General features: G+C 38.8%; 5 protein-coding genes, 2 long non-coding RNA genes, 1 other non-coding gene and 2 pseudogenes across 8 annotated transcripts; 4 read left to right on the top strand and 6 right to left on the bottom strand.

The window, feature by feature from the left end:
• Positions 1–3333: 3333 nt before the first annotated feature.
• LOC110772516 (uncharacterized) lies at positions 3334–6011 on the bottom strand. Its single transcript, XR_015826163.1, has 2 exons — positions 4686–6011; positions 3334–4522 (listed from the first exon to the last, which is right to left on the bottom strand). It is a non-coding gene; the product is annotated as an uncharacterized LOC110772516 (long non-coding RNA).
• A 4600-nt stretch (positions 6012–10611) lies between these two features.
• On the bottom strand, positions 10612–11133 carry LOC148291290 (uncharacterized). The gene has a single exon (XM_088245753.1). It carries the CDS (start codon positions 11131–11133, stop codon positions 10612–10614), a length of 522 nt encoding a protein of 173 aa, XP_088101879.1.
• A 10362-nt stretch (positions 11134–21495) lies between these two features.
• LOC110772511 (aspartate--tRNA ligase 1, cytoplasmic-like) lies at positions 21496–34293 on the top strand. The gene is made up of 7 exons (XM_088245752.1): positions 21496–21999; positions 22139–22246; positions 22395–22508; positions 22626–22916; positions 23005–23115; positions 23193–23246; positions 34186–34293. Exons 1-7 carry the CDS (start codon positions 21496–21498, stop codon positions 34291–34293), a joined length of 1290 nt encoding a protein of 429 aa, XP_088101878.1.
• Positions 34294–44739: 10446 nt separating this feature from the next.
• On the top strand, positions 44740–53773 carry LOC110769317 (signal recognition particle subunit SRP54 2-like; annotated as a pseudogene).
• On the bottom strand, positions 51070–53469 carry LOC148291289 (uncharacterized). The gene is made up of 2 exons (XM_088245232.1): positions 51418–53469; positions 51070–51244 (listed from the first exon to the last, which is right to left on the bottom strand). The coding sequence occupies exons 1-2, from the start codon at positions 52760–52762 to the stop codon at positions 51204–51206; spliced, it is 1386 nt and encodes a 461-aa protein (XP_088101358.1). The 5' UTR covers positions 52763–53469; the 3' UTR covers positions 51070–51203.
• Positions 53774–56696: 2923 nt separating the features above from the next.
• Positions 56697–57149, bottom strand: LOC110769318 (uncharacterized). Its single transcript, XM_021973271.2, has one exon. The coding sequence runs from the start codon at positions 57147–57149 to the stop codon at positions 56697–56699; it is 453 nt and encodes a 150-aa protein (XP_021828963.2).
• Positions 57150–70643: 13494 nt separating this feature from the next.
• On the bottom strand, positions 70644–78541 carry LOC110769320 (uncharacterized). Its single transcript, XM_088245750.1, has 2 exons — positions 78431–78541; positions 70644–73078 (listed from the first exon to the last, which is right to left on the bottom strand). Exons 1-2 carry the CDS (start codon positions 78539–78541, stop codon positions 70853–70855), a joined length of 2337 nt encoding a protein of 778 aa, XP_088101876.1. The 3' UTR covers positions 70644–70852.
• Positions 78542–81787: 3246 nt separating this feature from the next.
• On the top strand, positions 81788–85175 carry LOC148291287 (inorganic pyrophosphatase 2-like; annotated as a pseudogene).
• On the top strand, positions 82707–84771 carry LOC148291288 (uncharacterized). The gene is made up of 2 exons (XR_015826179.1): positions 82707–82938; positions 84067–84771. It is a non-coding gene; the product is annotated as an uncharacterized LOC148291288 (long non-coding RNA).
• A 2458-nt stretch (positions 85176–87633) lies between the features above and the next one.
• On the bottom strand, positions 87634–87740 carry LOC148291286 (small nucleolar RNA R71). The gene has a single exon (XR_015827239.1). It is a non-coding gene; the product is annotated as a small nucleolar RNA R71 (small nucleolar RNA).
• Positions 87741–110175: the final 22435 nt, after the last annotated feature.

Here is a 110175-nt window from a genome sequence, read left to right as displayed (position 1 = left end):
AAATTAAATATCTCAACAAAATTCCTAAAATCAAATTAAAGAACAAAATTCCTAAACCCTAGAATATTTTCTATTCAAATTAAAGAGTATAAGATAATTAAAAATGAGAGAATGAGAGAAGAATACTTGTTACCAAGAAGAGAAGTTGCTCCTGCAAAGAAGTTGAGAGTTGAATTGATGGTGGCTGCAGCTGAAGGTTGAGGAGGCAGAGTTGAAGTTGAAGTTGCAGACAAGTCGCAAGGAGAGTTTCTGTTTCTCGAGAAGTTGAAGCTGATCCCTTTGTTTTGTTGGCTGCTGCATATGCTGAGTAAGTGAAATGAAATGGGCCGGGCAAGTTACATTCTATTTTTTTTTTGTCAAAATTTTGGGCCGGGCATGAGCCCAGCCAGCCCACAGCTGGAACCGCCCCTGACCACATTAATCCCATAATGTGTCACACCTTGCCTAAGTCTATAAGGTCAATTTTCATAAATTTCTAAGTCACATGGGACTCTAACTAAAGTTCCATAACTTTAATTGGATAATTATATTAATCTAATTAATTTAATTTGTTTAATGGCTTAACAAATTAAGTCACTTACTTGTCTAACAAGTGTTGGTCCCGGTCAACCTTAGTTGACCATGTCAAGTGTTGGGTCAATGCCTTGACCTTTGACTTTGACTTTTGACTTTGACCTTGACTTTGATCAAACCTTAAAATCATTTATTCTCTTTTGATTTCTTCTAAATCGAATGTGAATTGTATTACTCCATACAATTCTCTCTGTTGGCAAATGCAAATTACAATTAGTCCTTACAAGGTGGCAAATATTTTGGATCATTGGGTGCAGTTCTGTTGCCTACTTATGAATCTTATCATGGTGAGATGTTTGAATCTCTTTTCTAAGAAAAAAGGGAAATAGTCACAAAACTGTAGAGGTTAAATAAAAAATGAGGCTTTTCGAGTTTTATAGCATTCACCAATGATCACTCTCGATTTGTCACGACCCGATTAAAAAATAAGGAATATTCCCGAATCATGGTGTGAGTCATACCATAGTCATAAGAATAAAATCTTACAACCATGATATGATGAGAAATAGAGCCACAAAATAATACAAATTTACTTAACAACACCAAAATCAAAGTCGCAGTAGCTCGTGGTTAAATACACACTAAGATCTTTATCAAGGGTATGAGCATTCTAATGCCCAGTAGAGTACCGTCAAACCCCTCAAGGTCAACTATCACATTAATCAAAGTGTCATGCATCAAACAACACAAGATACAGAAATTATGCAACCATACCAAATAAATAAATTTGCAACCATATACGAGGAAGAGGGCTAAATGCAACAATACAAGATGCAACAGTTATGCTTCTGTCTAAGAATCACAAAGTGGAGTGTATGATTAATTAGGGTTATGGACAAACTATATTGGAGGTTTTTTTAGCTTTGGTATGAATGTATTTTGATTATGGAGAAACTACATTAGAGGTTGTTGTCTGACTTTGGTATGATTGTATTTTGGTTATGGACAAACTATATTAGAGCTTGGGTTGTTTGATATTTTGGTATGAAATGCTTGATGTAATGCATTCTTATTTTGATGTAATGCACTCTTATTTTGTTAGCAATCTGAGATCAACGAACTCTTATTTTTCTCTTATTTTGTATCATCAGTTATTTTGTACAATATTACCTCCATCAAATATTGGATGTCATGCACTTATTTTGGACAATTTGCAAAAGGAATGTGATTTGCTAATTTGCAAAAGGAATGTGATTTGTCAATTTGCCAATTTTCCATTTCGTAAAACCCACAGTTTCATACATTCATACCAAAATAAACCATCAAGCAACATTACAACCCATGGTTTCACAACCAACATTACAACCAGTTAATGATCTTACAAAAACCAATAGAAACCATCAAGCAAGTTCCAGTACTGTCTTCATTCCACTTGAACCTTTATGTCCATTTGTATTTGCTAAGTGCATAGCAATAATGATGCCAATAACGATGAAAAACCAAAGTAGCTTCTCTCTCCTGCACGACCTCCTCAGTTCACCTTCAACCTTATCTATCCTCTTCAACAACCCAGGAATGATCATTTTTTACTGTACACACATTTGAGGATTGAACCAATCAAAATACACACACCCTTTTTGCTGAACATGAGATAAATTACTTAAATAATCGCCCAATTCAAAAATCCTTCCAATTTGAAGCCCTAACACCCAAATAACAAAGAAATTAGTGAAATTACCTTGCGGCAACATGTACAGAATCTTCTCCTTGGATTATCTTTGGTCTAAGAGGTTTCTAATCGAGCAAACCCACCACAAAAGCATCGACGCATCTCACTCATTCTGGATTTCCTAACTCCATGAAGAAAGATGGAGGATTTGGAGAGAATTGGTGTGAGACAATTTGGGGACTTAGGGTTCTTGTTTCTATCAAGCTATATAAACAAGGAGTTCAAATTTAAAAAATTTAAAATTTTGTATTCCAGGCCAATCAGCACATGCCACGTGGGCGTGAGTTCAAGACAGAGGGTGTTGGGCAGGAGAATAAAAAAATATGTCCACAAATGTCCTTGGAAAAACTTCGAAACTAGCGAAAAAGTGGGACCCATAAGTCTAGGTAAAAACAAAACACAATTTCTACGTGAAAAATCATACGCTCTGTTCATCTTCTTCTCCCTAGGGTTCTTCTTTGCTATATTTGCCCCAGGTTATTCTCTTCACTCTTCTCCACGTATCCATCTCTCACTCTCTCATACTCTGTCCAATATGCTTCTTCTCTCTTCTCTTGTCTTCATCTTCCCTTTCTTTATATATTTCCTCTTCTATGATGTCTGATTATCTCTTCTTACTATTTCTTTTATTTTTATTCAGAAGATTTTACTATTCGTCGATACTGATTCTAAAGATGTTTGAGATGCATATATATTGAGAATATCAGATCAAGACCACCAATGGGTTGAATCAGTTTGCGTAAAGGATGCAACTTTGTATACATTTCTGAATTAGTTGCCAAAAATATATTAGATCTTGGCAAAACAAAAGAAAAAAAATGTTGTCATATGAATGTTGCCAAAAAAAAATTTGTGTCATCACCAATGGGGTGTCAGTTTGATTGGTCCAGATCTTTGGTGTGCTCTCAAGTGATCTTGGGTTTATGTTTCCATACATAAGCTCAGGTTTCCAAGTTTCACATTCTAAAATATAATATGAACTTTAATACATTGGCAATGTTAGCCCTCCACCCTAGAAATAAAAATACAAAATAGAATACAAAATATGCATGCCGCCTAACTCATACTCAAGTTAATGTTTCAGAATGATGGATACAAAATAGAACTGCACTTACTTTAAACATAAATATAACATCCAGAATCCAAATTTAGTAAAAGCACACATGAGGAAATTCATCAAGGTACTGTCACCAAGGCTCAATCTAAGTACGCTGTAGTAAATTGATGGATTTAAATGACAGTTCCATCTTTAATGGTTGCATTCTTCAGTATGGCTCTGATTCCAGACCGAATATAAAATCCTTCCATTGCCACATCTGCTTCTACAACTCCATGTTCAAAGCATTTTGTCCAGCAATTTTTTAAGTCAGAAATAATTCAAATTTCTTTTAAGTTGCACGAGCATTTCAAGTCTTAAATTTCAAAAGAAGGAGCACTAACATCAGTATTTGTGATAACCATGTTTCTTCCTATCTTCACATTCTTGTTTATTATGCAATTCCTTCAAGAGATATTACATGAAAAATCAACATAAGGAGATAATTCCTTTCAGAACTTAATAGGCATCTATGGTAACTAGCATCTCACCAGATTTTGGTATTGTACTTGATAAACAACCAAAACCTGATCCAGAAAAAAGAAACGACGATTGGAAGGGTTTGTAAGTGATGCAATTCTTAAGAAAATAGCCACACACAAAATAAAAACCCCAAAACATACCTGAATAAGAAATTCTTCCCTCCAGTTGTTAAGGTTATCAAATGATTTCATTGAATTAACATCATAGACAAGAACACTGTAAGACAATATCTTGTCTTACATGATTATGGTCTTCTAATCATATAAGGACTCTGCAGTTTGCACTGATCTAGGAGTATAGACTTGAACATTATCTGCAGTTCTTTTCCATTGAGTGTTTTAATAGGAAACAACAACCTAGAGAACTCCTAATTCCATATGGATTAAAACAACCTACCCTAATGCAAATTGGATTACTTAAGTGTTTCTTAATGGGCAGGAAACTTAAGAAAATGCATATAAGTAGAGGTCCCTTCCTAGCAGTCGATTACCTACTCATTCAGAAATCTCACCCCATTAGAGAGAGAGTTTAAGGACTGCATAGGAAAATAAGATTTCTATCTTACCTACCGAAGCTATGTCTGACCAAGGTTAGTGTTATTGAATAAAGGCATGAAAGAACTTACAAACACAACAACAAGCCCCACAGTAAAAAGCTACACCAAGGCTTTAAAATCGTTCATAGCCAGCTGTATCCCAGATCTGACAAAACAATAGAATGTGGGTTATGTAGATGCACTTACCCACCAACTTATCCAAGAACTTAAAAATAAAACATGATAGTAAAATCTAGATCCAAACGAAATCCGCTTCAGTTTGCACAACAAGAAAATACCAAGAAACAAAATTCGGACAAGTTAATTACAGGAAGTGCCTTGATATGGTTCTTTTTCTTCTCCTGACTATCCTTCCCAGATTCCTATTAAATTTCAAAAGGAAGGGCAAGTTAATTAGAATTCTTGTGAGTTCAACTTTCTCCATATTTATCTATAAAAATGACAAAAATAAGTTCTCTCCCTCTGCTCCCAATTAACAGAGCATCAATACCATAAGAAGTAGATTCTCAGCACCAATAATTGCTTTACATTCTCATGGGGCAATAAAATCAGCAACAACAACAACAAAAAAGCTCTAACTGAACTCTGCTCACTCACCTTTCTTCGCATTTTGATGTGATCATGACAAAAGAAATTTCTTTTTCCACTCCCTATTAATAGAAGGATCACTACTATAAGAAGCAGACTCTAATTTTTCAGGGTGAAAGCTCAGTTCAGTTAAATGAAACCATAATATCATAAATAGCAAGCTTGTCTCTTGAAAAGTAACAATGATCCAATGCTGCAGAAATAAGTATATCAAGTTCAGATGTACTTTTCCACCGTTTTTAATAAAAATTTCGTTTCTTATCCAAAAATAAATAAATAAAGTAGAGAAAGAAAATGAAACATGAACAGAAGAACCCAGAATCACAGTAAAGTCCAAGAAAAAAGTTTCAGAAGATAAATCCAAAAAATTATAGTACATAGACTTAGGACTTACAATTCATTTCTATAACAATTACCAACCAAGCACATAGAATCACAAACATACAGAACCTGGTTTATGATTTTAATAGAGGCTCCAATTCTGTTCCATTTCATTTGCATAAAGTAAAAAATTAAACTAAATATACAAAACCCAAATGCATGAAGAAGAAGAAAACGACAATGCTAATAATCAAAAGAAACAACATACGAACCTGTTGAGTAAGAACGAAGAATTCGAAATGGGTAGGAAAGGGCAGCCATTGCGAGTCGAACTTCAAAAAAAAAAAAAAAAAAAAAAAAAGACAAGAACTTAGGGTTTGAAGAAGGAGATTTCGTACCTTAACTCAAATGAATAATCTGCTGCCCTAGGAGATTTGGTACTGTTAAATGCAACAGGAACAGAGCCAGAGAGACACACCAACAGTCAAAGAGCGAGAGAGCTCAGTTCTATTTCTATGGAGAAAACGAACGAGATCTGGAAAAAAAAAAAAAAATACTGAGCGAACGAGAGATAGAGAGAGCTAAAGAGATCGCTGAGTCGATTTCAGGGGAGTTGGCCAAAGGAGGCGATTTCGGGGGGAGTTTGGCAAAAATTCGAAATAGGTAATACGCGCGTGATAACAAGGTAATTCTAGTTATCAGATTCATAGGCTTTAAACAGTGATGCCATTTGACCAAAAGGGAGATGGGAGTTAGTGTGCCTGTGCAACGTCATGGGCCAAAAGGGTAAAATGCATGTTGTTGTAAAATAAAGGCGCCAACTTCATTAAAAAAGAGGATTTGGTTTAACATGTTTATTAATTCTGTTGGCACTAAAACTGAACAGATAGAGATGAGTGCAACTTACAAGCGAGATGGACGATCGAGAGATCGATTGAGCGTTGGATGCCGATTCTTCCTGTCCTTGGATGCTGATCCTGAATAGAAAGAAGTCGAGACTCGTAAGGTCTATGGGACCGGTGTGGAACCAGCCTAAGACCCTCCGATGCCGAAGTAAGTTTGGTTTCTAAGAGCTCTTACTGTTGACAATATATCAGTATATAAGTCAAGCTGAAAAGTCTTACCCCTGTACTGTGGTGAAGGGGTGTATTTATAGAGGGCATTTTGTATGCTCTTAGTACTTTCTTTCGATGTGGGACTCGTGGGAGGGCCCTGTGAGGTTGACACGAGTCCTTAGATATTTCGGGCGGGTGCTTCGAGGTTAATTGCGCAGAATCGGTAGGGGGCACCGATTGTAGACGGGATGGGCCTGTAGCAGCTGTTGGTAGCTTTGAGACAACGCCATCGGTAGCCGATACCGATTGTTCAAGGCCTTGGGTACTTGGGTGAGTCCCCATGATCCACGTGTCGTTGTATGAGTAGAGGATCAGATATGGTACAAACAGTAGTCCCCCAAGTTACCGATTGAGAAGCTTCTCGGTTGGGGACTTGAATCTGTCCTCGGCATTCTGATCCGGACTCGATGGTCTCATTGTCGCTGATGGTGGTATGTAGTCCCCCAAGTACCCGAGCGAGTGAGCTTGGAACAGAGACGGCGTTCGGCGCGAGAGGTGAGTGGAAAACTCGTCGGTGTGCGCCTGCCGTTCGGCAAAAGAGGTGAGTGAGAACTCATCAAAGTGCGCCTGCCGTTCGGCACGAGAGGTGAGTGAGGACTCATCAATGTGCGCCTGCCGTTCGGCACGAGAGGTGAGTGAGAACTCATCAATGTGCGCCTGCCGTTCGGCACGAGAGGTGAGTGAGAACTCATCAAAGTGCGCCTGCCATTCGGCACGAGAGGTGAGTGAGGACTCATCAAAGTGCGCCTGCCGTTCGGCACGAGAGGTGAGTGAGGACTCATCAATGTGCCCCTGCCGTTCGGCACGAGAGGTGAGTGAGGACTCATCAATGTGCGCCTGCCGTTCGACACGAGAGGTGAGTGAGGACTCATCAAAGTGCGCCTGCCATTCGGCACGAGAGGTGAGTAAGAACTCATCAATGTGCGCCTGCCGTTCGCTAGTGGAGTTGTGTTCGAAGGTGGCAATTTATGCCACGTCCGGGAAGTTGAAGCGTCTCTAAGGATTTGAAAGGTTTCAACTGACAACGTCTGGGCTTCTCCATGCATGCGTGACACGTGTCGGTGTGGCTGTGAAGAGTCGCGTCGATTCGTATCGCGATGCGTCGCTTCGCTTCCCGATGTGAGATCGGCTTTATAAATATGAGGGGTAGACGAGAGTTCGAATACTTGGGATTTTTGAGAGCGAAGAGAGCTTGTAAGAGGCGATTTCCGGCAACCGTGCGAAGGCTGAGTAGGCGATTTCCGGCGAGCCTAGACAAGGCGGAGGCGATTTTCGGCAATTGAGAACCACAGTGCAAACAAGGTATGTTGCCGTGTTTTCGTATTTTCATGAATCAAAGTGTTGAATTTGATGAATTTTGGTTGAGTAAAGCATGAACAAGTATGAACAAGCATGAACATAAGTGTTAAGGAGGTAGAATAGGATTTTGATTCTAGCATAGCACTTAGTTTCCCTTCGTTTGTGTTTGTAGATGTCAGATACCGAATCCGAGGGTAGACGTAGTCCGGGGGCCTTTGAGGAAGAGTCGTCCCAGGGGAGTTCGTCGGAGAGGGGTGAGAGTACCGATTCTGGGAGCTCTTCAAGCTGTGAGATAGTAGAGGGGGCAAGAGTGCGTGCCGAGGCAGGGGCCACTTCGACGAGAGTGCCTGAAGATGGGGAGCCTTCGACTTCGGGTCGGGAGGCCGATGGGGGTGGCATGTCCGTTGCCGTCCCAGGGGAAGGGGTGTTGAGGGTTGTCAGGGGGAGGCAACGGATTTCGATGGCGAAGCCCACTGAACCGTTGTTCGGAGTAGATGATTTAGAGCCGAACACACTGACCGAGGCTGAGTTGGCGAAGATTCGGGCGGAGTTCAATATTCCGGAATCGGTAGGGATGCGGATTTCGGGGCTCTTAGAGTCGCTCAGTGATAATGACAAGGGCATAGTCTTCTTCACCGACGTGTTTAAGCATGGGCTTCGGCTACCGTTGAGACATTCGGTGCAGAAGATTTTGGCTGCGATCGGGTATGCACCAGGGCAGTACAATCCAAACTTTTGGATTACGTTGCTCGGGACGATCACAGCGTTCAGCTTGGCTGGCGAGGGGGAGCCGAGCTACGAACAGTTTGCCCAACTGTATAGTGTGACGAGGGCAAAGAGTGCTGATAATGGGGGGTGGGTGCAGTCCAACTGTCTATCGGCAGGGCAGCGTGGACACTTTGTGGTTGGGGTGCCGAGCTCCCAGAAGACCTGGCGTAAGCGTCGGGTCATTGTCTCTGGTGACTGGGAATTGGCACCGGGGGTGATCGTAGAGAGGCGGATCCCTACAAACTTTCAAACAGTCGGTAGGTGAAGGCCTGCCGTTCGGCAGGGTGGTTGGTGTTTTTTTTTTTTTTTTTTTTTTTTTTTTTGACCATTTGCGTTTTTGTCTCAGTGTCACTGAAACGGCCTGCCGCACCGATCAGAGAGGTGGAAGCAATCGAGAGGGTGAGAACGAAAATTGCTGAAGAGGATCGGTTCTTCAAGGAGCTGCTCTACTTCAAGAATTTGTTCAAGGCTGGTCTGATCGGTAGGGTCGAACACGACCGAAGAGTGAGGGAGGAAGAGGAAGAAGAAAAGAGGCAGAGTAAGTGATGCCGTTCGGCATGGTCTGCTTTGTCTACTTCCTAAAGCTACCGTTCCCTTACTAACTTCGTGTGTGTTGCAGTGGCAGGTGGGAGGCCGATGAGTGAGGCTACCAGGCGGCGGCTGGAGGGGCAGGGGGCACCGAAGCAGACGAAGAATCAGTCCCCCAGGCCGAAGAAGAAGAAGAAGACGGCAGGAGGTGCGGAAGGGGCTTCGGCCGATGAGATGACGATGGCCGATCGCCGTCGGGAGAAGAAGGTGGCCGAAGCTGAGGCCGTTCGGGAGGTCCATCAGCAAATGACAAGCAAGCGGATGATCGAGGGTGCCCTCGATGCAACGCCGTTGCCGAAGCGGCCAAAGGGGCCGAATGAAGGGACATCGGTGCTGATTCCCGATGATGAAGGAGAGGGAGAGGAGGGCCCGGTCAACATAGCTTGCTCTCGGAAGGCGGTGCCGTTCATCAATTGCATGATCGATGGCGCTCAGATGGAGCTGTCAGAGATCGAGCAGTTGTCGATGAAGACACTGCGTGAGCAGACCGGACGCGCCTTCCGGCTTCAGGCTGCAGTAAGTTCGTAGTGATTTGAATTTCAAGTGTATTTTGATTCGGCATGTACTAATGTTTCGGTTTGTGTTGTAGGGTGAAATGGAAATGTGGCTATGCGCAAAGCGGGCCATGAATGCTGCCGAACGGTACCAGAAGAGGTTTGAGGAGGGCCGTTCGAAGATAGCCGATGCCGGAAAGATGCTCCAGGAGGCGGATCGGCGTGCCGAGGAGAATGCTGCTAAGATTGCCGAGCTTGCGGCGAAGCTAGCGGCGACTGAGCTGGAGGTGGTGGCCGCTCAGGAGGCCAGGGCCGCGGTGGAGGTGGCCATGGATGCGGCCGAACGGTCGCATGTCAAGGAGCTGGGAGAGGCGAAGGCGAAATCCGTTGCCGACTACCGAGCGTCGGAGGAGTTCACGCGGCTGGTGGACAAAGAAGTCATGGAGCAATGTGACGACTTTGTCTACCGATTCAAACGGTACAATGCGGACAAGAAGCTGAACTTGAACTTCCTCCGGGATCCGCCGCCGTTGCCAGAAGGGGTGACTGAAGAGATGGTGGAGGCTTACAAGGGCGAGGATGCTGAGCCCGTGGAAGCCGACGAGACCGAATCGAGCAGCGAGGAGGAAGAAGGTCATCCCGGGCCGAGGGCTGCCAATGTGTCTCCTGCCGAGCCGTCGACTGGTCCTGTGCCTGTGTCAGCTGATGCCGATATTGTAACGACCGAAGCCGAACCACCCTTCTCTTAGACTTTGTTAATTCAATCCTCAATTTGGAGTTGTATAACATTTTGAACATGCCGAAAGGCAAATTTTGCTAAGATATAGCCCTTAGTGGCGTTTTATCCAAGCTAACTTGAATTCGGTTGAATTTTAAATTTCTTATTCTGATGTATGTGTGCATGCCGCAAGTGGCAATTTGAGAATATAGTATTGTTTGTCGATCGGAATGCCGTATGTAAAAAATAGGGAATATTAAAATAAACCGAGTACAAAGATGATGACCGAAGGTGTAAGCGTTTATACAAAAGTGTCGACCGTAAGGGATAACCGAAGGTGTGATCACTTGTAGTAGTATTTGAGATGCTCGATATTCCAAGGATGGCCGAGGGTTTGACCATTGGGATCACGCAGTCGGTAAGTTCCTGGTCGGCAGACGCTGACAATCTCATAAGGACCTTCCCAGGATGGACCAAGGGTGCCGTCGCTGGAGTCCTTGGTGGCGAGAGAGATTTTTCGTAGAACCCAGTCCCCCACTCTAAACGATCGGCGTTTGATGCGCGAGTCGTAATAGCGAGCGGTCCGTTGCTTGTAGGCAGCGTTCCGAAGCTGGGCCTGGGAACGGTGTTCGTCGACGAGGTCGAGGTTGAGTGCAAGCAGTGTCTCATTTTGCTTTGGATTGTAAGATGCCGTTCGACATGTGGGTGCGTTGATTTCGACTGGGACAACAGCTTCGGTACCGAAAGCGAGGGAAAACGGTGTTTCGCCTGTCGACCGTCGGTAGGAGGTGTTGATGGCCCATAACGCTTCTGGAAGTAAATCGGGCCAGGCTCCTTTTGCTGCCCCAAGTTTTTTCTTCAACATCTTCTTAATGATCTTGTTGATGGCTTCTACCTGGCCATTTGATTGTGGATGCGCTAGGGATGCGAAGAACAAGTTGATGTTGAATCGGTGGCAGAGGTGCCGAAACTGAGAGGAGTCGAATTGTTTACCGTTGTCGGTGATGATTGCGTTCGGAAGGCCCAACCGAAAAATTATGTTCTTCCATACAAAATGCTCGACCCTGGCTGCGGTTATGGTTGCCAATGCTTCGGCTTCGGTCCACTTCGTAAAGTAGTCGACAGCGACGATGGCGAATTTGACCTGTCCCTTTCCCTGGGGCATAGGGCCGATGAGATCTAAACCCCATTGGGCAAAGGGCCATGGGCTGACAATCGGAGTCAGTGGCTCGGCAGGCAATTTTGGGATGGAACCAAAGCGCTGACAATGGTCACACTTCTGGACGAGTTTAGTGGCGTCGACATGAAGAGTCGGCCAGTAGTACCCTTGCCGAATGGTTTTGAAAGCCAACGATCGGGCGCCAGAATGGTCCCCACAGGCTCCCTCGTGAATCTCTCGTAGGACGTAGTTTCCTTGCTGCGGGGTCATGCACCGAAGCAATGGTAAGGAATGACCACGCCGATAGAGAATCTGATTCAGAAGGAGGTATCGTGCCGATCGGCGGCGGATAGTCTTAGCTTCAGATTTGTTGTCAGGCAACGTGCCGTTTGCTAGGTAGGTGTGGATAGGATCCATCCAACTTGGGTCATGCCGAACGGCATGTATCTCGACGTTGGTGGTGCTGCACCGAGCGAGGATCTCGATCGGCACATGGCGCCCTATGTTGTCGTCGATCGCCGATGCAAGGCGTGATAGAGCATTGGCGTGGGTGTTCTCGGATCTGGGGATCTGTTGAACTTGGTACGCAGTGAAGTGGTGGAGCAATCGGCGAGCGTGTGTCAAGTAGGCAGCCATCGAAGTATCCTTGGCTTCGAATTCAGTCAGTATCTGGTTGACGACAAGTTGTGAGTCGCTACAGATCCCGAGTTGCTGAGCGCCCATTTCTTTAGCGAGCCGAAGGCCTGCCAACAGAGCTTCATATTCGGCTTCATTATTGGAAGTCCGGAATTGGAATCGGATGGCATATTCGATGGTTGTCTGGTCAGGGGCCTTTAGTACCAAGCCAGCTCCGCTGCCCTGTCGGTTGGACGAACCGTCCACGTAGAGAGTCCAAAGGGGAATCGATGGATTAAAGATTCCTTCGGTCGGGTGGGCGACTGGTACTGTCGAAGATGAATCGGAGGCGGCGTCCTTCGGGTCTGGCCCTTCGGACGCGGTCAACTCAGAGATGAAATCTGCTACAGCCTGTCCTTTCTCGGCAGGACGAGGGTGGTAGTGGATGTCGAATTCGCCGAGCTCGATGGCCCATTTTACTAGCCGACCTGATGTCTCCGGTCTCTGTAGTATCTGGCGTAGAGATTGATTGGTGAGGACGGTAACGCTGTGAGCCTGAAAATATGGCCGAAGCTTGCGTGCTGAAAGGACGAGAGCGTAGGCGAGTTTTTCTAGCTCGGGGTACCGAATCTCAGCGTCTTGCAAGGCATGACTAGTGTAGAAAATGGGGAGTTCTATGCCGTTCGGCTTGCGAATGAGCACGGAGCTCAGTGCCGTTGCCGAAACCGAGAGGTAGAGGATGAGTTCTTCGCCGGGAAGAGGGGTGGATAATAGGGGTGCTCTGCTCATGTAGGCCTTAAGATCTTGGAAGGCGCGATCGCATTCGGCAGTCCAGACAATCTGCCGTTTGCTTCCTTTGAGGGCTTTGAAGAATGGAGCACACCGATCGGTAGCCTTCGATATGAATCGGGCCAGAGCGGCGACACGCCCAGTCAGACTCTGAATATCCTTCTGTGTCTTCGGTATCTGCATGTCGAGTAATGCCTTGATTTTTTCAGGGTTGGCCTCGATTCCTCGTTGGCTGATCATGAAGCCGAGAAATTTGCCCGAGGAAACGCCGAAGGCACACTTACTCGGGTTGAGGCGCATGTTGTACTTTTTCAAGACGCCGAACATGAGCGAGAGGTTGTGGAGATGAGAATCGGCCGTTCTGCTTTTGACCAGCATGTCGTCCACATAAACTTCCATCGAGGTGCCAATGAGGTCGGAAAAAATTTTGTTGACCAATCGCTGGTATGTTGCCCCAGCGTTCTTCAAGCCGAACGGCATGACTTTGTAGCAGTAAAGTCCCTTGTCGGTGATGAATGCCGTGTGTTTGCGATCGGCAGGGCTCATGAATATCTGGTTGTAGCCTGAGTATGCGTCCATGAAGCTGAGAAGTTCATGGCCTGCCGTGGCATCTACCATCTGATCGATCCTTGGCAGAGGAAAGCTGTCCTTTGGGCAAGCCTTGTTTAAATCGGTATAGTCTTGACACATTCTCCAGGCGCCGTTTGATTTTTTGACTAAAACCGAATTTGCCAGCCAAATTGGGTAGGTTACTTCCTGGATGAAGCCGATGGTCTTCAGTTTGTCTACTTCGAGCCTCATTGCTTCATACCGTTCGGCATCGTAGGCCCGCCGTTTCTGCCTGATGGGTTTGAAAGTGGGGCAGATGCTGAGCTTGTGGCTGATGACGCTCGGGGCGATGCCGGGCATATCGTCGTATGACCAGGCGAAGACTTCTGCATTGGTGCGTAGGAAGGTGATAAAATCGGCCCTCAGTGCCGGACTCAAGGTGGTACAGATTCGAACTTGTCTGTCCGGTTGCGCTTGTGGGGTTACGGCCTCATCCCGGGGGTCATCTGGTTTGTCCGTTCCCCTGCCGTTCGGTACGCTCAAGCTGGTGGCGACCGAGTATGTTTCGCGAAGCGCAGCCCTTGCCGATTCCTTGGTTGCCGAAACGTAACACGTCCGTGCACTCAATTGGTCCCCTCGCACTTGGCCGATGCCAGCGTGTGTGGGGAACTTGAGGAGGAGCATGTGTGGTGACAGCATGGCCTTCATTTTCGTGAGCGCCGTCCTGCCGATGATAGCGTTGTATGCCGTTGGGCAGTCGACCACTAGAAAATGAGTGTAGATGACCGTTCGTCTGGGGATGGTACCGACGGCGAATGGGAGCTGGACACTGCCGATTGGTTCAACCACGTCGCCAGAGAAGCTCAGGAGAGGGGTGATGTCTTTGTTCAGATGCCGAGGGTCTACGCCGAGGGCGTTGAAAGCGTCGGCGAATAGCACATTGACTGAACTGCCGGTGTCTATGAGGACTCGGCCTACATCAAAATCTGAGATATCAGCCCGTATGATCATGGGATCGGAGTGGGGGAAGATGATGCCTCGCTCCTCTTCTTCAGAAAAGGTGATAGGTTCCCAACCGTTTCGTTGAATTTTGTCATTGCGTCCTCCCGCTACGCTGAGGATCTGGGAATGCCGAACGACACGAACGTAGTTTTTGACGGATCGGTTGCTGGCTTCGGCAATGGGCGCTCCTCCACTGATCATATTGATCTGCCGATTCAATGATTTATCCGTTGCTGGTTTGGTGTTTAAATACTGATCCAGCTTTCCGTCGTTGATGAGGCGTTCGACAATTTTGCGAAGCCCGATGCATGATTCCGTATCGTGGCCGTTGTACTGGTGGTACCGACAGAAGACACCGGTGTTTTTTTCGCTCTGGCGAGGGAGTTTTCGATTGTTCGGCTTCGGTATCATATCCCCTTCGGTCAGGAGAACATGCTCATAGGTAGTGTTGAGCAAAGTGAAGATTTCGTCTGGCCGATTCCTCTTGTTGTTGCCCTTCTTGTTGTTGTCCTGCCGATCCCGGAAGTTGTCCTTCCGCTTATTTCGTTGCGTGGAAAAAGCAGGGACAGGGGGTACCGTTCGGTAGGGGGCCTGGTTTGCCGATCGATCGACCGGGAATCGGTCGTAGTTTTGCGTTGGAGGCTGATCGGTCGACGCCGTTTTGTTTATTAGGGTCGAAGCCGATCCCTTGGACTTGAAGTGCTCGGCCTTGGCGTGGATAGCCGCCTGTTTCATTAATTCGGAGTAGGTGGTCCAGTTGCTGCTGTGGACCAAATAACGAAATTGAGACGACCGAAGGCCGCTTTTGAAGGCACCGAAGGCTGCCCTATCGTCAGTTTCTGGGCATCGGGAGTACTCATGGCTGAACCTAGCCACATATTCTCTCAATGGCTCATCGTCCTGCTGCCGAACGGTATAGAGGTCATCGGCGGAATACAGGCGATCGGTCTGAATCATAAAATGGTTGAGGAAGGTTTGCTTCAACTGGTTAAAAGTGTCAACCGTGTCTGGCTCCATTCGATAGAACCAATTTAGAGCGGCTTCGGTCAGGGTGGAGGGGAATAGCAAACATTGGCCTTCATCCGTCAGCCCTTTGCAACCCAAAGCGGATTGGAAGGTATGAATGTGGGTAACGGGATCTTCCACCCCTGAGTAGAACGATATGCGGAGTGCTTGGACCTCTTTCTCGTGTCTGAATGTCCGGATTCGATTGGTGAATGGCCCTGGCTGTACCGTTCCCCATGTTGGTGTCTGAGCCTGGTCTTGTTCCTTCTCAATGCGATTCATCTTCTGTAGGAGGAGACGAATAGTCGGATCGGTAGAGGGAAGATCATCACCAAAGGGCTCGATCGCTCGGTTCCCCGTGCGTTGGTTAGCATTGTGACCTCGTTTTCCTTGGTCTGCCGTTCGGCTGGGGCTTCTCTCGTAGTTTCCTTTTCGCCGATCGTTGTCCTGGTTCGACCGGTGGCTGTGGCGTTGTGCAGAGGGCCCTGCTGATGAGATTGTGGTTCCTGGAGATGTTGGAACGTAATCTGATTCGTCCGTTTCTTCCAGGCCGATCGCACTGTACCTCTGGCGTATGGGGATTTTGGTCCAAGTGCCTCCAGGCATGGATCGTCGAGCTTCGCCCGGACCTGGATGGGCGAGGACTGCCGTTCCCTCCGCCGATCGTTGATCCTCTCGCGGCAATCAGAATAAACGCAATATTCGGGATGGCGCTCCTTTGGAGTGGGCACGAACAGTCTTCGGGAGACAGTCGGTCCGTGCGCGGCCTGCTGCTTCCCTCTATCCTGGAAAGTGGGCTTCCGTACGCTTTTAAATGATTTCTCCTGCCGAAGCTGTGTGGTTGGTTCCCGATCGTTCTGCAACTGGGCGGAGAGTGTTTGTTGTTGATGCAGCTGCCTCTGGGTGTAATCCAGTTTAGAGGCGAGAATATTGTTGTGCTCCTGCATTCTTGCCATATCCTGCTGTAGGGTCTCCATGCGAGCCTCCAGGGTGGTCGGTCGAGCAGGTGTTTCCGTCCGCGGCGTCTGAAGCAAAGGAGCTATACTTGGCTCGCCACCGAGGCCGAGGATGGGGCCATCGGTATGGAGGGCCGAAGATGGATTCATTTTTTGGTCTCAGAGTTCTTTTGTTTGAGATATGGGTTGATCGATAAGCGATTCCCACAGACGGCGCCAATCTGTTGGCACTAAAACTGAACAGATAGAGATGAGTGCAACTTACAAGCGAGATGGACGATCGAGAGATCGATTGAGCGTTGGATGCCGATTCTTCCTGTCCTTGGATGCTGATCCTGAATAGAAAGAAGTCGAGACTCGTAAGGTCTATGGGACCGGTGTGGAACCAGCCTAAGACCCTCCGATGCCGAAGTAAGTTTGGTTTCTAAGAGCTCTTACTGTTGACAATATATCAGTATATAAGTCAAGCTGAAAAGTCTTACCCCTGTACTGTGGTGAAGGGGTGTATTTATAGAGGGCATTTTGTATGCTCTTAGTACTTTCTTTCGATGTGGGACTCGTGGGAGGGCCTTGTGAGGTTGACACGAGTCCTTAGATATTTCGGGCGGGTGCTTCGAGGTTGATTGCGCAGAATCGGTAGGGGGCACCGATTGTAGACGGGATGGGCCTGTAGCAGCTGTTGGTAGCTTTGAGACAACGCCATCGGTAGCCGATACCGATTGTTCAAGGCCTTGGGTACTTGGGTGAGTCTCCATGATCCACGTGTCGTTGTATGAGTAGAGGATCAGATATGGTACAAACAAATTCCTAATTGAATTAGGAGGAATTGAATTGTGGAAGAGTTGGGTTGAAGAGAATTAGATTTCGAATTCCTATTTAAGTTTTTTCCTAAATCATATGGAATTAAGGTAGGAGTTGTGCTAATTACTAAAATGTCCTCGTTGTTGGGTTAAGGTAGATGACAAATTTGAAAATTTGAAAATTGTATGAGGATATAATGAATAAAAAAGATGGATACCTAAAGAGTTAGTTATCTAGGAATTAGAATATCACCTCCCACCCAAGATTTGAATTTCTTCAAAATCAAGAATTCCTAATTTATGTGGACCTCACTTACTTTTTAATTCATTGACGTGAAGTAAATGCATGAATTCTCCATAATTAGTATTCAATTTCTAATTCTAATTCTAATTCCTGATTAATTAACACACGAGTCGCACCAACCGGAAACAACAATTTGGAAAGAGCTGTTATTTGACGATAGAGTCATCCAAGGGACTTTTTAATCATTTTCTCTTTTATGCATTTATTTTAAAAATGTCTCATACTTTACCCTAATTCTCGTTGAACCAAATAAAACGCCCAACTTTGAGGGCCATATAATTGTGCAAAAAAAAAAAAAAAAAAAAACCTGTAAAGCTCATATACGTTTTATTTTCAAAACCAATTCCATAACCCTACTTCACCTCTCTCATTCCTCCCTTTTATCATTGTTCTTTGAGCGCAAGTAAGAACAACGCTTCGTTCAGAGAAGGCAACTTCACTTTCCTTCACTTTTTATCTATTCTCATCTCACATCTGAGAGCTTTAAGTTAACTTTTTGTTTGTATTTTTTTCTTGGTAACAAGGGGGGCTAAAAGCCCAGCACAGCAACACCTAAGCAGCAACAAAACGATGCCTGGACAACTTTTTGTTTGTATTTGGATTTTGAGGCTTCCTGGTTTGAAACGCAGCTCCTGAATTTGAGACTGAGGTTGTTTTTCACCAAGAATTCATCAAGGTCAAATCAAATTTTTAACTCTTCGTTTTTGTCATGCAATCGAATGTTGTAATTTTAATTTTTGGGTTTGTTGCAACTGAATACATTGGGAAGAAATATGTGATTCTCTTTTTCTACCCTGACAAATTTGTTTGTCCCACAGGTTTGTTGTCACCATCAAGAAATATGTGATTCATTCCTACTTCCCACTATCTTTAATTTCATAACGTGCTTTTAAAATCCCTAGTTTCAAAAAATTAGTTGACTTTGTTATGTTCTTGTGTCTTTTGGCTGTTTGAAGTCTGACGTGATTTGGGTGTTTATGTCTTAACATAGATGGTTACAAGCAAGGTATTAAATATCGATAATATCTGATTTTTGGGGGTCCGATATTTTAACAACTAACCATAGTGTTATCGTCAATATATCGATATTATTCCGATATTATCCCGATAATATCAGGAAGATATTTTCAACATTTTTATGAATGATTTGGGCAATACATCGAGATATTATCGATAATATCCCGATAATATCCTGATACGAATCCCAAAAATATTTATATACATGGTATTTGTAAAAACCATTTTACTCCTTCAACACCTTAACCACCATATCACTTATGTTTTTGTGAAAATACTAAAATATTTATATATATACATGGTTTTGTTTTGAATTCTTTTTGCAAGAAACAAATTTTCACATGAGATGAGTAGTAACTATGGTTATACTTATAACCAACCATTTCCCTACCCTTCATATCCCATTCCTGTTGGGATGGAATCAAGCGACTCATGGAAAGAATCCGAGACTCAATCTTCAAATGATTTTGCTTATGGACAACGTCAACCAATCTCGGATCCATATGGGTGGCATGTTAACAATTACATGCAAAACTATTTTGGGGATTTATCATTTGATGACTACTCTTCAAAATATGCTTACTCTACACATAGAGATGATGAGGATAGTGAAAATTTTGAACCTCATAGGAACTCTATGTGGTACTAAGTCACTCATGTATCTTACCATGCAATGTATAAAGTGTAAAATATTGTAGTAATTCATTATATATAAATGATTATGGTGTGTTTAATCTTCTTTCATTAATTACTACATATTTTCTACACTTACGGTGTTTGCCAGCTCGCTATATAATCAACTTAAATCAGTTAAATCCATCATGCAATGCATTTCCTTCCAATTTTTTGTGATAAACTAATAGATAATTGACTAAATAAACATCCTGCAAAGTTTCAATAAAAATTTCCAAGTTTTTCTTACAATTTCCGTGGTTTTTATTCAATTTTTTCCGATACCGATAATATCCCGATATTTCCTGCGATATTTCCGTGTTTTTTGACTTCCGATATTTCCGATACCTCCGATATTTAAGACCTTGGTTACAAGTTTACAACAAGTATTGGAACAGTATTTGCACTTTAATCTGTAATTTTTTAATTCCTTACCTAGGAGGCTTGCCTGATTGACCTACCAAACACGTTTTTTGGGCCTTTGACTTAAATCTTTTTTGACTTTAAGAAATTGGATTAACCCAATTACTTATGACTTGTACATGCCACTTTGAAGGTTAGGTTTTCCTAATTTATATTCTACTTGGAACCTCCAACATAGAACGTATATCTAACATGCAACCCATCCGAACGTTCAAATCAAATCTGAACATGAAAGACTCATTATGTTTTGTGAAAACCATTTGTAAAACCATGCAACTCTTAAGACGTGGTGTTCATTTTAAGTGAAATTACAATTATTAATCACAAGAAGCTAGCGTCAATTTTAGGGATTCCAGTATGTTTTGTGAAAACCCTCACCAACACTTGACACGTGTCCATTGACATAACCGATGGGTATATTTTATATTATATATTTAACCCAATTCTTAGTATATTTTGGTTAATATTTGGAAGAATTTTGATACTTTGAATTATATTTCCAATATAGGACTTTCGACTTCCTCTGAAGCAAAACATAATCAAATGGACGAATTTTGGAGTGATTCCAGTTGGAGGATGTTCGTGAGTCACTTAGCTTGATCGTATCGAAAATTCAGATTTTTCTACCAAGCGGTTATTTTATTGAAATAAAATAAAAGAGCAATGTGCAGTGCTGGAATAGTGATGTTTTGGGCCTTTATTGCATTTTTGGAGCCCAAGATGACCTCAGATGGGTTCGTGGCCTTCTATAGAAGTGTTCAGAACGTTTTTATCTTTAAAAAGAGCTATCTTGGGCCGGATTTGGAGGAGATTTGAGGCCAAAACGTGGCTGGGCAAATTGTGGGCAGATTCTCCTAATCCAATTTGGACTTTATATCCTAGTATTATTTTATTTTAACCTAGTTTCCTTGTGGGGATTGGGGAGCTGGGTATTAGGAGGTATTTAAGTTCTTTTTCACGACAATTTTTGGACTTCTTTTTGGTTTTTGAACGTGACATTGTGGAGAGCAATTGCTAGGGTTTTGGAGTTTTGCAACTTTAAGGTGTTTTCATTCTTTTCTTTCTTAATGATATTTTCCATGATTTCAGTTAGTACACCTTAGGTTAAAGTAGTGAGCAAAAATATTTTCTTAAATAGACCTTTAGTTTTCTAATTTATTTGGGTTATGATTTCTGCTTTATGAGGGATTTTTATCCTATTGTCTTCAGGTTTTAGTTCGCTATAAATACTCCAATGTATTTTATTTTTCAGAGATTGGAATCCGCTAATTTGTTCGTCAACGACTTGAACACTTTCAAGACAGTCACCGTGCACGGTCAACTCAAGGTAAAACCCTAAACCCATAATTGTTCAAACTTATTTTAAAAGTGGGGTTAAAATTGTAAAAAAATAGGATTTTTTAAATTGGTTTTTTTTTTTTTTTGTTGTTGTTTCGATGCTGCATTTTAAAATTGTAACTTCATTCGGGCTTTTGGTTTCGATGTACCTCCCTCGTTCCTTCTAAATAAACTTTGTTTCTATTAAAAAAAATTGCATTTTTTTTCTTGCCGTCAATTTTTTTTCTCTGTTTGAGGATTGCTTGCAAAGTTTGGTGTTGATATTTTTGTTTGTAGACTTGCTGCCTATGTCTGAATATGAATGATTGATTTGATGAGCAGCTGATAAATGTGCTATAATATTCCAATTACTTATGATGAATGATTGCTTGCTGTTTTTGGTTTTCAATTATTTTTTTTTCGATTAGGTTAAGTTCTCGCTTTCTGTTTTTTTGACTGTTATGATGAAGGTTTCTTGCTTTTTTATTTTTATTTTTTAAATTAAAGTATGTCAACGATATATTTTTTTGGATTAGGTTAATTGGATGGTTTTTGTTTTTTTGCAATAAACTGTTGTTAACTTGTGATGCTTGCTGTTATTAGGGTTTAAATATCAGGTATGGAAGGTAGTTCACAAACTCCGACCAATGAAGACTTAGCCTCCTTCAGCAAAAATGCCACCAAGAAGGAAGCGGCGAAGCAAGAGAAGCTACGCAGGCGCCAAGAGCAAGAAGCCTTGGCCGCCTCAGCAAGCTCTCTTGCCGTCGACGAGGAGGACCGACTTGCAGCCAACTACGGAGATGTTCCGCTCAAGGAGATACAATCGAAGAGAGTGGAGGACGTCAGCCGACAGACCAAGGTCGGCGCTCTGACCAATGCATTGGAGAATTGCTCAGTGTGGATTCGAGGCCGAGCGCAGACAATTCGAGCCGTCGGGAAGAACATATCGTTTGTGGTCCTCAGAGAGAGAGAGTTCACCGTGCAGTGTGTGGTGACAGTCCAGCCTGATACTGTGAGCCGCCAGATGGTGAAGTACGTCTCTGGTTTGAGCCGCGAATCAATCATCGATGTTGAAGGTCTTGTGTCTGCTCCTAGTGTTGAGATAAAGGGCACCACACAACATGTATTTTTTGTTTTATAATTTTGATTATAATCCTCTTTTTTCTCTCTTCCTAATGTTGTCAGTTAAATTATTAAAATGAATGGTTTTGAGCCCAAGTTCTTGAAAGAAGGTTAGTGATTTGAAATATTGCTTTAATTAGGTGGAGGTTCAAGTGAGGAAATTGTATTGTGTGACTAAGGCTGTTGTGCTACCTATTAACATTGAGGATGCTGCTCGAAGTGATGCTGAAATCGAAAAAGCTTTGCAGGTACAATGATCATTTAAGAGAGTAAGATGAGAGGTTTTTATGAATTGGATTCTTGAAATTTCGTCAATTACTTGGTTTTTTTTATATTTTTTATATTTTTTATTTTTATAGTTCTGTGTATTTATTGCATTGTTTGTTGTGTTTTTAGGCTGGAGAGAAACTTGTTCGCGTTAATCAAGACACGCGATTGAATAATAGGTCTCTTGACTTGCGGACACCGGCGAATCTGGGGATATTTCGCATCCAGAGTCAAGTTGGAACTGTAAGTTTTGTTTGAAGATACATGTTTTGTGTTTATTGTGTTCGTCTCTTTTGTAAGTTGAAGAATATTTGTTATTAGTGTTTAGTTCTATGTGTAATTGGTTGTGTTATTGTGTAGATCTTTAGGCTGTTTTTGTTATCTAAAGAGTTTTTCGAAATCCACACGCCAAAACTTAATCCTGGTTCAAGTGAAGGCGGTGCTGCTGTGTTTAGACTTGACTACAAGGGTCAACCTGCCTGCCTAGCCCAATCACCCCAGCTTCACAAACAGATGGCCATCTGTGGTGACTTTGGCCGTGTTTTTGAGATTGGTGGTGTTTATAGAGATGAGGACTCACATACCCATAGGCATTTGTGTGAATTTACTGGTCTTGATGTTGAAATGGAGATCTATTGGCACTATTCTGAGGTAGAATTTGAATGTCTAAGGTCTTATCCTTGTACCAAATATGACCATGGATGTGAGTTATTGACCAGTTAAATGCTTGTTTTTGCAGGTGATGGATATTGTTGACCGTTTATTTGTTACAATATTTGACACTTTGAACGAAACTTGTCAAAAGGAGCTTGAAGCAGTAGGGAGGCAGTATCCGTTTGAACCACTGAAGGTAATGATTCTTTTTTATTTTAATTAATATTGGCATTCTTGTCTACTTGATTATGATTCCGTTTCATAAATTTGCAGTACTTGCCGAAAACTCTACGACTTACGTTCGAAGAAGGTGTTCAAATGCTTAAGGTTAGGAATACTATGTTAATTTTATTTATCTTACCACTACTACAAAAAAGGCAAAAGACGACGGGAATTCACCGTCGTGAATTTGGTTTTCAAACCGTCGTAAAATCGATCGACGTCTTTTGCAAAGTAAAACCACGACGCGAAATCACCGTCGTTGTTATAACAAACAACGTCATTAACAACCAAACAACCGACGTCTGTATACTGAAAAATGAACCAAAAAATTGTCCGGGAGAAGAATAGACGACCTATTTTATACAACCTCCGTCGTGTAAAAGAATACAATACGTCTTTAAATAAATAAAATATGACGTTATTAAATCATACGACGTCCAATGTATTTATATAACCGTCGTGCAATAGTAATGCCACTTCGTTTTTTACATTAATATTGACGTGGAAATAGCGGTTAGGGTAAATCACCGTCGTTGTTATAACAAATAACGTCATTTACAAAAAAAAACCGACGTCTGTACACTGAAAAATGAACCAAAAAATTGTCGTGGAGAAGAATAGACGACTTATTTTATACAACATTCGTCGTGTAAAAGAAAACACTACGTCTGTAAATAAATAAAATATGACGTTATTAAATCATACAACGTCGAATATATTTATATAACCATCGTGAAATAGTATTGTTACTTCACTTTTTATTGACGTGGAAATATCGGTTAGGGTAAATCACCGTCGTTGTTATAACAAATAACGTCATTTACAAAAAAAAACCGACGTCTGTACACTGAAAAATGAACCAAAAAATTGTCATGGAGAAGAATAGACGACTTATTTTATACAACATTCGTCGTGTAAAAGAAAACACTACGTCTTTAAATAAATAAAATATGACGTTATTAAATCATACGACGTCGAATATATTTATATAACCGTCGTGAAATAGTATTGTTACTTCACTTTTTCCATTAATATTGACGTGGAAATAGCGGTTAAGGTAAATCACCGTCGTTGTTATAATAAACAACGTCATTTACAAAAACAACCGACGTCTGTATACTGAAAAATGAACCAAAAAATTTTTATTTAGAAGAATAGACGACCTATTTTATACAAACGCAGTCGTGTGTATGTATATACTACGTCTTTAAATAAATAAAATACGACGTTATTAATATTTACTACGTCTTATATATTTACATAACCGACGTGGAAAATATGTTAGGCTCATGACTTACGACATATTTATTTCTATAAACGACGTAGTATGTGATATACAACGTCGTGATCATGTAAAAGACAGCCGTGTTTCTCTATTTAAACGTCGTCTTTAGTAAAATAATAGTCGTCTAATCCATCCAAGACGTCGGTATTATTGTACTGAAGTCATGTTATTTGTAATTACATGTCGGCTCTTTATCCTTCTCCGACGTGATATCGTTAATAACTGTTTCACAATAACGTCGTCTTTTTTCACTTTTAGTTCGCTTTTAGACGTCGGTTAATTCAATGCCGTCGTTGAATGCTCCAAAACGTCATTTTTGATTGACAATTTTATGGCAACAGACGTCTGTTTTTCACAGTTTTATAAGGACCGTCGTTTTATAATACTGAACCAGTATTTTATGTACTGATTGTTTTGTGTCCAAAACCTGCATAATGAAAGTGAAGAAAACACATTACAATTTATTGCAAAATTAATGTCATACAGTAGTGCTGTTTAGGGCATAAATAATTTCATAAATTACAAGAGCATCATTCAATCCATATATCTTCACACCCATCTCGAATATTTTGACTCCCAAATTCACCCACTAGTTCATCAAATGTGTCAACATTTGGCATCCCTCTAGTAAATGGCTCACACTCAATTCTCACATCACCTAAGACATCATCACCAATAACATCATCATTATATTCTCTATTAGGCGCTGATAACACTACTGACCAACCATGATGCATCGGGTCGTCAACAAAAAATACTTGTTTGACTTGAGAAGCCAAAACAAATTGGTCATTCCTATGTCCAATTTTACTCAAATCTACAAGGGTAAATCCAAGTTCGTCGACTACAAGGCCGGAAGTACTATCTATCCAATCGCACCTAAAGACTGGGATTGTAAACTTTTGGTAGTCAAGGTCCCAAATTTCTTGAATGACACCATAAAAACCCATATTTGAGAGAATTGGGTTTTTATCCTTGGCACTAGCAACTTGCATGGTATGTGCAAGTAAATAAACTCCACTATTTTGAACTGTCCGCACATCATCTTGTGCCTTGATGTTAAATTTAACACCTTTAATAAGATAGCTCCTATATAATGGCACTGCCATGTTTGGACCAGCTGCTAGCCACCTTAAATTTTCTGATACCCCATGATTGCCTCCCTCATCAAGTTCACTTTGAACCTGCAAATTAATCATATCTTAATTCAATCTAACATAGAAAGAAGAAAATTAAAAGTCCAATATGTTATTGAATAACATATACCTTGAAGTGTAGCCATTGAATGAAAGTGCTATTGTGCTTATCTTGCAGCCACTTTGTTCTCTTTCTAAATTTTGGATAAGCGGCCTTGATGTGGATCATATGTTCCCTACATGACACGAAAAATTCAAGCATTACGGTCCCAAACATATAAGATAAACATAAGGAATAATTTAAAATGGAAACTTAAGGAATAAAACTCATACTCGATATAAGGTAGAACTTCCTCCGTATTCTCCAAGACATATAGATGTGCTTGGTTCAACAGGTCCCGATCAACTAAGCTCACTGTGCAACCTGATAATGGCTTTGAAACTCCTATCTTCTGACTTGATGGCACTCCAATTGTACTAATATCAGATAAATGTTCAGTGCAATATTCTACAGCTTCTTCAGCTATATAACGCTCCGCAATGCAACCTTTGGGATGAGTACGGTTCTGAACATACCCCTTTAGAACTTTCATATATCTTTCGAACGGATACATCCATCTAAAATAAACTGGCCCACATAGACGAACTTCTCTAACAAGATGTACTACTAGATGAACCATGATATCGAAGAATGAAGGTGGAAAGTATTTTTCAAGCAAACACAAAGTAACTACTACATCTTCTTCCAACTTATCTAGCTTGGAAACATCAACCATCTTTGCACATATAGCATTGAAGAAGAAGCACAAACGAGTTATTGCATACCTTGCAGGCTTCTCCAAAACAGAACGAATTGCCACAGGGAGCAATTGCTGCATTAAGGTATGACAATCTTGTGATTTAAGGCCAAGAAGTCTTGAATCTTGTAAAGATACAAGATTTTTTATATTTGAAGAATAACCTTCAGGGACCTTCATACCATAGAAAGAATTGCAAACCGCTCTCTTCTCTGCTCTTGACAAATTCCAAGGCCCTGGAGGCAAACGAGTACTTCTTTCTCCATACTCGGGTTGCAAATCAGTTTTGACCCCCATGTTCAATAAATCTAACCGAGCAGCAATCCCATCTTTATTTTTTCCAGGGATCTCCAGCAATGTACCAATGATACTATCACAAACATTCTTCTCAATGTGCATAACATCGAGGACATGCCTCACTGGAAGGTATTTCCAATACTCAAGATCAAAGAATTTTGACTTCTTCTTCCAACAAATTCTGTCACCATCATTTTCACCTCCACCTCCCCCTTTTTTCGATCCCCATATGTAATTAATATCTTCAACCATATGCAGCACTTCTTCTCCCCTTAATGGCTCCAAAGGCGTGCCATATTCAGGTTTCCCATTAAAAGCTGCACGTTGCCTTCTATATGGATGATTAATTGGTAACCATTTTCTATGCCCAATGTAACAAATTTTGTGGCCATTTTTCAACCTATGACTAGGTGTATCATCGCCGCATATTGGACAAGCTTTATATCCTTTAACAACACAACCAGATAAGTTTCCATAGGCGGGAAAATCATTAATGGTCCACAGTAATGCAGCTCTGAGTGTAAAATATTCTCCTATGTGTGCATCATACACTCCTCTAATCCCATCCCACAAAGATTTTAAATCATCAATCAAAGGCTCCAAGTAGACGTCTATATCATTTCCGGGTTGTTTAGGACCGGAAATCAATAAAGTCAACATCATGAACTTTCGTTTCATGCACAGCCATGGTGGGAGATTATATGTAACTAAGATAACTGGCCAGCAACTATATCTGCTACTTAGAGAACTGTGGGGATTGAATCCATCAGATGAAAGAGCCAATCTCAAGTTTCTCGGCTCATTACCAAACTCGGGCCATTTATCATCAACAAGTTTCCAAGACGGGGAATCCGCCGGATGAGACATCTGACCGTCAATTGATTTTCTAGCAGCATGCCAAGTCAAATTCTTAGCTGTCTCATGTGATTGAAACATCCTTTTAAACCTTGGAATTGGAGGAAAATACCACAACACCTTCGCTGCCACACCCTCTTTCAAGAATCCATCTTTGGTTTCCTTCCACCTTGAGATACCACAAGTAGGACAATTAGTTGAATCTTCATACTCCTTCCTATACAAGATGCAATCATTGGGGCATGCGTGGATTTTCTCATAACTCAGCCCCAATGCACACAAAGTCTTTTTTGCCTCATACAAAGAGGCCGGTATTGTATTTCCTTCTGGAAGCAACTCGCCCTGAAGTATCAATAATTCTGTAAAACATACATCACTCATCCCATGTTTTGCCTTCAAATTATACAACTTCACTAATGCCGATAACTTGGTGTACTTTCTACAACCAGGGTACAATGGTTGATCTCCATCCCCAATCACATTAGCAAACTCATAAGGATCGGATCCAAAATCACGAAAATCATTATCATCCATCTCTATTTCTTCAGACACAAAACTGTACCTACTATGGTCATCATCTTCTTCAACATTTCTACTAGCATTACTAGTTGCAATTGGTTCCCAAGGTTCTCCATGAAATGTCCAATTCTTATAGCTTTGGTCAACTCCATTAAAGTATAAGTGATCCCTTATAATTCCAACCCCAAACAATTTCAAATTCGCACATTTAACACATGGACAACGGATATGCGTTGTAGTTAGAAGATTTTCTACAGAAAATTGCAAAAATGCTTCCACCCCTAACTCATATGCCTTTGATCTTCTATCCGAGTGCATCCATGACTTATCCATCTCCGACACTATATCCTATTATCTATAATAAGGTGAAAAGACAAGCAATGACTATCACTTATAGCAGATTATATAAGGTTTTAATAGCAAATAATAGAGTAAACAGACGACGGTTTTTAAACAACAACAGACGTATTACACATATATAGACGACGGTTTTGAAAAGAAACGTCGTCTAATGCTAGCAAGAAACGACGACAGCGAACTTGAACCACGACGGTAGTTAAAAACTGCGTCGTGGTATATATTTACAAACGACGGTTTGTTAAAAAAAACCGTCGTCGTATGCATAAAAAGATATCGAAATCCCAGTTTATTTTCAAGAACCCAAAATATATTCAAAACACAACATATATAAGGTGAAAAGACAAGCAATGACTATCACTATAGCAGATTATATAAGGTTTTAATAGCAAATAATATAGTAAACAGACGACGGTTTTTTAACAACAACAGACGTTTTACACATATATAGACGACGGGTTTTAAAAAAACGTCGTCTAATGCTAGCAAGAAACAGACGCCCGCGAACTTGAACCACGACGGTAGTTAAAACAAGCGTCGTGGTATATTTTTATAGACGACGGTTTGTTAAAACAAGCATCGTCGTATGCATAAAAAAGATTTCGAAATCCCAGTTTATTTTCAAGAACCCAGAATATATTCAGAACACAACATATACATTAATACTAAGCACGAAACCAACATATACTAAGCATGAAAACATTAAATCCATTCCCGATTCATAATAACAGAGAGTATTAAAAGATCCGACAACATTAAACCCTAAACCCGATTCATGAAAACAATAAACATTAAATCCATTAACCCATACCGTCGACAACATTAAAACATCACAAAACCCTTTACCACAGAACTGAATATCATTCAATGAATTTACAAGCATGAGATTAGGGTTTGCACTTACAGGTAGGCAGAGCTCACAGCTTATGACCAACTTGGATTCGACGGAGTTGTAAACTTGGCCAACTTGGATTCGACGGAGAGACCAACTTTGAATTAGAGTTGAAGTGAGAGAGCGGAGCGAAATGTTTTAGGACACAGAAATTTTGGCAACTTGTATAAGAGTTAGAGCGAAATCTGAAAATTTTAGGTCGAGGTGAAATTTTTAGAAAGCGCGCTTTTTTAAAAACATCGACGGAAACAAAAACACAGTCGTCGTTAAAAGTTCAACCTAAACATGACGCTTATTTTAAAAATGACGTCGTTGTAAATATACTTACGACGCAAAACCAAAATACCGTCGTTAAACCCTAATAGACAAATATAACCTAAACCCTAAACCCTAATAAATAAAACAACAATTATATATATATATATTTTTTTTAAAAATAATTTCTCCAAAGGGATTAGGGTTTTACGTCCTAAAATATCTCGTCCATAAAACCCTAAACCCTAATCCCTTTTCTAAATTTATATAAACCCTAAACCATGAAAGTATAAGTGATGTTGTGACTCATGAAAACATTTCTCTTTTTGGTTTTAATTTTAAATTTGTATAACTCAAACTTAATTTTTTAAAGCTTAAGGGGGAAGAAAATATCTCAATGACTTCATAGGAGTTGACGTTGCATTTTTTGGATTTATTTTCAATTTATTATAATTATTTTGAATTAAATAGAATAAAATATTATTAATAAAACCCACAAACCACGTCGGCGTTAATAAATTAACGACGTTTTAAATTATAATAAACGACGTAATTTTTAAACAAACGTCGTTTAAAGTTAAAACCATGGCCATTTTTACACAGAAAACGACGTACAAACCATTTTCCACAACCTAAACGTGTATATGTAATTAATACACGTCGGTATATTACAAAAAACGACGTGTTAAATAATATACCATGACGCGAGAGATTAATTTATCGACTTATTATTTTGGAGCATACTACGACGGTACCTACAACACTACTGTCGTGTTTATTTACCACGTCCTAAGTTCAAATTACCGTCGTATTTTTTCAATTTATACGTCTGCCTTCTCTGTAAAACGCCGTCTTATTTTTATAGCTTTTTAAAATTAATTAATTTTTCTTTTCTTTTGGTAATATCTTTCTTAACACAAAACAAAATTTAATTCTCAATCCTCAACAACATTTTCATCTTAAAAGGCAAATCTCTTCGTGTTAAATATTGATCAATATTTACACAATATATGTACACAAATTTGGCAAATACATCGTGGTTTCTTTTCTGCCTTCACCCTCAGCTTGTTCAACTGTTTCTTCCTCTCATATGCAAGCTGGGCCCTCTCCTTCCTCTTGTTCTCAAGCTCCTGCACAGCCACAGATGAATATCTAATAATTTCAGAAAATCAAAATCAACAAAGTGTGAAAAGCTCACTCCTCGATTCCTGGTTACATTGTAGTCCCCTTTTCCACAGTGATCAACTTCAATCCTCCTGTGTAGCAGGGGGGAACCAGCCTTAGATCCTGTTGTGGGTTGTGCGTCTGCAAACCCATGCAGGTTCTAAAGCTGGTTCCACCCTTGCTACACAGGAGGATGTAGCAAACCCATGCTTGGTCTTGTGAGGAATCATTCTGCAAACCCATTTGCTTTCAGAAAGACAATTTCTTGTGAGGAATCATTCTGCAACCCTAATTGAAAACTGAGAGTTAAAAAACGCGTGAAAAAAATCATATTTAAACAAATTATATAAGTACAACGTCGGTTCTAATATACATAGCGACGTCATATTTTAATAATCAACGTCCGTTTAGATAAACAAGCGCCGTCATAACTACATCGGAAATCCAAAAGTCACTTGGCGAGTATTAAAAAGAGAACGACGTCGTTTTCAGAACCCCAAAGTAACCACGTCGGTTTATTAAAATACAGTCGTTCGGCAGTTGTGATAACTACGTCAGTTATGAATTATTTACCGTCGTTATAAATTTATAATACGACGGTTTGTAAACCCTTTTACGTCGCTTGGTAAAAACTATGACGTTGTTATGTGTGTACAATGTCATTTTAAAGAAACCAAGGTTTAGAAATGCGCTCTTCGTAAATCATCGACGGAAAACAATAAAACCGTCGTTAAATATGACATCTATACCCTAAACCCTAAACCCTAAACCCTAAACCCTAAACCATAAAATAGAAACCATAAATTATATATATATTTTTAAATAATTATAGAAAAGGATTTATGGTTTTAGGGCCTAATATATATTAACCATAAACCCTAAACCCCAAAAATAAACCTTCATCCCCCTAAACCCTAAACCCTAGACCCTAAACCCTAAACCCTAAACCATGAAAGTATAAGTGATGTTGTGACTCGTGAAAACATTTTTCTTTTTGGTGGTAATTTTAAATTTGTATAACTCAAACTTAATTTTTTAAAGCTTAAGGGGGAAGAAAATATCTCAATGACTTCATAGGAGTTGACGTTGCATTTTTTGGATTTATTTTCAATTTATTATGAATATTTGAATGAAATGGAATAAAATATTATGAATAAAACCCACAAACCACGTCGGCGTTAATAAATTAACGACGTTTTAAATTATTATAAACGACTTAATTTTAAAACAAAACGTTGTTTAAATTCTAAACCATGACCATTTTTGCACATAAAACGACGTACAAAATATTTTCCACGACCACAACTCTTAACTTCTCGCCGTCTAATATCAAAAAAACAACGTCGTCTATAGAACCAAGAGCGTCGTTTGAAAAACCTCTTATGTCGCTTTTTTAAAAACTGTGACGTTGTTATGTGTATACAATGTCTTTTTGAACAAACTACGGTTTTTCACAATATGAAAACCTCAACAAATTTACAGGGACGTTGATTTCAACAAAAACTTGGGAATTCTAACCAATTTTGTACAAAAACTTGTCTAATTCTAACAAAATTTGTACATTTTATAAAAATGTTTAAGTATGCTAAAATTCCTCTACTCCATATGAACACACACAAACTCTGCCCATTCTTTCCTAACTTCTTCAATGGCAGCTTGGGGGTATGGCGCTTGATCCTTTCCTTTGGCAAACTGCAGTCCATAAACAAAGATTAATCTCACAGACGACGCTATTATTCATTCACCGACATAGTATATATATTCAACGACGGTATTTTTAATTTACCGTCGTTGATAATATAAAAACCCACATAAAAATAAATCTGAAAATTGTCTTCTTACCATCTTCTCAAATTCCAGGGAAGTATCCTTTATGATGTCTCTCATAAAGCGCATGACATAATACCCGCATTCTACACTGCTTGGTTGCTTTGGAGTGCCGGGCAGAGTTTTCCAGAGAGGTGTTTTACGGCCTACTCTGCCTATGTGTGTATTATACATTTTTAGAGCAGAGTTCACAATGTTTTTCCCGTCCTCATCCACAAACCGATTTCCAGGCAGTGGATCCAGAAAATATACGGTTTCCTTCTTTGCTCTTACAATGATCAAGACCCAATGACGGCTGCACAAAATAAATATAAAGGTTAAATAGTGTTATATGCAGAGCATCATACAAACAAAATCCTGTTTTTTGTTTTGGAGACTAACCCTGGATTGTAAGGCATCAGGAATATCTGTTCACCATCTGTTTTTTGAAGACGATTGGCTACGAGACGTGATCTTTCAGTTAATGAACCAGCGTCAGCACTAACTAGAGCAGGGTCTATAAAGCCAACCATATTCACCATATTTGCAGCTTTCAGATGATCAAATAGGCACCTAAATATATGAATTGAAACCATGAGTGTTTTTTTTTTTAAACAAAAGGAGAGTGTCAAATGAATATTTGATAAGGACAAACCTCATATATATTGCAACGACAGTAGCCCCAATTTCTTCCATGCCAGCAAATTGGGTAATATCTTCATGCAAGACGAAGGTGTTACGATCTATGCCAAACACCTCCTTCTCAATCATAAAGCTCATAGCCTTCTCCTGAGGCTTTAGTGTCGATTCAACATAACTACAAAGGGATTGTAAAGAAGATGACAACTCCAGCTTTGTATAATCTGGTACCAATCAAAAGCAACTTAAAACAAAAGCCCTGCATGGAAAAACACCCAAGGAACCCAAAGAGAGAGGTTAAAAACATGTGGAAAAAATAGCATAGCAGAAACTAGACGGCCGGTTGCTTTTCTTCAATTTCTTGTGTCTTTTAGTTGAGCCAAATTCCTCCAACGGATCTTTCCTTCCAACCAAGGATCTTTGAGTTCGACGGAGGATTTTTTATGAAGTCGACGGAGGATTTCTTATGTAGTCGACGGAGGATTTTTTGTGAAGTCAACGGAGGATTTTTTATGAAGTCGACGGAGATTTTTTATGAAGTCGACGAAGGATTTTTTGTGAAGTCGACGGAGGATTACGGATCTTTCCTTCCAACCAAGGATCTTTGAGTTCGACGGAGGATTTTTTATGAAGTCGACGGAGGATTTTTTATGTAGTCTACGGAGGATTTTTTGTGAAGTCGACGGAGGATTTCTTATGAAGTCGACGGAGGATTTCTTATGTAGTCGACGGAGGATTTTGCCAAATAATTGGTGGGTGGGTCTAATAATACCAATCATGACATATACATATATATATATATATATATATATATATATATAACTTAAACAAAAAGCAATAGGCCAATTGGTGGCCTCTGAGTCATCTTTAGAAAATTCCCACGCCATTTTCATATATATATGTATAAAAAGTGATTGTAATCATGCAAACACTAAAGCAAAGCTTTAGCCTTCCCGTCACTTTCTCCCACCAACACATAGTTTTATATTGAAAAGTTGGAACCCTTTACTTTGTTTAGCATCTTTTCTCTTCCCTTTTGCAGAGAATTCCTACGCCCCTTTCATCAATTGCATCTGCTCAACTCCAACTTCCCATAGCCAACTTGTGCATGCGTTCCTTCATACTGACTACTTGGATGGTGGATTTTTAAACACACTCAAACATTGCCCCTCGATTTCTTAGCCTTTAGTTGACAAAAGGGGAAAGGAATCGAAAGTCAGGACTTAGATGTTGGGATTCATGGATTTATGCCAATCTCTGGCATGTTTTTATTTTGAAGGAACGAAGTCCAAGGTGAAGAAAAATAATCCGGGCTACGATCCAAAAATAGGTTGGTATGGTTGGTTCAAAGAAAAATGAGACAAGCTTGCTTGCCATCATATAGCAGACGGGAATCTGGCATGGGAGAACTTCATGAGCTATCTCCGTGACTTTTTCCTACTGTTTAGATTTATGTTAGGCCACTAGCTGGCCTGTTTTATGCTTAGCTAGACTTGTGATTATTGTCATGCCTTATTTCGCTGGTTTATGTAATTTGATGAACTCTTTGACCGTTGTTCGGCCTATCGCGTGATGACTCTTCTTTGTAATGAATGTTTCTTGGAAAAAAATTTCATTTGTCATACATAATTCCTCTTCCTTAACACGACCATGATGGATCATGTCCCCATCATCTCCCAAGAAGTAGGGTAATATTTTTTCAAAAAACGGCCATTGATGGGTGAATCATGGAGACGACCATTCTCATAACTCAACCTATATGCTCCTTTTCCTAAAACTTGGTTGATGAGGAAAGGTCCTTCCCAGGTTGGAGACCATTTACCAAAACTTCGATCTTTCGTTCCTAATGGGAGAATAGTTTTCCATACTAAATCTCCAACTCCAAAACTCTTGGCTTTAGTCTTCTTATCATACGCCCTGGCCACCTTTTCTTTTTGGGCTCCTAATTTATCCAAAGCCTCAAATCGGATTTCGTCGAGATCATCTAGCTCTTGAGCCATCGCCTGATTATACTCATCCTCACTCCATTCAGCGTGGCGAGCCACCCTTAAAGATTTTACAGAAATCTCTAGAGGTAAGACGGCATCATGGCCGTATGTGAGTGCGAATGGTGTCGTCCCCGTGCCGGACCTTTTAGAGGTCCTATATGCCCAAAGGGTATTGGAGAGGAGAGAATACCATTCTTTAGGATTTTTCTCAATCATTTTTTCCAAAATCCCTTTTATTACTTTGTTGCTGGCCTTAGCTTGACCATTTGACTGAGGATTGTATGGGGTGGACTGAACCATCCTAACTCCCCAATTTTTTGCGGCTGCTTTGACAGCTTCTCCCACGAAAGCCGTTCCTCGGTCAGTCATGATAGACTCTGGTAATCCGAATCGATGGATGATAGACTTCTCAATAAACTCTATCACCTCAGCTTGGGTAACTTGCTTGAGTGGTACAGCCTCTACCCATTTTGTAAAGAAGTTCGTGGCCACTAAAATGAACTTGTGACCCTTAGATGATTTCGGGTGGATTTGGCCAATCACATCCATCGCCCAACCCTTGAAAGGCCAAGCCTTCACAATAGGATTCATGGGTCCGGCAGGAACATGTTGAACTGGACCATGCCTTTGACAACCTTGGCATCCTTTGGCGTGATCAATGCAATCCTTCAAGATGGTTGGCCAATAATACCCATGCCTCCTTAGCAACCATCTCATCTTGATGCCTGCTTGGTGAGCTCCGCATATTCCTTCAACCTCAGTCATAACCACCATCTGATCAATCTTTCCCAAACATTTCATGAGTAAGTCGTCAGAGCCAATACGAAAAAGTTCTTCATCCCTGAGCACATAACTTATGGCCCTTTGCCGAACCTGCCGGCAATGCGGATCACTTGGACACTTCAGATACTCTATGATGTCGTGTCTCCAGTCATCTGGAGTTACAGTCAATGCCATCACCTCCATTGGTATTCCTCTTTCAAAAACTGAGGGCAACGATCGTTTTTCAACTTTGAATAACTCCTCAGAAAGCCCTTCAGAGATCTGAACTCCAGAGGCCAATTGGGCCATTGCATTGGCCTGTGAGTTGCGCTCCCTTGGTAGGTGAGTGAGTCTCACATCATCAAAACCTTCTATTAATTGGCTGGCCAAGGCATGATAGCCAAGCAATGCTTGGCTGGTTACCTTATAGTCGTCGGATAGTTGTTTCAGAACCAACATCGAATCTCCCATGATTGACACATTATTTATTCCAAGTTCTCTCAAAATCTCCAACCCAATGATCAAGGCCTCATATTCGGCCTGATTGTTGGTACAATCAAAGTTTAATTGAAATGAATAACGAGTTCGGAATCCTTGGGGTGATTCAATGATGACACCTGCTCCCCCCATATTTGATGTTCGAGATCCGTCGAAATAGAGACGCCATGGGAATAAACTTATCATGTCGATTTTGAAGAAGTCCATGTCTTCTATTTCAACACAAGGGTGAGAGGCCAAGAAATCAGCCAAAGCTTGCCCCTTGACGACCTGCTGAGGTACGTATCGGAAGGTGAATTCTGCCAATGCCATCGTCCATTTTCCAATTCGCCCTCTAATGATTGGCCGAGTGAGCATGTACTTGATCAAATCAGTCTTGGCGATTATATGCACCACGGAAGGCAACATATAGTGCCTTAACTTGATTGCGGTGAAGTATAAGGCTAAACAAAGTTTCTCCACCGGTGAATACTTTATCTCGATGTCCTTTAAAATTCGGCTTAGGTAGTACACTGCTTGCTCCTTTTTCTCATCGTTGTCTTGGGCCAAAAGACTTCCGATGGAATTTTCTGCGGCCGAAATATATAACTTCAAAGGTCGGCCTCGCTTCGGCGGGATTAGCACCGGTGGCTTGGTCAAATACTCTTTGATGGAATCAAATGCCTTTTGGTGAACTTCTTCCCATCGAAATTTCTCCTCATCCTTGAGTTTTAGCAAAGATGAAAAAGGCTCGACTTTCCCGGCAGAATTAGCTATAAACCTCCGGAGGAAATTTATTTGGCCTAGCAAACTTTGCAATCCTTTCTTGTTTTTCGGGGGCGGTGCCTCAATGATGGCCTTAGCCTTATTTTTATCAATTTCGATCCCCCTTTGATGTACCAAAAATCCTAGGAAATTCCCGGCGGAAACCCCAAAGGCACATTTCTTTGGATTCATCTTCAATTGATGCTTTCGCATTCTCTCGAAGGCTAACCGAAGGTCGTCCAAATGACCTGGTCTCGATTCCGACTTCACAACCACATCGTCTATATAAACTTCTAAGTTTCGACCGATCATGTCATGGAAGATGGCATTCATCGCCCGTTGATATGTGGCTCCGGCATTCTTTAGGCCGAAAGGCATCACGACATACTCAAAAGTTCCAATGGAACCAGGACATCTAAAGGCTGTCTTGTGAATATCTTCTTCGGCTATGAAAATTTGGTTATAGCCAGAGTGTCCATCCATGAAGGATAAAATCTCGTGCTTGGCCGCCCCATCAACTAAGAGGTCTGCCATTGGCATGGGATATTCATCTTTGGGAGTTGCGAGATTAAGGTTACGAAAATCAACACAAATTCTTATTGCTCCCGTTTTCTTCTTTACAGGTACAATATTAGAAAGCCATTCCACATATCTTGCTGGCCTAATAAATTTGGCTTTAACAAGCCTTACAATTTCTTCCTTGACCTGTAATTCTACTTCTGCCGACATTCGGCGAGGTGGCTGCTTGAAGGGCTTGAAATCCTCCGTTGTTGGCAGACGGTGCTCAACCAAGTCACGACTTAGTCCAGGCATCTCAGTGTAATCCCAAGCAAAGCAATCCTTGAACTCTCTTAAAAGCTCTTCCATCTTGGCCCGAAGTTCTGGCTCCAACAGACCACTGATGTAGATTGGCCGACAATTGTCTTCCGTCCCCAAGTTGATTTCCAACAAAGGATCTTGGACTTCCGCCTTTGAATCATCCATCTGAGTTGGTGCCAACTCCACTTCCTCAATTTCAAGTGCATCATCTTCAGGGCCTTCGTGGAGGAATTCCACCAAATGAGCGGTGGACCCATGCTCGGCCGCTCTCTCGGCCCAAAAACCATATAGCCGTCTCAAAGTGTCTTCCACCGCGGCTCTATTCTCTTCTTTCGTGGTTGTATCACTCATTGAGAGAGAAAAAATCAGACATTGTGGGGTGCTCCCCATCTGCTTGGGCATCGTGTGCCCCCAAGTCTATCAACTTTTTGGCCGAGATTCCCGTAGGTCGGCCGTTCATATCTGACCCTGTAAAATAAAGAGGACCAAGATCATCCTCGTAAAACCTAGCCTCCACCACATTGGCTGAGGCCATGAAAGGCCGTGAGTCGGCCTGAACCAATTCCACGCTCCCATCCTCGTGCCAAAACTGTAGAGTTTGATGGAGCGAGGAAGGGACACACATATTTCCATGAATCCAATCTCGACCTAACAATGCGGTAAAGTAAGCCGTTGTTTTCACCACGAAGAAAGCTGTCACCCTGACCTTTTCCCCTACTCTGACTTGGAGTGGGATGATTCCTTTCGATATCGTGGTGTCTCCCACAAAACCACTAATCGTCGTCTTAGTTGGAATTAATTCTACTGAGCTTTTCTTCAATTTCCTCATCACTGAAGCTGGGAGGATATTCACCGTGGCTCCCGTATCAACTAGAACTTTGCTCACTAGAACCCCATCAAAATGAGCATTTACGTATAAAGGTTTAAGGTGGGAAGACATCTTCTTGGTAGGCATTTCAAAGCACACTTTCTCTGGCATTTCCTTCTCCGCACTTGGCATCACAATTTGAGGTTGAGCTACCTCTACCTTCGGAATTTCCCGAATCGCCTCGATTTCCTTTGGTTCTCCCATCTGAACCATGGATTCGACTTCATCAAAAACATCTCCCTCCATGGAGTTTGGTTGACCTGGCTGAGCTTCGAAAAATAGTGGAAGTGTGACCACCATAGCATCGACCTCGTCGAAGTCCCCAAACCTCACCTTGGTCTTACTTGTCTTCAATTCACTCTCCAACTTGGTAATCTCTTCCCTACAGTCATTAGCTAGTTGCTCCATAGCTTCTTCTGGGAGGTCTTCAAAATACTCGTCATCACCATACTCTTCATTCTCCCCATAAAGTTCATCATCATTGGCCAAAGCGCCCCCTAGGTTTTCTGAAGTCTCTTCTGTCTCTACGTCGGCCGTTGGTTCGGCCTTTTCTTCCACTACGGAAGTTTGGACATCGACCATGACTTGGTCCTCCTCCGCCGTCAGCTTCTCTTCTGTCATCTGGGGCTTTCCTCTGACATCCTCGACCATTTCATGGTTATTTTCTTTTTTCTCCTCGGCCACGGGTGGTGATACCACTTTAATTGGTGTCTGCCTCCTGGAGGTCGAAGGATTGGCCTTGGGCTGATTCTTTTTAAACCTCTCAACTTTTGATGGCCCGTCATCCAACACCTTCATTGGCTTGCTAGATTCCGCCTTGAGATTGTTTGCTTCAAAGGCTCCGGTCAAATGAGCCTCCAACTCCAACATCGGCTCATCTAAGGCTGTCACCACAACTTGACCATTCACCCATTGTCGATGTATTTTCATCCCCTTGGCCGCTGCTGCCTCTAACGAAGCCACAGCATCAGCTTTGGCGAACTCCAACTCTTCCAGTCGAAGCTTCTCTCGAAGGTCGACTAATCGGTTAAGCTGGGCTTGCCTCTCGTCCGCCCACTCAAGCTCTGCTTTACAAGTGGCAGCATATTGTCTCTGAGCCCTTCTTGTTTGAGTTTTGCTCAAGGGTATTGGAGGCAATTTCGAACCTCTACTCCTATACCATTGTCCTGCCTTGATGTTTGGCATCTTGAAAGTTGGGACACCAGTACCATCAGATGGGCGAGGTCTTGATACATAGGCCACATCTCGACTCTTTCCTTCTCCCACCGAAACCCACATGCTTCTATTTTTACCTTGGCTTGGGTTCAGCAGATCAACATCTTCATACTTTAGTGGCATCTGATGACTTCTCTTGGGCTGATATCGTGGCCTCTCGTACCTATCTTGGTATTCATGTAATGGCCGTTTGTTCGGCCTAGTCTCCATCATGCCCCTTGGGCTATATGGACCGTAATTCACGGCCGAACTTTTAATCATATTTTTCCCAGCACTTTTTGGTCTACCTGTCTGGGCTTGATCCTTGATTGTCTCCTTAGTCGGCTCTCTGGCTGGCTCCTTGGATTTTGGTAGAACTACCTCCAATGAGACCTCACATTGACATCGGCTGCATAGCACAATAGCCTTGGGAGGTTCTTCCATAATTGGAATTTTCTCATCTAGAACATTTGTCACTTCTGGATACATTTTGGCTTTACCCTTCGCCTTAGGATCCATCAGGTTCTCCCTTGCTCTTCTCTCAGCTGTTGCTCTTCCGGAGCCACCCAAGTCTAATCTTGGTCGAGGTTGATCTGGCCTTGGGAAGTTGGCATTCACCATGTTGGCCTGAGCACTTGGGAATGGATTCTGATCAACACCCATTGTAGCTTTCTCTGGAAATTTCAAGATTTTTCGATCAATGAGATCCTGCACGACATTCCGAAAAACAAGGCAATTGTTAGTTGCATGAGACCATACACCATGCCATTTGCAAAAAGTCTTGTTTCTAAGTTCATTAGCCGACGGAATATCATGACCATTTGGAAATTTTATCATCTTTTCTTTTAAAAGTTGGTCGAAGATTAGTTCGGCTTTCGAAATGTCAAAGGTATAGGACTTGGTTCCGACTCCCTTTTGAGAAGTTCCACTAAACTTAGAAATCTGGACCGTTGTCAGCCTCTGATCCTTGGAGGCTTTGGACAAAACCTTGCATACGTGTGGTTTACTGACCATGATTTCAGCCAAGTTTATCCCTATGGATTCTTCTTCTTCTGCTAGGAAGATTTCCTCATCTGCCTCCTTTGAATTCACATCTTCGACATCCACCGCATGGACAGCCATGGTTCTAGATGTGGAAGGTTTTGGTAGATCTCTATAGAAAGTCGGTCGAGATGTCGGCCGATTCTTTTGTTGTTCCTCCTTTAAAAGAGCTTCATATCGATCCACCCGAAGTAGGAGGTCATAAATATCGCGAAATTCAATACCCTCGAACTTCTTTCGAAGATCGAGCAATAACCCACCTTGAGCCAACTTTGCAAACTCATGTTCAGGCATGTTGACCGTACATCTAGCCCTTGCTTCTCTGAACTTCCCCAAGTATTCTTGGACTGACTCGTTTGGTCCTTGGCGCATCTTAGCCAAGTCGGCCATTGACACATCTGGCTCCGGCCGATAAAATTGTTCATGGAAGATTTGCTCCATGGTCTGCCAATTTGGAACAGAATTCTGAGGAAGTTTGACATACCATGAAAAAGCAGCCCCCGTGAGGGTGCTTGGGAATAGCCTTAATTTCAAGACCTCGCGATGTCCGATTTCGGCACATTGAGCTGTGAATCGACCAATATGCTCCACGGTCGACTGGAGTCCATCTCCTGAAAATAATGCAAAATCTGGAACTTTGAATCCTCGTGGAAATTCCTCCTGATCAAAATGCTCCGGATATGGCCTCCGGTAGACGGGTCTACCAATTCTTCTAGCATGAGGCACCATATCTTGGATCATCTGCTTGACCGCTCCTCGGTCGATTGCTTGATTTCCTAGTAATGGATTATTCCCACCAAGATTATTCCACCCACCGACTCCGCCGAATTGGTTTATATGAGGCCCAGCGAAATTGGCCCCTGCCCCCTGGTGAACTTGTGGGCGGAATTGGTTGTACTGCGGGAGTCCTTGGAATTGATTGGCCGCCGCATATGGGTTATTACCCATCGGTAGAACATTGACCGCTGGGGGTGGGTTGCCCCCAGCCAGTGCATTTGGTTGAGGCAGATTCGCCCCAAAGATGTTTGGTTGGGCCTCCACTTGAAGCCCTGCCACTGGCACTCCATTTGCCGCCTGATTTCCATTTTGGCCATTTTGTTGGCCTAGCAATTGATTAAACCTCTCATTGATCTGAGCATTCTGAGTGGCCATGGTTTGAGCCAAGGTTTGAGCAACGGTTTGAGCAATAGTTTGAGCTGCCTCCTGCATTCTCTGATTGCTTGACATCTCTATTGTACGGAAGAGTTGTTGGAGTTCCAACGATGTGGCCAGACTTGGCCTCAAGACTGGTCCTTCGGCGGCTTCCATAACATCTTCAACCACCACGTGGTCAAGATCGACGGCCGCATTTCGGCCAAGGCCATTTTGGCCTTGCTGATTGTTCGGAACATCTTGTGGCTGAGAACTTGTAGGAAGTGAACCAGCCATACTTGACTCTGATTCCGAATGAAGTCTAAATTCTTGATCTCTTCTAGGATTCCTCCTAGTATTTGCAACCATACAATTCTTTTCTAGTCCCACCGGGCGTGCCAAATTATGTTTCCCTCTTTCCGGCCGGGTAGGCTGATGGAAGGAGTTTTTGGTCCTTCTTCTCTTGAGATGCGTAGGCGTGCCACCACCAAACCACTTGATGGCTTGGATGGAAAGATTGTGTGAGTGTGTTTGCGCTTCTGACTTCTTAATCAAACGATTGATCGACCAAGCAAGGAACCTCCTCTTGGCCTAGGTTCTTTTTCCTCCTTGAGGTCAAGGATGATTGATATTTGTATGACTATTTTTAGGATTTTTGTGATAAGTGCAATGAATGTAAATGCAGTAAACGAAATGACAGAAATGTAAATGCGATTAAGTAGATTAAAGCGATAAAGACTTGAATTAAACTTGAATGTAAAGACAATTGAAATTAAATTGCAAGAATGTAAAGCTTACAGTAGGAAAATGAAGAACTTGGATAATCTGAAAAGCTTGAAGGATAAAAATCCTAGACTATGAATTGAAAAGTACAGGATAAAAAGACAGGTTTTGGGTGTTCAGTTGGCGGTCCTCTTCTTTTCTTCTGACGATCAATTTATAGAGCTTCCTTCAGCTCATGGGTTTGGTCATTAAATGGCCTCAACTAACTTTCATTGAAAATCCTTTCAAAATTAATGTCTTCCGGAGCTCTAGACATTTAATGAGAATTTTCCAACCATCATCGACTCCTATGGTTGGTCAGTAAAATGAGATCAGGATAGTAGGGTGGCTACAAATCTTCCCAAAATTAATGCCTTACGGAGCTCTAGGCGTGAACTTCCTGACAATTTGCTTCTCTCACACCCTTGCTCAAACACCTTGGAGAACTCAAACTACCCTTGGTATTTCATGCACTCACTAGTTTCCAGCTACTTTACCTCTCTCTCACGGCTGCACTCTTGCCTCTATCTTAGCTTAGCTATATCTTCGACCAAAGATGAGAACATCTTGAACCAAGTCCTCAAATTAGGCTTCCATGTTTCCTGCAGGTTGTTCTCTCCTTTACCAATCAAAAGCAACTTAAAACAAAAGCCCTGCATGGAAAAACACCCAAGGAACCCAAAGAGAGAGGTTAAAAACATGTGGAAAAAATAGCATAGCAGAAACTAGACGGCCGGTTGCTTTTCTTCAATTTCTTGTGTCTTTTAGTTGAGCCAAATTCCTCCAACGGATCTTTCCTTCCAACCAAGGATCTTTGAGTTCGACGGAGGATTTTTTATGAAGTCGACGGAGGATTTCTTATGTAGTCGACGGAGGATTTTTTATGAAGTCGACGGAGGATTTCTTATGTAGTCGACGGAGGATTTTTTATGTAGTCGACGGCGGATTTTTTGTGAAGTCGACGGAGGATTTTTTATGAAGTCGACGAAGGATTTTTTGTGAAGTCGACGGAGGATTTTTTATGAAGTCGACGGAGGATTTCTTATGTAGTCGACGGAGGATTTTGCCCAATAATTGGTGGGTGGGTCTAATAATACCAATCATGACATATACATATATATATATAACTTAAACAAAAAGCAATAGGCCAATTGGTGGCCTCTGAGTCATCTTCAGAAAATTCCCACGCCATTTTCATATATATATGTATAAAAAGTGATTGTAATCATGCAAACACTAAAGCAAAGCTTTAGCCTTCCCGTCACTTTCTCCCACCAACACATAGTTTTATATTGAAAAGTTGGAACCCTTTACTTTGTTTAGCATCTTTTCTCTTCCCTTTTGCAGAGAATTCCTACGCCCCTTTCATCAATTGCATCTGCTCAACTCCAACTTCCCATAGCCAACTTGTGCATGCGTTCCTTCATACTGACTACTTGGATGGTGGATTTTTAAACACACTCAAACAACACCTTTCGCTGCTTAATATTGTTTATCATAAGTTTCTTCTGCTCGAGCTCTTGTTAACCCTTGTGATGGCTCTTACAGATACGCTGCACCTCCGCACGGTGGGTTCGGGGTAGGGCTGGAGCGTGTTGTCATGCTTTTCTGTGGTTTGAACAACATCCGCAAAACTTCTCTGTTCCCTCGCGATCCACTTCGGCTTGCCCCTTAGAATTTGAGATTTTGGCAGAATTTGATATTTATAGTCTTTTGGACATTGTTTTGTTCTGTCTAAAAAGTTATTAAAGGAAATCTTATCGCCTGCAACATCCTTGAGCTTGTAACCATGAGTTTGTATAATTTTAGTATCAATTATACACTACCAATTTTCTGACCAAATCTGAAAACTTTTGGAGGTCTCAAATTTGACCAATTTTCTGTCATGTATCTTTGAGTTGATTTTATACTAGGAAATTGCTGCTGGGTCCCTAAGTAGTCACAGCTAGGAAGAGAAGCGAAGCACTCCTTTGATAGCAAAAATGCTGGGGCGCTTGGAGAAATGCTTTTTAAAAGAATTTTTGACAGAGTTAGTGTTAGGTGACACATTTGGAATATTCAAAATCGAGGTGGTGTTTGTAATCTTTTCTTTTTTCCGAGGTGACAATTAAAACTCGTGTATAACTTCAGGTGACATCTGAAATCTTCCCTGTTATGTATCTCAGTATATGTATTTTTTCTGCTAATGTGCCTTCTCAGTTTTGTAATGCTATTCCAAAATTTCTATCAACTTTAACTTCAAACATTAGTCTAGTGATCAATAGCAAAGAATAGCTACAGTGAAGGAAAGTATCTCTTTGGTTTCTGTTGCAAGCAAATAGAGCCTAAAGGATACAAAGGTTTTGGCGCTCAAAGGGAGTATTTGAAACTGCCTAAAAGCGACCGGTCGCTGGGAAGTTGCGACCGTTTTCTGGCAGATTCGAGGTCTGGAGCTAAACCAAGGAGCGACCGGTCGCCAGTTCTTTGCGACCGGTCGCATGAAGCACGAGCGACCAGTCGCCAGACATTTGCGACCGGTCGCTGAGAAGCAGATTCGACGTCTGTAAGAAAAAAACTTCTGGCGACCGGTCGCCCATTCCTGACGACCGGTCGCTCCAGTCGTGCTGTGATGTTTTGCTTACGTATTTTCAACTGTCTTTTCAATGGCTATCGCTTTCCACAAGTTTGCAGGTGCTTAATGGGTCACTTCTGAGGTAAATGAAGGTTGACTACTTGCTGGATAGTTGGGAGAGCACTCATGGCTAATTGGTTATCTTGTTTTGAATAATCTCCTCTCCATTTTCTGGTTTAATGGAGGTGGCTGAGTGAGATTGTATTACCTACCTGATCTGACCCTTAGTCTAAGTGGTGACTAAAAGGAAAGAACGTGGAGGACAATCAGATATCCTATCTCTTGTCCATTGGCTTGTGTAGGTAATGGAATGAAGTAAGATAACACAAGGGAGAAAGCATGTTGAACATATGTAGTGGCAAAAGCTGGAAACAATAAGTTTTTCTGTGAGAGTTTCAGAAAAGCCAAGGGCGTGAGCAAGAGAGTTCTCTAAGTGTATCAAGGTGTTGAGCAAGGGTGTGAGAGAAACAGATTGTGAGGGTAGTGTTCTAAGGGGGTTTCCTTTGTAAACCAAAGTTGTAACATATCTTCATTAGTGAAATTTCTCAAGGTGATCACCAAAGAGGATGTAGGCAATTTGCTGAACCTCTATAAACACTTGTGTCATTTGTGCTTGGTTAAGTTCTGTGTGTGTGTGTAAGACTCATCCATCATTGAGTTCTTTGTCTAAAGTCCATCAACAACAAGATCTTAAAAGGGCTGTGAGTTAGTCATTAATTCACAACAAGCTTACCGTTTGTTTCTATTAGAGTCGTGAGCTTGTTGTAGTCGGTCCGAAAAGGAGAACCTTGCTGCTCACTTGATATATCTCTGTGTTTGCATGGCTCGGCTCATTCTTAGAGCCCTGCCTCTCCCCCCCTCTCCTCGTTCTACCGTCCAAAACAGGCCGTATGGAGGATAGCCAAGTGGTAAGGCATTGGTTTTTGGTACCGGCAAGCAAAAGGTTTTGACAACTAGATTTTCTTTTACTATATGTGTGCAATGTTGCAGCAACAAAGGGTCCTGTTATCTTTATTGGAATAGGAGAGCACATGGACGAGTTTGAAGTTTTTTTATGTTAAACCGATTGTCAGCTGTCTCTTAGGTCACTCGCTTTTTCAGTCTTAGACTTTTTTGGACGTACTTAGCAATGACTGTTCTAAATTGTTTAAATAACTATGGCTTTTACTTCTAGGTCTGGATTTATGGACAAGATCCATGAAGTTGTTCCTATGGACCAACAGTCAGAACTCTTGCAAACACTATCAGAAGGGAACTTTACATTAAGGATTATGTATGAGCTGTTTCAGAACATACTTAAAATGGGTCCAGTTAGCCAGGTTATCATTCTCTTTTATTGTACTTTATCTAGAATGTGCCTCTTTTATCTTCTTGCCCCTTCTATATTTCTGTTTTACAGGGTATGCAAATGTGTGAATACTAAATAGGTGGTACCTATGTGTTATTGGATCTACTGAAGCTAATTATGGATACGAACATGTTACATTCACATGTTCACTTTTTATGGTAGCTTCACCAATTCTTCCCCAAATCTAAATTTTAACACAAACCACTTAAAACCCAACTTTGACCCCCTTCCCTACAGGCTACAGCTTCCCCAAATTGAGAACTGCCCAAACTTTTCTCTAAATCAAGTTGGGTGTTTCAGATTTTTCAAATGCTGCTTATTACTCTGACTCAGTAGCTACAGCTCTCCTCTATAAAAGAGGTCTTCGAATTCCCCTCCCCCAAATGTTGTAAATGGATTTTAGGAAACCATATTATTAACGTCATGAGTAGTTTGTGCTCTGAGTAAAATTCATTAACTAACACAAGAATCAACTAAAGAAAAGAATGCAGTGAAGTATTAAACTAAGTCTCAAAATTAATAAAACATTGGGGAGGCCAGAATCATATTCATAATTATCTGTTTGGTTATTAGCCTTATAAAGCAATTGACAAGTAACTTTAATGTTACTACCCTTTGAACTTTCTTGTTGGTATTTAGGTAATTTATGTATGAACTCTGTGTCCTCTTGTTTACTCTCTCTCTCTCTCTCTCTCTCTCTCTCACTCACACACACACACACACACACAGAGACTACGCACATTCAGAAGCTTTAGGGTACATAATCATGGATGTTATTGTTGAGAGGACCCAACTGCAGGCTCAGAATTATTTGGTTTATGTAGGTCTTCTCAATGCTTCCAGGATTTAGTGCTGAATTAATGCCTAAAGGTCGTGAAAAGGAAAGCCAGGCAAAGAACAAGCGGTACATGACCATGATGGATTCAATTACAAAAGAAGGCAAGTAATGCCCATTCCTTTTGTTTTTGTGTATGAAGCCACATAGTTTGAGCAATAACTGTCATGTTTAGTTCCTTTGGGGGGTGGGGAAGAAACTCACATGGTTTAGTGAATAGCTTAACTTGTCTTGCAGAGTTGGATAGCTCAAATCCAAAACTCATGAATGAGTTGATAACTATGGAGAAGAAGAAGTGATAAAAGAGAGAAAGGTAAAGCTCTGTATATTCTCAGAAATAGTATCTGTTACATCATAATGAAATGAACCAGTCCCAAGCTTATATAGCTGTGTAATGATGACTTCTTTACTAAGCTAACCTGCTTAACAGACTAACTAATCACACTAATAAGCACGTGAAGAGCTAACAAACTTGCCACCTCAGCAAGGACACGTGTCAATAGTAACATCAGCTAACATTCCCCCTCAATCTCAGCTGGGTACAGACCTAGCCTGAGATTGGAACGATGTCGAATGAACACTGGACTATGAAGGCCCTTGGTAAGAATATCTGCAACCTGACCATCTGTGGGAATATATTGCACAACCAGATCTCGACATTGAACTCGTTCTCTAACAAAATGATAATCGATGTCCAAGTGTTTAATACGAGAGTGAAAAACTGGATTGACACTAAGAGCCAATGCAGACATATTATCACTATGAATAATAGGTGCCTCTGGCAGTGTCATATGCAAATCACACATTATCTGTCTAATCCAAGCAATGTCTGCTGCACAATTGGCTAGAGCACGGTATTCAGCTTCAGTGGAACTACGAGAAACTGCAGCTTGCTTCTTGGATGACCATGAAATTGGATTATCACCAAGAAATACAACATAACCTGTGGTAGAACGTCTGGTGTTAGGATCACCTGCCCAATCAGAGTCACAATAGCCAGATAAAAGCATAGAGCCCGGAGAGAATGTGATCCCATATTGAAGAGTACCTTGCAGATATCGCAAGATACGTTTTACTAAAGCAAAATGTGTATCAGTGGGAGCATTCATGAACTGACATACTGTATTTACTGCAAAGGCAATATCTGGTCGTGTAAAGGTCAAATATTGTAATGCTCCAACAAGACTTCAATACAATGTTGGATCAGAAAGAAGAGTACCTTCATCTTTCAACATATACTGATGAGGTTTAATTGGAGTCAAACATGATTTACAAGTGTCCATGCCTGCTTTCTTAAACAAATCTCGAGCATACTTAGCTTGATTGACAAAGATATCACCATTGTCCTGATAATGAACCTCCAATCCCAGAAAATAGGTAAGACGACCTATGTCTTTCATATCAAATACCTCTCCCAAAGAATCAATAACAGATTGTACCACTTGTGTATCTGATCCAGTGATGATGATATCATCAACATACAATAATAGGATAACCACAGAGGTAGAATTCTGTCTGACAAACAGACTAGGATCTGAGTGAGAAGATTGAAACCCCAAAGAAGGCAAATAACCTGTAAACTTGGCATTCCATGCACGCGGAGCCTGTTTTAAACCATATAGGGATTTCTGTAATTTGCACACATAATTAGGACATGTAGAGTCAATAAAACCTTGAGGTTGCCGCATATAAACCTCTTCTTGTAATTCCCCATGAAGGAAAGCATTTTTTACATCTAATTGACGTAAATCCCATTTAAACATAGCAGCTAAACTGAGTACTAATCTAACTGTGGTGTGTCTCACTACAGGACTAAAGGTTTCATCATAATCCAAACCATGCTCTTGACTGAATCCTTGAGCTACCAGCCTAGCTTTGTATCGTGAAATTGTTCCATCTGAATTTCTTTTTATTTTATATATCCACCTACATCCTACAATATTCTTGTCATGAGGAGGAGGAACAAGATTCCATGTACCTTGCAATTGGAGAGCTTGAATTTCCTCTGCCATAGCCTGTTGCCATTCTGGTTGAGCTGCTGCTGCCTTAAAATAAGTTGGAGCCTCAGGTTCTATGACAGAAGTAAGCATAGTTGCAAAGCATGAGAATTCTGGAAATTGTCTTTTCTGAACAACTCCAGACTTGAGTCTTGTTTGCATGGGATGACAGTTAGTAGAATAAGGCATTGCATAGGCATCTGATGACTCATGAATAGTTGAGTCAGGTGAAATAGGTAACACTACCTCCAACTGATTGGGTGAAGTAACAGGTAAAACAGAACCCGACGAGAACTCCAAGGACTCAGTATTATCGGACATTGGAAGATCTAAATGAGTTTCCATAGAAGACTGAGCAGAAGAGGTAGATTGTTGGGAAGATGTATGAGGCAAAGTAACTGAGATATTGACTGGCCTTGCATTAGATGAAGCAACTGGAGTAGAAATTGTAGGCGACTTTAACAACTTAAAGGGAAAGAGACTCTCATCATGAATCACATGTCTAGAAATGTGAAGTTTCTGATTGAGCATATTATAGCAATAAACTCCTTTATGACTCAATGAATATCCTAGAAAAACACACTGGGATGATCGAGATTCCAATTTATGAGCATTATACTGTTTGAGCAAAGGATATACAGCTAAACCAAACACCTTCATGGCACTTAAAACTGGATGATGACCAAAGAACTTATAATATGGAGAAGTCATGTTCAAGCCTTTGCAAGGCATTCTATTGATGAGGAAAACTGCATGAGCTGCTGCATAATACCAGAGATTAGTAGGCAATTCAGCTGTCTGTAGGAGAGTAAGAGCTGTCTCTATCACATGTCTATTCTTTCTCTCAGCAACTCCATTTTGCTGAGGAGTGTAAGGACAAGATAGGTGATGACTGATACCTTTAGATGATAAGAACTCCTGAAAAGCTTTACTAGTATACTCACCCCCTCCATCTGATTGAAAAATCTTGATATGAGCTTGATATTGATTAACTTCATAGGCATGAAACTTGATGAATGTTGGCAAAACATCAGATTTATTAATAAGTGGGAAAATCCACATGTATCTTGTACAGTCATCAATGATGGTAAGATAATATCGAAAACCTCCTACTGCTATACAAGCTGAAGGTCCCCAAACATCACTGTGAAGCTTATGAAAAGGTACTACAGTTGTGGATTGGGAATGAGAAAATGGTAATCTATGCATTTTGCCTTGAATACAAGCAACACAAACTTCAGAACTAGTATCTGCATGACAAGTGATCTGAGAGGTCTTAAGCATATGATGCAGCACTTCATTGGAGACATGTCCCAATCGAAGATGCCATAGCTTTGACTTTACTTGTTGTCCTAGAAAAGCCTTTGGGGAAGGCTGAGAAGCTATTGCAGATTTATTAGATTGAATTTTGGAAGTAGAAGAGGCATTGTTCTCAAATTGAGGAATGGGATAGAGGCCTTGTTTACTCTGCCCTTGGTACAAAATCTGATTGGTTTGCTTGTCCTGCACATAGATGTAGTGTTCATCAAAGATAACCCTGCAGTGATTGTCTCTACATAACTGGTAAACAGATAAGAGATTGGCAGCAAGATGAGGAACATGGAACACAGTATTTAAATGTAAAGAACCAGGGAGATCTGTCAACTTAGAAGTACCAATGTTCGAAATAACCAAACCTTCTCCACTTCCTACAGTCACTTTATTCTCAGAAGAGTATGGAGTAGCAGTCATCAGATTGGAGACATGTGGAGTCATATGATGTGAAGCTCCACTATCTGCTATCCACAAATCATCAGGAGTATACACAGAAGGCATGTGTGCTGTCATAGCTTGTATAGAAGAAGGTGGAGTGGCTCCCTGATAAGCAAAATTCGCTCTGTGATAGCAATTTAAAGCAATATGTCCACGTTTCCCACAGATTTGACATTCCACAACAGGAGGATGAGCAGAATTGTCAGGGATTCGATAAAAGCAATTTGTAGCTGTGTGACCTCTCTTATTACAGATCTGACATTCAGGAATTGCCTGTGTTTTTGGACCAGAAGAAAACTTGGGAACAAAAGACCTTGGTTGGGAGTTTAAACGGCCACCACTATTATTTCCGTGAAAGCCTCGACCTCTATTATTGGAGTGTGAATTAGGAAGTTGACTTGCTTGAGAATAGTGCTGTGTTGGTTGAGAATGAGGCACATATTGAGAATGAAACCTGGCATTAAACCCCATAGTTGGTGAAGTACTTGGTGGAGAATGACCAGTTATGGTTCCCACTGTAGCAGATGAATTGCCAGATGAATTGGCAGAAGACATATGCACATTATTAGCAGTAGATGAAGACCCCAATTCAAACGAGGTTACACCCATCATACCCTGCATAGAGTGAGACATTGCTACCATTCTAGCTTCAATATTACGTTCTGCAGACAAAAGATGAGCTCTGAATTCCTTGAGATTGATTGGTGTTTCTCTTGCCACTAACACCGTTTTAATCATGTCGAATTCAGGTGGTAAACCATTAAGTGCAGCAATGATAATGTCATCATCAGTTAAGTGAACTCCTGCTGCAGACAATTGATCCCTAATGTGTTTCAACTTAAGCAAGAATTTTTCAATAGAATCACTGCCCTTATGTAGAGTATGCAACTCAGTCTTGAGTTGATTAACTCTTGCTCTAGAAACTGAGGCATATCGGTCAATTAAATTCAGCCAAGCATCTCTTGCCGTTTTACAACCTATGACATATTCCATAGCATCATCGGATAATGTGGCAATAAGAAGACTTAAAAGTGCCTTATCAGCTTGAATCCAAGACTTATAACCTTCAGTAATTTCTGTTGTGACTCCCTCTGACTCAGAAATTATAAATTTTGATGGACACACAGTAGTGCCATCAAAATGTCCATACAAATCATATCCTTGGAGCACTGATTGCAACTGATACTGCCACTTGACAAAGTTATCTTCTGACAGCTTAATAGTTAAGACTCCTAATAAACCTTCGATTTTAGGCATCGTAAAAGTCATGATTGGCAATCAACTGAAGAGATGAAAAATAAGCAAGAAAACCTATGTGCTTCAAGAAAACAGGGGCTTCGTGCCTCAGAAATGGACTTTGTGTCTCAATAAAAGCTTCGTGCTTCAACAATGGCGTTGTGCCTCAGAAAAATGAAAATATCAGAAATTAAACAGCTTCGTGCTTCAATATAGGCTTCGTGCCGTAATAGGGGCTTTATGCCTCAATTCACCGAATCATTTGACCTAAATTCAATGTTGATGCAGAGAACAAGTTTAGAATTCATACCAGAACTGAATTTATTGAAAGAGGAAGAAGCTCAAACACAATCGGAGAGTCGCATCCAGAATCGCAAGATTGTGCAAAGTATAGCCATCAAGCACGAAAGAAATTTCCATGAAAATCACCATGAAAGGTACAGATTCAAGCTTTTCAAGCGGAGCGGAAGCTGGAGATCAAGAGCCGTAGCTCTGATACCATGATAACTATGGAGAAGAAGAAGTGATAAAAGAGAGAAAGGTAAAGCTCTGTATATTCTCAGAAATAGTATCTGTTACATCATAATGAAATGAACCAGTCCCAAGCTTATATAGCTGTGTAATGATGACTTCTTTACTAAGCTAACCTGCTTAACAGACTAACTAATCACACTAATAAGCACGTGAAGAGCTAACAAACTTGCCACCTCAGCAAGGACACGTGTCAATAGTAACATCAGCTAACATGAGTCACGTATAATTCGAATAGCACGAGGTTCTGGTCTCGAAATTAGAGAAGTAATGGAGATGTTTGAAGAGTACAAGCGCCTTGCCAAGATATGGAGCAAAATGAAAGGACTTAAGATTCCGAAGAAGGGTGAAATGAGTGCACTATCCTGAAATATGAATACACAGAATATGAGCAACGTCCTTTCTCCCCAGATGCTGAAGCAGATTGGTGGCATGGGTAGATTACAAAGTTCGATGAAGCAAATGGGTTCTGGTATAGACATGATGGGGATGTTCAGAGGCGGGGACAAGTAGATATTTATTACAATTGCAGTGGTGATTTCAAGTTTATTTGCAAGTAATGGTTGATAAAAGCTAGCCTTTGTGGGAGGCTAACAGACGTCTGTCCACCAGTTGATGCTGCTAACCGTTTTGCAAGAGCCTATTATCAAAGGGGCTAACAGATAATTTTGTTTTGTTTTTAATAGTAGTTGCATTAGTTGTGATCTGAGGGGTCGGCATTTCTTTTTTGGTCTTATTGTATGTATTTGGTTAAAAGAAATGATCGGTGATCAAAAGAATTCTAATGATTTAGAGGCAATGAAGTGAATTTCATCATTTAATGTTTAAGACAGAGCACATAGGATTTGTTTCCCCTCCATTTGTTTGTATTGTTTGTAGCCATTTACAACAAATTTTGTGAGGATATTTAATGTCGAGTAATTTTGGCATATTGAGGGAACCAAATCCACCAATCTTATATGGATTTTTAAATCAGTTTTTTCTCCACCCTTAGATTTGATCGAATGGTGGGTGACCACAAATTTCTTGGACTCTTCTTGGACCATAGAGTCCAGGAGAACGAAACTGTTGGTTTTATTAATTGAATCCGCTATAGTGTCTTCTATGTTAGGAATTTGTGTATTATCAATGATTTTGATAAGCGGAAAAGGGAAGACCCAATTAAAAGTCCAATATAATATTATGGACATTGCCTACTATCGATCTCAGTAAAATAGGACATTTTTAAGATGCTCTTCCATACTAGTGAATTTGTAGGTTTTGCATTTACTTCGAAAAAAATAAGAATTTTGAAGATACTTTTTATACATAAGTTGTACCCATCAACTAACCAAACAAAGAAATAAAAGTTAAATAAATAATAAAGACTCGGGTCGCTCTCTCGCTCTACGAGAAGAGTCGTTCGTTAGCCATGGAAGGTTTTAATGAGACTACGTTTTACGTGCAGATCCTATTGTAATGTTCTTGGAATATTGATGGATTTTCTCTTCTCAAAAAAAGTTGTACCCATCAATTATCAGGTTGTGAAATAATTTTCCATCCCAATTTAGCCATCGAGGCATTGTTTACTAATTGTAGCTTCCTTGCCCATCAAGTTCTTTTGGTTTACAGATAATATTCCAGGCAGTAGGCGGAATTTCAGAAGATGTGCCCCATAAAAAGTTCATTGCTAAGGATTCAATTGTATGTATAACATTCTTAGAACAAGGAAAGCAATGCCATTAGATATTGGGGCATACTTAGAATTTGAGATTTAATTAAGATTAACTTACCTGCTCTAGACAATAAATTAGACTTCCAACTTGAAATTTTCTGGGTTACTTTTGTAAGTAATTCTTGTCTCCATTTAACTATGTTAGGAATTCCCAAATATTTGCCTAAAGTACTTTTGTGAGGAATGTCTAATATACTAGTAATATGGTCCTTTATTCCTCTATCATCATGATAAGAAAAATAAAAAGTAGATTTATGTAGATTGAAAATAATTTAATAGCATTTTTTTTTTAGAGAACCTCTACGGAACGAGGATTATTTAATAGCATTTTAATATGAGAAGAGAAGCGTTAAGAGTTATTTAAATGTCGAATGAAAAGTTCTACACATAAGATGAACAGTTACGGAAAAAGCGGATCTCCTTGTCTTAATCCTCTAGAAGGTGTAATATTTTCATAAGGTTTACCATTGATTAAATTTGAATAAGAAACAGTTCTCTAATCATGTTAATCCAAGTTTGTTGAAAACCAAATTTCATAAGCAAGTAAAGAGATAATTCCAATTAATCCTATCATAATCATCTTGCATAACTAATTTAATTGTCATTCGAGGTTTTTTTAAACATTTTTTAGGAAAAGTGGATAGTATTTCATGTCCAATTAAGACACTATCATAAATTAAACTTCATTTGTAATACAAGGATCCAAATTTCAGTAAAATTTGAAAGGAGATTGAAAGGATTGGAATAATCTACTCGAAATCTTTTATGTTAATAAAATTTTGAGATTTTCTACTTAAACCCCGCACTTCTCTTTGTTTACCCCAATACTTAAATTATTAAGCTATTAGTTTTATTATTGTGTAAAAGACAAAAAAGGTCATTCAACTTAATATTTAACCCTAGTACATCTATCTATACACACACCCCACCACTCTTCATATTAACTTAATATTTAACCCTAGTGCTTCCGGTTGATGGCTGATTGCCTCTTTCATGATCTTTTCTATAGGTAGAACTACTGTGAGGGGTCTAAACTTTGACAGGACAATCACTTCATTATCAGAAAGCAAATCCTTCTCCTTTGAAGCATATGTTAACAAGTTCATAAGATCAGTACATTTGGAATTTTTTACCCATATTTGAAGAAATAGATTTAGAATAACAGAGGGGATAGAATGATATTCATGATTAAACACATCCCATGTAAATTTATTTGGAGAGCAGCATAGGTGAACCATCCATTGTGGTTTAACTATCACAAACAAAATGAGAGATGTTCATCAAGTGACAAGACAAACTAAATCCAACTGCAAACACATTGCAGATCCAACATAACAACTCGGCTCTGTTGTTTGAAATAAGCAGGAGGACACATTACTTAAATTACTCCAAACCATTACCATACTAGGAACAAGATACATAGGTATGAGGGTGTTACGACAGTGACAAATTTATTCTAGAAAGAAGTGGAAGAAAAAGCCTTACATTGTCAGCTACCATAACCTCTTTGAGAGAGATTCATCTCATATTGCTCCACATTCAGGTTTCAGAACTCACAAAGCATTTGTACATCTTCTACAGAAATGTTGTGTATTGAGTCAAAATATACATTGATACGGATAAACATGTAGAAAGTGAGTAGCGAAAGCATACAATCTCAAAATTCAAAGATCATCAGTTAACCCTTGTGAGGGATTGGATTACAGAATTTCCAATGTCATATCAGCTTGATGAGCTTAAAGACTTCCTAAGGTTCCGAAGGATGCTCCACATGAATGTGGATTTAATGAAGAGGATAATACCAGTGATAATTGCATATTTGAGACTAAGGTTCACCATCAAATTTACTAGAAGCCCAGCCAATACAACACCAAAGAAATTTGCAGACACTGCTGCCCAGAATGGCATATCAAGAATGGAAGCTATGATGGCTCCTGTCCATGCTCGTGTTCCAGGGAAAGGCACAGCCACAAACAGCATCAGACCAAGCCATTGGAACTCCTCTAAAGGGCCAGCTTTCTCCTTGGCTCTCACAAACAGTATGTCAAGGAACCGAGCTGCGGTCTTGTTCTTTCTAGCAAGGAAAGATGCAAATCTCTTCAAGTAAAGTATGATGAAGGGCACAGGAACCATGTTCCTACAGATACATAGTCCTATTGCTAATGTTGTGGTCATTGGTAGTTTTCACTATCATCATAAAGCAAAACCAAACAAACTACAATTTCCCATATGATCTAATCACATGATAAAAACAGTCTTGTTAAAACAACAAAATCTCATGTATACTACAAATATTGTTTAATGATTTAAGTATTGGAGTGAAGAAAGAAAAGTGTGGGGTTTAAATAGAAAAACTCTTTTATTTCTTCTTTTTTCAGCTTGGGGTGTATTTAAGGGTAGTTTGGGAAGATAGTGGAGTTTTCTTAGAAATTGTGAAAATTTAAATTAGAAGTTGGGGTGAACAAAGAGAAGTGTGGGGTTTAAATAGAAAATCTCTAAAATTTTGAGCAATTTTCTTTAATTTTTGTGATGAGGTTTTTATTTTTTCTATTTGTGGCTTCTGCATGAAAATATTTAGTGTTAAGATCTCCTAATTTTAGCCGGCTAATTCTAGCTCTTTGAGCCCAGTAGGTTTCTTCTTGTAATCTGTGTTTTATTTCCTTTAATTCTTCCATTTTCCAGTATAGGGAGGATTTGTTATTTCGATTCCATTGCATTAAAACAAATCTTAAATCACCAAGATTTCCTAAAAGGTCATGTATAGGATTAGCATTTGGGTATTGTTGATTATAAAATCCTGTGTTTAATTTGGCCCAAATTCTAGTATTGTGCATTTGATTATTATGCCAAGTAAAGAATCATCCAGAGGAAGGGACCACTTTCAAAGCTGTAACATTAATAAACCCAAAAGGGCAGGAAAAACACAACTAGAACAGCAAGAGAAACAAATACAAAAGGGGGAGAATCCACTAGAACCAAGCTCCGGAATAGCTAAAGGACCAGAACCCCTAACGAGAATGAAAACTAAAGTCTAAAATAAGGAGAAGTGGCATTTTCCAAACAATTCCACAAAACACAAACTATCAAATTTATACAACCCAATGGAAGGCAAGTGCTAAGCTTGATGTGCTATGCACATGTTGCCCGACATGTGCATTAGCACGTCAAGCTTCGCACTTGCCTTCCAAAGAATCTTGAGCAGCTACAGATTGCCAATTTCACTGTCAGTTGGTGGCAAAAGCAACCTTAGAGAATCCTGAATGACACAACAATCATTGAGAATTAAGAAACGCACGATATGGAAGAAACCCAACAACAAGAAGCAAAGCGATAAGTAAACATTAAAATGGAACAGAAGAGAACATGTAGAGAGATTCTGATTTTTTGAAATCATATAGAACTACCAGATCGTTGTTCTCCTCAACAGCAAGATCCGCCTGCGTACGAGGCAGATCGTTGTACTTCTCAACAGCCAGCTCTGTACGCTCCATGAATATAGAGAAGATGGAGGTGACGGCGGTGCTTGGCTTAGTTAGGGTTCTTAAAAGAGGAGACGAACAGAAAAGAAGGAGAAAATGTCGGCTCTTAAATATATAGTTTTTTTTTAAAGTTTTGATGCATCTAAATACGTTGTTTATGCAAATAGAAAACAAGTAGCATTTGTACTACAGTGGATTCATAAAGAAAGTCATAGTTGTTGGAGGTTAGGCTTTCGATACTAACTGCTAGCGCCCAATTTCTGAATTTTTTTAAATAAATAAAAAAATCTTGGACACAGTTTTGGGGATATCTCCAAATGATAGATTGTTTGTTTCTCAAGTTCATCGTGTGGAGCATTCTCATATTCTCAAACTTCGCCAAAATAGACCGAGTCAGTTTGTTGTAACTAAGATCCAAAGTGAGTGGAAGGCTTAAGAATCGATTGTATTTCGATTTACTTTTAAAATTGGAAATGTTTAAGAAGGGTCTTCAATTTCGATTTGACCATAAAGGAGTCTTTGTAGATATTCGTGGACTATAACTTACTAGCCTCTCTGCACGTACTTTCACGCTTGCGAGAGGCTTTTTGTTTTAAAAAAATTTAAAAAAAATAATGAGTAGTTGTGTTTCATAAAAATAGAATCCATTATCTTATTTTTCTTTTAATATGAAAAAGTGTAAATTTTTCATATTATCCCCATTTAATTAATAATTTCAATTCTTAATGTTTGCATTAACCAAGGGCATTTTCTGGTATTTTGAATGTTTTACCATTCTCTGCTTTTTGCTTTATATATATATATATGTTCTATGGCAACCTGTTTGTACCATATTTGGAAAATGGGCCAAAAATGGTTTGATTCTCATAAAAGATTTATTAAGCCCATGCCCAATATCTTTCAATATCTTTTGTTTAGAAAAGACAAAAGAACCTTTTTGATTTTGAGCCAACAGTGGGTAAAAATTTAGTACAGGCCCGCAGTGCTACCTTAACTTTGATCCACACTAAAGTTAAGAAATTGGTAACCGTTACACATCGACCCACGTGAGGGTCTAAAGAAGGATTGTCACCATTAATGGCGACTTGACAGTCTTCTCTCCCAACAAGAAAGGCGAACTGGATAATAGCCGCCATGATTGGAAGAAACCGATTATCAACTGAATTTCCAGTTATAAAGGACTCAAGTTAGAAAAACATCTCATGTGACTAGCAGTTTTGTCCAAGATGTTCTGTCCTCTCACCTATAAATCGGTTCAAAAAGACATATCAACAGCTGACTTTGGATAGCAGCCAAATATCCTTTTTCAGCTTTCATCATTGGGAATTCTTGCCTATAAATATAGACCCTCCGCAACAGCAGAAAGGAACTTGGATAATCTGAAGAACTTGAAAAGTAAAATCTTAGACTATGAATTGAAAGGTACAGGATAAAAAGATAGATTTTGTGTGTTCAGTTGGAGGTCCTTTTCTCTTCTTCTGACGACCAATTTATAGAGCTTCCTTCAGCTCATGGGTTTGGCCATTAAATGGCCTCAACTAACTTTCATTGAAAATTCTCCCGATGTTAATGCCTTCCGGAGCTCTAGGCATGAACTACCCGATGTCTTGGAAATCTTCCCAATATTAATGCTTTCCGGAGCTCTAGGCATGAACTACCCGATGTCTTGGAAATCTTCCAAATATTAATGCCTTCCTGTCTTTAAACTCCGCTACTTGAAGGAAAACTTTTGCTGGAACTTCTGAACACTTCTTGGATCGAGCTACTCTGACATTTTTTACATTGAGGAACATTTCTTACAACCGAGGATTTTTTATGCAATCCGAGGACCTTTGGCTCAACAGAGGATTTTTTTTATGTAGTCTGAGGATCTTTGGCTCGACAAAGGATTTTTCCACTCAACCGTGGATCTTTAAGTTCGTCCGCGGATCTCTCATTCCAACCAAGGATCTTTATTTATAACACATATACATATGATAGTTTTTGTTGGCCAAAAATTCAAACCGTGGGTGGGTGGGTCTAATTATACCAATCATGACATATATATATATATATATACTAGCCTCTCTGCACGCACTTCCGTGCCTGCGAGAGGCTTTTTTTAAAAAAGTTTAAATTTATTTTAGAATTAAAAAAGATAATGGGTAGTTGTGTTTCATAAAAATAGGATCCATTATCTGATTTTTCTTTTAATTTTAATTTTTTTAAATATGAAAAAGTGTGAATTTACCATATTATCCTCATTTAATTATAATTTCAATTCTTAATGTTTGCATTACCCAAGGGCATTTTCTGGTATTTTGAATGTTTCACCATTCTCTGCCTTTTGCTTTATATATATAAAGTGACTCTAATCATGCAAACACTAAAGCAAAGCTTTAGCCCATCTTCCCCCCATCTTCCCGACACTTTCTCCCCAAATATTATATACTTAGTTTTATATTAAAAAGGGTTTGATCAAGTTGCAACCCTTCACCTTGTTTAGCATCTTTTCTCTTCTTTTGCAGAGAATTCCTACGCCCCATTCATCAACTGCATCTGCTCAACTCCAACTTCCCCATAGCCAACCCTGTGTGTGAGCTCCTCCATAGCCAATTAATCCATCAACAGGTAACTCACTATAATATGCCAAATTCTTTATCATATTTAAATTTAGACTGATAACAACAGGCCAATTGATGGCCTTTGAATCATTCTCAGATTTTAATGCATTTTTTCCTCTCACATATATAGCCATGGTCTGCATATATATATATAGGGAACTTCTCCATTGCGAACTCAAAAGATGCGGACTGGTTACGGATTTCTGTTTTTGACCGTGGGATGATTTCAACGCTTCAGATTGGAATTTTTTTTTTCTTATTTCTTCCTCTCCCCGATTTTAGTCTTCTCTCTCTCCTCTTTCTTTTTTTATTTCCTTTCCTTCTATCTCTCTCTTTTTTCTTCTTCTTTCTCTCTTGCTTTTCTTCTTCTTTCTTCTTTCTCTCCCCAAGTTCACTCTTCTCTCTCTCACTCTCTTTCTTTTTTTCTTCTTCCTCTTGTCATGGGTGATTTTTTTCTTCTTCTCTCAGCTGGAAAACTAGGCGTTTCCCCTTCTCTCTCTCTCCTCTCTCTTTCATTTTTTCTTCTTCATTTTTTGAGAATGATTTGGCTACAATGTGCTGGGATTGGCTTGGGGCAAAAAATTGTCTCGACGTTGGCTTCTATTGGCCTCTTCTTCTACCTTTGTTCAATTTTTATTTTTATTTTGGTAAAAAAATTGAAGAAAAAGATAACAAAAAAAACCCACAGACGCAGACCCATTCACTCCCCCCATCCCCTCTGTTATTTCTCCCCCGTGGCATGAAGAAAAAAGATAACAAAAAAACTCCACTGTAATAATGTATTTGCCCTCTTTTGTAATAGTTGACCACTGCTAGGAAAGAAGAAAAAGGGGAGAGAGAGAGAGAGAGAGGATAGGGAAACGCAGGAAAAAAAAAAAAAGAAACGGAGAGAGAAGAGATAAGGAATAAAGGGAAAGGGCAGATTCTTGAAGCTGAAGTCTGGGGCTTTTTTTTTTGGGGCTTCAGCTGGCTATTGACAAGGGTATTCGCGAGCTCATTGTTGAAATGGATGCGGCCACAACTGTCCAGCTTGTTGTTGTGTAGATTTCAGCTGCACCAAAATGGATTCAGCTGCATCCTCAACTTGTGATACTCGCAAGTGCACGAACCGTTGGTAGTTTAGCGTATGTAAGTGCGAGGTCGATTCCACAGGGATTGGTGATTGAATGATCCAATTTAGTTTCCCTACACAAAATAGAAACAAAAACAAAGAACATAAAACAAGGAAGAAAGAAATAAGTAACTCAAGCAAATAAGTTCCCAAGTTCAATTTAGATTAATGGATTGATTCTAGCTAAAGTATGATTAAGCCATGGTGTGTGGTCATAACCTTGTGTTCCTAATTCCCTAATTTGATCATTTGTTGTCTAACCTAAAACTAAGCATTAGGAACCCATTAAGCATAGAAGAACATTTTAAACAACCAAGTATGTATCTAATCCCTGTTGTCGAATGTCCATACATACTCTTCCTATTCATAGTTCAATTCGAATTAAAGCATGGTGTATACTCTTAATTCAAACCAAGATAGCTAACATGCAAGCCTAAATGGTGATCAATCATTCAAACTAGCATATTAACTTATAAGCATAATGAATAAGAACAAAAACCATAATTGAAACTTGGAAACTAATTCAACTTGAAAACTTAAGAAAAGAATTTACATAACAAAGAAAAATAAATTACAACTAAGAAGCAAAAGGAAAGCTAGAATTGAGAACTAGAAAGCAAAATTAAGAGAATTTGAGGGAGAGAAGGGAAGGGAGCTCTAGAGAAGTGTTTGAGAGCTCCCCCCCTTGGGGTGTGTTTACAAGCTTGGGAAACCTCACTATATATAGGCCTAAGGAAGCTGAAAATCTGAATTAAGTATGGCTAATGCATACAACACTTGTTTTATAAAATCTGAAATGGTTGATGCACTTCACTAATGCATACAACACTTCCATTATAAAATCTGAAATGGTTGATGCACTTCACTAATAAATCCCACCAGCAGCCCTAGCTCATCTTCATGTCACCATGACCAAGCTTCCAACCAGAAATAATAGCTCATCCTGAGGTCAGCATGACCAGCAACTTCAAGGGCTTACGAATTGGGCTTCCCTTAAGCAAATTAAGACTTTAAGCACTCAAACCTGAAGTTCAGAATGTCTTCTTTCCAGCCATATATCATTTGGGCCAATCCAAGGTCGGAGGAGGAAGTTAAGGCCAAAACAAATTGCTAACTCATTTTGCGCGCTGATAAAATCCATCCTGAGCATGGCTCTGTGTTTGCTAGGTAACAGACTGCATATTTATCCAATGGGGCTGAATTTTGGATATGTTATAGTACACACCCATTGGAACAACTTTCATGAAGAATGTGGCCTCATCCGAGCTATGTAGGTTGCTGAAACAAAGCTTGCAATATGACCTACGAAACTGAGCTGGCAGGGGACTGTAGCCAAAATTGAGTTTGTCTTTAAGCTCTTCATCCATTCATCGAAATTAGGCCCTAACATGCATGGATTGCATCATTTACTATCCAAAGCCCTCATTATTACCTAAAGCTCAATGAACTGAAAGATAAACACAAAAAGGATTAAAAGCACAAGTTTAACTCAAAAACATAACCAAATCATAAGCTAGAAGGGTACAAAATGATATGTAAATATGCACCGATCACTTGTGCAGAAACAAGAGGAAGAAAAGCAAGAGAGAAAGAAGAAGAAAAAAGAGAGAGATAGAAGGAAAGGAAATAAAAAAAGAAAGAGGAGAGAGAGAAGACTAAAATCTGGGAGAGGAAAAAAGAAGAAAAAAAAAATCCAATCTGAAGCGTTGAAATCATCCCACGTTCAAAAACAGAAATCCGTAACCAGTCCGCATCTTCTGAGTTCGCAATGGAGAAGTTCCCTATATATATATATATGTGCAGACCATAAATGGCGAGGGAATTTGCTGAAGATGACTCAAAGGCCATCAATTGGCCTATTGCTATTTGTTTAAGTTATATATATATATACAAGTTTTCTATATATATATATATATATATATATATATATATATATATATATATATATATATATATACAGACCATAAATGGCGAGGGAATTTGCTGAAGATGACTCAAAGGCCATCAATTGGCCTATTGCTATTTGTTTAAGTTATATATATATATGAATGAATTCTGCCATGCCATGCAAACATTGCCCCTTCCAGAAAAGTAAACTCAAAGTACTCATTCTATTCAGAGAGCAAATTCAATGAATTGGTCTGGGTGTTTCCCAATGTTGTGTAAAACCACAGTGGTCAGAGCCTACTAACTTGTGCCTTTTGCATGCTGAGTGCCGCATGGACCAAATATTTGAATATGTTGTGGCTCAAAACCAATGACAATATTATATTGTTGAAAGCATTCTTACGGGTTGTAATTAATTGATGTGAATTTTTCAACCACACTCAAACAACATCATATTAATACGTTTAATATAGAATCAATTCCATAGGATTCAGATGGATCAAGAATATGAATTTCATGAACGGAACTCAAATGAATTGAGGAAGTGGATGGTTGGGTTTTTTGAAAAAATTCTTCTAATTTTTCTAAAACATATAAACCAAAGTTCTTGAAAATTATTTTCCAAAAATCCTTTGAAACTCTGGTTCAGAAATTCCTTTGAAAACAAAGTTTCCTCTGATACAATTTTTCAGTCACGCCCCAAAATCGGGACACGTGACAGTGCGTGTACCTTGAGGATCCCGAAAATATAACACCTAAGTCCGAGGATTATACTCCAAAGATTCCCAAAATACACTAAGCCTTTTTAATTTAAATAAAACATGTTGGATCAGAGTTGTTAATAACAGCGGAAAAATGAGTAAAACATTATATAAACTTTATTGATGATAAACCAACCCTAGAGGTCAAGGAAGTGCATCATCAATAAAGATTATATAATGTTTTATTCATTTTTTAGGTTGTTTTTAACATTACCAGAAAAGCATGGGAAGCCAATGTCGGTAATAATAATGGGTGCACTTGGAAGCGGCAAGTCCACCTTCTGTGAACATGTCATGCGCTCCTTAATCCGTTGGGTTTAGTGGCGGAGCCAGAATTTCATGGGCAACCCTCTTACAAAATATTTATAAAAGAAATTCAAATTCACAATACATTCCAAAGTAACCAAAATGACTAAAACATCATACATAATATATATAATGAAATCTTTACACTTTTCTTCTTCTTTGGGTAATCTATAAATTAATCGAAACATCCATTGAACTCAATAGAGAATAATTCAAATTTTCACAAACCCTAACAAACCATTTTTTTTTTGTTCAATGTAATTCTATTCAAATAAAATGAAAAGGATTACAAGAGGTGAAGGAAAACCGAAACACTAGCAAAACAAACAAACAAACAAAGGGCCAAACAGTAAAGTACATAACAGACAGAGAAGGCCCAAAAACAAAAGCCCAAACTGAAAAACAGAAAACCCTAGATCTGAGCAAAAGCCACAGTCGCGCCACCCAAAGACCACCTGCTGCAACACCATCGCAAATCCGCAATCACCGAGAAAGAGTAACTGGTAACAACACATACCAAAGGTCCAGGCGGAAGATGGGGGGAAACTAGCCACCCGCACAAAACGTGCTCCCATAATCCAAGGGACAAGACTCACAAGAGTTTTAAACGCATCCCCACACCACAGATAGATGCCGCCACCGAAAGAGATCGACGGAAGTTGTACCAGCAGAGCCAAGGAGCAAAGGGTGGTGATTGAGAACCAACAATGAAGGGTAGCCGCTGGCCAAAGGAGAGAGAACTGTAGAGGGGATAAAAGACTCATATATGAGACATAGCTCCGAGAAAATGCAATCATGGGGAGTGGGAGGAGCTGACGACTCACAAGTAGGGGAGGAAGCAAAGATGAGAAGACAAGAAACACAAACAAACAGAAAAAGTAAAAAACTCTCACTGAGGAGAGGATGAACTCTCACAAGGGAGAGAGGAGACTCTCACAGAGAAGAGAGAGGAAAGTAGGGACTTGTCACTTGTACAAAGAGAAACCAGGGGAGGAAGTGAGGAGGAACCAAGACCTCCTCCCCAAGTGCGGTGCCAAAGGGTGTTTTTTCTCTCAGAGAAGAGAGAGAGGTTTTTCTCACCCTAACAAACCATAGGCAAAGAGAAAACAATAAATAAAAAAAATAAAAAAAAGAAGAAGAGAAATTAACAATCTTAATTAAGGGAGTGAACCCAATTGAAACTTGATAATTTGGCAACAACAAAAAAAATTAAATTAAATTAACTTGATAATATATTATATGGAGAATAAGAGAATAAATACCCACAAATCTAGAGAAATGGGTGAAAATGACTATTAGATTTGAAGGACTTGTGTAAAAAATAATAATATGTATACTAAAATTTTAGAATATTGATCTAAAACATGAAAAAAGATGTAAACTTGAAGAGAAAACATTAGAAATATTAGAAGTATTATAAAAGATATTAATATGTAATCTTTTTTAGGGGTAATTACATTTTTTGTTACTGGGGTTATGGTCGAATTTAAATTTGGTCATTAAAATTTTAATTTTTTGATTTTGGTTACTGAGGTTAGCTTCGTCAGCAAATCAAGTTGGCAATTAATTGGCATGTGTTGCGTGCATACAAGGGCATTATTGCCTTTTCCCCCACCCCATCTTTCTATCAACTCGGATCAAGTGAGAACACTAAAATGAGAATCTTATATAAGAATCAATCCCAACCATCTAAATTATCTGAACAGCTGAAGAGAAAAAGCAAGCTTACAATACAAATGGGTACGCTACACTTCCCCTTAGCCCCTGTGTCCTGCTGCGCGTTCTCAATCGCGCCTTTCTTTCTACTCGTGCCTTTATTTTTCAGAGTTTCTTGTTCCCAGATTCTCCTCTCAATACCATTTCCTGTTTTCCTTGGTCAGAATCGATACCTTTCTCCTTAGAACTCCCTCTCTCTTCCTCTGCCGTCTCAGTTTCCCTAATTCGATATGCATCTCTGTCTTGCTCTCTCAGCTTCTCTTTTGGTATATCTTTCATTTTTATGCAGACCTTGTACAAATAAAACCCCCTTTCTCTCTTACTTCCCTTTTTTCTTCTCTCTCTGCCCAAATACAAATACAACTCTAGCTTTAGAATTCTCAAAGCCATTGTCAATGGCGGTCTTAGAGACAGAGTGCTCGTTTGCAAAGTCTCGATCATCGTTGTCAGCCTCATCCAGCAGTTCTGACTACCTCTACGGTTACATCCGTTTTCCCACTTCCTATGACGTCATCTTCAGCAAGTTCACCTATATCTCATTGATCAAGCTCTTCTTATTTAATTGTCAACATCCTTAAATCTAAACATGTTTTTGTCAACCTAAAAATTTCTGCGGCTGAAATGGGTGAATGATGGGTTTATAGTTTAGGGTATAGATTTGTTGAAATTTATTTATTAATCCATTTTGGGAATTTTAATGGGATCCTTACAAATCAATGGTGTTCATGGTGGATTTGGGTTAATTTGGGGGTTTAAGGGTTCAAATCTACGTAGGACGTGGAAATAGTCTTTTCTACCTTAATCGCTTTTGGGTTATTATGCCGATGGTGCTTACCACAGTCTTGCTCTTGTTGGTGAGTTTTAGCTTGTAGTCAAATTTTGATGTTTTTACTAGTAATTGGGTTCTCAAAAAAGTGAAAATTCCATTATGAAATGGGCATTTAGAATTGTTCAAATGATTGTTGTGAGTTTATTCAGTCTTTGATTTTTAGATGGTATGTTGGTGTTGCACAAAGATAAGGATTTATTCTTGTATGTTTGGAAATTTCAGTGCTTTGGAAAATGTTGTATTTGTTCAGAACCATAAACTATGACCTTGTTTTATTGTTGATTTTCTTGTTGAAGTAACTTTTCATGTTTTTGGTTCTCACATTGCAGAACTCTAATGTTAGTTGATAATTCATTTGGAAAGCTTCTTAATCATCTCCTAATAGAAATTTTCATTCGAGTTACTGTCTCAGAGTGGGCACAAATATCTTCTGTCAAAAAACAGTGGGCCAATCTGTTTGTGGAGAATGCTTGTAGCAAGCTGCTCTTGCTACAACATATCCTTTGGCTAACCAAGCTCAAAGGTGGCTTGGACCTATCCCTCGAGGGTTGAGCAAGAGGTAGCATAACATTTCTCCTTGCGATGGTCATTTCTTTTTTCTTGCTTTCTATCCATTTCTAACTTTCCAATTTCTCTTATCTCTTTTAATAATTACTTTCTTCTGAGTTTTTATGTTATGTTGTTCTGGATTTCTAGTGAAGAATCCCCTTTCCCATCCTAAGCAGATAGTTGTGACTCTCCCCTAAGATCCACCTTACAATCTTGGTTCCAAATCAATGCAGAAAAAACAACTTAGACTTACAAGTGCAAGGATATCTTTTACAGTAGCTGTTGGTCTGGTGCATGTGCTTCACTTCAAAATCCATGCATTATATTTTGCTAAGCTATTGACAATTTTCTCAGGAGATTTGCAGCTTTATATGTATGTTCTAACTTTACTTGTGTGATGGCAAATGATGGATCAGTTTGGTGCTGGGGTTACAACATATGTATCCTTCACTATAGGGTTATATATGTGCTTTTTAATTCTCCACAATGAAAGAATTTAGTTATGGAAAGTGCATCCCTAGTTCTTTGTGTTTGCTCCTTGTTTATGTTGTTTACATTCTTAACTGTTGAATGGATGGCCAACCTTGTGTAAATGGAGAAAATTTTATGATGCCCTACTTATTGGAATGGTTCCTTGAGGTGTAATCTGTGACAAAGAGTGAAGTGCCATTACAGGTATGGAAAGAATTGTTTCGCTGCTGCATTAAATACCTGATGAAGATAAGGGCCTTATGTTTTGGTTTTTTTGTTGTTGCCAAAGCTGTCTACATCAGATTTGTTCTTTTAAAGCTGGAGGAATGATGTCTCTAGCCATTGATAATAATCTTGGTGGCCTTTAGATGTGGGGTAATTCCCACTTCTTAACCAATTCTACATTATATGTGAACCCACTATTGTTATATCATCTCTACAATTAATTTTAAAAAAGATAAACCCCAAAGATGTAGAAAGTGTCACAAGAAGCTTTTAGATTTTTTTTTCTTTTTTTTTAAATGTATTTTTCTGCTATTTAATGAATTATTATGATTTTTGGAAGTTAAATAATTCAAAAATAGTAATAAACGGAAGAGAATGACAAGTGGCAGCACTTGAATGGTGCTTTGTTAGTGCTTCTGACAGGTGTCATTCTTGTGAGCGACAGGTGTCATTCTTGTGAGCGGCATGTGTCATTAGAGTTTCAATTTTATGTGTTAACCTTAAAAATTTCCCAAATTTTTTTTATAAAAAGTCATAAATACACCGAGAATTTCTACAAACTCGTTGCAACATTATCTTCAACTAGGGATCGTAAAAATCTAAATTTGAAGTAATAATTAGAGGAAGTGTAATGATCTTCAACTTAGTGTATCATGCTTGTTGCGTATTTTAGGCTATCTATGAGGATAATGGGTCATTTATGTATCATCATGCACCATACGGCACATATGCAACATCTCTCTTGAATTTACTTTTGAATATCAGCTTTGTTCTTTATATTTATTTTTTAATGCCCCTTCCAATTTGGTTTAAAATTCAGGACCTTGATAAACCACCTCTTACATGAGAAACTTTTTTCTATCCTGGCATTATTGTGTATCATTCTTATTGCATATTTCAGGCTGTCTATGGGGTTAATGGATCATTTATATATCATCATGGATATGGTTATGCACCCTACGACACATATGCCACATCTCTGTTAATGATACTTTTGAATGTCAATGTCCCTTCCAATTTTGTTTAAAATTCAGGACCTTAAGAAACCCTTAATATAAAAGTAGGGAGGGGGAAGGGCCCGGACCACACTAGTTTGCCCTTGCTTGGGTTCGCGTTTGTCGGGTCTCGCTTTATGTCTTCCGAGCACAATGTGTTCGACAAAATGCCTCAGTGTGTTTCGAATTACTATTTTCAAAATTTGATACGATACACATGATTTGCCTCAATTTGTTTCGAATTACAAATTAAAAACTTTACAGAACACCCCTTTCAGAAATCATATATTTAAACAGTAGCGCTACGGGTATCAACTTATATACCAACTTTTGGTTACCAACTGATATAGCATATAACATGGATTGTCATGTCACGTGCCACATCATCAATTTTAATTTAGTTAATTTAGTATTTTTTTTATAACTATTTTCATTTAAATCATTAAGCAGTTTAACAATCCCTCCCCCGCCACAACAATATTACCTCAACACCATCGCCGCCACACTATCATCCTTCAAACATCTACGGAGCCGATATGGCTTTTCTCTTTTGCTGGTTTAACCACGGCCTAGAAATTCCAAGTTGATTTGGGGAAATACTATGATGGAATGGAGAGGATGATATGGCACCACGGATTAATCTCAAATAGTATTCAGTTCCATGGATATATGCAACCAAGCAACAATATTTTTCCAGATTTGAAGGGAGGGTGGATATGCTCCCAATTTGGGTTGAATTAAAATGGTGAGAATGAATTTTGTTTATTTAGAAGATGATAAAATTAAATAAAATTAAAAGAGATGATGTGGCACATGATATGACAGTCTATCTCATATGACACATCGGTATGTAAAAGTTGATACACTAATTGGTGCCTATAGTATTATTGATATTTAAAACTTAAATGTTAAAATAATTCCTATATTTTTATCTATACCGATCAATTTAGTCTCGTGTTATAAATATGACAAAAGTTCTAATTCCGTTTAAACTAAATATAGTAGAATTAGTGATGGGATTTCGCCCGCTCAGCTTGTTCAATGATAGGTCCAAACACTCGAGTGTGCTCATGTTACCAAATGAGGATGGGATTTCGCCTGTGAAAGCATTTTTGGACAAATTAAGGACACGTAGTGATTTAAATTCTCCCATTTCCTTAGGTATTGGTCCACTGAAATTGTTGCATGAGAAGTCAATCAAGGTGAAGATAGATAGAATCTTTACCAAATTCATCTCTGAACCTTTGTTGGTAACTGTTGTACTTATATCATACCCAAAGCCCAAAGAAACCTCCTCCAATCCATATCCGTCATTTGGGACAAATGGATTAAATATCCTTCTAAGATAGTGGCCGTTGATTGTCAATAGGGAACCATCTTCGGTAACCATCATTTTCTGCCATGTTCTCCAAAGTATTCCCTGTATTTCACCACGGAAATTATTGTGAGCTAGGTCTATGATTTGTAGCCCCGGCCATGTGACATTGGTGTTGAGACATTCAATGCCCCCATAAAAGTTGTTGGACCGTACAACAAGGACACGCAAGGTGGAAATGCTCTTCAACAAGCATGGGAAGGTATCTGTTATATTATTGTTTCCCATGTTTAAAACCTTCAACTTAGTGCATTTAGCTAGAGATTTTGGAACCTGGCCCCCTAACCGATTTGTAGCGAACTCTAGAATTTCCAATGAACTATTTTCAGAAACTTCAACATTAGAAATAGTTCCAGTGAGGTTGTTTCTCGCTAAATTAAGTACACTGATATCGCGTATTGCAGTCAAGCATTGGGGAATCATGCCACTGAGAGAATTATTAGACATATCAAGAATCTGAATTTGGGAATTGCATATTGATGTTGGAATGAGCCCATGCAAGTTATTGCTCGAAAGAGAGAAGAACAGTGTGTTTGTGAGGAAATCACCAATATTTGATGGTATAGAGCGGAAATTATTTCTCGAGTAATCCAGATACTTGGCAAATGGTAGGAAAGTGGGGATTTGTCCCTGAAGTTGATTTGAATGAAGGTCAACAGTTTTCACTGTAGAATTATATAAATGAGGTTCCAGAGTAGCCAAGGAGTTACAAGAAAGATTTAGGGAATCAAGTTGATTGGAACTCCAAATCCAATGGGGTATCTTGCCCTGGATATGGTTTTCTGAAAGGCTCAAACTGGATAATGTGGATTGATTTCTCAAGAAATATGGGATTGTTCTCAATTTGTTAGCAGCCAAATTCAATGAAATAACTTCAGGAAATGAGGAATATGAGGAATCAGTACCATTGTATAAACTCAGCAAGCTATTGTACGAAAGGTCAATGTTCGTAAGATATTTTACCTGTTGAGGGCCATTGAACGGAAAGCCACTAAAATTGTTGGAAGAAAGCTGAAGTGATTCAAGGCCTCGAAAATTAAATATAGAAACCGGTATTTGTCCGTCCAAATGGTTGAAGCTTAAATCAAGGGTAGATAAGTCGGAAGAGACATTAGAAAATACAAGTTCACCAGAGAATTGATTGTGGGCAAGGTTTAGTTCTAGCAAAAAGGGAAGAGAAAAGAACGACGACGGGATTGATCCATAGAAATTGCAATATGAAAGATCTATCCAAGACAAAATTTTGAGGTTGCCAATGGAGTCAGGTAGTGATCCTGAAAAGTTTGTCCCACGTAGAATCAAAGACAGAAGAGATCCATTATTCTCGGGAAAATCTGGCAAGGAACCACCAAGTTTAGAATTATCCGAAAGGTCAATAGTTTGTAGAGTAGGTACCTGAAAGATCTCTTTGGGAAATGTTCCATTCAACTGACAATTACTGAGACTCAAGGAAGTCAACTTTGAAAAATTGGCAAAGAATCCTGGAATTGGATCGGAGATGGGGTTCCCACTCAAGTCTAACTCCCTCAGGTTTGGAAAGTTGGCAAAGGATCCTGGAATTGGACCGGAGATGTTGTTCGAGCTCAAGTCCAACACCCTCGGGGTTGAAAAGTTGGCAAAGGAACCTGGAATATATAAGAGATGTCGTTCCAACTCAAGTCCAACTCCCTCAGGTTTGGAAAGTTGGCAAAGGATCCTGGAATTGGACCGGAGATGCTGTTCGACCTCAAGTTCAACACCCTCAGGTTTGGAAAGTTGGCAAAGGATCCTGGAATTGGATCGAAGATACCTTCGAAACTAAGGTCAAGACCAACAACATGCCCATTGCTAGTGCAAGTAACACCACCCCAAGAACAACAGTCGGTGCTTGAATTCCAAGATATGATCAGCGGGGTTCGCCATGAAGGTGGATCAAATTGAAGGCTTTTCTTCAAATGGAGTAACGATTGTTGCTGGTCTTTAATACACTGGCTATGAACTGCAGGGAGGAGGATAATGAAGCAGAGGAGGAACAAGTAATGCAGCAAAGTATTCATTTTGGAAAAACCTTTTACTTTGAGAGACGCTAGCTGATGAGGGAAAGTTTTGATGAGAAAGAAAGGTTGTGCTGTCTTTAATATATACATATCATTATATGTAATTATATGCATGGTAGAATAGAATTGGAAAAGGACACCACTTAGCTTTGATGAGATTAAATCTTTGTCGTCGCTGATGGCTTGACTTTGAAGTCTTCTACCAATAACTAATCTTGTAGTAGTAACCAGGAAAGTGGGATAGAACAAAAATAATGATGTTCCTGCAAAAAGGCCTCCACGAGTGGAAGAGTGAGGAATCATATATTTTATGATTATACATATATATATTTGATCTTAAAAAGCAACTTTTAAACCTCAATCTTATCATTATTGTTTAAATTAAATCTTTTGCAATTCAGGGCACATTATAAAGTCAGTCAAATTTTGATGCGTCGGATTGAGAGACTATGAACATTGTGGAAATTGTGATGTGAATGTGATATTGCTTTATGGATTAACTTGTTAGACATTAAAGTTTGCCCTATTTTGTGTAGTGGGCTCGTCTACAGTCTACACGGTTTCCTACCTACTTGGATTTTTGGATGAGTGTTGACTTGGTCAAAATCAATTAGTCATAGCTCATGGCCCAGTCGAAGAAAGCAGATGATTTCTGTAGTCTAGTATTCCCATTATATCATATGCACGTATCTGTTCATGTTGATTTCTAGGTTGGAAGAGGAATTCTCCATAATCTTGGATTGGATGTTTGGTCGAACCTCAGACACAAAGATGCTGAAGAAATTTCGAACCAAAGAGCTCCATAATCTTGGATTTAAGTTCACACAATGCTCTTGTTATTATATAATTGTTGAGAGTATTTATCCCACATTAAAAAATTAAGAGAGTAAGTCTTGATTTATAAGGAGTTGTGCTACAATTTGTGTTGTGTGGTTTTTCTAAAGACAAAGCCGAGAACTCTCTAGAGAGCTCTCTTCCTCCTCCTCCATTTTGAGAGTCCCTGGCTTCTCCCCACCCGAAATGGGTGTTTTTTCCCTGAGCCTTGTCTCAGATCTGGGGCTCCTTGCCTCTACTTCGGTTTCCTTTGATTTTTTTTCTGTTTTTCCCTAAGGTAAGCCCACTCTGTGAGACCCTTTATCTCCCATATCTCCCTCTCCTTTCTTCCCAAGCCACCTTCACTTTTCACCCTCCACTTCTTACATCTATCCTCCCTTCATCACTTCTCTGTTATGTAGCCGTCCACACATGGCCAGCGACTTCGTCTGGTCGCCAGTTCTCAACCACCACCGTTTGCTCCTCGGTTCCGCGTCCACTGCTCTCGTTGTTCTTCCTCAATGGCGTGTGGTGGTCCGTGGCTGCGATTAAAGTGCATACTGCACTTGACTCTTGGATTATGGGAGCGCTTCCGCGCGGGTGGCCTGCTCACCCCCATCTTCCGTTGGCCTCTTTGATACCCCCTGGTATCGGTTACTTCTCCTTGGTGGTGGTGGATCTGCTCTGGTGGGATTGTTGGCATGCTATGTGCGGCTGCTCCTGTGTTTCTAGATCTAGGGTTTCTTTGTTAATGTTGTATGGGCTTTTGTGTTTATTAGGTTATGTTTTTCTGGGCCTGCTTTATTTGTTGGTGTTGGGCTGCATTTGAAATGAGTTTCCTCAATTTGTAATGTTTCCCACTATTAATGAATACAATTCCCTTGACCACAAAAAAAATAATAATAATAAATAAGGAATTGTGCTACTTCCTTATTGCCAATTACTTTTGAGGTCCCTCAACTTTCTTCAATAACAACTTTGCATATCATTTAGTTTTACCTACCAACCTACTTTCAATTATATGCTTCACCCTATCAAAAAAGCAAAAATGTAGTCAATTATATGACATCGGACCTCTTTATTTTTTAATTTTTTTTCTAACTTCCTTCAATTAACTAATTACTATCAAAAGAAAAAAAAAAGTGAAAACCAAGTTAAAGATTTGTTAATGGTAATCATATTCATTCTCATATGCCGCACAATCTATAGATTGAGAATTTCATTTTCCAAAAAATTAACGTGATGATCTCCTTAGTGGTGTGGATAGTCCTTTGAAATTTAGTTACAAAATTTGCATATAGTGATTGTATTATACTCATATTTACAAGTTATTTATTTAATATATGTATTTTTTACAAAAATTTTAAATAATACAAGTAAACTTCATGTATTATACACATATCTTTGTACATATTATTAAGTAAAATACTACACTCTAAAATTTTGAATAATTAATATTGAAATACTCTATATTCCTTTTTTTAGTTAGATAATATGTGTAAACATTTTATTCGTATTTTTTATAGAGGAATCCTCTATAATCTTGGATTGGACGTGAAGATATATGCTGAGGAAATTTCAAACAAGGAGCTCCATAATATAACAACCTTGCATGTCTTTTATCATCCCTACTTTCAATTAATATTGAAACACTATTGCTTTTTTTTTTACCGATAATATTTTTTGATTTCTTGGTTGGAAAGAAGACGATTTCGCGCAAATCAAGGATTCCGCGTCCGAATAATGAAAATGCACTTTAGACTAGGTCCAAATAATCTGGACCATTTGTCCTTTATGATGCTCCCAGATTTTTAAAAAAATTGGTTACAGGTTATACAAGTTATCAAGTTTCCACTTTTTGAAAATGCAATTGCATAAGGGTCATGCAATTATGCCCTTCCTGTTTGGCAATTGGCATATGATTGGATAGTGATTTACAGTAGTTTGGATATGAGAATACCATAACATTGTAAGAGGATCCTAAAACTTATAAGTTATAAGATTTGGGTAGCGGTTTACAAATTTTTGAACCATGATTACAACATTAGGGTTCACCTAATCCATAATGTTGTAAATACTCATTTACAAGGATATGGATCCACATTACAAGGAATTGGTAAATCCGGACCATGAGGATGTAAATTGGGTCCTTATTCTAATAAAATGAGGGTTTACAAGATTAAGGGCTGATTTTACAATTTTGGGATACGAGGGTACCAAAACATTGTAAAAAGAATCCCTAAACTCGTAACTTCTAAGTTTTTGGTAACAATTTACAACGTTTTGCTCATGGATTACAATGTTAGGGTTCACCAAATCCATAATGTTATAAATCATATATTTACAAAAATATAGATCCATATTACAAAGGATTGGTAATAGTGGACATTAGGGATGTAAATTGGGTCCTTATTCTAGTAAACAATGGTTAAGGATGGATTTTACAATCTTATGGAACATAAATGTCCAAAATAGAGTAATACGAGACCTTAATATTGTAAATATTTGTGTTTACAAGTATAATGACCTAATTTACTTTCCTAAGGTCCCTAGTTACCTTAATATTGTATTAGACGTCTTTATCCTTGTAAATTATGATATTACAAGATTATGGATGGGTTTTACAATCTTCAGGAACATAACTATCCATAAAAGAGTAATACAAGACCTTAGTATTGTAAACATCCGAGTTTACAAGTATAAGGACCCAATTTACCTTCCGAATGTTCCCATTTCCCTAATATTGTACTACATGTCTTTATCTTTGTAAATTACGATATTACAATATTAAGGATGCATTTTACAATCATATGGAACATAATTGTCCAAAACCGAGTAAAACAAGACCTTAATATAGTAAACGTTTGTGTTTACACATATAAGGACTCAATTTACTTTCCTAATGTCCCTAGTTACCTTAATATTGTACTAGACGTCCTTCTCTTTGTAAATTACGATATTACAAGATTAAGGATGCATTTTACAATCTCATGGAACATAACTGTCCAAAACCAAGTAATACGAGACCTTAATATAGTAAACGTTTGTGTTTACACGTATAAGGACTCAATTTACTTTTTTAATGTCCCTAGTAACCTTAATATTGTACTAGACGTCCTTCTCTTTGTAAATTACAATATTACAAGATTAAGGATGAGTTTTACAATCTCATGGAACATAACTATCCAAAATAGAGTAATACGGGACCTTAATATTGTAAACATCCATGTTTACAATACTAATGACCTAATTTACCTTTCGAATGTTCCCATTTACCCTAATATTGTACTACATGTCTTTATCTTTGTAAATTACGATATTACAAGATTAAGGATGCATTTTACAATCATATGGAACATAACTGTCCAAAACCGAGTAAAACAAGACCTTAATATAGTAAACTTTTGTGTTTACACGTATAAGGACTCAATTTACTTTCCTAATGTCCCTAGTTACCTTAATATTGTACTAGACGTCCTTCTCTTTGTAAATTACGATATTACAAGATTAAGGATGAGTTGTACTAGACGTCCTTCTCTTTATACATTTATTGTGTTATTTAATTATAAATTAAATAGATGTTTACAAACTATTAACACAGGACAAAAATCGCATGTTTTTCACCAAAAAAAAATTATTAAATTTGGGGTTACAAAACTATTTCGAATGGGAAGTGAAATCTTGTGGAAAACGAAGCCAAACATTAAGAAAATAGGCATGCATGCATGTTTGCAATTTCAAACATACGGTTTGTCAATTGCATTATACTTGTCCAATTTCCTACACTGTTTGTCAAATGCATTATGCTTGTTCAATTTCCAACTCACTGTTTGTCAATTGAGTTATTTCCTTTTCCTCCTAGGTGAGCCAATCTATCAGTGCCCTTTCCATCTTATGGTCACTTCCTTTCAAATTAACTCATTCAATCCATTCACATACAACAATAGACGATCATATTTGACATCATTATAGAATAAGTTTGTAGCATCAAACAAGTTACATAAGTTCAAATCTACCACAAAATATATAATCTCACTTATGAACGTATACCACAAAGACAAAATACTCATAATACAATTTATGTTTTCTTCCTTAGCCTTAGCCTCTTACTAATAGGGCGTGGTTCTGGTTCCGGCAAAGAGGTCTTGCGTTTTTGTGGTGATGCTTTGCCTTTCCCTTTAATTGCAGCTGCTTTTTCTTTGGAATGCACCGCCCCTCCTTTAAATTTTGTTTTCACCACAGCTCCTTTTCCCTTTGTGTTAGGGGGTGGTGACTTGGTTGTGGTCTCCTCCACTAATACCTGATCTTCCTCGTCCTCCTGGTCATTTTTCGGGTCATTTTCGTCCTCGTCCCCGTTTTCCTCGACCTCCTCATCTTCCTCATCCTCCTCACCATCCTCGCAAGTGCACATTGTGAACAATAGCGCACATATTGAAAAATAGTAAACGGTGCAAGTAAAGGATCTTGCCCACAAAGATTGGTTGTTAACGTTGTAAAATGGATCCATAAACATGTAAGTTACACGATTTAGGTAGTGATTTACAAGTTTTTGTACCACGATTACAATGTTAGGGTTCTCATAATCCTTAGCGTTGTAAATCCTTATTTTACAAGGATATGGATCCAAATTACAAAGAATAAGTAAGTCCGGACCATGAGGATGTAAATTGGGGTCCTTATTCTAGTAAAATTGGGGTCCTTCTCCAAAGTCTACCTTTACCTTATCATTGTAAGAGGGATCATTTCAATTGTAAATCAGGATATTACAACGCTATGGATAAGGAAGAACCTTAAACCTGTAATCATGGTTTAAAAAATCATAAATGAGAACCCAAATCTTGTAATGTACGAGATTAAGGATCTCCGTTACGAGTTTTTGGAAAGCTTACGTCCAAAGCACTGTAATACGAGTCCTTAATGTTATAAACCATTGTATTTACAAGAATAAGTACCAATTTTACATCTCCAAGGTCCACAATTACCTTAACCATGTAATAGAGATCCATTCTATTGTAATTTATGACATTACAAGTTTATGGATACACTTTACAAGTTTATGGAACATGGAGGTCCAAAAAATTTACTTCTCTAAGGTCCCCCCTTACATTAACATTATAAGAGAGATCATTTCTAATGTAAATTATAGTATTTCAAGATTATGGATTATAAAGAACCTCAAAGTTGTAATTTATTTATTTATTCAGTATGCACTTACCATTACTTTTTTGACAACTGCTTTATGGTATGCAATTACCTTAGCCTGTTTGGCAATTGCATTACGGTATGCAATTACCGTTGCCTGTTTGGCAATTACATTACGGTATGCAATTACCATTGCCTGTTTGACAATTGTATATATAGTATGTGAAATATGTTCAAATTTCTCCAAGGCCTTTGTACTTGGTTGTATAAAATGGGTCATTCAGGGTTGTAATCTTGGTGCAAAAATGCGTAAATTGGAACTCAAATCTTGTAATCCACGAGATTAATGATCCATTTTACATGTTTATGGAACGCTTATATCCAAAAATTTGTAGTTTATGAATGCACTTTATAAGTTTATGGAACTTTGACGTCCAAGTAATTGTAAAAAGGGTCTTTGATATTGTAAACCGTTGTGTTTACAAGAATAAGGACCACATTTACTTCTCCAATGTCCATCCTTACCTCAAAGAAACAAAAGTGTTAGTTCATAGAACACTAACTAATGCTTTGGTTTGTTTAGAAACAAACAAGAGCTTTTGTTTGATTTTTTTTTTTTTTTAAGTGTCAAAATTATATTTTTCTATGCATACACTAATCTCAAAATACAACTTTATGGTACAATGCCCATTCACAATGCTAATGGGACGATTGTTTCAATTGGCACATAAACTATGATATAACAGTCAAATTTACTTTAAAAGCTTATTCTCAATGGTACTATATCCTCATCAAAGCCAACATAAACTTCATTCATGTAATTGAAAGTATTGTTCAATACATTCACTTTACATATCCAATAATTATAAATCTAAAATCTCAAGTCATTATGTATATAATAAAAAAAATACAATCTCCAGATACAATGAAAATATTACAAATTCAAGTAGCCAAATAAATAGACTCCAAAATAGTATATATTAGTCTTGTACTTGGCCTAATTCTTTACCCCAACTTGAAAAACAATCACAAAACTATAAATAAAATGAATGGGAAACATAAAGCAATGTGTTAATATGAAAACAATTACAAAGTCATCATTGTAAACAAAAAAAGAACAAACCTACAACATAATTAACTTGAATAACATAAAGTAATATGCCAATTTGGGGTAGAGATTTGTTCTTTTCTTTTTTCTTTTTTTACTTTTTTGGATTGTATAACGATCATCAATCTTATAGGCTTTGAATATCCAACAAAAAGTGCAAAGAAAGCAACCAAAAGTTGGGACCAGCTTCAACCATTATCTCCAAGGCCATGTACAATTGCCACTCAGGCAGTCTGTTTTCGCAAATTGAAAATGCAATTACGTGGTTTTTGTTTGTCGATTGCCAACTTGACATGGCTGAAGAATAACAACAATAGAAATAGAAAGAAAAGAAAACTGAACTGCAATTCACTACAGAAAGAAAAAGACTAGGACTTTCCCTCGTCACTCTCGTCTTCAATTCAGCCCCATGCCTTACGTCAAGCTCATACTTCCTTTATTTTGCGACAACATAGCCGCCTTATGTTGCCAATTGACAAACATGCACTATGTAATTGTTAATCCTTTTTTTTTTTTTTTTGAAAAGAAACAAATATGTTAAAACAATAAAATTTAGTGCTTTTAACCATTCTAATCACACAAAACCTAAGGGAAATATTATTAAAAATACATATAAATATTAACATATCAATTAACTTTTACTTTCATTGCAAGTGTTAATATCTTAGTCACAAGTAAATAACAAACATTGATGAACATGTGGTAATTGAAATGCAATTGAATTTACAAAATCCAATTGGCAGACAGAAAGCAGGTAATTGAATATGTGAAATCTAATTTCTCTGGGCATATATGAAGCAAATCCTACAAAATTCTCACCCAATAACAAAGATTTTTCTTTTTCGATAACAAAAATATCAGATTAGCAGAAAGTCAACACCTTTTTTTCTTTTCAAAACCATGTATACAAACAGCAAGCTAAAAAAACCTTAGCAAAACATTAAGAAATAATTTTCTTTTCTTCTTTTGGTGTGAACCAAATATTTCATAATTGAAAAATACATAAGAAATCTTACTTTTTTGTCATTACATAAGCAATTTTACTAAGTTGTTAATTATTCTCGTACTCCTTTGGGTTCAAGCACCAGTAGAGGCTCTGCAACACTAGCACCCACCAACTTGTTAAATACAAAATCAATTATACTAATTCATATTAAGGGCTAATTAAAGAAAGTAATCTTGATGGAAGAGAAAGACATAAAATTGACCTGCCAAATGGTCCAATAATGGAACAAACTCTTTGGGGTTGCAATGGTGAGGGAGAGAGATACACGCTTATGATGTGGCATGAGGAATTGTGGCTGAATGTGCAGTCAAATATAGTTCAAAAGAGCTTAAAACACAAAAAAAGGGGAAAAGAAAATACTCACAACCTACCTTTTCCAACAATAATCCATGATTAGAATAATGAGGAAGGGTCAGATGACACTATTATGCGCAGCTCAGCTCAACTTTGCCTTTGCAATCAAATCAGCCCATGCTTTTGGGTAATTTCCTTTCCTTATAAACATACCAGGAATTGACAAAACATAACAAATTATGCTATAATTGTTATGAAAAATTCTAATTGTAACACATGCAGGTGTGATCTGAGGGTGTTAAGTGCTGCAAATGAATTTTTCAACACAATATTGAAGCATCATGGGCTAATGGATTGTTTCTCAGAAATCAACACCAACCCATGCATTATTGATGAACAGGGCAGGCTTAGAATCTTACCCTACCATGATTTCCACTCATCTTCTCATGGCTGTACCATTTGCCCTCCCAGAATGTGCAAGGTGATTAAACTAAACTAATTGCATATATTTAAGTACCCCAAAATCAAAATCACAAATTTAATTACACTGGCTTAGTATGTTTGTGGGGTTTCTTTTGTTACAGGGTCTAATAATGGAAAAGATTCAAGCTTCTGTTGCAACATATGGGAAGAAACATAAACAGTTAATCTATGTTGGGGATGGAGCTCCTGATTTTTGTGCAGGTTTGAAGCTTGACGAAGGAGATTTTCTGATGCTAAGTGTAACATCCCGGTCCAAAAAAAGATTTAAAATAATTAAATTAAGAGAAAATAAATTTGGATGAGAAAATAAATTGAATTAAACCATAAAAATAAAATAATTTGAATTAATTAAGGGTTTTGAAGATAATAAATATTTACGTAATTTTAAAAGGGATAAAAAGGTCATTTTAAAAGGGATAAAAAGGTCATTTTAAGTTCGGGAAGGAATTTGGGGCTTCCGGTTATACCGTTGTGTAGAGCACGTCAAAACGAGTCCGTGGACACGTAACGGGCTCGAATCCGAGTTATAAATATTCACGCGAGCCCCCCTGTGAACAGCGCAGCGGCTGTTCACCTTCGCCGCCGCCACCACCAGCCTCCACTCCGGCCGGGACCGGACCCAAAATGACCGGCGCATCCCCGCCGTCGAACCCCAGTCCTCCTCTGCCGTCGCCAGCCACTCCAGTCGCCGGAAAACGCTCGGAATCGCGTGGGTTTTGACAGAATTTCCCATCGCTTGTTCTCCCTCAATTCTCCACCAAATCGGACGAATGAGGTATGGAATTTCGACTACTTTTCATGATCTAGCTGCTGGTTGGATAGGAATTGAGAAATTTCTAGCGTAGGCAAGTCGATTTTCGAATTGAAAAATCTGCCGGTTTCGACCTCAGTTTTCAGCCACTTCCGTCGACTTTTTGGGGTATGTCCAAGAACAAAAGTGACTCCAAATTAGGGGTATTACCTAGGGTAGGAGTCTTGGCTCGAGATTCTAAGATTTTCCGGCGATGCGATATCGCTTTGGACACCCACGCGCTGCCAGCGCGTGTGGCGGCCCGTGGGCATGGTATCAGAAGGGCATTTTTGTCCTAATGCGATCTCCTGGTTGTCATGAGCGCGTAGGATTTTACGGATCTCAATTCGGATAACGTTTGAACCTCGAACGGATTTTACATATTGTGTGATTTCCGGGTTCGATATGTTAGAACTGTTGGATCGCTTCCCATTTAAAATATGTTGATTTAGGTATTCCTAGGATCGTGTAGGAATTTGCGGATTGGGAATCGGAGCCCCGGATGTTCCGATTTAAAAAGTTAAAGTTTGTGTTTTACGATAACCGTCTGATCGTGCTATCGTGAGCGATCCGACCGTCCAATCGGAACCAAACTTGTAGGACGTATTTCCTAGACCTTGTGGAACCCATAGGAACTTTCGGATCGTAAAATGGAGGTCGTGGGTCCCGCGGACCCGGTTGACCAAGTTTGGGCCATTTGACCCTCGGTTGACCGTGAGTCTCCCGAGGTAGTTTCACTCTTCAGAGAGTACTAGAACGACCCCTTTGGACGAGCCTTGACCGTCATTAGATTTATGTTGATTATGTGGGTCTATGAGTTTATTTTTATGGTTTGTGATGGAAATCTTATGCTTTTGAATTTAATAGTTTATTTAAATTTCGGTTTATATTTAATCGTTGAATTCTTTATTTTTGTAAAGTAGTTGCAATATATGTGGGTCTGATATATTCGAGTGCCTTGAGTTTATATATAATATTTGAGAAAGTACTATCCTTGTTGATTTTGTGTGGGGTACTTAGAATGTTAATTTGAGTGTTATTAGCACTACCTTAGGTACCTCCCCGGTTATGGGTTTTATGTTTGAGAGTTTATTTTACATTTATTTTGCCCAGGCCCGTCGGAGTTTGCCCAGGCCCTTCGGAGAATATTGTTTTGCCCAGGCCCGTCGGAGTTTGCCTAGGCCCTTCGGAGATACATTTATTTTGCCCAGGCCCATCGGAGTTTGCCCAGGCCCTTCGGAGATTGATTTATTTTGCCCAGGCCCGTCGGAGTTTGCCCAGGCCTTTCGGAGATTTATTTTGCCCAGGCCCGTCGGAGTTTGTCCAAGCCTTTCAGATGTTTATTTTACATTTATTTTGCCCAGGCCCGTCGGAGTTTGTCCAAGCCTTTCGGATGTTTATTTTAATACGATGCCTTGGGAAGGAAATGTTAATGTTTCAATGTGTTTGTATTGGATTTAGAATTGTGATAGATCTGAAATGTATAGTTGGTTCGGTTGTAAATAATTGTCTATTATCGGAGTTGTGACCATTGATGAGAGCTACATGTGGTTTGATCCCTTGTCCAAGGGTACGTAGGCAGCCTGGGGTCTCACCTAGGTGTAGCCGCGAAATATTATTGTGTTTGAAAGGTTTGATCGATTCGGAATTTGTGATCGGATTTTTGATGTGGTTAATGGATTTGAATCCGGTTTATTGATTGTTGGGGGTATTCGTATAGTTGTTTGAGATCATTAATAGTATGGTTTATGTATTGTTCAACTTAAGAGCATTGCTGATTCCATTTTGAATTAATTGAAGGCTGGAGGCCTTTTAGTATTTGCATGTTGATAACTTGTGCATGCTGCCTGTTGGGATATTAAAATGTGAATTTTGTGCAGGTTGAAATTTGGGGAATGTTCAATTTACAGGGGAGACTCTGCCGAAATTTCGGTAGGAAGTCTCGTGCTCTTTTCCCCTAATTTGGAAAAGAGGCTAAATTTTTAGTTAGTGGGCCCGGCATCGTTGTGATGTCGAAATTTTCACAGGATTTGTCTCGAGTTTCGAGGAATTCGGGGCGGGTCCTGTCACCAAGGAGGGATTTTCCTATCTAGGACTTAATTTCTGCCAATCCATTGTTTACCTAGGCAAAATTTACGAATGGAATGAGTGTGATGAGCTCTGGGCTGTCTTGCTCAACACAGTTAATACATTCTTCACTGAAATGGGGTTGTCTTGCTAAACTCAGATGGGGTTCTCTTGCTTTCATTCAAGTACTCAATCCTAATTTGAGGATTTTAAAGTGAGGTTGATCATAAGCTTACTAACCCTAACCCCAAATCAATTGATTAAAAGTTAGCTCCAAAACTGAAGAACCCTAAATTGACCCATAGAAGCATAACTAGAGAGAAAGAGGAAGGAAAAGACTCACCTGATGACAGATCGATTTCCAGAGCACAGAGAATGATGAAGCGAATAGATAGAGACGGAGAGTGAGAGCAAGAGGGAGCGAGAGCGAGAGAGTGACTTCAAGATCGACAAATTGATATCCAATAGTTGCCGTTGTTCGAACCAAGAAGCCCAACTGAAGAAGAGAGAGCAACAATGGAACAAAGACTGACAGCGCCAAGAAGAAGAAGAGAGAGGGGAGTCGCAGGAGTCTCTGAGCATTCTTGCTTTCGTTTTGTTATTGTTTCAGATTTCTTTATTTTCTATTGTTTTTGTTTTGGTTTTCTTTTACCTGGAGCAACCCATTTAACCGATCACTTACTATCAACGGTGTAGATTACCCCACATCCCACAATATCTTATCCAATGGTCTATAATAGTGGCGCATCCATGCGCAGGGCGCACCGTAGAATTTTCCCAAATAATCTAAACAACTCCAAATTTGTGACGTACGATGTCAAATAAGGACCAATGACACCTATTGTTCAAAAAGTCTCTATTTGGGTCTTGTCGACACGTCCAACCGACATTCCAAAAATCTGCCTCGGGCCCACGACCTTAGATTTCCAATCTGATTGCACCAACAGACTCTAAATAGTCCCAACATTACCCCGCATCAATTTGGGCCCAATTTAACGATCGAATCATTCTTGATTGCACGATCACGCACTATAAAACAGCGATCGCTCGCCTTAACTTCAAAGGGCAATAACTTCATATCGGGATATACTATCTCTTATCAGTCTGAACCTACAGACTCACAACAACACAGCTACAACATATATAAAATTTGACACGATCCAACGGTCAGATCTAACAGTCCAAAATTTGCAAGGCTCTGATAGTCGGTCCAACGACAAAATCTCGCAATTTTGAGCACACCACCGTGCTCAGGACGTCAAGGACATTAACCTAACCTCAAAATATGAAATTGCAACTTAAACCTTCAAAAATTCACTATTTGAGCAATTTCGAAATTTGCAAGAGAGGCGTCGAAATTTACCTTAGATTGTAGAGCTCGTTCTCACGATCACGTTGGCGAAAACGGTTCAACAATCTGAGCTCAAGAACGAAAGATATGAATTTCCAAATTTTTTAACAAAAACTTCCTTTTTCTTTGTTTGTTCTTCGTTGCAGAAATGAAAGACGCGCGGAGCAGAAGAAAAGGAGAAAAGTAACCCACGTGTGAACAGTACAGCACAGTAACATTTTTATTTTTATTTTATTTTTCCATTCAAGAATCATAATTTTCTCACTTCAATTCCTTATACGTCCATTAAAAAATCATTAAATTAAACGTAAGGGCATTTTAGTCCAAATTGAGTTTAAAAACTCTTAAATCCATTATTTCCACATTAAACCAACTTCATAAAATACCCACACATTTTAATTAACCTTATATGATTTTTCGGAAGAGTAATAACAACAAAATCTCAAATTTGAGGTTATTACATAATCAATCAAATCTCATCGTCGATTGTTCAAATAAAGTCTATGGTTGATCACAATCAGTACTTAATAAATTAAATCACTCTTTATGGGAACGATGCTTTACTTAACTCTAAACTACTTGTGTGATTTGTACGCTTGCAAAATTACTCAACAAATTTTAGCGTCATTGGTAGGGAGTGTTTTAATTTTTATTAATATAAATATAGATTGATTCGGATTTTAATTTGAATTTTATTTTATTTTTTAATTTAATTTAATTTTTTTGGTTTTCAGGTACTTCACCTTGTGCATGAGTTTTGGGAGACATTTGCAGAGTCTTGAGCTTATACTACTAGATCCAGATATCGAATGAACGCTTCACAAGCTTAACAGATTCAACCTGGTGAAGAGGAAGGATGAAATATTGGAAAAGTCATCACCTATGGCTGAGGAACTGAAACCATTGAGGGACTATGTTGTCATCTGTGGTAGCATCACCATTGAGCATTCGTCGTCCAACCATTAATGCCAATAATTTTGAAATCATACCAGCCATAAGTTCAATGATTCATCAATCATCCATCTTTTGTGGTTTACCTCAAGAAGATCCTACTAGCCATATATCTACCTTCTTGGAGATATATGATACATTTAAGTGCAATGGAGCTATCAACGATGTTGTTCGCTTAAGGCTTTTTTTCTTTCTCATTAAAGGATAAAGTAAAGGCATGGTTGACTTCTCAACCACCTAATTTGATTACTACATGGGACGACTTAACTAATAAATTTTTGGCTAAATTCTTTCCTCCTGCAAAGATTGTGAAACTTAGGAATGACATCATGTCCTTTGCTCAAAATGACATGGAGCCTTTTTATGAAGCATGGGACAGATACATAGATATGCTAAGGAAGTGCCCACATCATGCGCTACCTACTTGCATGCAAGTTCAATCATTCTACAATGGTTTGAATAGTACAAGCAAAACAATGATTGATGCTGCAGCTGGAGGAGCTTTGATGGGAAAAACAGAAACTGAGGCTCATAACTTGCTGGAAGAGATGGCGTCTAATAACTATCAATGGTCTAGTGAGAGATCAACACAAAAGAAAGCTGGGATCAAGTCATATCTGCTTTAACTGAGCAAATTTCAACTCTTTCTAAACAACTTGGTACTTTAAATGTTAATGCTATTCAGTCTACTAATTTAAGTTGTGAATTTTGTGCAGGACATCATCATAGCAATTGTGGGAACACATAATTCGGCAACCAATAGATGGGCGACACGTAGAAAAGGAATATTCCTTAGGTCAACAATGATTTAATTAGGGCAATTATCTTTGATTTATGAAGAGAATATCTCCCCAAATTAAGGATGAGATTTCCATCAAATCTCCTTGATTAATTCCAAGCTCCTATTTATGTAATTATATGCATGGTAGAATAGAATTGGAAAAGGACACCACTTGATGAGATTAAATCTTTGTCGTCGCTGATGGCTTGTCTTTGAAGTCTTCTACCAATAACTAATCTTGTAGTAGTAACCACGAAAGTGGGATAGAACAAAAATAATGATGTTCCCGCAGAAAGGCCTCCACGAGATTCATGGTTGGCTTAAAGGTCTTTCTTTTCTTTTCTCTTTTGAATTGAACGAATCATACAAATGGAAGAGTGAGGAATCATATCTTTTATGATTATACATTTATTTTTTATCTTAAAAAGCAACTTTTAAACCTCAATCTTACGATTATGTCAATTTTATCATTATTGTTTAAATTAAATCTTTTGCAATTCAAGAGCACATTATACAGTCAGTCAAATTGTTTTTCAATTCCGTCTAAAATACAGGACTCAAACTACTGAAACTACAAGAACCAAGGTGGAAAATTCCTTATAAAAGAAATCCATTAGTTCCTAACTACCCTACTATAGCTAAAATTATGTTTTTTTTTTTTCATTCTTTTGTTTTTGTGGAATGAGTCTATGCTATAACTTATAGCCTATAAGTTGGATTTAGAAGGCTTAATTGGTTCTTATTGTTCAACGAGACTAATTATGCACGACCATATCTCAAGTTCTCAACTGATTTTTACTAAACTTATTATGTGTAATATTTAAGCATTTACCCATAGTAAAAATAACATATTAATTGTAGGTTTTGTTGCTCCCAACAAAATGAGCGGGTTTAATACACTAGTGCAATATCAACTTGCATTATGCATGCAGTACTTTTGCTTACTTCCCAACCACCAGATTTTAATCTAGAAATTCTCAGTGCATTTTATTCCAAGTTAAAACCCAATTAAACTCGAATTTTTAAATATTTAACAATCAAAAGAGGCAAACTCTACACTTTTTTTTTTTTTTTTTTGCAATGGGATATTGATATGTCGGATTGAGAGACTATAAACGTTGTGGAAATTGTGATGTGAATGTGATGTTGCTTTATGGATTGAATTGTTGACATTAAAGTCTTGCCCTATCTTGTGTAGTGGACCCGGATACAATCTACACGGTTTCCTACCTACTTGGATTTTTGGATGAGTACTGACTCGGCCAAGATCAATTAGTCATAGCTCATGGCCCAGTCGAAGAAAGCAGATGACTTCTGTGGTCTAGGATTCCCATTAGAGCATCTCCAGCGCAGGAGAAGAACCGGGCAAAAGGCCCCCCTTGCAAGCCCAAGCAGCTCCAGCGCTGCAGCCTGCAGCTTGGTTTGGCGTGGGTCCCACCAGCCCGGGCAAGCCCAAGGGCAGGTTTTGCCTGGGCTTCAAACCGAGTTTTGTGACGTCATGCTGACATCACGCTGACGTCAGCGACCAAAAAAATATTTAAAAAAATTCAAAAAATATCCAAAAAATTTTCAAATTTTTTTTTTAAAATACCAAAAAATTATAGATGCTTTCCCTATAAATACATAACAATTTTATTTACTTTCTAAATTGTTTATATTTTGTTGCATAATATTTTTTTCCTTTCTTGCCTTAGACTTGCCCTAGACTTAGCCCTTGTTGGTGGAACCACAAATGCAAAGGCTGACACTATTCACGTGAATAGTGGCAGCCCTTGCTTGCCATTGCCTTAGACTTAGCCCTTGTGGGTGGAGATGCTCTTATATCACATGCACGTATATGTTCATGTTGATTTTTGGAACAGGAATTCTCCATAATGTTGGATTGGATGTTTGGTCCGTCCTTAGACACGAAGATGCTAAGGAAATTTCGAACCAAAGAGCTCCATAATCTTGGATTTAGGTTCACATAATGCTCCTTATATTATATAACTGTTGAGAGTATTTGTCCCACATTGAAAAGTTAAGGAACCAAACTTGAGTTTATAAGAGCACTTCCACCCATTTGCCATGGCAAAGGGCAAGGGCAAGGGTTGTTACTATTCATGTGAATAGTGGCAGCCCTTGCAAAAGGCTTGTGGTGTTTCTGCCCATTGCCACAACAACCACTATTCACATGAGATATGAACAGATGAATTTGTATAGAGTTTTGGTATGGGAAGTGAAGAATATGACTAAGTATTTATTTAAAAAAATTCTGAAATTTTTAGTATTTTTTATGATTTTTTTTCATTACTGACGTCAACAAACCTAGGCAACAGCCCAGGCTATTTTTGCCCTTGGGCCTGCCCAGGCTTGTGGAGCCCATGAGCTGCCCAGGCAACTTAAGCCCGCTGGAACTGTGAAAAGGGGCTTGGGCCCCCTCCTGCCTTGGCAAGGGCTGCACGGTGGAAGTGCCCTAAGGAGTTGGGCTACTCCCTCTATTGTCAGTTGATTTTAAGGTGGAACCTCAACTTCCTTCAATAACAACCTTACATATCGTTTAGTTTTACCTACCGACCCACTTTCAATTATATGCTTCACCCTAACCAAAAAGGAAAAGTGGTCAATTATATGACATCAGACCTCTTTATTTATTTTTTATTTTTCTAACTTCCTTCAATTAACTTTTTTTTCAATTAGGTAAGGTATCTATAAGGGGCACAACCTAATTACTATCAAAAGAAAAAAAAGTGAAAAACCAAGTTAAAGACTTGTTAATTGTAATCATATTCATACTCTTATGATGCGTAATCTATAGATTGAGAATTTCATTTTTCAAAAAATTAACGTGATGATCTCCTTAGTGGTGTGGATAATCCTTTGAAATTTAGTTAGAAAATTTGCATATAGCGATTGTATTATACACATATTTACAAATTATTCACATTTAATATACATATCTTTTTACAAAAATTTTAAATAATACAAGTAAACTTCATGTATTATACACATATCTTTGCACATATTATTAAGTAAAAACACTATACTTTAAAATTTTGAATAATTAATATTGAAATACTCTATATTCCTTTTTTTTTTTTTGGTTAGATAATATGTGTAAATATTTTTTATATCCCGTATTTTACTAACTATGCTTTTAAATATGGAAGTAATTTCACCTATAAGTTTATACTAAAATCCACGTGATTGAGAGCCAGTGCTAACAATTTGGATTCTAACGCTTGTCAAAATATTTTATAGAGTTGCATATGTTGCCCACTCGGCTGTAACCACGATTTTATTGCGGTGCTTATGCATCGATTTGTTGACTTTGAAGTCTGTCTAATGGGCCCGGCTACAGTCTACATGTTGGTTTCCTACTTGGATTTTGTGGTGAGTATTGACTTGGTCCATTTCGCAAAAAAAATAAAAAAAATAAAAGAAAGTATTGACTTGGTCTCCAATGGAAGAAAGCAGATGATTTCTGTGGCTTGTGCTCTTGTATAGTCATGTTGATTTTTGGGTTGGAAGAGGAATCCTCTATAACCTTGCATGTCGTTTAGCTTTACACACCAACTTACTTTCAGTCTTTTATCATCCCTACTTACAATTAATATTGAAATACTATTGCTTCTTTTTTTGTCAAATAATATGTGTACGCATTGTATTCTTATTTTATGATTTATGGGTTGGAAAGAAGATAATTTCACGCAAATCAAAGATTCCCACGTCCAAATGATGAAAATGTCATTTTGACCAACTCGGGGTCCAAAGTATTCAAATTTCGTCTAAACAACTCCAAAACTGTGACGTACGCACTGTCAACGTCAAATCAGGACCAATGACACATGGTGGTGTCCAACCAACACTCCAAAAATCCGCCTCAAGCCCACGACCTCAGATTTCCAATCCAATCACACCAACAGACTCTAAATAGCTCCGATATCACCCTGCATCAATTTGGGCCCAATTCAATGGTCGGATTATTCTTGATCGTACAATGGAATGGCCATCGCTCGCCTTAACTTCAAAACACAATAACTTCATGTAGGGATATACGATCTCTGATCAATCTGAACCCACATACTCATAACAACACCAGCTACAACCACTGGCGGACCCAGCACATGCCTACTGTGGGCAGCTGCCCACACTCAAGTGTTCTCTTCACCAATGTAGCCAAACACTTTGCCAATAAAAACAAGACACTTGGCTAATATTTTGCATGCAAGATTCCCACTCAACACCCTAAATAAGTAAAGCTTTCAAGGTTTTAGTCCAAAACCTCTCCTATATTGAAAATATCAAGGCCCAAGACTTAATAAGATGTGGTCCAATATATAAAGCCTTAGATTTTGGCCCAAAATCATATATTAAAAAATTATTGAAATAGATTATGTGTTATAATATATATCGTATTGCTATGAAAACCTAGACTTTGTAGGAGTCAACTATGAAATTGTTTTTTGCGCCCCCAGATGAACAAAAAGTCTGGGTCTGCCACTGGCAACAACATATATAAAATTGGACATGATCCAACGGTCCAGAATTTGCGAGGCTTTGAATCGGTCCAACGACAAAATCTCACAATTTCGAGCACACCACCATGCTCAGGACATCGAGGACATTAACCTAACCTCAGAATATGAAATTGCAACTTAAATAATTAAAAATTCACTATTTGAGCAATTTCGAAATTTTTAAGAGAGGCGTTGAAATTTACCTTAGATTGTAGAGCTCATTCTCACGATCATGTCGGAGAAAACGGTTCAACAATCCGAGCCCTAGAACGAAAGATATGAATTTCCAAAGTTTTTTAACAAAAACTTCCCTTTCTTTTTTTGTTCTTCGTTGAAGAAATGAGAGAGTAAGAAGATGAAGACGCGCGGAGCGGTAGAAAAGGAGAAAAGCAACCCACGTGTGAACAGTACTGAACAGTAAGTTTTTATTTTATTTTATTTTCCTCCTGCCACGTGTCACCTTTTCATTGGTCCAACTTCAATAATTCCTTGAAAATTCCTCCTAGCTCCGAGAAAATCTCCTAAAATTACCACATGCTCATAGCAACTTAAACTATTTTTCCATCCAGTAATCATAGTTTTCTCACTTCAATTCCTTATACGTCCATTGAAAAATTATTCAATTAAACGTAAGGGCATTTTAGTCCAAGTTGAGTTTAAACACTTTTAAATCCATTATTTCTACATCAAACTAACTTCATAAAATGCTCATACATTTTAATTAACCTTGTATGATTTTTTGAAATAGTAATACCAACAAAATCCCAAATTTAAGGTTATTACATAATCAATCAAATCTTATCATTCAATCGTTCAAATAAAGTCTAGGGTTAATCACAATTTAGTAAATTAAAGGGCTAACATCATTTTACACCCTGAAAATTTGGGGTCATTCTTGAAATAGGCCATGGAGTTTCAACTTTGTCAATTTACGCCTTAACGTTTTAACATTCGACCAATTTACACATTCTGTCAGTTTGACCGTTTGATCTTCTATTAAGTGATGATGTCGCAAATGTGGGGTCTACTTTTTTAGCTTAGGTGTAATTAAATATTAAGACACAATATTTAAAAATTAAAAATTTTGACAGATACAAAATTTAAAAGAAAACCTATATCCCATTTTTCTCTCGCCTCCCTTCGTCGGAATCTGGTAGGCCCTTCCTCCTCCCTATCAGTTCCTTTTTTTTTTTCTCTCTTTCCCTTGGCAGCCCCATCCTCCATACCCACCCTCACACCATCTTGCCCAAACACCTCTCCCACCAGAAACTTCTCAGCACACTGTTTGGGTGTGGTCTAAAATCCAATACGAGGTCAAGGTGGAACCCAACTCCAAGTAGAGGCAGAACCCAATTCTAAGAGGCCAAGACAAGAAAAATCTGGAATGGTCTCACTACCCAGATGCCTTTTTGCAAAGGTCAAGTTGGCTGGGATGTGATTTTGGCTGGAGGTTTGTGAGAGTTGGCTGGGCAAGCAGACTTGGTTGGTTTTCGAGATGGAGGTGTGGCTAGGTTTGCTGTTGAGAGGATGGCTGGTGGGTCTTCAAGTTACAAAGGAATATTGGGTGTGCTGGAGTGATTTTGTGGCCAAAGTTTGTTCACTCTCTAGCTTATATATATTATTGTTTGGATGTGGTCTCTAATTCCAGCCAAGTCAAGTGGTCTTCAATCTCAAACCAAGTCAAGGAGGACCAATCTCAAACCAAATCAAGGAGAAACCCAAAGGCCTAGCCAAAACAAGGATATTGTTATTTATAATAGTAATAACCAAATAATAAATGAATTGAATGACAAAACCCACAAACTTGGCTTAGGGTCAGCCAAGGGGTCAAAAGGATGTAGGATTCTCACAAGCTACGTTATAAAGAAAAGCAGCCAAGTCTTTTGGCCTACTTGGATTTCTACATTCTAGTCAAGAATCAAGGTCTTCTGCAAGAGATGACATATAAATAAATGACAAAGAGATAAGAGTGGAATGGGGTTGAGGTCGAGGAAGCCATTGTTGAACTCCACCTTCGATATGTTGTGGTTGGGACACAACCCATCTCTTGGATATAGAAGAGAGGATGGTTTTTTACATTCTAGTCAAGAATCATGGTCTTCTTTAATATAGTATATATATATATATTTGAACTTGGCTGAGAGGATGGTTTTTTTCAAGTTGGTTGATTAATGGAGCATATGTCGAATACTTGGCTGGAAGAATATATGTTGGCTGAAAGATGGCCTTTTAAAAGTTAGCTGTGAGGATGGCCAAATAATTGGCTTAAACCAAGTCAAGGTCTTGGCTTCCCTTGTCGGTGAGTTGGCTGGAGAATGAAAGTCTTGGCCAAAGAGATGGTTTTGGGCATGAAAGGACCCATGTGGGTTTACCTTGGTATTCTCAAACTTGGGTCAAATTGGCATGGGTGTTAAAATGGCTGTGAGCAATATATATATTGCATATTATATTTTATATATGTGTGTAATTATATAATAAATTAAAGGCCTATGGCCTGGGAGGTTGGAGACAAGAATTAAAGGCCAACTAAGTGGCCTACGAACTCTCTTTCTCTATCTAAATATATATATATATATATAATATTGAAAACTAAGAAGTCATGTAGACCTTGGCCAAATTTCTTGCATAGACTCATTGGAATTCCAAGTCTCCCGACATCGTTGGATTATGTTCAATCAAAATTAGAGACTCTGGAAGCCACAGCGTCTCACCAGATGTTAAGCCCAAGTTCTCGGAGGTCCAAACCCGACCCACGAAAGTTGGCCTAAAAGCCTCCAAATATTTTCATGCACGTGACAAGATCCGTCCAAGGAAAGCAATCAAAGAGAGTGATGTCAATCTGGAACATTCTTAAGGAGGAGAGAATTAAGTGATCAAATTTGCAATCCAATGATCTCATTAGAATCAATTCCGCGAATTTAGGAATCCACACAAGGAAAGATTTTGAAAGAAGTAGACCTTTGGCCATTTAATGGCCAACCCATGGGCTGACGAATGCCTCTATATAAACCCCATCAGACGAAGAGCAAAGGACCCCGACATCAGACACAAAAACCTACTTTTTGTGTTTCATTTTTCTATCCCTAGACTAGGTTTTTATTTTCCAAGCAAGTAGACTAGATCAGTTCTTTGCTTTCGTTAGTGTAAGTTTAATTTCTTGTATTTTCCATTACGTTGTTTTAAGATTCAAGTTTATTGCATTTATCGTTTATATCGTTCTTATTTCGTTCTTCGTTTAATTTACATTTATCTATTGCTTTGATTTACTTTCTCGCACTTTAATTCTTATCTTTAAGTTTAATCGCACCTTTTAATTTAATTTGCATCATTATCATTAAATCTCAAAAAATACTAAAATACCCATACGAAACCTAACCATCCTCGACCCCAAGGAAGTGAAAGAACCTAGGCAAAGAGGAGGTTCCTTGCTTGGCCGATCAATTGGCTGGTTAGAAGTCAGAAGCTCAAACACAACAATCCAACTTTTTCCATTCAAGCCAATCAGTGGCTTGGTGGTGGCACGCCTATGCAATCCAAGAGAAGAAGGACCAAAAGTTCCTTCCATTGACCACCTTGGCCGAAAAGAGGGAAACACACACCCACCATTCTCTCTCTCTACACCATTAACCCCAAGCTCAGCCACCCTTTCTCCTATATCCTTTTCCAATTTTTGTCTTTCTAATCCAACCAAAACAACACAAAAACAAATTCTCAAACCCAGCAGCGAAAGAAGAAGAAGAAGATGAAAGGGCTTTTCTTAAACAAAAACAAAACCAAAAACCAACGTTCACACATTAAAATTGACCATGAAATTGAGAGCTCCTCATCATCGACAACATCATTACCATCACTCAACCGTCTTCTTCACCATGAAATTGAGACCGAGTCACCGTCAATTCCACCGCCCCCGTCGTTGGACGTCTTGAGTATTCTAACCGACCAGCCTTTTTTCCATGAATTGTCATTCGGGTCGACCCCAGATCAGCCCAATCCCCTCTGCCACTGTCAAACGCCACTGTTCCAACCCCACAAGCATCACAGCTTACTTTGGAATTGTCACTCTCGACATGCTCTCTACCCTCGCCTTCTTCCTCTACCGCCACCGAGTCAGGCGCCCGTGTGAGTCTGAGAAACTCGTCAATGGCGGAGGACCCGGTTCCAGAGTTATGCAGACGACTGGACTCAAGAATCCCACCCTCGAGCCTCCTCTACTTTGACACAATCGAACCAAACCGTACGTCAACAACTAGCAGTGAAGCCGTGAAGAGGGTGATTGCGAGAAAGGGCGAGGATGATTTTGAAGGTTGAGAATGGGGTGTGGCGTTTAGGTTTTATGTGTTGTGCTGGGCTAGATGGTGTGAGGGTGGATACGGAGGATGGGGCTGCCTAGAGAGAGAGAGAGAGAGAGAGAGAGAGAGAGAGAGAGAGAGAGAGAGAGAGAGAGAGAGAGAGAGGAGGAGGAGGAGGAGGAGGGGGTGATGAGACAGGAGAGAGAGAGAGAAAGGAGATATAGGTTTTATTTTTATTTTAATATCTGTCAAAATTTTAATTTTTTAATATTATTTCTTAATGTTTAATTACACCTAAGCTAAAAAAGTAGACCTTATGTTTGCCATGCCATCACTTAATAGAAGACCAAATGGTCAAACTGATGAAATGTGTAAATTGGTTGAATTTTAAAACGTTAGGGCATAAATTGACAAAATTAAAACCCCGTGGCCCATTTCAAGAATGACCTCAAACCTTCAGAGGGTAAAATGATGTTAGCCCTAAATTAAATCACTCTTTGTGGGAACAATACTTTACTTAACTCTAAACTACTTGTGTGATTCGTACGCTTGCAAATTGCTCAATGAGTTTTAGCGCCGCTGCTGGCAAGTGTTTTAATTTTTATTAATATCGATATAGATTGATTAGGATTTTAATTTGAATTTTATTATTATTTTTATTTTTATTTTTTATTTGGTTTTCAGGTACTTCACCTAATGCATGAGTTTTAGGAGACGTTCACAGAGTCTTCAGCTTATACCACTAGATCCAGAGATCGACCGAACACTTCACAAGCTTAATAGACTCAACCAAGTGAAGAGGAAGGATGAAATATTGGAAAAGCCATCACCTGTGGTTGAGGAACTGAAACCATTGAGGGACTATGTTGTCCCATTTGTGGAAGCATCACCATCGAGCATTCGTTGTCCAACCATTGATGCCAATAATTTTGAAATCATACTGTTTGGGTGTGGTCTTCAATTCCAAGCCAACTCGTGGTGACTCAATTCCAAACCAAGTCAAGTGGTCTCCAATCTCAAACCAAGTCAAGGGGTCAAAGGGATGTAGGATTCTTACCAGCTACTTTATGTAGAAAAGCAGCCAAGTCTTTTGGTCTTCTTGGATTTATACATTCTAGTAAAGAATCAAGGTCTTTTGCAAGAAATGACATATAAATAAATGACAAAGAGGTAAGAGCGGAATAAAGAAAGAGGAGAAGCTTGGGGTTGAGGTAAAGGAAGCCATTGTTGAACTCCACCTTCGATATGTTGCGGTTGGGACACAACCCATCACTTGGATATAGAAATTACACAAATCTTGTGGCTGGATTAGAATGGCATGGCAGCTGAGGCTCTTGAAAGAGTGAGAGGAGTTTGTTGAAGGAGATTTGAAGACCCAATAAAAGTATTAAAGAAGTAAAGATCTGCTTATTTCTATTTTAATATATATATTAGTAAAGCAAATAACAAACCTTTTGAACTTGGCTGAAAGATTGACCTTTTAAAAAGTTAGCTGTGAGGATGGCCAAATAGTTGGCTGAAACCAAGTCAAGGTCTTGGCTTCCTATGTCGATGAGTTGGCTATGAGGATGGCCAAATAGTTGACTGAAACCAAGTCAAGGACTTTGCTAGAAGAGTTGTCAAGTCAGACCCATGTGGGTCACTTTGACAATTCCAAGGTGGGCAAGAGTTTGGAAGCCAAAGATGGTCCTTGGTTTTGGGTAATGGTTTTGTGACTTAAGAATGCTCTAAATTCAAAATGATATAGAAGTAGTGTCTAGAACTCACCTTATGAAAATAATTCAAAGGTTCTTTGTAGCCTAGTAACTCGCCCCAGCCAAAAACAATGGCCAAATTGAATGGCCAAGTTGGATGATTATCAGAGCAAGAATATATACACATACATATATACATATATATATATATAATTATTAAGTCTTTCATTGCTTACATATATAATTATTACTTATTATATATGTAGTTTTATCAAAATTGGTATATTAAGTGTTTTCTTAATTCAAAGATTTTGTGGGCTCGTCACGAGTTGGTCATACGTCAAGGGAGCTCACACAATTCATTGGCCTCTCATGCCACCCCAACATCGGTGAATTTCTTTTAGTCACGACTAGAGACTCCGAAAGCCACAATGTCTCACCAGATGTCAAGCCCAAGTCCTCGGAGGTCCAAGCCCGACTCGCTGAAGTAGGCCCAAAACCTCCAGATATTTTCATACATGTGACAAGATCCATCTAAGGGAAGCAATCAAAGAGAGTGATGTCAACCTGGAACATTCCTAAGGAGGAGAGAATCAAGTGATCATATTTGCAATCCGATGATCTCATTTGAATCAATTCTGTGAATTTAGGAAGCCACACAAGGAAAGATTTTGAACGAAGTTGACCTTTGGCCATTTAATGGCCAGCCCATGGGTTGACGAATGCCCCGATATAAACTACATCAGACAAAGAGCAAAGGACCCCGAGATCAGACACAAAAACCTACCTTTTGTCTTTCATTTTTCTATCCCTAGACTAGGTTTTTATTTTCCAAGCAAGTAGACTAGATAAGTTCTTCACTTTCGTTAGTGTAAGTTTAATTTCTTGCAATTTCTATTACGTTGTTTTAAGATTCAAGTTTTTTGCTTTACTTTTAAATTGTTATCGAATTTGTTTTAAGTTTAATTTAATTTTAGATTGCTTTATTTTATTGCCTTTATCATTCATATCATTCTTATTTTGTTCTTTGTTTAATTTATGTTTATCTATCGCTTTGATTACTTTATTGCACTTTAATTCTTGTCTTTAAGTTTAATCACATCTTTTAATTTAATTTGCATCATTATGATTAAATCTAAGAAAATACTAACATACCCATATGAAACCTAACAATCCTCGACCCCGACGAAGTGAAAGAATCTAGGCCAAGAGGAGGTTCCTTGTTTGGCCGATCAATCGGCTGGTTAGAAGTCAGAAGCGCGAACACAACAATCCGACCTTTTCCATTCAAGCCAATTAGTGGCTTGGTGGTGGCACGCCTACGCAATCCAAGAGAAGAAGGACCAAAAGTTCCTTCCGTTGGCCACCTCGACCGAAAAGAGGGAAACACTACCAGCCATAATTTCAATGATCCAACAATCATCCATCTTTTGTGGTTTACCTCAAGAAGATCCTAATAGTCACATATCTACCTTCTTGGAGATATGTGATACATTTAAGTGCAGTGGAGCTACCAACAATGTTGTTCGCTTAAGGCTTTTCCTTTCTTTCTTAACCCGAGCCTAACCTTTCATTACAACCAAAGTAAAAACCTAATTGATTTTTTGGGAAATCTTGGTTGGAGGTGAAGGTAAGTACTGACATTCTTAGTATTCAATTCAATGATGTTTGAGTATAGTTGCTTTTAAGCTTTAATATTATGGGTATTGGCATTAACACTTAACACTCTGATGCATTTACTTGTATTGGCAGAGCTTTAGTTTAGAATGCATGAAGGGCATACATTGGTTTCTATTAGTTTGTTTAAAGTGATGCATTTAACACATTTGTTTCGTAGTAAAATGTTTGTGGGTATCGTAACTGGTAAACCCTCAAGAGACACGACTCCTCCTACTAGAGACATCTAGAGGTTTAAAGGTTACCTGCAAAAGTGGTTTAGTTTAGTTTGTTTGTTTTAATTCTTTTTTATTTTCCGTTTTGCTTGAGGACTAGCAAAAGATAGGTTCGGGGGTATTTGATATATTGATATTTTACCTATTTATTATACCTCTTTTACTTGTCTCATTGCTATGGTTTTGAGTTAAACTGTTGGTTTTAATTAGTTTTATGAGTATTTTGAAGGGATTAAACCTGTTGGCGGAACAATAGAAAATATAAATTTAGATTATAATATTTCTCAACAAAATTGTAACCATCAAATATGCAACAAATTTACATGGAATTAATGTAAATCAACAAACACAAATGTGTAGAAATACTGACAAATTTAGCGATTGAGGCTTGCAAGAATTGCAATGTCCTAAAGACAGATTCCGCCCTTGCCCTTGTGCTCACAGTTCTATAGTCATCCATCTCCCAGGATTCAACAATCGATAATCCTAAATTGAAGCACTTCAATTTAAGACTCTGGCGAAACAAGTATATATTTGTACTCTCAAGACACTTAGGAAGGAAACTTGAAGATTGATACTTTAACATAGCACGAGTGGGGAAAACTCCTTCTTTTGTAAAGAAGAGGGTAATGGGTTTATATAAAACTCATCAGGTATCCACCAAAAGACGCAACTTTTGATAGCAAAAGATGCTTCTATATTTGATAACCGTATTCAACAAAGCAATTCCTTTTGAATGCTAACAAATAATATCAGTTGCATTTGAAACAATGCAATTGTTAGAGCAGAACTGACTCTTGTATTTTTTCCCTCAACCATGAATTTAAATATTATAATATTCAATTAATATTATAATTATCTAATTTCCAACAATCCCCCACACGAGTGAAAATTTAAGAAGGAATTTGAGAGTACTGGATGAAAAGAGATGCATATGAAGAGGTGTCTTTTGGACTTAAACCTATCATAGTGAATACCTATCGGATTTACTTGATGATGCAGTAGATATAATGAACTTCTTGCCACATTTTCTTCAACTATGATGTGTGAAAACAAAATTTTGACCTTGGGAAATTTGAAGTAATAATTGGAGGAAAAGCTGTTGTAAGGGAGAGTAATAATATTATTGTTAGTCTAGAAACAAACTTGACTTTGAGAAATGATTTGAAATTTTTACATGTCAAAATTATATATATATTATTTATTTATTTTTTAAGAAGAAAACATAATGTCAAAATTATATTTTAAAACTTAAAAGATGTAGAAAATGTGATAAGGAGTTTGTGCGAATTTTTGGTGATTTTTTTATAATGATTTTTATGATTTTTTTTATTTATAATTTTTGGAATTTTAAGCATTGGAAAATACTAATAAATAGAAGAGAATGACACATGACAGCGTCTTATAGGTACGTCATCAGAGTTTCTGAAAGGTGATAAGGAGTTTGTGGAAATTTTTTGTGTTTTTTTTCTGATTTTTTTATGAATTTATTCTTTGCCTCTCTTGTTCTTATTTGATTTTTAATCCCAACATTTGTTTACAAATTCAATTCTTATATTATACTAGCCCCCACGCATGTGCCAATTGGTTTTCTTTTTTATTTTTTATTTTATTTTTAGAATTAAGAAAAGATAACATGGGTAGTTATGTTCTATAAAAGTAGGGCCTATTATCTTATTTTGTTTTTATTTTTATTTTTTTAATATGAAAAAAAAGTGAATTTACCATATTATCCTCATTTAATTAATAATTTCAATTCTTAATGTTTGAATTAACCAAATGCATTTTCTGGTATTTTGAATGTTTCACCATTCTCTGCCTTTTGCTTTATATATATAGATAGATTAACAGTCTCCGTCAAGCAGTCCCATTGGAGTCCTGACATTAACTACACTAAAATACGTCCCAAAAAAAAATCCTGAAAATCAGTAGTTAAAACTCATAAATAACAAATCTTAAGAAGCTGTTTTATAAAGACAAGCAAAAAATTCCAATCACATATCAACTGTTGTAAGATCAGAGCTTCATTCTTTCTCTTTTCATGGTTCAAATTTTACTTTGATTTCATATTAAATATGGCTTGCTAGGTGATTTATACTCTCATAGTTTGGTTGTATAGTTTTTTAGAAATCTCTACACTCTATTCTCACAATATTTTCTTCATTTTCGTAATCATACTTCTTTAAATTTAAACAATAACTACACTATCCTATTAATTTAGTTTGAATGTTTTTTTGCCCTTCCTTAACTTTTAATTTGAATTTCAACAAAAGTAGTTTAGTCCTTATTCATGACAGGGTGGGCGCAATTCAATGTACAGTTAAGAATGGGTATTAGTGAAATACCCATTCTTAGCACTAAAACTATAAATAAACCCTACATCATTTAATTTCTATAAACAAACCCAAAAAAAACCCAAAAATGACAATTGGCTCTATTGAATTTAATTTTGATTATTAAATTACTTTAATGTCCTATTGAGTATTTTGGGCTTTTTGATATGTTTTGGGGTTGGGTTTGTTTTGAGAAATCAATGGCAGTTTTGTAATTTAAAAGAAGTTAAAAGCTTTTTTGTTATGTTGTAAATGCACTTTGGGTGTGTTTCTAAAGTCCATTTCATATAGGGTATTTTTATAATTTGGGCTCCTATATTGGGTATAATAGTGAATCTCCCCCGCAAATAAGGTCCAACGTAGCCAGACAAAAAAAAAATATAGGGACCAAAATGAAATTTGGACAAAGATTAGGTACCATTTTGTGTAAAAAGAACCCAATTCAATTTTGGTCGGGAGCGTTCGAAACCCAGTCCCAGAATTCGCAATCCATTCTCAAATTCGAAACCAATGTTAAAAACTGGAATTAACTTAAACGTAAAGGATGCTTGAACAGAATATTTCGCAGAGTTAAAGATACTGCAGTTTTCCTCTCTTATATATCTGAAAAACAAAGCTTACAAAATAACAATCTCCACAATGACCACTAACACAACAATAGCAGACTTTGTGGAGTTCAACTACCTTAAGCAACGGAAGAAAATTTGAACGTGGTAAACAGACTAAACCACAACTTCTATATTCTAGGACTCCAGCTTGACTTGGTCTTTTCATGGCCATGTCAGCTTTATTTAATTAAAACTAATTAAACTTAACAACTTTTAACACCCTCCCTTAAACTGATTTTTACGAAAAACAATTCAGGATTTCTCCACCATCACATAATCATCTTCATGTTCAATGCTTCGAAATGAACAAACTCCCAACGTGCTTCTCAACTTCTCAAATGCAGGCTGCTTTAAAGGCTTAGTAAAGATGTCTGCAACCTGCTCCCCACTCTTGCAATATTCAAGTACAATCTTCCCATCACTGCAAAGATCACGCAGAAAATGAAAACGGACATCAATGTGTTTACTCCTCCCGTGCATGACTGGATTCCTTGATAGCTTGATAGTTGACATGTTGTCGCAGTAGATGGTCATTGGTCCCTTTTGAACATCCCCAAGCACTTCAAATATTTTCCTAAGCCACATAGCTTGACAGGAGCTTGCAGTTGCTGCTACATATTCAGCTTCTATTAAGGAAAGTGTCACAATCTGTTGCTTCTTTGAGGACCATGATACTGCACCAGAGTTGAGCAGAAATGCGTGACCGGAAGTGCTCTTACGATCATCTATATCACCTGCATAGTCACTGTCTGTGTACCCAACAAAACCAGAACCATCTTCCCTTTTATAAAACACACCATAGTCAATTGTCCCCTTTACATACCTGAGAATTCTCTTTGCTGCATTGAGATTCATTTCAGTTGGTTTTTCCATATATCGGCTCACAAGACTCACTGCATACATGATGTCAGGCCGCGTGTATGTTAAGTACATTAGACTCCCAATTATCTGTTTATAGAAAATGCTACCAACCTCCTTTCCACCTTTGTCTTTGCATAGCTTTAAGCCGTGTTCAGCTGGAGTTCCAAATGGCTTGCAGTCATCCATCTGAAACCTTTTAAGAATGTCCTGCGCATATTTTTTTTGGTAGATGAAATTACCAGCCGTAGTTTGAATGACTTCCAATCCAAGAAAATAGTGCATTAATCCCAGATCAGTCATTTCAAACTCCATCATCATAGACTTCTTGAATTCATCAAACATATTAGCATCATTTCCAGTGAATATCAAGTCATCAACATACAAGCATACCATGAGTATTTTACCTCCTTCCTCAGTCTTAACATAAAGCGTGTGCTCAAAAGGACATTTGTGAAATCCAAGCTTAGCAAATGTGACTGTACCAAGCTCGAGGTGCTTGTTTCAGTCCATAGAGTGCTTTCTTCAGTTTGAACACCTTCTCTTCTTCTCCTTTTCTCTCATAACCAGGTGGTTGATCAATATATACCTCCTCTTGCAGGTTGCCATGCAAGAATGCGGACTTCACGTCTAACTGAAAAATTGACCAGGAATTTTGGGCTGCAAGAGAGATCACTAACCTAATCGTGTCATGCCTCGCAACTGGGGCAAACACCTCTTTGTAATCAATTCCATGCTTCTGCTTGTAGCCCTTAGCTACCAAACGAGCTTTGTGCTTGTCAACTTCACCTTTTTCGTTCAACTTTGTTCTAAATACCCATTTAACACCAATGGTTTTCTTTCCCTTTGGAAGATCAGTTAACTCCCAAGTTTGATTCTTCTCAATGGACTTGATTTCATTGTCCATTGCTTCCCTCCATTTCTCCTCTTTAACAGCCTCAGTATATGTAGTTGGATCACTGTCTACAGGTAATGCAAAGTGAGCATTTTCATCATCAGAACTTGAATAACTTACATCATAGTCCATCATTCATGCTGGCCTCTTCCTTGAGTTTTCATCTCTCAGATTGTATCTCTCTTCTTCAAACTGTTGAGATGACTGATCTTCAGGTTGAGGTGGCTGCTGGGCTTGAGTGTCAGGAGCTGCTGCTACCTCTTCATTGTCTGAATCATCATTGACTGGAATTTTTTGTTGAACCGATCTGTTCTCAGACCAATTCCACATAGTATCTTCATCAAATATCACATCCCTGCTTACCACTATCTTCTTTGTAACTGGATTGTACAGTTTATATGCTTTTGAGACTTCACTTACACCAAGAAAAACACATTTTTCACTTTTGTCATCCAACTTCTTTCTTTTCTCATCAGGGATGTGTGCATATGCTATGCACCCAAACACCCTAAAGTGATCAACAGCAGGCTTCAATCCACTCCAAGCTTCTTGAGGAGTCATATTCTTAACAGAAAAAGTGGGACTTCTGTTTAAGATATGAACTGACCATAGCACAGCTTCAGGCCAAAAATTCTTGGGAATTCTTCCTTTGACTAGCAGACTTCGAACCATGTTGAGAATGGTGCGATTTCCCCTCTCACTTACACCATTTTGTTGTGGTGTATAGGCAGTGGTCAACTGTCTCTTGATGCCTTTCCCTTTGCAAAATGCCTCAAACTCCTTCGAACAGTACTCTCCCCCACGGTCAGTTCTTAGTGTTTTAATCTTCTTTTCTGATTCATTTTCAACTAGAGCTTTGAAGCTTTTGAATGCTTCAAATGCTTCTGATTTTTCCTGCAAGAAATAGATCCAAGTCTTTCTACTAAAATCATCAGTAAAGGAGATGAAATATTTCTTGTTACCATTTGAGATGGGATTTATTGGTCCACATAAATCAGAGTGAACCATCTCCAGGATTGATTGAGCCCTTGCTGCCTTGCCACTAGGAAAAGAGTCTCTTTTGTGCTTCCCAGTGATGCATTCTTCACACACCTTTGATGGAGGAGTTATCTCAGGTAAGCCAGTGACCATCCCTTTCTGGTGAAGTGTTCTCAAGCCATTAAAATTCAAATGGCCATATCTGTAGTGCCATCTCCACGGGTCATCTTCTTTGGCAAACAAGCAAGCCTACACAGTCTTGATTTTCAAAGGAAACAATCTGTTGGAAGACATTTTTACAACAGCAATGGAACCCCTTTTTGGATCGTACACTTCACACTCTCCTTTATAGATTGTAATCCTGTAACCTTTATCTTGAAGTTGACCAGCACTCAGCAAATTTGTCTTCAAATCAGGAATATAAAAAACATTTGAGATAGTTTCAATAAAGTCATTTTTAGTTCTGATTTGAATATCTCCCTTACCCATCACTTTCACTGTTGATTTGTCACCAAAACTTACTACCGTGTAAAAGCTTTCACTACTACAAAAAGGGCAAAAGACGACCAGTAAACAACGACGGTAAATCAAAAAATCGTCGTTGTTTATTAAAAGACGACGGTAATAGAAACCCGTCGTAGAAACATACTTTAAACACCTAAAAAACCGGTACACGTATAGATATTTTTAAACAACGACACACCAAATTAAAAGAGCATCGTCTTATTACAAAGGTATTTTTCAGAGTTAAAATCTGAACCTTAAAACAACGACTGCATCTATGAAATCACCGCCGTAGAAAGTAAAGACGACGATATAAAAATAAGACGCCGTGTTAACAAATTAATAAACACGACCCAATTTTCTTAGTCAGCGACGCATAAATTCAAAGGAATCTACGACGGTTAATTACAAAAAAATTCGCCGATTTAAATTAGGTTACCATGATTGTAAATATAAATTTATCGACTTTTTAATTATACTATACTACGACGGTATCCATAACTCTATTGTCGCATAATTGTACTAACCACGACGGTTTGTTAAATTAACGACGTACAAATTTTTTACCATTATTCGTCTATCATTACTAGAATGAACTCTGTTCCTCATCATAATCGAACCATTATTCATTTTTTACCATTATTCCTCATCATAATCGAACCAGAATGAACAAAGGCAATGTTTTAGAAGTGGATGATGTGCCAATTACTCTCACAAGGAGTTTGAGGGCAAGAAGCTTGTCTCAGCCACCAAGGAAGGTCTCAAGCTTGATGAGAGTGAAGACGAGGCAAAGAAGAAGGAAGAGTTGAAGGAGAAGTTTGAGGGACTCTGCAAGGTTGTGAAGGATGTTTTGGGTGACAGAGTGGAGAAGGTTGTGGTGTCTGACTATGTGGTAGACTCTCCCTGCTGTTTGGTGACAGGCGACTATGGATGGACTGCCAACATGGAAAGAATCATGAGGGATAACAGAGCGGCTGGGTACATGTCGAGCAAGAAGACCATGGAGATCAACCCAGAGAACCCCATCATGGAGGAGCTGAGAAAGAGGGCTGATGCAAACCTTGTTCTCCTTCTGTGCAGAAAGACAATTTTTTAGATGATGTGTGCGTGTTTGTGTCTTTCAGATACACAAACGCGCACACACATCAAAATCCAAACTGAAAAATGAAAGCGAGGTGAGACAGAGAGGTGATGTGCCTCCAGAGAGGTGAGAAAAAGTTGAAACCCTAATTGAAAAATGAAGACGACAGAAAGAGAGAAAACCCCTTATTTATAAACAAATCTTATATACCACGTCGGTTTTTTTACATTCATATAAACGTCGTTGAAAACTAAAATAAGGTCGTATAAATTAATTACCAACGACGCTATATAAAAACGACATTGTAATTTTTCGAAAACTAATTTATTGTGTAATTAAAAAAGTTACACGTCGGTATGAGTAATTAAAACGACGTGGTGTATATTTTTAACGTCGTTATTATTGAGTATAAGGTCATTGGGTAAATTAGAAATGACGTGATTCATCTTTTTGAAGAAAAATGCGTCGTGTAATTCGATATAAAAACGGCGGTTCATTAAAACCTTGTGTCGTGTAACGTAATATTATAGGGCAGTGTGAACCTATAGCGCCGTATAATGTTTCATACTAGGGCGCTTCCTATTAATAGTGTCGTTTTATGAAACGGTTTGTTATTATTTTAAACTTTTCGCCTACCTGACCCATACTTGCACTGTTTCCAAACTCGAGAAAAACTTTCAAGCTTCTCTCATTATTCATTCTCAAAGCGCTGTTTCAAACTCCGAGAGAAAACTTTTCGTCTTCCTCTCCTCTTCGTCTTCGTCTCTGAACTGAAACAGCAAACTCCAGGAGAAAGCTTTCATTGCACGCAAAGGGTAAGCATGTCTGGAAGGATTTTTGTTCCTGTTTTGCATGCGCATATCATTTTCGTTTTTTTAAATCTTTTTACATTTTTTCTTTCCAAGTTTGATAAAATTTGCAGACAAAGCCGGAAACTTTCCAAGTTTGAACACTACTCTGATTCTTTCACTTCAACTAAATAAGACGACGGTGGCTTGTTATTTACGTGGTTAGATTTATAGACCACGACGGTTCGTCAGTCACCCTAGCGTCGTGTGAAAGTGTTCTTCATTGTTTTTTAAAATGATATTCTTTTTTTGTATTTGATTTTTAAGGATATATTCATCGCAGGTTTGATTTCTCTGAACAATGGTTTTTGTTATTTTACGTTTTTCCTAATTTGTTTTTGTGGTATACACGACGGTATATTAATATTTACGTCGTTTTATTTTCAATACCACGGTGAATATTTATTATTAACGTCGTTGTAATATTTAATACTCTGTTTTTTGTGATTATATCATAAGACGTCGGTTGTTTATTATTGACGTCGTTGTAATATTTGATCACGTCGGTGGTTAATTACCGTCGTGAATATTTATTATTACGTCGATTGTTCTGTTCTTACGTCGTTTGAAATATTATAATACGTCGGATTTTATAAATAATCGTTGTGTTTTTTCTTAATTTCACTGAAATATTTTCACTTGCAGGTTTGATTTGTCTCTAACCATGGTTTCTCAATCCCAAAGTAAGGAGTCTGGCTGGAAAAAAAATGAATGTAAGGAGCTTAGAGTTGAAAATCCTCAAGCCAAGTCCTCGAAGAAGATGAAGTTTGTTTCATCTTCTGAGACAGAACCAGCAAGCACGGCAACATTTTCTGAGGAGCCAAAGTCAGGTCGGGGTATAAGCACAATGCCCCGTGTTGTGAAGAGAAAATTTCAAAAAATCAAGCCTGTTGTTGAGTACAATTCCAAGGGGAAACCATGTGGGCGTGCACATAGTGAGATGCTGTCCTACATTGGTGTGTTGGCACGCTCCAGAGTCCCACTTGTGGACAAGAAATGGGTTCAAATATCCAAGGATATAAAAGAGCAGATTTGGGAAGCCGTTGACATGGCTTTTGTGGTTGGTCAAGGGGGCAAGAAATTGGTGTTATCTTCTGCTACCAAGAAATGGAATGATTTCAAGTCTACACTAACGAGAGTTCATATCCTTCCATTCAGCAAGGAGAAGGAGAAATTAAGGCAACCCCCTGAAACATACAAATTCATAGAGAAAGCTCAATGGGATGCCTTTGTAGCTTCAAGGTTATCTGAAAAATTTGAGGCTGTGCATGAAGAACAATCACAGAGGAGGGAGAAACTTGAGTACAATCATCGATTGTCTCGAAAAGGATATGTTGGTTTGGAGGAGGACTTGGTGGAAATCATGCCTGGGGTAGATATTGATTGATCTACCTTATGGAAAAAAGCTAGAGAAGACAAACATGGTAACATCCCGGATCCAAAGGCTACAGAGAAAGCAAAATTAATTGTAAGCCTACTCACTCTGTTTTAAAAATTTTATTACGTCTGCTGTTATATTTTTGCGTCGTGTGAAAAATATTACTACGTCGAAATATTTTAAAACACGTCGTTAAACGTCTGAATCTGGAATCA

This window comes from Prunus avium, chromosome 8, assembly GCF_965620075.1.
Source record: "Prunus avium chromosome 8, drPruAviu1.hap1.1, whole genome shotgun sequence".
Classification (NCBI taxonomy): domain Eukaryota; kingdom Viridiplantae; phylum Streptophyta; class Magnoliopsida; order Rosales; family Rosaceae; genus Prunus; species Prunus avium.
This window is presented reverse-complemented; position numbering and strand designations above follow the sequence as displayed.

Coding starts and splice junctions, on each gene's coding strand:
- LOC148291290 (XM_088245753.1), bottom strand. CDS start 11,133: ATGTTGAAGAAAAAACTTGGGGCAGCAAAAGGAGCCTGGCCCGATTTA.
- LOC110769320 (XM_088245750.1), bottom strand. CDS start 78,541: ATGTGCACTTGCGAGGATGGTGAGGAGGATGAGGAAGATGAGGAGGTC. Junction 73,079..78,430: donor AGGAGGACGAGGAAGATCAG/GTATTAGTGGAG, acceptor TCTTGACCTTAG/TTTCGAAGGTATCTTCGATC.
- LOC110769318 (XM_021973271.2), bottom strand. CDS start 57,149: ATGACCACAACATTAGCAATAGGACTATGTATCTGTAGGAACATGGTT.
- LOC110772511 (XM_088245752.1), top strand. CDS start 21,496: ATGGAAGGTAGTTCACAAACTCCGACCAATGAAGACTTAGCCTCCTTC. Junction 23,116..23,192: donor ATCCGTTTGAACCACTGAAG/GTAATGATTCTT, acceptor ATAAATTTGCAG/TACTTGCCGAAAACTCTACG. Junction 23,247..34,185: donor AAGGTGTTCAAATGCTTAAG/GTTAGGAATACT, acceptor TCCCTTTTGCAG/AGAATTCCTACGCCCCTTTC.
- LOC148291289 (XM_088245232.1), bottom strand. CDS start 52,762: ATGACTTTTACGATGCCTAAAATCGAAGGTTTATTAGGAGTCTTAACT. Junction 51,245..51,417: donor GACTGTAGGAAGTGGAGAAG/GTTTGGTTATTT, acceptor ATCTATGTGCAG/GACAAGCAAACCAATCAGAT.